Here is a 144,179-nt window from a genome sequence, read left to right on the forward strand (position 1 = left end):
TGCATTTGAAGGGTTTTAAGCCACGCGCAAAGCTGCTGCTTCATATCAAAATGGATTTGTCTGCTTTCCTGGGATTTAAAGATTTTTTTTTTCAGTGATGGCAATTTTGTTTAACTCCCGACCACGTCTATACATTTTAAATTCCCCCTCAGTATATACGAGGGGTATCCAAAAGTTTTGACATCACTCAGAAGTGAAAGAGCTATACCGATGAAATTTTGTCAGTGTAGTCACTGGTCCTTATGTACATTATGGTCCAAAAATGGTCTCATAAGTATGTTTACTTTTTTTTTTTTTTGTCGCTAGATGGGCAGTAGGCGCATAACCTGCAAGATGGTGAAAATTGAGGCACGCAGCATGATTAAGTTCCTGCATTTGAAGGGTTAGGCCTACAATGCTCAGAAAATCTATGATGAAATGAAGCAATCTATGGTGATGATTGCCCATCATATGGCATTATTGCTTTTTGAAAAAGGAATTTCCAAACTGACCACATGTCCCTCACAGATGAGCCAAGAAGTGGACGTCCATCACTTATGGATGATGCGGCCACAGTGAAAAAACTCAAGAAAGTGGAGGATCTTATCATGAAAAGGTTATGAGCCTACTTCCCATCTAGGGCCACCTGTGAAGAAAGTAAACATACTTATGAGACCATTGTTGGACCATAATGTATATAAGGACCAGTGATTACACTGACAAATTTTCATCGGTATAGCTCTTTCACTTCTGGGCGATGTCAAAAACTTTTGGATGCCCCCTCGTATATACACCAGACATTTGCATTTTACTTAGGGCTGTAATGCTAGTGAACATTGGCCTAAACCAACCCAGGACAAAAAGCATGATGTATCAGTCACAGAAAGTGATTAAGGAATTGACAGGGATTTTCATAAGACACTAGCTCAATGGTACGGAATGAAGTGTTATGCTCCTCTCTGTCTCATACGGGTATACCATTTTCATAAATTAATTCCGTCTAATAACCAAGACATTTCACAAGTGTGTTAAATGCAAGTGCTATGACACCATAGATCATGAACAATGGAAGCGTATCAAGTTGTATAATACATCACAAATACAGCCTTTCATCTGGAAATGTTCCCAAGTTGATGTTTCTTCCTGATTCCATAACTACCACATAGATCTATTAAAGGCTAATTCCCTCGGGACTCTTTACTATCTTTGATAATCCTTATGCTCTTCTTGGCCAGCTATTTCCCTTCTTCTTACGTAAAGCCTTAGACAGATAAGTGCCGTTCCTATGCAACCCAACGCAGATACCATGACTCTAATTCACCTGGCTGGTTTGCTGGCTGACTTAGCCCGACATAGAGAGAAATTGTAAGGGCATTAATAATAATGAGAAGAGTGCAAATTAAAGGGGGGCAGATAGATAGAAAAAATGTGTGCAAGTGAAGAGTTGTATAAGTCATATTTGTTCTGATGGAGGTAAGTTGACCTTTATTGTTTGCAGCAAACTAATCTTCCCATATGGCTTCAAATGAAATAATTTTATACATCAAATCATTATTACAACACATCTCAGAGCAAACATAATTTGGTTTCTATTTGATCGACTACGGTCGTAAGTCTACAATCTAGCACGATGCATACGATAGGCTTCATAACCATCCTGATGTTTGGTTTCAAATGTTTTTCAAAAATATGAACATGAAAACAAAGAACAAAGCTTACAAATTGAAGTCCCCTGATGGCAACTGCATTGCTTTAAATAGAAATAAACCTCTCCCACTGAGATTAAACATGCACTTCTAGCAAATGACATTATGTTGGCCTTGGTTCTACTATATTTCACAGTATTTGCGTAAAAATATCCAGGAAAAAGTACAAGCCTATCAAGGCTAAAAATAAAAAAACAAGTTTGGTTCATATAATTAGGTATACTTGCTCCCAAAAAACTAAATGTGTACATCCCACGGGAAACAAACTGGTTATCCAAATATGAGCGCAACAAACTGTTGACTTCAAAATCAATTGCAATACATATAACAAGCGACTTATTTTACAGCATTTTCACTGATACAAAAACAAAACACCTTGGCATTAATTTTTGCTTATCCCATCTAATCTGGGATTGACTGCATTAAATTCAAATTTCTGGAAATTTCTAATAGAAACTGGAACAATTAAGTACATCTGATAATCTTGTATAGCTTGATTTCCAAATTTGTGATCAATTTGAAAAATTACTGCAGCTATTCCAATTAAAATACAGACACCCCCTATAGAAGACATGAACTTAATCTCCCACACAGGGGGTGTAGATTTCAAATGGAGTTACCCATTCAGGTAACCCCATTTGAAATACACACTCCCTGTGTGGAAGATTAAAGTCATGTCTTCCATAGGGGGTGTATGGATTTTAATTGTAAAAACCCATAAAATTTCTGAAGTAATATAATAAATTGACAATTAACCTATTTCTGTCTACTTGTGACAAATATTACAACAGAAAGTATGTTTTGAAGTGAAATTTTAAATCCTCCTTGTTCTATGAAGATTTCAATCTTGAGAATTCAAATCCTCTTGTCAGACATCTTAAAAAGAACTGATGCTTCAAGAATAGAAACCCATCGGCTTTTTAGCATTTCAATAGTATTATCAAGGGACGTGTTTGTTTTTTTGTAACCATCAAAGTACAGATTAAGAAGATAATAATACAATCTATCATTCTCATGACATTCAAAGGACATTGCAGAATCTTAATACATTCTGATGAAACAATATAAATTTGTCTTTGTATGCTTAAGGGCTGGGGTATGAACGTTTGGACAGTATTTATTTTGGGACATCAGAGCACATCAGACATATCGAATTGCATTAATACGAAGAATGTCATTCTGATATCAAATAATTTTGATTGTTTGAAATTCGCAATTTAATACACATTTTATGGCAAATCATTAAAAATTGATATTTTTGATATTTAACAGTACTTGAAGTAAACTTTATAAATCTGATGATTTATACTTAAAGTGTATGTTGGTGGGATGAAAAGATGATCAATTGAAAATTTTGACCTTTAAGATTGAAGATATGGATTTTTTCCCCAAAACACCAAAAAAAATAAGGTCTTTTTGGGAAAAAAAAATCCATATCTTCAATATGAAAGGTCAGAATTTTCAATTGACCGTCGGCTTTTCCTCCCTGCTACATACACTTTAAGAATATATCATTAGATTTATATAATTTACTTCGAGGACTGTTATATATCAAAAATTTGAAAAATATAAATTTTTATAATTTGTCATAAAATTTGTATTATATTGTGATTTTCAAAAATGAAAATTATTTGATATCAGAAAGACATGCTTCAGATTCAGAATGCAATTCGATAGGTCTGAGGTGCTCTCATGTCCCACAAAAATACTGTCGAAAACGCAATAAACGCTCATTTTAGATCCCTTAATAATACACTGTCAATTTTTTTACATTTTGATTTGAATGATCAAGAAAGATTTACACTAGGATTATCACAGACTGGTATTCCATGAATTCAAATTGAAATACCTGTTCAGGCGGAATCCAATAAATGCATTTCTTTGAGATAATAGATTGGAATTGAAATAAATGGGATATTGAACTCATTTAAAAATGAACACACAAAATATGATGTTCATGAAGTATATGAATCTAAATACTTTCTTATTTTCAATGATGATAATAATACAACCTTTGATAAAGTGTGTCAAATACTGTAATTTAACACAATTTCCTCTTGAATTACAGGTTTTAATGTTCCCTGGTTTCTTTGAATATTTTGTAATTGAAGTTTCCAATGTTTCCTTTTTTATATATTAAGGCTTTTGATGTATAGTTTTGTATCAACTACTTTGTATGTATTTTTATTATGTAGTTATTGTAAAGCGCATTGGTCTTTGCGGAAATGCGCTCAATAAAATAATAATAATACAATTTCACTGAAAATATAAGAATTGTGTTTTATGTATGTCGAGCAAAGACGCAAGCATGCCACCCCCACATAGCAACAATACTTGGCAGTAAGTTAGTACCGTTTACAGTCTTTCAATTGGGCTATTCCAGTTGATATCCACACACCCCCTATAGAAGTCATGACCTTAATCTTCCACACAGGGAGTGTGAATTTCAAATGGGGTTACTTGAATGATTCCATTTGAAACCTACAACCTCTGTGTGGGGATTAAGGTCATGTCTTCCACACAGGGGGGTATGGATTTCAACTGGAATAGCGCATTGTGTGACGTCATTCTAATAATACATCCATTATTGATTTATCAAATGTGAGAAGCACACATCTTGGGCCAATTAACAAAAAGAAATCCACAGAAAAGAGCATACAGTATCAATCATTGTAACATTTGTTCAGCATAAATGAAATGGCAGGTGTTATGCTGGGGTACTTGCTTGCAAAAAATATTTGTAACTAGCAAGAGGAAGCTTATCAATACAATACACAGGTAAACAGTCTGTCTGTAATTGCTGCCATGGATACATGGTGTTCAAGGTTCTACAAATCTTCTGCAGGTTTACTTTAGAAAGGGACAGAAAAAAAATGCTTCCAAATTCTTCTCATAATATGAGTTACCGTATTCATTCCAATAAGCGCCCAAGGCGCTTAACAAAGTCATTATGGGTGGGCGCTTATTTTTTACATGGTTTACCCAATTTTTTCCTAACAGGCGTTTATTAGAGACAAATTTACATGTGTTATAAAAGGGTCCTGAGACGTTCCAGTAGCTTTTCTGATGCAGAAAATATATTGCATGTTTACACAGGACTTCTAATCCCCCAGCTATTTCACTGTATCGACTTCTATCCGTCACTTCAACATTAATGGTACCCTATAGCAAATTTGTTTATTTAATTTAAATGTTTGTATTTTTGTCCTGCCTTGCCTGCAACCGGAATGGGTTGCAGTAGATCTGGGCTTTATATGTGTTTTTCTTTATGTTGAATAAAGATGATTTATATATATATAATACGGTACTAAAGCTTTGATGGGTTCCATACGTGTACATCTAATCATCATGGTTTGGCAATGGTTAAAATTATTGTGGATGTGGAAATGGATTGAATGGATTGCATGTTCTTAGTGTATGCTGTTCACAAAGAGTATTGTTACACTTAAAATCAAGAGGCAACCATGCACTTACAGAAATTAACACTCACTGTGATTATCAGAGGTCTACACATAGAGGAACTTTATGTGCATTTTGACAGAAATTAACACTCAGTGTAATAATCAGAGTTCTACACATAGAGGAATTTTCTACACAATTTGACTACTTGCTTAATTTAATATGTCTTGGTTGAGGAAGACATGACCATTACAAAATAAATGATTAGCTTTCAAAAATGACATGATTTAGCCATTTGCTCCTCCAAAGCACTTTCGCACCTATATTAAAAATTTTGACACCATATGCCATTCAAACAGATAGAACTTAAATTAAGCTGCGATATCTAAAATGATCAGAACACATTTATCCATCTACAGAATTTGTTCATGTTTAATTCCAAGAAACTGCCTGCTTTTCTGCATCTGCCTTTTTGCACACAAACATAGCACATTAAATTCAGACAGACATCACATGACACATAATAAAACTAACTGAAGCAGTAAAATAACGACATCTTTAATACATGGATGCCATGCACACAACATTATGATGACAAAGATGCGCCCATTGAAGCATCAAAGGACCACTATGTGATAGTACATACGCCTCTTCATGAAAAATGATGCTGGTAACATCATGATCAAAGATAGACACTCTTGCCATATTGACCACAATGTAACCACACATGAACAGTCATGATCAATTCCTTATGGCGCACAAAGTACAGGCAACCCCCATCAGGAGGCAAGCCAATCCTATTGCAATGTTAAGACAATCATTCAATCAGGGGTTCACCAGTTAAAAATAAAGATTTCAGGCCAAAGGAGCTTTTTCAGTTTCAAAGACATGTCATATCTAACTTCTGCTATATGGTTCTTGGTTATTTTAATATTTCAAATTACCATATTCATTCCAATAAGCGCCCAGGACGCTTTACAAAGTAATTTTGGGTGGGCGCTTTTTTTTTACCTGGCTTACCTAATTTTTTTTGTAAGGGCCGTTTGTTAGAGATAAATTTATCTAAGTTATAATAGGGTCCCGAGACGTTCTAGTAGCTTTACTAATAAGAGATGATGATCCTAGTTATAATTCCTCCAGTATTAAATTATACATGGATTCATCCGATATCTTTTCTTACACACATTAATAAAATTGTAGCAGGCAGCCTTTGATGTGCATAACATTTCCATATTACTAGACTTGTTATTATGCACGGAAGCAGCTGCTGCTATATGAACCAAATCAAATCTGCACGGTTTCCTATAGTCAATCTCCAACCTCACCACAACACCATGTCCTAAATTCTTGAGCAAGTCTCATAACTCTAACACTGCCAAGTGTTTTCAGGTGGAGGTGCCATATGCGATGCCCACTCATGGCCTCTTCCAGGGGAGGTACCCAGAGTGTAGTATTTGCTGTGGTTAAGGTTTCATACAGAAACAATATTTTGAATTCAAGTTGGATGATATTAAAAATGACATACTAATGGATTTGAATCCATACAGTCCCGATTGAAACCCTATAAAATATATGTCTATTTAATAATTGGCAGAGTCACTATGGACCACAATGGCCTCATCCCAATGGCATAGTTCAATAACCTCAATTAAACACTCATAGTGCAAAATTTGACCTCAAGTTGCAGAGTACGAGATTTTGTACCCAAATTTTCAAAGGTCATTCACTGAATGTGCAACTGTATTGGGGTTAAAGAACTGTGCCCTGATAGACGAGGATACAGGAATCTCTCAGCCTAAAGAAACCTGTCATTTTTGGCAATGTTATAAAAGCAGCTTTGTTGGTAGATGTACAAGTTGTCGCTATCACGTAACAACCAGTAAACATGCAGCCATATTATTGACTAACAGAAGCATACACCACTAGCTTTTAACTTTATTGTGATCAGCATGAATATTACATAAATTATTGCCAAGTTACGAAACATTGATGGCAACAAAATTCTTTGATGATTTTCAATTCCATATTAGGGTCAGAACAATGACATGTTTGAGCAAATACTATTGTTATTCAAGCATGCGATGCGCTTTATTTGAGGATGACCTCCTGTATCAACGCATCTTCTACTATTCCATGCTGGGGTCTGAACAATGACATGTTTGAGCAAATACTATTGTTATACAAGCATGCGATGCGCTTTATTTGAGGTTGACCTCCTGTATCAACGCATCTTCTACTCCTAAATCTTTGAACTAACAATAATAACAACACCCTGATTGCAATGTGGGAGACAATTCTCAGTGTTATTTAATATAAGATGCTATTTAGAGAGCTTTTTATCTTCCTGGGGGATGTCATACATAGCAACTAGTGTCACTAATCATAATTAATGCATTCTGGTTAGTTATAGAAGCAAGAAAAAAATATTGGGTTATGTAGCATTTGCTGTGGGTGATGCCTAAATCATATTAATGAAATTTGGGTCATGGGGAAAAAGTTTGGGAAGCCTTGTATAGCATTAGAACATTAAGGGGGTACTACACCCCTGGTCAATTTTGTGCCTATTTTTGCATTTTTTTCTCAAAAATTATAGCGCATTAGTGACAATTAAGATATGCATGCTGTAGGGGCAAAGACTACAACTATTGCTCTGAAAATTCAGCAACTAACTCAAGGCAAGTAGTTATTGATTTATTGATCAAATACTGGTTTTCCCTCATTTTTGACTGCAACTCCACAACTGCTGTCTGTGCCAAAATAAAATTTCCAGTGCAGTAGTTGTAGTCCTTGCCCCTATAATATACATATCTTACTTATCACCAATGCGCTATAATTTTTGAGAAAAATGTAAAAATAAGCACACAATTGTACAAGGGTGGACTTCTTGGACTTCTGTTCTCTTAGAATTCCCTTTGTTGCTTTTGATACAAAAATAGGAATAAACAGGACATAACAGTATGTATATTACCTCACTGATACAGTAGCAATAGTATGTTGTACAAAACTTGCTTGGACTTTGCTGTTCTCTAAGCATTTCCTTTGTTGAATTGAGTAAGAAAATAGTGATGTTAACAGGGGGCCACAGGGGTGTGCAGCGCAAAACCCCAAACTGTGGGTACTGAGAGAGCAAGCTTGTTAAGATCGTTTTCCTTACTAGAATCAACAACACAAGATCCCCTTTTTAGCCAACAATTCAATTCTTATAACTCTTAACAATACTGAAACTTTGAAAAATAGTTTTTCTCATGACCAAATGGATACTATAAACTAGCATACATTGTACTGCATTGTGAAAATGCATTATTGGTACCATGTACTGGATAAGCATTTATGCTGATTGGCTACAAACTACTTAAAAGGTCCAAGAGAATACATTTTTCTCAGAGGTTTAGTTTTTAAATCCATTACATGGTGTTAACCTTACTTTACATGACTTGCAATTTTCTTGCATCCACCAGTTTTTAACCCTAACACTGTGTACTACAAAATACTACGGCCAAAAGCCACTTGGCATGCATGCATCCGACATGATGTGATGACGCAATCACCGTAAGTCATATATACCCATGGATTCAATGCCCTGGCCAACAAAACGCCAATAGCTATTGGTGGGAGTAGAGGAGTAAATTTTCAATCAAAGAAATGTCTGGATTTCCAAACTTGCTTTCTGAAAACGACTGGATTTCCAGTTGCCAATGTTACTGGAAAAAGCTTGGAAATCCAATCAAATGAAGGAAAAATCACGGAAATGTTGAAAATGAGCTCTCAAATTGAGGATTTCTGATTTTAAACTATTTTTTTGCCGGATTTTTTTGCCTTTGGGCACTTCAAAAGTCTGGATTTCCAACAGTCACGACTGGACAAAAAGTCTGGATATCCGAACTCCTTTATAGGGGGTGTGCATCTATTTTCTGGAATAGCCCAATACCCCCAAGTAGCAGGTCACTTCAATGGGAAAGTATATTTTTCGTATAATTTATGTGTGGGTGTAAAACATAACCTTAATTACAACAATTTCAGATTATTACAAGCTTTTAAAACAAGGTACATTAAAAAACAATAGGATTAACTAACAACTGAATATAATTAACACTACATGTTATTTAAATATTCTTTGTTGTAATGCCCCTCAATCCACAGTACAGGTTGGTCATTTGAGAAATAGTTTCTTATTTTGTGCATGGGAATAAAACCTAAGTTTGTTACAAGTTTGCTTCTTCATGATTCCTTACAAAAAATGTACATGGAAACATTTGTGACGGCATAAAATCTCAACTTTTGGTGAACAGAAAGCTTGAGTATATGTGACATGATCACGGGAATGAGTCACATGTCGACCCTGGTCGAAAATGAGTTTTACATTTGTTTCTTAAGAGGACATTTAGAGCTTTCAGAAACTGAAACCCCCATGTTAATACGACTTTTCTTTGCTAAGTTATGTAAATTTATCAATCACTAAAAACAATATAAAGCAAAAGAAATATAACATTTTCTCTGCCAATATCTCAAAATCAATATTAGCGACATCCGACTCATTTCCCTTGATCGTGTCACATATGATATATCATCCTTTTCATCGTACAACTGTGAACATCCACCACAAATAAGCTATAATTGTTGGCAGGGATTGTTTTAAGATATGGTCCGTTAAACTTCTAAAAAAACAATAGTAAACAAAGGATTTCTGAACTGATTTTTCACTACTTTGCATACAAACAACAGAGACATACATGTATCATTGTAAAGCTTATTTTTAGGAGAACTTGCCTCTCTAATATCTCAAAAAGTGAAAATACTGACATTACAGCCCCTTTGTGGTGGACGGTTACAAATTATGGTTCAACAGTTTGTCCACTTTGAAGTACGAAGTAAAGTATGAAGTAAGTTACACAGTTTCAGTGTGCCGTAATGTCAGAAGGAATTAACAAGCTGCTAGCGCACACAAATGCATGAGCGTTTTACGTGGCGCATGATACGCTTAAGTAAAATGTTCATACTTTACTTCAAAGTGGACAAACTGTAGTCTTCCAATATACACACTCCCACTGGTAAGACCTGTCAACTGTGGACCAAAACATAAAACTTCAGGATGTGAGGACAGTAATTTACTATCAAATTGTGGACATATACCCCCTATAATAGAGGACTCACTTTAAATGCATTTTTAGGCTTTTTGTGATCTTTTCAGGTAGGTGAGAGATGGCAGATGTCCACGGTCCACAGATAACTGGAGTTAAACATGAAACAGTCCACATTTGACAAGTCTTACCAACTTACACACGTACATACACACTAAAAAACAACAACCATGTTTGCAATTGATACCTCAATTGAAACTCTAATTTGATCACACTGAGGGTGGGGTGTTAAGGTTAGACTTGTTCACAGGACACAATTATACAAACTAGCAACAACAAACTGACACTCTATTTTATAATCATTTGCTTTGCACCGATGATAAAAAATATAATCAAGAAGACAAACCTGAAATAGACTTATTAATATTATTATAATACAATAAAATTTATCTTAGATGCTAACTACAGTTGATTTCCTCTCTCCTTTCATTAGAGCAACATACAGAGCTTGGATGGCTTATTCTTAAAGCGTCTATCACGTGACTTCTTCTTGGACGGAGTACCTTTCTTGTCGCGCATACTGCTCATACGCTGCACCATAGGTGGCGGCTCTATATACTTCCTCTGAACTCTGTGCAACAGAATTCTATATGTTCCGGTTATGCTATTTCTGGAATCTTTATCTTTAGTGGAAGCCAGATGATCATCATTTAGTCCGAGGGTTTTGAGCTGATCCAGCACCTCACGCTCCTCCTTGGTAGCCACCTCCTGGTCAAAGCATGGTGTTAGGTGATAGCTATGGTGTGACTCAGGAAACTCTTGTCCTTTAAGCCACATACAGTTTTTAATCTGGTCCACATTGTATCGTTCCGAGGCACTACTCTTTAAGATATTATACAAGTGTCGCACAGTTTGATCTAACACAAATGACGGATGGTGAAGTTCCCATCCAAGATACACTTCTTCAGTTTAGCTACTGTATCAGCTCTGAAAGGCATCACACCAGTCACCATAAAGTATAGCATAATACCCATGGCCCATACATCCACAGGCGGGCCATCATAATGCTCATCTTTGAAAAGTTCTGGGGCGGCATATGGCGGGGAGCCACAAAATGTGTTCAGCATCTCCCCTTTACTGAAGGTGGTACTAAAGCCAAAGTCCCCAACTTTAACTAGTCCATTTGCTGCATAGAAGATATTTTCTGCCTTGAGGTCCCTGTGGATGATGTTCTTCCCATGCTGTTATAAGAAAAAGAAAAGAAAAAAGATGTGTTAGTTTGTTACAGCAAGAATATAATAAATTATGATTGATATATTAATTCTTCATATGGCTAATAACTGACGATTTCATCAAATGTTCACATTTGTTTCCATGCAATATCAGTTTAAATGGTATATAAATACTATCAGTATTACATGGCTCTATTTATTTCGTATTTTATCTCTATTAATTTGTAACGGTTCCATATATTACAATGATGGCTTCATCAGCTATCTACTGCTGATAGCTGATTTCTATGCTCTCTATGTGACAATGATGGCTGTTAACACTTCATCAGCTATCTACTGCTGATAGCTGACTTCTATACTCTCTATATTACAATGATGGTTGCCTACTTCATCAGCTATCTACTGCTGATAGCTGATTTCTATGCTCTCTATGTTACAATGATGGCTGTTAATAAACTCAACCCATAAAGTATCGAAACGATTATAGATGGTCAGATATATTGGAAACTGAAATATATAGCAAAAACTTATTTGATGTATATAAAGCGCAATTTTCTCATGCGCATTTTGATACCTCTTTTGTTGCTCTACGATATCATTTGGTTGAGTTATGGGCGCTTGAGTGGCTTCAAGTCGGATTTTGAAAGTTGCACTTAGCTCCTATACCAAGTCAAATGCGCTGTATTGTGACCAATAAATGCCCATTACTTTTGTCCGCCAAATTCAAATGAGTATGTGTGATGGTGTGCACACCAAGTATTGAGATGTCAGCAGAAAGAGTTCATGAGATAAGTCAGAGATAAGTAAAGGGTAGCAAGTATTGAAGTTGGAAGTCGAAGGAGTAAAATTAAGTTAAGTTCATGGTTAAGTGATTTTGTGTGTGTCTGTGTACACCACAAACGCATTTGGCTTGAATAGGAGCTAAGTGCAACTTTCAAAATCCGACTTGAAGCCACTCAAGCGCCCATAACTCGACCAACTGATATCGTAGAGCAACAAAAGAGGTATCAAAATGTGTAGGAGAAAGCTGCGCTTTATATACATTAAATACGTTTTTGCTATATCTTTCAGTTCCCGATATATCTGACCATCTATAATCGTTTCGATACTTTATGGGTTGAGTTTACTTCATCAGCTATCTACTGCTGATAGCTGACTTCTATACTCTCTATATTACAATGATGGTTGCCTATTTCATCAGCTATCTACTGCTGATAGCTGACTTCTATACGCTCCATATTACAATGATGGTTGCCTACTTCATCAGCTATCTACTGCTGATAGCTGACTTCTATACTCTCCATATTACAATGATGGGTGCCTACTTCATCAGCTATCTACTGCTGACAGTAGATAGCTGACTATTACACTTTGTATTATAATGATGGCCGCCTACTTTATCAGCTATCTACTGCTGATAGCTGACTTCTTCACTCTACATGTTGCAATAACGGATGCATACATCATTAGCTATCTACTGCTGATAACTGGCTTCTTTACTACCATATTATGATGATTGGCACAAACAGTTTCATCACAGGAAAATTGTGCGACACTTGGCTCCACTGATGTCTCCTATAAACTCTTCAGAGTAAAGCCTTTTATATACTTGATGTTGCTGTGTTGTCACAGGATGGTGTACAATTCATTATTATCTTAATGTATTTCCATAGCCTTCCTTAATGCAAATGTGTAGGCGTACAGCCTGTTAAGTTACACACTGCTGTGGGCTGCTTCTACTTATCTTGAACAACCATACACACAAAAAAAAACCCTTTTGACCAGGCAAAAGAATCACTAGACAACTTTAATTTTTATGAATTTTCATAAATATTTTAAATACATTATATAAATCTGTGTTAAATAAGTACATAACACGAGTCGTTTGCCAACTAGAATCGATATTAGCAGTGAGATGGAAAATGCTTGCTGTAATGAGAATATCCACTTAACACAGGTGCCGATTCACATTGTTTTGATAAAGAAATAAATCACATGATTATGCCCGAGACAACTTAATCTATTGCATATAATATGAATTTATGCATGCTTCTCCTAAATCAGCTCTTATCTCCTACGCAATCTGGTTTAAACAACTTGTAAATGTGTATTATATAAAGGAACCATTTAGTGTATTATTCAAGAGGCATACTTGGAGTATAGAATTAGGGCTGTAAGGTAATGGAGAGGAATTAAAAGAGAAACAAGACATGGAATAAAGGAGGAAAGGTTAAAATACTTGGAAAGAGGAGGAAAATGGAAATTTGTATTATTTTGTTAGGGTCTGGTATGGGAATGTTTTTTGTAATACTAAGTTGGGTTCATCCTCACAAAGCTTTACCAGGTTTGTGTCAGACATCACTTAACTATCAGATGAGAAAACATTACATTCTGTAGATTCTCAAGCAGTGAATTTATAGACAAAATTTATACAATTGAAAATAAGAGACATCTGCTATTGAACTGCATTGGGAATTAAGTTTTGGGTGAATAAATAAATAAATAAAACAAAACATTTCTGCTGCCTTATATCGGACATGCTACAATGGAGATAGATGACTTTGCATCACTTTTGGCTTTAAAGAAAATCATTGTCCTCCATTCATTTATCTTAATTGAATAGACACTGAAGTGTTTCCCACACCAGCTTGTTCCCCTTGAACAATACAAAATATATGCTCCATGGTATAATGAAGTATATCTGTAATTGTCCAATTGCATAACAAGCTGACAAGAGTTCAAGTTCAAGTAGAATTCACATTAAAAAAACAAAATATAGGCGACACAAACTGTTCATTGTATTGTTAATCAACCAGAAACGGATAGCCAAATAACCTTTAATTTACGCCCCTGCTGCTTTGGTATCTCATTGAGCCCCATTTCTAGGGAAATTTTGGTATATATGGATGGGGCATTTTTTCACAATTTTCTCTTTTTTTTGGTAAATAGCCCAATTTTGCCTCACTGTAGTGAAAATATTTTAAATGATCAAAAATTTTGGGAAAAGTAAAAACTCTGACAGTTTGTGTTAAATTTGGCTAAAATATTTGACCTTTGTTATATTGATGGATTTAAATTTTTTTTAAATTGGAAGCGTGATAGATCCACTTTTAGATTTGCAGTACCACCTCCATACCCAAACCAAACTTGAACATCCCCCCTCATGACACTAACCAAAAGATAGCAGATGGATATGATTGAAAATGTTGTAGGAAATCGATACATTTGGCATTGTTCTTACATTTCCTGATTATATCATGGAAGAAGAATAGAGCACGAAGTGCGATGGAATTGCAACTCCATTCATCGATGTGAAGTCAGCGATCGTCACGCTTGCAACATGTGGACGTAGATGGCAGCAGCATTTTTCTTTAATTAGCATATTCGTGACGTCATGTTAAAGTAAGTCTCCACAGCACTACGCATATTTTTTTACGTAGCTTTTAGTACTATCGTGGTGGCAGCAGCATTTTTCTTTACTTTTCCAAAATGGCCCCGCCCGGGAGACGCCATTGGACGCCATGTTAGTACAGGGTAATACACAGGGAAAGCCGACGCATATGAGTTGCAACGGCCTGATTATATTGTAGGTCCAAGTTTGTACCAGTGAACAAATGAGCCATTCTGACTGATGTCTTGGTTTCCTTCAAATAGTTGTCTCCAACTGAGAGACAAACTTAATTGCCATCAAGAGCAAATTCAATCAAAAAGTCATATTACTTCTAAAAATATTTCTGACACAATGGAGCAAAGAATTTAATGTAATATATTTGAATAAGTGCATACGAAAGAGAACCTTTTAAATAAAACTATATGATTGTATAGAAATAATAGAATTAGATAACTCAAGCAAAAATGACATTAAAATGCAGCATTATCATGGATCCGGACGTAGTACTAATTGTGCTTGGATGATTGGTAAAAATGATGTGATAAAGGAAGAATCTTTCCCAAGTGTTTAACTAATGGTAGGTCTATCCATTATCCAGACTTCTGATTTCGCACCATCAAATAGTATTATTTGGCTGCGCCCTGTCATTTCAATTCTCAGAAAAATCATTTACACCTAAAGTAAGCATTAAAATGAGCAGAAATTTGCATAATGTTAGCTAAATTTGGATTGGTAAATGATTAGTAATGTTAAATCCTGCAAGTGTACCACGCAGTGGGAGAGATCGAGTAATTTTGATAATTTTAAGCGGCCTTTTCTGCTGGAAACACTGGCAAGATTTTGTATTCAAATTCAGTAATTCCAGGATATCATCGACTTCAAGGGCCAGTCGTAAAAAATAATGACGGTCAACATATTTTTTTGCTCAGCCAGAGGATCAGCTGATTTCAACCCTTTCAGAAGGGCTGATTTCAACCATCATAGCTGTCGCTAAGAACTGAGTCGCTCCTGTGAAGAAAAAATGATGCTTTCTTAAGGCAAATTTAGCACATATATCTATGGGACTATGATTTGGTGGGGTGAAATCTTCTGTTTGGGTGTAAATCAGCGGCACAGATAAGATTGATGCCTATATTAATACTTTCCTCAAATTCAGTTCTAATCAAAACAAATTATAAAACTCCCCATGGAAAACATTTATTAGACATATGACTGCAAACTGAATCCTCTTGAGAACTTATCAAATGCTAAGCAAGTCATTGACTTGTTTTACTAGTATACTCAAGGTAGCATTTAAATGCAGCAGAACTTATGAAATATATTACACAACATCTTTGGACAAATTCATTCGGAATTTTATGTCAGTTAAAACGGATAATTTTGTATTCTTTGTGTGGAACTCTGTGATCTTTGCTCAAGTTTTAGTTTAGTGAAAATGTGAGTGAAGATGTACAATTTACTTTGTCATGGAATTGTATGCAATGAATACAAAATTCTGAACAATACACAACATGCAAGCGGCAAAAAAGGGGAAAACCCCCTCCTCCACAAGCTACAAATCAACAATATGAAGATTTAAATATTGTTTCATGACGTCATTTTAGTATTCTTACTCATGTTTCTTCATCAAATGCTGACATCAATAATTGTCATTCATAACCTCATTAATATACGCAGCAAGTGCGATCTAATCACAGATAATAACTTTTAAATACGCGGGGCGCAAATGCAGGTCATTGAAAAGTATAATGACCGTGTCTCGTGACGTAGCTAAAAGTACGCTCTACAATGACCGCTTTACGTGACGTGTTACGCGTTCGAACAATTTACGCGGACGCTGACCGCCGTATTTGGGCATCGCATGATTGCGTGCTAGTGTGATTGGTCACTAGCGGTATTTCCTTAATGGGCTATTTGATTTTTTACAGGGAAAACTACAGATAAAGTTAAAATTGTGTTCTGTTTTCAAATTAAAAGAAGAAAATGTGACGTAAATTGAATTTAAAAAAAAGTGAAAAGTGACGGTTATGAATGAGGTTAATGACTTTGCATCATTTATTTTTCGGGTATTGTGAAATATCTAAACATTGTGCTTTGGACCTCGGAATATCCCTCGGTTCCAAAGCACAATGTTTAGATATTTCACAATACCCTCAAAACAACTGATGCGCAGTCATTAACCTCTAATTCAGATATGATTTTCATATGATATCAACCATTCTTCAAATAATGCTGTTATAAAAGATCAAATTTGTATCTGCCAGCCAAATGAATGTTGAGAGTAGTTTTTACACACATATTATTAGTCAGACTAATGTTGTTTGTGATTATTGTCAAGTGCAATTTTGACTTTAAAAGTTTCACATTTGGCAAAGTGAAACACACTGTAGATTCTGCAAGTTTTATTAGTCAATGACAGGAAATCCCTCAAGTGATTTATTCTGATGCAGTACAGTTCCAGCATAATAACACAATGTCAGGAAATGTGAGATTATGTGTGTAAACAGGTTGAAATATTTTCCATGAAAAATGATAAACCAATAAGGTGGGTGGGTATCGACCATATTTAATTTTTTTTTGTACAATGTGTTAAAGAGAGCTACATTTAACTGATATTCCCATTAAAATTAAATATGTATGAGGCATGGACAAAAGTATATATTGTACAAAATTCTATTAATGGTGTAATTTTCAAGCTTATAAATATTATTGATCCTCGCAGCTATGTCAAATATTAAATAGCAAAATTGTTCAACCTTTCCAATATTGTTTTAGAGATATGTATATATGAAACTAATTTTCATACATGCATATGTACGACATATTGTTTGTTGTCCAGATTTAATTTCTCAGGACTAGGTATTATATTATATTATATTACTTTTCATAAGGTTGAAAGAAGGGCAAGTGCTACTACCGTACTCATCTAGTTGTGTCACATATATCTTGGGTGATACTTCATCAATTTGCTCTCATGGTTAATGCAACTCACGCTCACCGAACACCTAGATGATATTGGCCTCAGATATAACATATAGTACACTGCAACCAACCCAGCTTATCCTGCCACAAGGAGGCTTAGCAATGACCATCAGGTGAAAAACATGCATAATTGCATTACCGTATATTTGTGATTCTGCATTGATTGGAAAAGGTACTTGACTTGTCCTGAGACAACAAGGGAATACTGGATAAAACAGAGAAAAAAACACTAGAGAAGGTATTAATTAATTCAAGCGTAAAAGAGTATTGCAATCTACAACGATAGTCTTCGAATTTATCATGCATCAGCTAAATATATGCGTGGCGATGTGACCATGTAGGGCAGGTGTCATGATATGCAAATTTGCGGCAGAAACTGAAATTTGCATGATGTCTGTAATAAAATAAAAATTATACTTGGATTGATAATGTCTCTTTTTTCATATCCTGCACAATATATGATATATGATGCTTTTCAGAAATTAAAAAAAAAAAAAATTCTTTTTCGGCTTTAGAGTATCCCTGGACCTAGACCTAAATGCTAGGATCATGCATGGTTGATTAAAAAATAAATTTGTACTCATGTCATACTCTATTAAGGGATCTAAAATGAGCGTTTATTGCGTTTCGACAGTATTTTTTGTAGGAAATGAGAGCACCTCAGACATATCGAATTGCATTCTGAATACGAAGAATGTCTTTCTGATATCAAATAATTTCCATTTTTTGAAAATTACAATATAATACAAATTTTATGACAAATTATAAAAATTTGATATTTTTCAAATTTTTGATACATAACAGTCCTCGAAGTAAATTATATAAATCTAATGATATATTCTTAAAGTGTATGTAGCAGGAAGGAAAAGCCGACGGTCAATTGAAAATTTTGACCTTTCATATTGAAGATATGGATTTTTCCCAAAAAGACCTAATTTTTTTGTGTGTTTTGGGAAAAAAATCCATATCTTCAATACGAAAGGTCAAATTTTCAATTGATCGTCGGCTTTTCACCCCACCTACATACACTTTAAGTATAAATCATCAGGTTTATAAAGTTTACTTCAAGTACTGTTAAATATCAAAAATATCAATTTTTAATGATTTGCCATAAAATGTGTATTAAATTACGAATTTCAAAAATTCAAAATTATTTGATATCAGAATGACATTCTTCGTATTCAGAATGCAATTCGATATGTCTGATGTGCTCTTATGTCCCAAAATAAATACTGTCCAAACGTTCATACCCCAGCCCTTAATGATTTCAAAATGCATTGAATTTGTATTTTTTTTTTTTTTTTGAAATTCGAGTATAGTCCCACCCACAATTTTGAAAAATGTTCACCCAAAAACGGGGTGGGACTATACTCGCGTCAGTACGGTATATCTTTAGAGTTGTGAGATACAGAGAGTTTAAACATTTTTATCAGTCAAACTGTAGAATAAACGTAAATACACCAATTTACTTGATAAAAAAGGAGAAATGCGCTACTGGGTGTGATACGTGAAGCGAATTCAGATTGCGTTCAAAACTCACTTATGGTTTTTAATTGATTGAAAAAATTGCAATAATGAATTCAATTGAAGGCATGAATTTCAAATAAGGGCGAGTGATGGAAAACTCAGAATCAAGAGGGCCTGATGGGTTGTGATACCAATGTGCTATTCCATTTAAGGTCCACACTACCCCTGTGGAATATTTACCTAAAATCTTCCACAGAGGGAGTATGAGTTTTGAATAGAATTGACAGTTGGGTAATTTCTATTTGAAATACTCCAGTTGTGAAAGATTTACAATGTAGGTAAAGCCATAATACAGGAGGAGTATGGGTTTCAAAATGATTAACGCTGACCAACTACATTCGAAAAAACATACTCCCCCTTTGGAGGATATTTCCAAAATCTTCCACAGGGGTAGTGTGTATTTTAAATGGAATTAAGCTCAATACATTATGTACAGAAGTACAGCTGCTTCAAATCCTTGTCTTGACTCACATGCATGTTTTACTATAAAGATTTATTCAGTAGGATAAACTGTGAAATCTGGCTTCCATGTGGGTGTATGCAGATGAGCAATATTGGACTGTCTTTTCATGTTTATTCATGTGAAGACAAATCCATGACATCCTGTACATTGTTTTGACATCATACTATGCCATTTCCCCCTTGTGCAGTGCCAGAAGTCAAACTCAAGAAGTCGTCTAACGATCTGATTTAATTAAGATATTGTAATCAAATGAACACTGAAGCGAACCAAGTTGAATGATGCCATCATATTGGTGCTCACAAAATACCTTCAAATGTCATGCATCTAATGTCTGTGTATGGGGGCAAATTGACAGATATTTTATATAATTTTGACGAACTTCAGGAGCCACAACCACATACTGAATTTAATTAAATCAACCATTCAAAAATGTTTTATGTTATGGAAATATCACAATGCCATGAACTATGTTTAACTTAACAAGTGTTTTGAACATTTCAGAAGACCTGCTTATTTTAGCAATTTTGTCAATGATAGAATGAAGCAGTTACTTACAGGCACCTCCACAAAAGTATCTAACCGTATTTATATTAAACCATTGTGTGTTTTTATAACAAACCGGTATTGTTTTTACTCACTATCTACAACTCTACAATTTTAATGCAGTACTACCCAGAACTTGACTACTATGTCTATCCTATATATATTTTAGTATATATTTTAGGAAAATTGGCACTGACTATTTACCATGAAAAATAGATTTCCAAGAGGAAGGAAACAATAGTAATAACTAGCTCAAAATTTTTATATGCCATTGTGATGTTTAATATGAAATGTTATCACTTTTATATTTTTATATACATGAACTTTAAATTTGCTGCAGACATGTGATAAATTGTGTTTTTATGTGTGCCAATGTCAAGTACAATATTATAATCTTGATTGTTGTTATATCGTAAAGATTTTGATGTGTTTTTAGATCGTAATTTTTCATGTAATTCAGCCTGCTTTAGGGCTGCGATTTGAAATAAATATACACTACCTGAACCGCCATTCAATTATGTGTAGCTACAAGTGTCCATACTTCTCTGACATTGACTATAGAGACCTTTTTTGCCCTTTTTAGATTGTTATCACTTGCAGGGATTGTTAGCACACTATAGCCTTTACACAAATGCAACAGATTTGATTTTTGAGTTTTAGTTTTCTAATTAGGTGAATCACTGATGATGCCTTTGATGGTAGCTAAATGACTAAATGGAAATAATGGGCTATTCCAGTCGAAATCCATACACACCCCGGAAGACATTACCGTAATCTCTGACACAAGGAATGTGAATTTCAAATGTGGTTACCTTTGATAAGACTTAATTTGAAATATATACTCCCAGAGTGGAAGATTAAGGTCATGTCTTCCATAAGGGGTGTATGGATTTCACTTGGAATAGCCCCCAATGAAATGCTACAAAACCTTGACTTGTAACTAGGACTAATAAAGCAACACAGCTAACAATAAGATTAGCATCCTTGGTAAGTAATAGACCATATTGGAATAGAGTCTGGTGATTAATTGAGCTCAAACCAATTTATAGATAACATATTGCCTGACATTAAGCTTTGTAAGGTTTCACTAACTCAATTTAATAGCGGTAATCCATCACAATACCAAGTTGTTTCCATCCAAAAGAGTATTTGCCCTTTGCACAGATTCGCCATCTTGCTACCAAAACGAGGATCTCCCTGCAAACGCCTAAGCAAAATGTGCATTTTTGTTTCTTGCGCTTTTCTAGCAACGTGCCAGGAGGTTTTTGCAATGCGTATGAAGTAATTACAGCATGCGTTTCACAGGCGTAGGCACACACAGTATGCACGTTGGGTGTAGAACCTCCTTTTGAGACAACCAAACAATAGACAAATATTCATTAACATTTTCTCTATAGATGAGTTGACCTCAATGTTTATCAACAAAGGCAAGGGACTGGTATATCGATATGCTTGAGTGAACCCCATGCAACTACTACACTGTTCAATAGCCTTATTGTGGTGTAGCGGGAGTTTTAAAAACACAAGCCCTGAACAAAATGTGATGCACGCGCATGTACTGCCAGGCAAAAAACAATGGAACTTGAATTGTGATGATGCATGCGCATACTGTCAGGCATTGATGTCAGAAGTCAAGTCATCACGCTCTCCCTTTATGGCATATGAGCTGTGTGAATTTGATTTAGCATGGAGGTAAAATGAGTGAGGTGCTATACTGATGTCTAGTGAATGAACGGAAGAAGTATGTACATATGAAATGAGACGTGAGATAAGAAGGAATTAAGTCATTTACATACTTAAACACCGTAGTAAGATATAATATGTTTAACCTGAACCATTTCAATTCATTTGAAGCATGTTAAAATGTCAGCACTTAACTGATTCTAGCAAGTTATGTTAGACCTACAATGATGTAAGTGATTGAATTAGAGCAATTCCTGGATTTCTCTAAACACTAATAGCCAACATGGGGTAAAACTAATGCATTGGTAAGCAAAGAAAGATAAAACTGTGGAAGTAAAGATGTCCTAATTTAGAGATACATTGAATATTGAATCATACTTGACTTTAGGCCAAGGAAAGTCGATTTTGAGTTTCCTGTCACCCGCCCTCACTTCATTTTCTGACCCTCACTTCAATTCATTATTGTGATTTTCCAAAAAATACCGATAAAAACTGGTTATATTTGCAAAAAAAATTATGAATATCCCTTTATTTTTTGTGGAAAAATCAAAATCAAAACATGCATTTTGCTGTCAACTTTGCAGACTCTTTTTAATATACATGTACTTTTGAATCTCATTTGGGCTGAACATCCATCTTCAAGTGAGTGAGCGGCAAATAACAACACATTTTACATGCGTGTTGGTCATATAATGAAAGGCAGAAAAATAATGAATAATGAATAATGAAAGTTACCTCACTTGTTTTCAGAAATTATGTGACGGGAAACTCAAAATTGACTGTTAGTGGCCTTAAGTATTGCTAGCAATGAGAGCAGGCATCTTGGGCCACTTTCTCAAAGATCAACTAGACATATTTACGGCTTTTCAGGCCATTGGGTTTAGGACTTTTTTTGCTTGACATAACAGTTAACAATTTTAATGATCAGTGTGGAGTGAATCCACAAACAAATTTCCTCATAATTTTCCAGGGCTATCCTGGTGGCCTAATTAAATCCTTGCCCCTAGCAGAGCTTCAACTTGTGGACAATGATGTTAATGAGACAGGAGGCACATTAATAATGATGGGAAAATTTTGTGACACAAATGTGATGAACGTGACTACAAACAATACCCATTAATTGATTGCATTATTTGTAACACATTTTGAATAGTGGTCACTAATTAGCTAATTTTCAGCTAGATGCCATAGTCGATTTTTGGTAAACAAAAATATGTTATAAAATCATAATAACCGTATTCAGTTGAACTCGAAATTACACTGATATTTATTACACCAAAATACTAGTAAATGGTTATAAAAACAGTGGCGTGTCCAGGGGGTGCTTTGGGTGCTGAAGCCCCCACACTTTGTTAAAAATCATGTAAAATCAGCCGTTTTTTGGTGATTTTAGCTATTTTAATAAAATCCCCCCACAAGTTAAAAGCCCCCCGCATAACTCTGAAAGCCCCTCTGAACCCCCACAGGAACAGATCCTGGACACACCGGTGAAAAAAGTTGATATAATTATAAGAGTGACAGTAAAAATAAAGTATACGTAGGCTTATATTATTGAATGCAACATATTACAATGGCATAATTGTAATGGCTCACATCAATACTGAACAATTCTGATCTACCAATTTATTAATCGTTAAGGGGGTACTACACCCCTGGCCAAAAATGTGCCTATTTTTGCATTTTCCTCAAAAATTATAGCGCATAGGAAACAAGTAAGATATGTATATTATAGGGGCAAGGACTTCTACTGTACACTGAAAATTCAGCAACTCAAGGCAAGTAGTTATTGATTTATTGATCAAATATTGGTTTTCCTCATTTTTTACTGTAATTCCACAACTGTTGTCTGTGCTAAAATAAAATTTCCAGTGCAGTAGTTGTAGTCCTTGCCCCAAAAATATACATATCTTTTATTCACCAATGCGCTATAATTTTGGAGAAAAATGCAAAAATAGGCACAAAATTGGGCAGGGGTGTAGTACCCCCTTAAAGACCTAGTAGAAAATCGACTATGTACTTTGGATTTTAACAGGACTTTGATCGGGGACTTTGTCCCTAGCACACACACTGTCAATCATACTTGTTTATCAATCCAATTTAACCGCAAGTGAGAGTTAAACTTTCGTGCCACCACAAAATGCAGCAAATTCCACAGATTGTTGTGTACGATGTAGTTTTATGGTAATGGCACATGTCAGGATGATTTAAACCATAACAAGATCATGGTGACCAATCACAAGCCAGATCCATTTAAAGATGCATTACATCATGGCCAATTTTAGTAGGCCAGAAACCCGACAATCTCATCCATAGACAGCTGTGTTAAAGCATGTTGGCCACAATCCAAAGTTAGCACTACTTTCGGGCTAACACGCTCGATTGAACGTCTCGCGCTCGGTTCCTCGCGCTATGCGCTCACTAAGTCCGTGAGGGCCACAGACTGCGGCTATCCAAAGTAAGTAGTCCACTTGGGAAGCTAAAAAACAGAGGGAGTACGTTGACTGAAAAGATCAGATGTGAAAATCTATCAATTGTGCACAAATGTATAATACAAATTTAAGTTTAAATGCAATAGCCAGAGTCTGTACAATGGGCAAGTCGACTGCGGAGAAGTCTAATTTTCAGCGAATGTTGTCCCATCTTAGTTAAATTGCCTACTTGAAACCCAGGGGAGCGAGCTTTGAATTTTAGGTACATTTTGTACATTGTACACTTATTTTGCCAACCAAGGAATGTACCAATTTTGATCATCTGTAATGTTGCAAATCACATTTCCTCCACTACATAAATGATTTTGTTGTGTACACTGGCTCCTGGTAACACATTATAAGTGCAATAAATCCCCCATGTGAGCCTCTTTGCGGTAGGCAACAGCCAGAGAAGACATCTACACTTCCCATGATGCATTTCTTCCATTTCAAGAATCTGTACTGATTTGCTATCCAGTACAACATTGATAGTGACAAAAGGTACAGGGGTGTGAGAGGCCTCAGACCAAAAAGGCTGAGAATTACTAAAAAAAGCTGAAAAACAGCGTAAAAGCAGGGTAAAAACATCAAATATGGGCTGAAAAGAAAAGAAAACGTGTAAATGTTAGCAATAAAAAAAGCTGAAATTTCACACCCCTGAACAGAGCACATCCAGAGCTTGCAAATTATGTTTATTTCATGACTATCGACCCATGTTCAGCCAGTCTATTATCAAAACTAAAATTAATGAACATAACGAGAGTATCATTTTATGAAAGGGGGCGATATATCTGACATGTTGACAAGGATTCTGGGAAGGGTAAAATATCTTTTCTAGGCAATGGCAGCCTCTGCATCAATACTTGGAATTAACTATGGGAATTCAACACTTGATATGCGACTACAAGAGCTAAAGGATTAAAATCAGGCCCGTACGCAGGATTTTTTGGGACCTTTTTTGACCAAAAAAACGTAAAAAACCTCATTTTTTTGCTCGCTACGCTCACAAATTCTTACATTTTGGGACTTTTTGTATACTTTTGCAAATTAAGGGGAGGTGCGGTCGCACCCCCCTGCGTACGGGCTTGATTACAATTATTGAAATTTTGCCTAAGAACCACCTTCCGTGTACCAACTAATAATGTCTGTACATTTGTTTTGTCAAATATGAATAATTCACGCATGAAGTTGTGAAGTTTGAAGAAATTTGGGTCGAATCATGTGACTCCACATTTATGCTAGGAGACAATGTTAACCCTTTGTTGAATATGCTACAAGATGATGCCTGAATGCCATCAGCACCTGCAGTACATGAACATGGCGACTTGGCGATATAAACCAAAAGGTGCCAGCTAACGTATGTAATATATTCATGCCACTATAAAATCAATAGTACTCAAGCATATGTTAGTCTTTACACTACTTTATCATATATTTGTAGGATGAGTGTAGCCAAATCCCAGGCATTGTCAATACCCTGGTGGTGGTACTAATGAAATCTAAGTTGCATAAAAACAACTACTAGTTTTAATAGGAATCAAAATGGGTGCCTGGATTATGTGCAACTTGAATTGTAGCATGCATAATTTTGGTTGCATGTAACATATCTGTTTGATAAACATGGAACTGTGCCAGGCCAGATTTGACTTAGCACATGTACTGTATACGCTGAAATTTTCACGGTGGTTTTATTTTCGCGCATTAAAATGTGCCGCGAAAATAATAACCCACAAATATATTAAAATGAAGAAATTTCTTATGTATTTTATTATATAAGTTGCCAATGACCGCAAATTTAACACCTCGCGAAATTGTCAGTGATACTTGAAACTGTGAAAATATCAGTACGCGAAAATATTGGCATATAATGTACTCTCTTGTGATGATACCTGGGTGCTGCTTCATATTCATTCTTTTTTAAGAACGTGTGAGAAATTGCTCTTTATGCCACAGATTCGTAAATTTAAAATAGTGCATCCTATGCGTCTTTAAATCGCGACCTTTTTAAAATTGTAAAATTATGTTAACATAATCTGAATTCTGATAAGCAGCCTGAAAATATGTTTTAAACTTAAAAGTTACACTATAATTACATCTCTGGCATCCAATTATTTGACATATTGTTTTCTTACTTCCCATTGTTTTTGATATAAATCCAAATAAAAATATTTTTAAGTTCAAGTTGCTTGAATTTACATATTAGTGTTCCACTTACATCAACATTTACATAATGCAAGGAGTATTTTCAAATCCATTTGGATTGTATGATACCCGGTACCATTAAATATTTTACATTAATTTACATATGAGAGAGGTTTAACATATAATCGTATTCTTGATTCATTTGGAGAAAAAAAATCAATGTACATGTAGTATGCAACTTAACATATATATTGCCAATTTGACTGTAATGCATTCAAATTTGATTCTACAATCTCTTGATACATGTACATTAGTATTCATAGCACACAATGCTTATGAATTGTTCAAAATACCTGCTTATCCAAACGAAAATACCTTTCTTACAATCTACCTAATTAGCATCCCTCCCTATAAGTGCCCCTGCATAATTGCTCGAGAGACAACTGTCTAACAGAGCCCCCTTGTCAATGTACCTGTACAGCTCAATTCCATCTAATGCCTGATGAGTAACACTACTTTCTAAACCTTCTAAAAACATCATAAAAAGTAATACTCATTTATTACAAGACAATAACTCAAAATCAACGTATCAAATTTTAAAACTGAATAGCAAAACTGAAATAGTTCTGCAAATTTTGATAGCTGATTTGTCTGGATAGCCACGACTAGAAAAGTGATTTTTTTTTTCTTGGAAGATAAGCCAAATTTTATTCTAAAATAGCAAAATTTCCCATAATTTTTTTTCCATTTTGGACACAATCTAATCTACTAAAGCAAGTGTTGGCATTTTACATTTTATATTGACTCATCATTGCACTGTCATTGTCCATTAAAGTATGCTTTAATTTGCTATGTTGAAAACCCAAATCCCTCTAGTTTGCTATGTTGAAAACCCAAATCCCTCTAGTTTGCTATGTTGAAAACCTACTCGCTCTCTCAAGAGTGTACATGGTTGTGATGCTCCAGAATGTACATGGCTGTAAAGCTATGATATTTTACAATGCCTCCTTTTTTCTGATGTTTTCTTTTTGCTCCTTATTTTTGTCTTTTTTATAATTCAAAATTTTGGTTGCCAGAGTGGATAAGATTGTGTTAGTCTTAAAAGTAATACAATAACTATCCTATTATGAAAATGTCTTGGTTAATATCAATATTAACAAGTTTGTCTATTGGTATGAGCTTATAAATGTCACCTAGCTATTCTTGGCAAGTATCAGACCTTTTAGTCATCCATGAAATGCCTGAGGTTATCTTCATGTAGGTATGAAGCTATGTGTTGTAACTCACTCATATGATATACCAATTAGTATAAGACTACTTCCGGATAACTCAAATTCTGTTGGTCTTTTTGTTACGGCTGTTTGCAGTTAATACTGTATGACTTACTAACTACATGTATGGAAGTCAATGTTGATAGACAATTGGAGCCAGTAGCACATTGAGAACTATGACACCTATATAAGAAACTGACAGGTAGCACTCAAATATAACCAGGGAATTTATCTTAAATTTCATACAGACTTAAACAATGCAACTTCTTCCTACAAAATCCAGTGACATTAACATTAAAGGGAGTCTCCTGAAATCATAACATTGTGCCTTATATGTTCGAAAAATACTTATCAAATGAATCCCATGGTTTTATTTAAAATAAACTCATATTGACCATAAAAATGAATAAAAACAATCAGCTCTCCACACGCGATATTCAAAATTCCCGCGCCGAAATTGTCTAACTGCAATGACGTAATGGTTAAAAGGGCATTTCGTGATCCACAGCCTCATCCCCCACTTTTCTCAAAAAAAGTTGAGATTTTTATATCACTGGAAACCTCTGGCTACATAATGTTTATGTACAAAATATTTCTTGCAGATTAATTCGTTTAGCAAAGATATCGTGAAATTTGAATTTTGTTCTGGTATACCAGAACAACATTACAACGCATTGTCTATGGAGCAGTGTAATACACATAATCATGCATAACTCGCGAACGCAAAATCGGAATCAACTGAAATTTTAGGAATAGGTTTTTTTCGTGGATATCTAATGAAAAATGACATAAATAGAGGATGCTAGGATCACGAAATACTCCTTTAATTGTGCTCAATTGTCGTCAGCCTTCATTGTATTACTTCCTTGTATTGACTTCCTTTAACACCCCTCATTTTGAGTTAAGAAACCTTCAGAGTAAGGGGAGCAAACAGTCAGAAATTCATAACATGTCTCTGTTTAACATTTCTAGTCATTGCGTAACATAGTCAGAAATGTTCAGCAATGTGAAAAACAACCCAATATCTACTAACCTTGGAATAATATTTTCTCTCACAGACATAACAATCCTGCTCAAATGTGCACAATTCTGATTGATTCCAAAGCTAACATGGACAGGCTTGACAACTTAAAAGCATATTGGTTGGTTGGTGTACATTTGCAATCTTATCAATGGCTCTTGCTTAGTTTTCGTATTACAGGAATGATTTTACTGTCAAAGTCAGCTTGTAAAATATTCTACCTCAGCCAAATTTGTTTGATATTTAGCCCATCAATGCTGCTTCAATGCTTGACATTAAATAAATTATCAACTAATTAATCATAATTGATGGTGAAATTGTACTTGACAATAAAACAATTAACAATAGCTAATTAATTGATAATTCATAAATAATAAGGATTGATCAGCATCGATGGTCAATCGAAAGATCAAACTAATTTAGTTCCATTTGCCTTCGTATTCCAAACATTCTAACTTTTATATTAGCCATTATATTCCCATTTTTAAGGGAATGGTTCAAAAAACCATGAGCATTTTGACACTTGCTCTTCATATGCTGGATACAAATATGTTGCGATGTTGCCATTCATTCAGGTTCTTCAAATCCACACATCTCAAGTTCCTTTTATTATTGATGTTAACAGTATTAGGTTTTATCCGTATAGCAGACAACGATAATGCACTCAGGAAATAATGCTACAATACAGTTATTAATAATAAAACTGACTTCAAATGGCTCCTATTGTAGCATCTTGATTTGTGCTGTAGGAATGTAGCAAATCCATAATGCAAATGTGATCATGACAAAAACTAAGCTGAATGTCAAATGAAATTGATTTTGCAATATGGCAATAGCCATAAGAAATGTGTAACTTCTTTCAAATTGTCTTCAATATTGGGTGCATTTCAGGAATCATATGTCCATTTTCAATGGGATTTTCAGCGAAAACAGAATATTTGATATGAAATGAAATGCAATTTTGTCAGAAACACTTCAATCTTATAACACATAGCTATGCCAGAGCCTAGGTTCTTTTACAATGTTGTCAATCATTTCAAGTTGTTCCACATTTCCAATCAGTTCACGTATCTCAAGTTCCTTTTGTTATTGATGTTAACAGTATTAGGTTTTATCCGTATAGTAGACAACGATAATGCACTCAGGAAATAATGCTACAATACAGTTATTAATAATAAAACTGACTTCAAATGGCTCCTATTGTAGCATCTTGATATGTGCTGTAGGAATGTAGCAAATCCATAATGCAAATGTGATCATGACAAAAACTAAGCTGAATGTCAAATGAAATTGATTTTACAATATGGCAAATTTCTTTTATATTTCATTGTGTTCAGCTGCATCTCAGGAACTACAAGTCCAATTATAGTGTTATAATTTTTAGTGTGCAAAATGTGACCTGATACAGGTGACTATAAAAATGAAAGTTGACTTTTGACAATAATACATTAGTATCCTTCAATCTCAGTTACGTGTTGGTAGTATTCAGGAAGTTGTATACTAAAGGCAATGATGTCTGGGGAAATGCAGACATAAATTTGACCCTTGATTACACACATTTTTTAGATTACAAAATCTTGCCCATTTTGGGTTGATGTTGGATGGTATTTTTGGGTCCACAGGGGGACAGGTTTTCAAGCATGGCAAACACTCATGTTGTGTTGTTATGAATGCAACAATGGGTGGTAAGTTGGTAACATTTTTTTTTATAAAAGAACAAAATCTTCAGAAGACATCGGAAGAATTAGTATCAAAAGTAACTACTACGGTACTAAAAATCACAAAATGCCCCTGACCCAAACTGTGGAGACATATCTATCTATTGCCCACACTGTAATCTCAACTCTGCATCAAATCTTCATCTTCTGTTACAAAGAAGATGGTTCAAGTTGGTCAGCTGGCACCAGACTGACGTCATTATGTCATCTGCATCTTAGATATCACTTCATAAGACAGCTGGAGGGCAAAGGGGTCATCAATTTTACCACCACTCTGAAGTTGAAGTCTATCTATGCAATTATAAGGTCCATCATTGATGAGTATTCCAGATGGCATCTCAAGAATCACAGACCTAATAAACTAAATCATGTCTTTTATCAGGATTACAAACATGACCATGATGACATGGGATGATGAGTTATCAGGCTAATATGATATTAATTTAAAAAATTTTGGGTCAGCAATTAAACAACTGGGAAATACCCACAAAGTACCTCAACAAGCTTGAGTTGTATTTTTTGTGATGCATGTTTGTTCAAAATCCTATGTTTCATTAGATTTTGCTGATTCAGCCCCTGTAAACCTTGGTAACAGTATGTTATTAAAGGCACCAAGTACAAATACTGTCATGTATGCCACTCCCTTTAAAAAATAAATTTGTCATGAAGACATGAACTGCATAAACAAAATAGCCAGATCTGCACAGAACTACACAGATTGTCCCATGAGCAAAGCATTTCAGAGTTTCAATTTGTTCTCATCTGTAAATGTATTTTGAATACAAATCTGAACATATAATTTCATCAAGCTGCTTTGAATTTCAAAGCCACCTGGAAAAAGGAAATATTACTAAATACAAGCATAGCAGAGAGAGCTAAAATATAGAAAAATATTCCTAAATATAAAACCAGCATTACCATACAGGTGCTATATTTCATGATTGATTTCCACATGTCATTCACATTTGTTTTCAAAAGTTCATTCTACTCAAGTAGCCTTCCATATTAAACACCTTACAATCCCAAATTTTCATGCATTTTCCCATTTAAGCAAGCATTAATTTGAAGCATATGTAAAATTAAATGAAGCATACACATGGTAAATGATGTTGCATAAGACACATATGATATGTGACCTTCTTATTAAGCCTTCACGTCAACACAAGGGTATAGTCTAGTGAAAACATACATTCTGTATTACTTTCACATTTTACACCTCATGCCAAAGTCGGAAATATACTCAATTTTTCCCACACTGTTTTTCGATATTTTACCAATTCAACAGACAAACAAAAATATTATGTCATGCTAAAGGCTCAAATATCTGACCAAATTACTTTGTGAAAAAAATCAACCCTGTAAAAATTTGTGGTTTTGGAGACTTAGCATTGCAACTGAATGCCAGATTGGTGAGATCTTCCTTAAGGCCAAGTGTGTAGAGAAAGCATACTATGTGTAGATGAATATTGGAAGATGGAAAGATGACATTTATCTAACCGTCTTCACCGAAAGTTGGTACACAGATTCCAATATTCTACACACATACTTTTGCAAAATGTCAGCAGTCTTTGATTTGCTATCAAGCATAACACAAATGTATGTACCGTACAAATGTACATTGAAAACACATTTTGTTCATATCTACTGAAGATAAAAATTTACCGCTATCTTCGCTGAAGATAACATATTATTGCTATCTACTGAAGAAAACATTTTATTGCCATCTACTGATGATAATATATTTACTGAAGATAATATTTTATGGTCATCTGAAGATAACATTTTATTGCAATCTACTGATGATAACATTTTATTGCTATCTATCAAAGACAACATGTCATTGCTATCTACTGAAGATAACATTTTATTGGATTTATTGATATCTACTAAAGATAACGTTATATTGCTATCTACTGAAGATAACATTTTATTGGATTGTATTGATATCTACTGAAGATAACATTATATATTGCTATCTACTTAAGATAACATGCTATTGCTATCTACTGATCATAACATAAATATTGTTACCTATCGAAAAATAAAATTTTATTGCTATCTACTGAAGATAGCATTTTATTGCTATCTCGAGGTAAAATTTTATTGCTATCTACTGAAGATAACATTTTTATTGCTATCTCCTGAAGATAACATTTATTGCTATCTACTGAAGATAACATTTATATTGCTATCTCCTAAAGATAACATTTATTGCTATCTACTGATGATAACATTTTTTTGCTATCTACTATATGTAACATTTTAATGCTACTGATGATAATATTTTATTGCATTTTTTATCATACCATTAAGCATTTTAACACAAAACATCAAAGGTACTAGCTTCCTTGTATTGTTAATACTATGTCATTTGTGCATATTAAATATATTAAGCCCTTTTCAATCATTCTATTGCTGTTTTATGCTGCAATTTGTGATCATGTCTAAAATATTATTTTTGAAATATTAATAATTTTATGGTATGAAAAATTCATTATTTGGTTCAGCGTCAACATGTCATGTCATACTGGGTTCAGCATATGATGTCTAATAGTCTAATGTCTAACTAATAGTACTGCTATCTTCTGAAGATAACATTTTATTGCGATCTACTGAAGATAACATTTTATAGCTACACTGATGATAAAATTGTATTGCTATCTACTGATGATGAAATTGTATTGCTATCTATCCAAGATTTAATTTCATTGTTATCTCCTGAAGATAACCGATGATAGAATTTTACTGCTATCTACTGATGATAACATTATATTGCTATCTACATAAGGTAACATTTGATTGCTAACTACTGAAGATAACAGTCTTCGCCATCTTCCAATGATGAAATTTTATTGCTATTTATCCAAGATAACATTTTACTGCTACCTACTGAAGATAACACTTTAATATTGCTATACATTCAAGATAACATTTTATTGCTACCTATCCAAAATAACATTTTACTGTTATCTCCTGAACATAACACTTTATTGCTATCTACTGAAGATACATTTTATTGCTATCTATCAAAGGTAATATTTTATTGCTATCTACTACAGTAAACTTTTTATTGCTATCTACTACAGTAAAAATTTTATTGCTATATACTAAAGATAACATTTTATTGCTATCTATTAAAGACAACATTTTATTGCTATATACTGATAACATTTCACTGTTATCTACCGAAGATAGAATTTTATTCATATCTACTGACGATAACATGTTTGTTGTATCTGCTGATGATAATAATTTATTATTACATACTAAAGACAATATTTTATTGCTATCAACTGCAGATAACATATTATTGCTATCTACCACAGAATAAAAGTTTATTGCAATGTCTGCAGAGGTCTTTCACTTTAAATCTTACCTGCTTCAAAGATTGTTTCATAGTCCTTATTAATATTTCCTTTTGAGCATTTTTAAATTAATTTCTGTGTTCAAAGTCCCACAGGAATTCTGTTTCATTACTACAAACTGCAACCATTGTTGATGATGAAATATCGTCTGCATCATCAATGCATAAATGACCTTTTACAATATGACAAGCGAATGGACATTAAGTTATAAATTGAAACAAATACTGACACCTGCATTCTCCAAGGAGAAAATGATCAGACTTGATGGGAACATTACTTAATGGCTCCTACAATTGCATTACATGTACATCAAGTCAAGAACAAAAATAACTGTGATTTGTAATGCACTTACAAAATCCATTTGGCCCAGCGCACTTTGCCATTGATCATGGTTACCTTAAGGTTATTTGGGCTGTTTAGAGGTTTAACAGATTGGTTCCAGATATTCTGGATAGATGGTTACATGGATACATAAAATTCAAGCAAGTTACAGAAGTCTTGAACAATGAAATGTCAAAGCTACAAGTACATCTGATTTGAAGAAAGTCTTTCACCACACTAAAACAGAAAGACCATGCCATCTTTCAGTCCTGAAATTGTGAAATTGCATAATAATAGCAATATATCACCACTTGTTGTCATGAATGGTTTGTTTACCCTATTCCTTTATTCCCAGCAGAAAAAAAACCAAGAGCCGTTTTTTCTTTCTTCAAATATCTATTGATGCAATTGATCAAACACATGTCGAGCTGTCCTCTCATTTTGCCCTATTTTACACATTTTATTTTATTATATTGCACAGCCTGTCTTTGTCAATGCCACAAACCGAGATCAATACATCCACAGGTAGCAATTTCCGGAAAGAGAACCATCGTATGTACCAATGAATAACCCGATCTTATAAGTGCAAATAGATATATAGAAGACTAACGTGAAGCAGACCATCAATAATTTAGTGATGGGATCAATACTGCCATGTGGAAGATTACTTAACAAAACTCATGCTATACACTGCTACTTTTCAGAAAGGTAAGTAATTCTATATGGAGAAGATGAGATTTAAATTGACCACTTACAGTACTGTTGCTTCTAACCTATCATTTTAATGATTTCCGCATGACTAGGATTTTGCTGTTAAATCACAGCACACTAAACATCGCAATAATTTATCAGGAAACGTTTAACCAATATACAGGCAAGTTAAATCTTTTTCATCCAAAGTTGGCTTAAAATGTGGATATAAGTAGGCTTCTTTGGCTTCCTGTAGGCGATTTCAACACCAAAATGTGACATGTTAGAATTCAGGATTTAAATAAGCTTTAAAATATTTATTGTCAAATCAGTTACAAGTACACTTTTAATGTGAAGGAAGAACTTTTAGGAAAGTTTAGATTCATTTTAATTCCCATGTGTTATCGATTTCTACATGTAATTGTTTTTGTTTTGTTTGAACATTTTTAAGCCTATCAGATTTAGTTAAAATTTGTAGAAAGACTTGTTGACTGAACATGAATTGGACAACCCATGCGAAAGGGTGCATTTAACGTAAATTCATTATGGTTTCAAGGTTTTTTTGCATACCAGTACTGAATAAGTTAAAACTTAAATTTACATGTCAAAGTTGATTGATATTTTAAAACATTTTCATTGATTTTTCATCATAATTGTTGACATCATAATCACCATTAGTGACAATGGTTTTGAGATCATCTTTTAGTAAATATTTCAATATTTATTCACTGTGTAAGTTGGCAATTTGGCGTTGAATGGTATGTGACATGACTTTATACACCTTTGCAATTACAACTGTCAACAAGAATATGAGATTCAAATTAAATCAAATATAAGCATTTTCCAACTGACTTTGCTTGTATATTGCTATCTACTGAAGATACCATTTTATTGCTGTCTACTGATGATAACATTATATATTGCTATCTGGTGAAGATAGATACCATTGTATCCTGAAAATAACATCTCTACTGATAATATTTTATTGCTATCTACTGAAGATAACATTTGACTTCTATCTCCCAAAGATAACATTTCACTGCTATCTACTGGAGATAACAATTTATTGCTATCTACTGATAACACTTCATTGCTATCTACTGATGATAACATTTCATTGCTATCTACTTACGCTAACATTTCACTGCTATCCAAGTACTGATGATAATATTTTATTGCTATCTACTGAAGAAAACATTTCACTGCTATCTACTGAAGATAACATTTTACAGCTCCTGAAAATATCATCTATACTGATGATAACATTTTATTGCTATCTATTGAAGATAACATTTTGACTTCTATCTCCCAAAGATAACATTTCACTGCTATCTACTGAAGATAACATTTCATTGCTATCTACTGATAACACTTCATTGCTATCTACTGAAGATAACACTTAATTGCTGAAGAGAAAGTTGGCAATTTACAGTTATTGTTATTTGGTGTGACTAACTTCACACACCTTGTCCTTGCCATTACTGTCATCAACAAGAATATGCGATTACAATCAGAAGTACTTATTTTAAGCATTTTCCAACTGACCTTGCTTGTATTTTTTTCTACAATTGAAAGCAAATATGAAAATACATATTCAAAAGCACTTACCCAATACATGTGATATTATTCTTGTCTATTTTATGGATTCCAAGCTGCAGGTGGTATGTATGTATATTGCCATTTTGAGATACAATGCTGTTGCTAAAATTCATGAAGGGGCCATCTTTACATGTGCAAAAGGATGAGGCATACATATAGTCCGTCTACATTGTTGGTTGAAAGTCCTCCTAGATACGTTTATATATAAACACATATTGAACATGTTGAAGTGTTTAAAATGTGTTATCCATTCAAGATCTAATCTCTTTTGGTGAAGATTGGTATAAACTTGGTTCAGTCAATTTTACATTTTGTCACCCATATTTATGGCAGTCTGTACAGCTAGCAGAGTCAATTGCCCCTTTAACATTTAAACTTGACACCCTCCCTTAAAAATGTAAAAATATCTACTTTTTGGACTAACATTACATTTTCACACAAATGTCATGTTTATTGACCCAAAAAATACATAATTAAATTTAGAAAAATACAAAAATTATATTTGATTACATTAATAAATAAAATAAGAAATAAACTAAATATATATTTTAAACCACCCAAAATGACACCATTGTTTTCAATAGATGTGGGCAGCGAACTGCTACATGTATTTTTAACTTCTAATTGCATTTCAAGTATGGTATAATTTAATTAAATCTGTGATAACATGATATACATATAGGTAATTAGTCATTTTAGTATGCATATTGGAAACAGGTTAAAGGCCAATTCAGTGATTTGCTCATCCGGAGGATCGTAAAAATCATTGAAATTAAGATTTTGGCACCTTTGTTGGTGTTATATATAGATGTGCTTACATAGCTTGCTAGTGGTTAAGCTGATAAACAAAAAATATTTTATATAAATCTGTAAATGTAGGGTAATTCACTCCTCAAAATAGATAAATTAGTTACATGTATTTGAATGGGGCTTCAACTTAGTGAATAATACTGCTATTTTGCTAGTTTTTGCCAATGGGTTTTTTAATTTCAAAAATACCATATTTTAATGACAATTTTAATGACTTATCCTTCGCTTTTTGGCAATTTATATACATTTAAAAATTTTTACACTTTTGCTAACATCATTAAATGGGCCTTTAACAGAATGTGAACCACGGTACGCAATTAGTGCAATTTGTACCATAAAAGGCAAGTGTTTTTTTTTTGTTTATACGGCTGGGTGTTTATCTGACATTTTAAACTGAAAGCATCTTTTACCTTCAGGGTATTTTTATCAGTTGCTATCACATCTGTTATGCAAGAATAATCATTGACAAAATAAGTAGAGAAATGTGAAACACTGTGTGCCAAGGGAATTTCGTAGCAGAAAAAAGGCGAACTTTGTAATGAGATGACTTTTATCTTCTAGTACTGCTCTACAAAAACAAAGCCTATGTTTTAACTTTTTAGAGGAGAGGAATTAATCCTTTTGAAATGTGATTATATTGATGTAGTAAGCCAGTAAAGCCACTCATGTGAAAAAAAGCAACCCTTTGTTTCCTAAAATAATGAATTATCTTTAAAAATTTGATCAAATATGCTAAATTTGGTTTTCCGTTCGGATAATTCCAACTTATTTTGTTGTATCTATTTGGAACTTGGATTGAAGGTATGTAAAGTTCAACATTGTGTCTACAATGACAAATCCTACTATTTGTCAATGTACTGTAAGAGTAGACATTTTGGTGCTTTTCACGTTCCAAGATGCTACCGCGAAAATACCAATGCACAAATATTTACGTACCTATAGTTCAATGTAAGAAAACTGAGAATTGCAAATTTTAAACCGAGGAAACCGTTCAAAATTGGCAAATCGCGAAAAACTAATCACACGAAAAATTGCACTTATACAGTAATGCAGCTTTCATATGGATTATCCTGTGAAATTGAATTTCTCTGCCTGACAAAATCCTATGTCATTTGAAACAACACGAAAGGACAAAGTTGAGTTGAATGAATGAATATAAATAACATGGATTTTAAAATAAAGCTATGTAAGTACACACCAGCATCCACTACTTTTATAAGTGATGGGAAGATCAGATGTTTTGGTGCAAGCATTTTTCTGATATTTAAGCAAAACATCCAGTTTTTAGCATTTAAAAGCCAACTCTGCGAGTTGTGTCCGGGCAGCAAACACAAAAATGTTTTAATATCATAAATAAATGTTTGGTTTATATATTAAGGTTTTTTTTATATAATCCAACATTTAAAATGCTTCCAGGACAATGTTTTGTGTTTTATGAAGGTGTGTGGGGACAGGATGGGGGGTGTGTGTGTGCATTTGTGAATGCCGGCAAACGAGGACCCGTACCAGAACACACCCTACACAAACGAGGACGCACACTTAGAACTGAGGACGTACCTTACCAGAAGATCTCAAATAGCATAAAAACATGTTTAAAACAGGTCCACGGTCAAGTCCACGGACGGTTGTAAGTATCCAATCCCCCGCAACGTGTATAAATGAAGTCCACGGTATATCGATTACAGGGGTCAAAATTTTTTTTTTTCTAAGGGGCTATTTCCAATTTTAAAAAATAATAATCGCCCTGTATGTTTTTCCAATGGGGCTCTTTTAAGCTTCAAGAGGGCTATTTTGAAATCCCCACTTCTCTCATTGGTAATTATCTCCTCACATTGAAAACAATATCGACGGTGATTCGTATACATGTACAACTGAAACTTGCTCTCAGACTGTTCTCTCGGACTCAGTCCACACTTCACTCTCGATCTCATGCAACAATGAACAGGTTACAACTTAGAAGAAAGGGAGTGAACTTACAGTATGAATTTTTATGAAATTGAGTGTCTTTGTCAAATTGTCATTTGTGTCTATCGGCTGAATATTTCTTTACTAACTGCTAGGGCTGCAGTGCTGCCAATACTTATCATAAAACGATCCATTCATGCAAAGTTTCACTTGCATAGTTATGCCCACGACGACTGATGAAATCATGAATGAATGTTGGTTTGATTGACATCTGTGTACATGTGTAAGTGACAAGTGTACACTGGTATGTATTATATAGGTCAGTGAGTGCGACATGTGCGCAATTATACACGATGGTCGCGTACATCTTATAATGCATATATGCAACATACACATTTTTAATTTTATATTATGAATAATTCATTACATGGGCTGAAATAACTTTGGCATTTAAAAGTGAATGGAAAAATCGTCTGGAAATTTCAGATTTTGCACCTTCGAAATGAAAACAGATTCGGGCACTAAACTTCTTAATTTAGTTCTGATATTTAGTTTTTGGATGGGGCCGATTGTTGTGCTTTTGTATATTTTTTTTCGCCCTGGTTCACCTTTGTTTGGGGGCTATTTTGAACAAATGAGGGGAGAATCGCCCTTCGCCCCCGTGTTTTTTGATGCCTGGTCGATTAATAGCTGATGTTTGCGTCCTCGGTTAGAAAAGAGAGGAAAGTTAAAAGTCAAGGTCCTCTTTGGACCGCATTTACAAACAGGGGGTGTGTGTGGTTTTTTTTTTTTTTTTGGGGGGTGACAGGTTGCTTATCTCAAAATTGTATAAACCAGATACAAAAGTATCAAAGTCAAGTTGCAAAAATTCAAAGTACCGGTACCATAAAAAGATGGACAGTGTTCAATATAAATCTCTTGCATATATTTTATTTGTTTATTTCCCAATAACTGTTATTCAGTGCTGACTGCCACTATCCCTGCTTATATATTTTGGGCAGATCCAATTTACGCTACCTAATCTGATTTTATTTTTGGCTGGTCGGCCCTGTAGGATTTCGTCTTCTCATACCGCAACCTGTTCTAGGGCCTATTTTTAATTCTGACACCATCTTGGCATGTACCGTATTTAGATTTATTCAATCTATTAGCACAGATAAGGCAATAACCTTTACAAATTGACCCCAATCCAACTGATTATGCCTTGCATTAGATGCTGGAACTGCATGCGCTGCAGCAAAACCCACGCTTCATAAAACATTGTGCGATATGAAGCACGTTACAACAACAATAAGTGTTTACTTGACCAATATTCAACATTGCAGTGACGTAATAAAATCCATTGTAATAAAAAGTTGGAATTTCATCTTGTTTTTTCAATCAAACAAGCAATGCTAACATTTCACACTTTATAGCATAAAATCTGCACCGTGTTTGTCGCGGTTTTATATCAGCGATGGTTAACACTGATAACAGGCAAAAAGGCCACGCTATCTACTCTTACTATGAATCTAAGTAATCCATTCTCGTAATACAATTATTTAATCAGCTAGCCATGCAGGTTTAGGTTTTATTGCCAGCCACGCTGGCCACTGACATGTAGCAATTACTCTGTCTACAACATCTTCTTAATGATTAAACATGAGCAAGTGGAGATGATACAGATACTGACATAAATGTTGCTAAATTGAATTAATGTTTTAGCCAAGTCCACTATTTATGGCCTCAAGTTACAAAAAGTATTTCGTTTCATATGCTTTGGTTACGACTAACAGAACATCTTGTTTCGTCGAGATGTTTCCCGAAGTTTCACAGGTGTATTGTGAAAAGTAAATTACATAGCCTAAGGAACTTTATAACATTAACACTTCAATCAAAACTGGTTCAAACCATGTTATAACTGATAGTCAGTCATTCCATGGCAGAGAAATTGCAAACAAATGACATTCCATGCAAAGAAAAAAACTGAATTGATGCGTGTCATCAATAAAATACAAAATCTTAAGAAATTGATTTCAGCATTAAATTTTACCAAATTGCAGCTTTCAAAAAGTAAATTTCCAAAATTTTGTTCTATGAAGGGGTTTTCTGATAACTTATAGGCTAATGTTCACACTGAAAACAGTACAATTTAATAGCAACAGAAAGATGCTAAAAGAAAGGGGGTGCTTCCCTGAATATTTGATATCATCAGTTGTCAAAAAATGCACGATTAGATATATGCAAACAAAGGTAATGATTGCCTGATGTAGTCCAGATTCCAGAATTGATGAAATTATACACCGTCTCTATTTGATATATAACTGCGTCTAAGATGGGTAGTTTTTTTTTCCTTTTGTGTCTCTGCTAGGTTTCAATGGTATTGATTTCTACCATGCATCGGAATGAACTAACGCTGCAATTAAAATTTCAACAAGGGAAATTAGAGCATGAGGAAAAGATGAAGAAACGAGTATAGTCAAAGGCTACGACTCAATACATTTGACGTATGCATGCATGTGATTGGATGAAATGAACTTCCATTGCCATTAGGGGTTGGCTAGGTAGTGGAGGTATTTATAACTTGTTAAATTTTGATGAGTAATTCATCTGGTTCTGGTCAGTTACATATGACATTATATGATGAGAACTAATAGGACAATTTGAGATGACAACGGATGTGTAAGTGACTCTGGCCTTAAATGTCATAGTGTCATGTCAATCTGGATTTATTGAGCTTACATACTTTAGATATTATCTTTTTATGCTGTATATATATATTTCTTATGGAGAAATTTTGAAAATCAGCTGCATGCTTGTCTATCTTTTCACCTGTCCTAATTCATGAGTAATGCTTCTGAATTTGGCAACCAGGCCAGCTGCAGAATTCTAAGCACAAATATATCAGATTATCAGATTAATTTACGATGACTGCAAATTGAAGGAAAATATCTAAATGAGAGAATTTGACAAATAAAAATTTTGCATTGTTTTCTCTCTTAAATTAGCAAAGAAATCTTTAAATGAACAATCTTCATGTCTTGGCGGTGTATGTTTGCATCTTGGCTATGTATGTTGATATGTCTTGGTGATTTGGAAGCACATATTTCCACGCAGATCAGAAACTCATGTCACAATAAACCACAAATGCCATTCCACCGCAATACTTGCTCAGTGCTTACACACATAGTAACACACGCACATGCACTCAAGTACATGTACATGAACATAAATCCATGTTGGATCCAATAACCGTCCCACTTAAAATAGTTCAGCCATTGACGTTACGAAACATTACCCCAAATGTCACTAGCCGTCAATCAAAACAAGACGCATGAAAGAGAGTCTGCTGCAGTCATTTGCTCATTGCTCTCAGCAACATCAACATACAAACACTGTCACAGGCCTCCTACATGTTTGTAGTGATCATTTAATATTCAATCTGACATTGCCCCTATCTTTATATCACATAACTGGTTACTAATTGATTTTTTTCATGTCTGTGTTGACCGTCAACAAGATGACAAGAAAAATGTCAATTACAACCTTGCCAATGAACAAATTGTGCAGAAAATGCATTGAACACGACCCAAGGTCATTACATCTTGCAATCAGTAGCAACACTGTTAATGAACAAAGCGCAGCATTGATTTATTTTCAATATATGCACCAATTCTGTCGTTTTCTTCACATTTTTTCAGTTTAAAAAAATCTTAATGTTATATTCTGCTACAATTACAATCAGTAAAGTTAATAACCACTACTTGCACAATTTATGCTCCGTTCTTGTTACGATGCTGCATTGTCACATGTGTCATTAACTTGTTTCAAATTGCCTGAATTTATCTTATTGTTACTTATTTTATTTTACTGCTCACAAACATAAAGCTCATCTAATGAACTGTGATATTTTGAAAAAACTAGGCAACCCACAATCAGAAAAACCAGACATGAGACCATAATTAGCTTAAATTATCCAGTGTCTGATAGCATCTTCTTTTTTTTTAACAAAGTGATTACATATATTAATCTAACTACATCACCAAGGCCATTAATTTCAAAGTCATCTGAATCATATTCATTTTCACTGCGCATAAAAACAAGATTGTAATTTAAGAATTTATGAGTGTTATTAATGTGCATGTAGACTTAATTGCATAAAAACAGAAGGTCACAGAGTAGACCTATTTAACACTTCTCATATAATATGTACCTTATTCGTGTATTGATGAAGCAGTGTAATACTAACATGTAGCCTATACATCCATGCAGTATAATTGCTAGCATGCTATGTGTATTGGTGTTTTTTACATATTCCAAAGGCTTCATGTGCTGTATAATGGGTATTCATAAAGTGCATACATGTAAGTTTCATATCTACTGTACTTCATAAAGTGGTTAATTGCTTACATCAACCATATGTATTGTATATATTGTATTGATGATGTAGATGTAGTAATTACAAACTTCTAATGTAGATTAGTGATTGATAATGTACAACATAGGTATAGGTATCAACTATAGATTTGGATATTGATGGAGTAGTACATGTATACTGTTTGAAATGAGCATTGATGAAATTACTAAATAATATTAATTACAATAAATTTGGGGATTTCTAGTGGGCGATGCCAACCCACATGCATGTACGTTTACAGATATTTGCTGACCACTATGGCCCAAGAAACACCATAAACCATTATACAACATTCAGGGACACGGCTCAATATATATGCACAGCCTCCTAATCTACCCCCACATAACCATCAAAACTAGGATCAACTCTTCAAGTAACAGAGACAATTAAGCAGTTCCTTGTCCATCGTAATTTCAAGATAGCGCAATTATTTTCATGAGAACATTCTTGAAGTAGGGACTTCTCTCACACTGAAGAATGATGCCCTACCAACTGCCTGACCTACTAATTTAACTGCGATACATAATACTGTACATTGATAAAGTCCTGTCGGTTGATATATGATGTATAATTCAAGCCTTCTGCAATGAAGAAGTACAATGCTTACATCTACTAAGACCCTTGTATTGATGAAGTTATACACAGCCATTCTGATTTCGATCAAAAATGCTGCATGCATCTACTATAGATATGCATATTGGTGAGTAGTACTAGTATATCACTCAAATTGGGTTTACCTGTGTATTGATTTTATATACTGATTTCATCTACTGTAGATATGTATCTACTGTAGATATGTTTCTTGTAGAAGTAGTACATAGCTAACATTCACTTAGATCTGTGTACTAATGTAGTTACTTGCTTACATCTACTGTAGACCTTTGTATTTGATGAAGTAGTGCATTGCTCACATCTACTGAAGATCTACGCACTGATGAAGTAGTTGCGTTGGCATGCAATTTCTGTCAATATCTGTAGGTCCCAAGCTGAAGCTGGTAACCTGTGAGCCTGTCTGTATTATTATTAAATAGCTTATTATTTAAGTGTAAGTTAAGGTGAATCAATAGGCATTTCCTTGAAAGTAGGAATATATTCTGAGCATGTTTAAACAAATTAAGATTTCAAGAATAACACCTATTGATCCACCTTGAAAAACGAAAGCAGAAGGGCAAAATCATGTGACTTACCATGTGCTGCACAGCAGACATCACCTGGGAATAGATAACTTTAGCCTCTGCTTCGTTAAGTTTTCCTTCGTTAGATATCTTTGTGAATAGCTCACCACCTGAGGCATATTCCATTACCAAATGCAACTTAGCTAGGGTCTCCACTACCTCGTACAGTCGGATGATATTTGGATGGTGCAGTTTCTCCATACAGCTGATTTCACGTGATAATAATCGTTATGTTTTCTGATCAAGTTTGGTCTTGTCCAGAATTTTGATTGCTACTTTTTCTGCAAGTTAAATGAAAAAAAAGAACAAAAATGCTTATAATGTTAAAATCAGTGCATGTAGCTTATAAGCATTTGGGGAGGGGTGGTTTGCTGGGGTGAGTGTGTGGGGTGTGTATGTTTGTTACTCTGCCTATACGCAACATTTTTGTGTCATTCCCAGTTGTCAGCATAATCCCCTTCTAGCCTTTCAGTTTTAAATAAAGTGACTTTACTGTACCTGTTTTGCAACAAAAAATGTAAAGTAATTCTCTCTAAGTAACACCGATGGGAGGGTTAATTTTTGAAAAGGGGGCATTTATTAGAAGTGAATTTTTAATATATTGTATTTTTATGCAAGAATGTGATTTATTTATGAACATTCTACTATAATGTGGCAATAAACTGGGTGGAAATGTAAGTTAGACTAAGAACAGGATATGTCCATGCAACTTGCGATCAGGGCCGGATTTACCATAGGGCCAGATGGGCCCTGGCCCAGGGCCCCAAAAATTGCCATGTGCAGTGTGCATCTTCCATTTTTGCCGAAAACACCATGTTTTGAACCAAAATAATCAACAAAAATTGCAAAACTGGCCTGTTATGTAGCAACATTGAGCTTCAAAATCAGGCTAAAACAGTCTAAAATTTTAATTACGGTGCGTTTGGGGCCTCCAAATTTTGGCCTGGCCCAGGGCCCCCAAAAAAGGTAAACCCGGCCCTGCTTATGATGTTTACACGCTATGGCATGAAAAAAGTCTGCATTTCCATCGCTTTTTTTTTGGATAAAAAGATGGGGAGTTTATTAGTGAAAGGCTTCAATTAGATTGAATATATGTAACACAAAAATGTGTATAGTAATACTAGGGAACATCTGTAGTATTTAACTTCTCTTTGACTGACTCTGATAACCTAGCTATCTGGCAGCTGATACTCCTCTTCTCTGTCCAACTTGTCATCATAAAAATTATCATTCACATGGCACACAAATGCATCAATACTGAACAGCAGCTTTACCTAATTGATAAGTGATACATCCATCATGCTATGTCAATAAACTACAGATTCTCTCTTCAGCTATAACATGTATTAGGCGAAGTAAAAAATAAAACATGTTTCACGTCCGGGTTTTCGAAAAAAAGGAGGAAGAGGGGGCTTTTTATTTTCTATTTTTTATCACAAAATTGGTGTAAATACCCATACTTAGAGCTGTTTTAGCGTACAATCCGTACATACAATAATGCCTGGAAAAAGGAGGAGGCCCTTTTTTATTTGTTGTTCTGAGAGTTACACACCCTCTAATGATCACAAAACCTTCCTAAAATGTGTTTCTTGTATCTTAACAAGGCTATAGAAAGCATCCCAACTTCCTAGACATATTTTTTGAAAAGTTATAACTGAATTACAAAAAATAAAAATTTATTTGAGAAAACCTCAAAAAAGGAAGCGGGAGGGGACGTGAAACATGTTTATTTTTTTTATTTGGCCTTAGATTCTCTGAATAAATGAGACACACACATGCAGGGGTGCACATACCCCCCCCTCCCTGTAAGTACTATGTGTCAACCGGAGGAGATTTATTGGCAAACAGTGGACAAATGTACATAGTCCAAGATTTTTCTGTGAAACTTTGACAACTGGGGATGACCCAGTTGCAGAGGGGGAGCCGGGCAGGGGGCGAAACTGCCCCCACAGGGAGAAATTTTCAGGGAGAAAATGGGGCCAGCAAAGAATAAAGTGTCCTTACAAATGGGGCAAAAATTTACAAATGGGACGAAAATTTGGCTTTGATCGCTCGCTCTGAAATCCTGGCTACGCTTACTACCCGGTTGTCATGAAGTTCCTGTTTTGTGTGGCCTTATAGGCCCGGAAAAACATTTTATGTACACATACCCCCACAAACCTACCCAAAATGATAGATGTGTGTGCACATTTCATATACATGTCATACCTACACATACAACAGATATATAGAAAAGAGCACCCCACCGTACCCACACACATTAACATTTAGGGGGGGGGCATTTTCATTGCTATATAGACACACAACTAACATTGCTTAGCAACATTTTCCCCAAAAAAGGTTAAGATATGTTGTGTCAAGTAATAAAGGAATAAATATAGTGAATTAAAAAATAATCTGGTAAAGAATTATATAGCAGTGATATTGTGACTGATACTCCAGTGGCCCTTATATCCAAGCTGCCTCAATTCAATTTCTGAAGTGGTTTAGCATTTCCAATCCGACTACTGTAACATTATCAAAATAGAAACTGTCCCTGATCGATAGTCAACAGTAAAGAAAACACCCTCGCCCAAACAAAAAATGGCTTACATGTGTTCTAATATTACACATAGTAGCCTACTCAGTGCATGCAAGCTTGACATAACATAAGCAGTGGTATTGACAAGATCATGGCATACTAAGTCCCTGTTGTGCCTCCCTAGTACATGCAATAACCATTGGTTAACAAATGAAACATGCCACTTTGCCCATCACATAACTTTCTGTCGCTGCTCTTGTACAACCAGACAGTATTCTTGACAATTTGACATGTCTTTATTATGGTGTTAAATAATATGGACATGAAGAATTTCCTGCAAGAGCATTTCAATATAACTTATTCCTTACACGGTTGACTTTGCTATTGCATGAAATAAGATTTGTATCACAGGTAACAGTTTTAGACATTTAAAAACTTGGAACTAATTTTCCCCGCTTTTATTATTTAAAGAAGTCATCAATTCCTATTTCCATAGATCAGATGAACGATAACATTTTCTAAGACATTATGTACAGTGGTTATTCCAGTTGAAATTCATACATCCCCTATGGAAAACATGTTTTAGGAATGTTCTCTGTAATCCTAATCCATGTCCATGTGACTTGGGGATTATTTGAAATGATGTCCACTTGGGGATGACTCTGGAATTTATCCCTAGCTATTATGTAAACAGAGAATGTTGTACAAAGCAACATTATAACAGCCAGCTATTGCATCCTTTTGATATGGCTACATTATATGCATCTTCATTCCAAATATAATCTTTAAAAAAATGTTTTAAAACACAAACATATATGCATGCAGCTTAAGGCAATACAGTATGACACTCTATAGGTTGATTTGAACATCATCAGTTATCAGATTGCCCACTAAATGGACATGTAATTGGTATGATACAAGCAATGCAATAAACACCGAGTGTCACGTCCTGGTACCAAATCAAGGAAGATGACATGTCATATCTTCACCCTAGGAATCAAACTGTTTGCACTTAACAGCAATTTGCTCTGTAATTTGATCATCACTCATTTAGATGTGGATTTTCTTATTCTTTTTTGCTTTGCAATTCGGCAAATAGACTGCGGCCATTTTGTTCACAACCCACTTGAATACAGGTTTACATGAAGTTAATAATCAGAAGTACTGATTCTTCTTTTAAAGAAGGTCTTTCTTGAAATGTATACCGTATTTCGTCAAATAAACGCCCCCGGGGGCGTTACATTTTCCCAAGGAGGGCGTTTATTCAAGGTCAATTTTAGAACGATAATTCCCGTTAAAATCATTAGGTAAACTTAAAACTCACGCTAAAATGACGAACTATGAACTAGAAACACTGACTTCTGGTTCACTTCCGGGTTTCCAATCCAGATTTTTGCCAAAAAGTGATGCTATTATCGACCATGTGGGCAACTTGGTAGGGCAATTCCCACTTGGTCCAATCCCATTTGGTCCAATCCCACTTAGGCCAATCCCATTTGGTCTAAATCCCACTTGGTCCAGTCCCAGTTAGGCCATGTCCCACTTAGTGCATGTCCCACTTAGGTCATTCCCACTAGGGCCATGTCCCACTATAGACCATGTCCCACTAGGGCCATGTCCCACTTAGGCCATGTCACACTTAGGCCATGTCCCACTTAGGCCATGTCACACTAGGGCCATGTCCCACTAGGTCCATGTCCCACTAGGTCCATGTCCCACTAGGGCCATGTCCCACTAGGTCCATGTCCCACTTGGGCCATGTCCCACTAGGTCCATGTCCCACTAGGGCCATGTCCCACTAGGTCCATGTCCCACTAGGGCCATGTCCCACTTAGGCCATTGCCGACTATAAGGCCGTGTCCTCACTTAAGTCGTGTATTCTCTCACTCTATACTTCTTTATGCAAAGTATGTAAATTGAATTTCAAGTAATTTTGTATGTCTTTATTGCATATTATTATAAATATTTCTTCTTAAATGTGATAATTGATTCTGTTTGGTCATTTTACAAAAGAAAATAATGTTTTGTTTGGCTAAATATCACAGCAGTTTATTATCTACATCGTAGTGTGCATGAAAGTCATTTGAATTATCCAAGAAAAGACCCCATTAAAAATTTGATGTAAAATGTGGACCCCTCCACACTCATTAGCATGCAACAAAAATGTATACTTCACCTCTCTAAAAATATGCTTTTGTGGGTTCTTTTGAACAGTTTAACATGAAAAAGTGGCCCCTTTGTAATTATTCTGGGGAGGGGGATATTTAAAAGTGACGGGTATGTGCCTACCAGAGTCGGGAAGTAGGGGCCTTATGTTGTTTCAAAAAAATGAGATTGTTATAAAAAAATATGAAGGTGGTCATTTGCTACAACATTTTGAAAAAAGGGTCATTGGGTACACAATTTTTGAAAAATACATTGTCACGTCATCGGATAGAAAATTTTCCAATTTTGCCGAGGCACATACCCGTCACCTCTAAAGTTGAGTGTCCCTTTAGAAATTTGTTTTTTGATTTACACCTTCTTGGATAATTGTACTGAAAGTGTAACTTTTTATCTGAGGTAGATTCCCGATTTTAATCCCAGTTTTAACAGCGGTGTTTGAAGGCAAAATGGCAAACACTAAAAAGTGATTTACAGTTCAGTGTTTTCATCTCAAAACAAATTATTAAGTTACAAAAATAACTTTCTGAGTGTAACAAGACCAGATTTGATAATTATAAGTAACATAATTATTATTAGGAAATTAAAGGCATGCGTTTTCATTGCTCAACTGCATTTAATCGAAATGTGGCATTAAATTCAAAACTTAGGACTTGATGAGACAAAAATATGTTGAATGATTCATTAAAAGTTTTGTGTTACTGTTTATGAGCTTTCTATGTTACTTTTTATATTTGAATGACGATAGTGAGTTTTTGCCAGTTTTGCCGGTTTAAACCGATCAAAAATGGAGTTTTTGCCACTTTACCGGTAAAACATGTTTTTGCCGGCAAAAACCGAACCCTGCAACACACAAAGAAAGAAAGAAACAAACATTTGGATGATAACATAAGCAACATACATAATGTGGGCCAAAATCTTTGCCCCCTCTTGCACAAATTTCTAGATGGTCTAGATAATAATAATTTCCGCTCATGCCTTCTTTTTCACATGCATATACACATACGTAATTATGGACAAGATCATCATGAAGTTATGGATCATTTCTATTCTCCATCATTATGTTGGCAAACAGCACCTTCTTCAATCTCTATCTCCTTGCTTTGTCCTACTGCTTCTTTCTCTTTTCCTTCCTCTGTCTATTCTTCTCCCCCTTCATCAGCCTTATCCTCCTCTGCTTTCTTCCTTACCTCCTTTTTCCTTTCTGTTCTTCTAAATCTTGTCATCTTTTCATGTACACATAGGCCTATGTATTGGTCCGAATGGGACATGGCCTAAGTGGGACATGGCCCTAGTGGGACATGGACCTAGTGAGACATGGACCTAGTGGGACATGGCCCTAGTGGGACATGGACCGAGTGGGACATGGCCCTAGTGGGACATGGACCTATAGTGGGACATGGCCCTAGTGGGACATGGACCTGGTGGGAACCCTAGTGGGACATGGCCCTAGTGGGACATGGCCATAGTGGGACATGGACCAAGTGGGACATGGCCCTAGTGGGATTGGACCAAATGGGATTGGACCAAGTGGGAACTGGACCAAGTGGGAATGGACCAAGTGGGAATGGACCAAATGGGATTGGACTAAGTGGGATTGGACCAAATGGGATTGGACCAAGTGGGAATAATCCACTTGGTAAGCTTACTACACAAGATAGCATGGAAATATTTAAGCATTTTTGAAACATCTTGGTTGAAAAAAGTGGTGGGGGCGTTTATTTGAGGGGGGGGGCGACTATTTGACGAAATACGGTAAATAATTATTTAGATGGAAGGTACAGTAGTTGAAAGGTACAGTTCTAAATGCTAGATCTCTAAGATCATTCTTTAAATAAAAACATATATGATGTGATTAAGCAAAATAATCAAAGTGATGATCATATGCTATCTTCAGTAGACAGCTAATATATATACGTACACAATTGATTCTAAATCGAAGTACTTTTTTAGAAATCTGTTTTTTAGCTTTGCGTTAAGACCAAAATTTGTTCATAAATAAAAATAAGTTTTGATACTTGATGCATGTAAAATCAAAAGATGTATTAAAGGATCACTTTTTGGCATTCTGAATCTCCCTTCTTTAGTAAAATGCAAGCATTTACTAATTTATTTTGCATAAATCTTAAAGAAATATTGCTTGTGAATATAAAATAAGTACCGGTATATCCCCTTGACCTCTAATAAATACCCCCACAATACAAGGCCACAAGGGTGTTCAGCAGATGAACTTCAGCAGGTAAATCAGATCAATATAAAGGGAAGAATAAAAACGTTGTTTGAAGTCACAAACCTTTGGACCTCAATTTCCTAGAGTACCTCTTCACTTTTCAAGCACCCAAGTTATTGCCTCAGAAATAAATGGTGTTTGTGTAGGAGTGGAGTGTGATGGCATCATGGTTAGACTCCGTTCAAATCCTGAGGCTAAGATTACCCCTTATAATGTAAAAGAGCAAGTCTGACAACAGACTATGTCTGGAGACAGCAATCATGTCTACAGCAATGATAGCATCATGCAAGGTTATCTTCATATATACGTCTAGCCCTCTTCTTTTGTTCCATTATCTATTGTATTTCTTTTGTTCAAAGTCTGGTCAACTGTCGATTATATCAAGTAATGTGGACAGGTCAAGATAATCTGGACAGGTCAAGATAATCTTGGTCAGGTCAAGATAATCTTGGTCAGGTCAAGATAATCTTGGTCAGGCCAAGATAATCTTGGTCAGGTCAAGATAATCTTGGTCAGGTCAAGATAATCTTGGTCAGGTCAATAAATTTTGAACAAGAGAAGTACATGTTCATATTTAGAAACACTGGCCACATTATTTGACTTTTTGGACATTTCAACAAACTTAAAATGGATCAAAGTTTAATATATTTTACACGATCAGCATAAATTATTATGCAAGTTTATGCATATTAGATTTAAATGAAGATGGTAAACAATACTTGTGTGTATTGAATGACACCAAGAACACCTTTATTGAATAATGCAAATTAGTTTGTATTATGTCTTAAAGCCTGTATAATTAGGACGAGGATGTCAATCTACCTTTGTCCCCCCTCTCCCAACTAACGCAAATTCCGACAAAGTAGGTAACAAAACAAGAGCCACGAGGTCTTACAAATTAAGTTCAACCAAGGATATTTTGCACCTAAAATGCAGTACATTACAGGCCACATGACTAGATGTAGAAAAACTACAACAATCTGCGGCTAACCCCAACCAAAAAAAAGGTCGAGGAAGGTACCCAGGAATATGCGTTGATTTGGTTCAAGACATTTGTTCTATAAGTATATTAAAGATAAATATAAATTCTATGGTGTTAAATGAGTTACCGCCATGTCTAGGTAAAACACACCCACTTTGACCTTTGAACTATTTACATATTCATTATTAATATTACGAATATATGTATAATCGAGTGGGACATGACCACAAGTGAATTGAATAGAATCTCCGGTTAAAATCAATGCTGTATTGATTTGATTAAATCACTTTCAATTGACACTAGATAAGACTCGAGACTCAAACGCAGGACACACGGGAAGAATATTACACTGTCTCGGTGTGTTTTTATTTTTGGAAAACCCTAAACTTACACAAGATAATCATATCAGCTTTTCCAGTTTGTCTTTTGGAAAATGAATAAACCATAACAACAAAATTCGTTTATTTTGGCTCACCGTATATGACACGGTTTCAGATTTGAAGCAGGTTTGACTGCCAAAAATGGCAAAATATAAAGTTTCAAAAAATATTGTTTTAAATATGTTTTCTAGACTGAAATTTTGTGCAGAATTCATTTCTGAAGTCAGAAATGCACAATCTGTCATTGTTTTCCTGATATGAGCATTACAGTAAAGGCATATGCTTTTGACGGAAATAAAAATATGAGATCCATAAGTGACAACATCATCACAACATATTTGAAATCTATTGGCACACTTATAAAGGCTCTGCAAGGCTCACATCATGTTGTAGTGCAAGTCTGACATCTGATTGGTGCACACACATTGAATATAGGTCACATGATTGCACAATATTACAGGTACTAATTGTTCCCGATTTTGCTCAAAAATGGGGTGGCGAGTCAATTTGATAAAAAAATTAGAACTCAAAAAATATGCATTTTAGCACAAGTTTGATACTATATCCCTGTAGTACTGTATCATGGGAATAACTGATTAATTTTTCTGAAGTCAGAAATGCAAAATCTGTCATTGTTTTCCTGATATAAGCATTACAGTAGAGGCACATGCTTTTGACGGAAATAAAAATATGAAACCCATAAGTGACAACATCATCACAACATATTTGAACTCTATTGGCACACTTATAAAGGCTCTGCAAGGCTCACATCATGTTGTAGTGCAAGTCTGACATCTGATTGGTGCACACACATTAAATATAGGTCACATGATTGCGCAATATTACAGGTACTAATTGTTCCCGATTTTGCTCAAAAATGGGGTGGCGAGTCAATTTGATAAAAAAATTAGAACTCAAAAAATATGCATTTTAGCACAAGTTTGATACTATATCCCTGTAGTACTGTATCATGGGAATAACTGATTAGTTTTTCTGAAGTCAGAAATGCAAAATCTGTCATTGTTTTCCTGATATAAGCATTACAGTAGAGGCACATGCTTTTGACGGAAATAAAAATATGAAACCCATAAGTGACAACATCATCACAACATATTTGAACTCTATTGGCACACTTATAAAGGCTCTGCAAGGCTCACATCATGTTGTAGTGCAAGTCTGACATCTGATTGGTGCACACACATTAAATATAGGTCACATGATTGCGCAATATTACAGGTACTAATTGTTCCCGATTTTGCTCAAAAATGGGGTGGCGAGTCAATTTGATAAAAAAAATTAGAACTCAAAAAATATGCATTTTAGCACAAGTTTGATACTATATCCCTGTAGTACTGTATCATGGGAATAACTGATTAGTTTTTCTGAAGTCAGAAATGCAAAATCTGTCATTGTTTTCCTGATATAAGCATTACAGTAGAGGCACATGCTTTTGACGGAAATAAAAATATGAAACCCATAAGTGACAACATCATCACAACATATTTGAACTCTATTGGCACACTTATAAAAGGCTCTGCAAGGCTCACATCATGTTGTAGTGCAAGACAGACATCTGATTGGTGCAAACACATTAAATATAGGTCACATGATTGCGCAATATTACAGGTACTAATTGTTCCCGATTTTGCTCAAAAATGGGGTGGCGAAGTCAATTTGATAAAAAATTAGAACTCAAAAAATATGCATTTTAGCACAAGTTTGGAACTATATACCTGTAGTACTGTATCATGGGAGTAACTGATTAGTTTTTTTTAAACATGTCGCCTCATATTTTTTTTTGCGATTTTTTGAAATGCCAAATTTTACGTAATTTACAGATGTCACAAATTGATAAAAAAATTAGAAAAGAAAATTGAGAAGGAATGGAAAGATATTAATGTTATACCCAAGTAGGAACTTATACTGTGCATAACTGATTAGTTTTTCAAGCCTATAGCTCTTGTAGTTTTCTTGTAATCCCGATTTTTATAAATGGCAGGAATTTTTACACACATCAAAATTTTAAGGGGTAGGGGAAACATTTTTACATTTTGCAAGTCTTTCCCTTAGTTAAAATGAACAAAGTCAGGTATCAAATGAAAGCCCATTCAATACTGCATAGACTGGTAGGTCAACCATCACTGTAGCACCTTCCTATCAAGAGTTATGATTTTTCAAATCAATTTTTTTGCCGAAAACGGCTTATTTTGGCATGTCAATTGTCACAAGGCATGTCATATTTGAATGATTCTGGTGCGCAAATGATTAAGTCAATCACAAAACAAATACCTGAATCCATCAAATAGTACCCTCAGCTGATATGTTAACATTTTAAAGGGCCATGTCTATGTATATTGTAGACTATATGAGTATACAAAGTTGGCATGTGAAAATTTTTGTCACCCAAAAAGTGCGTTTTTCGGGCAAAATCGGCCACAAATCAACATTTTGTAGCAAAACGATGTACGATGCACGCGTTTAAACAAAAAAAATCATGTTCTACAATCAATTTTACCCTAGAAAAGACATCTTAGAAGTTAAACATAGCTATTTTCACTCTGGGGTGAATTTTTACACACTTTGGCAGTGAAACCTGCTTCAAATCTGAGACCATGTCATATGTAAGATAAACGGTTCAAAACAGACCATTACCATAGATAATCGATTGTCTTGTTGAGGTATGGTTAGCATGTTAGTCGCTCGGAAGGCTCGACCCCTTGGGTCTCGCCTTCGGCGACTCAACATGCTCACCATACCTCAACAAGACACCGATATCTATGAGAGTTCATGAATAGTCGCTCGGAAGGCTCGACCCCTTGGGTCTCGCCTTCGGCGACTAACATGCTCACCATACCTCAACAAGACACCGATTATCTATGGTAATGGTCTGTTTCTCACCCTTTATCTACTACATAACCACTATGTACAATGTAGTTCATCAAACATATTTGTTTTTTATAATTATATCTTTTCCAATTTGTTTTACATGTATGTATTAAATATGATTTCCCGTGGGAAACATTAGTAATTAAAGAATATACGATACTGAATTTTTGTTTTTACTATCCTCTACCGTATGATAGACGACAGACAGGTCCACTACGATAAAATATTGGACCTGCCTGTCATCCAGTGTTGGATTTACCTGGTGTAGCGGAGAAAAATGATGATTTTGGAGAACCTGCTACACGAATTTTAGCTTGAATAGCAATTTTTCCAATGTAAACATATGGTAAAGAACATCGCCTAATGGTTCCGCTAAAAATTGCTAAGCAAAGTTTTCAAAGTAAATGCAATGCTGCATTATCACATGGTAGAAGATAGTAAAAACAAAAATTAATATTGTTTATTCTCATTCTTAGCCAGTTATATAAACTAAACACTATTTTATTTAGCAAAAACTACGGGCAAGAAGATAATTCAAGCCATTTTTGGTGAAATCTGCTTTTCTTGATTACATCAACATAGGCAACTAATAAAAAAATACCCACTTTAAAATATATTACAGATCTGGTAAGCAATTCATAAATTTTATAATTAGATGTTATACAATTCTGAGCAAGTTTTGGGCTGCCTTGCAAAACCAAAGACAAGATTTTGTACATGAAAGCTGATTTTCCGACAGATGCCAGAAAGTCATGCATGTAAATGTTAGTATGACGTCATTTTCTTGAAACAAGTGGGAAAATGGCATACATGTATGTACTTGTATACGAACTCAACATTTTGCTGTTATTGTTTGGCATTACATTAATCACAGTACAGTTTTCTTGCAAATATTGGTTATTCCTTCATGTAATTTTACACGAAATTAGGGTTAGGGTTAGAGTTAGGGTTAGTTTAGGGTTAGGATTAGGGTTAGGATTAGGGTTAGGATTAGGGGTAGGCTTAGGGTTAGGGTTAGGATTAGGGTTAGAGTTAGGATTAGATTACACGAAATAATTACATGAAGGATCGACCCAAATATTCATAGTTTCAATCATTCACTAATCTAGTATTTGCACAAAAACCCATTAATGTTCTTAATGGTTCATAAAACATTTGTACACTAATGTGATCCGGGGGTTCACTCACTACTTGACTTGTTACGCACCCGTGTCCAAGAAAAACATCTAAAAGGGTATGTTTTTCACCACACAGGTCGTCAACGTCTTTTTGAAAAAGGGGTACTTTTTCAGAAGGCATCACCATTTAGGGGTCCTTTTTCAGCCAAATCCTTAGACGTTTAGGGTTAGTAATATTATTGTTTGAGTGAGTTTGCACTAATTCGATAAAAATCACCACTTTCTAATTGATTCTTGTTACTTTTGTGCATGTTTTCTTCAGTATCTATATGTCTGCAACATCAAAAAGACACTGTGGTTATCAAATTAGCTCATTTCCCTGTTTACGGCACTTAGGGTATCAATATAGATATTTCTCAGTTGACGCCATGATAGACTTTCTTTTTACAGTCTATGACGCTATTTAGGGTATGGTTTTTATTTGCATGTGCTACGCCATTTAGGGTAGCATTTTGCATGTGTTTCGCCATTAAGGGGTGCAATTTGGTTACGTGAAAATTCGACATTAAGGGTGCATTTCAGAGGTGTTCGGACGTGGGTGGGAGGCCCTTTTGTGTGAGAGTGACCCCCGGTGTGATCCTCATTACCTGCACAAAACAAGTGGAGATACATCATATATTGGTGTATTTCTCCCAAACTAATTTAATTTTAAAGGAAATAATGTGATTGAAATGAAAATTGAACTTTGCTTTTGTCACACTGATTTGTCAGTTTGGAAAAAAATAGTGTTGAGAAAGTTTGAGGAAATGCAAAAAGACTTCTCCTCCAAACTGGCCAAAATAGTTCATATGACTTGGTGACTTGTTAACAGCAAGTTCAAGGCAAAAAGGTTCATAATGATTGTTTTATTAGTAAGAGTCATTAATTTTTTTTTTTTACAGAATACAACTGGACCCTTAAAATTCTTTAAAGTAATTAAATTACCACCTAGCATACAAAGAGTAAAATGCTGTAAACTTGTCCTTGAGGCCCTGGGGTAGCAATGCATGTGTGAAGTGTATATTTATATAAAAAGAGTAGTAAATTAAATCATTTATGCTGCTTTTTTGTGAATTTATGGATGTGGTTAATGTTTTGTAAACTGCATTCTTTAGTTGTAGGAGACCAGTTTATTTATAAAATATAATATAACAACAATTCCTAGGCCTGTGAAAAACCCTCAAAAAGACCTTTTAAAAGATTATTTCATCAGTTATTTGGTAAATTATTCGGGCAAGGTCTGCCAGAATGTCCTCTCTTTCGTGGGGTCTTCATATTATCATAAATATCACAGAAAATGGCAAAATAATTGACAAAGTTTCCGGTAAGTATAGAGAATACGTATTGTGGACCACTGTGTATCGTAGAAGGAACACAGCAGTTAAATGGCGGATGTTGTACTGCCATCATGCGGCCAGTCAAGCCGTTGGATTGGTCTATAAACTCAAGTGCTGGTGCATATAGGTGATTAACAATGCACATAACTTATGTTACATTGCTGTCTACTCAAGACAGTATAGTAAGATACAGGGTTCCCGTTAAGGTTTTAAAAATGTGCGTCCTTAATGACGCAAGTTTGCTGACGAGGTTGCAAAAACTTGCGTCCAGACAGATTTGTGTGCGTCCATCTGAAATTCACAATTATGACGATACACACGTACCCCGGGTCTACACCTCATCAAATGTTGATTGTTAAAAAAAAATAAAAGTGCATTTTCGCTGTGATATTCCATCTCCATTCGCTATGATAATTTTTTTTTTTTGTGTCAGTTTTGGTCCGAAACGTGGTCAAAAACAGGTGCAAAAACATGAGCAAAGTCTGTCAATCTTGAGCAATTTTCGTTTGTACTTTCACTTCCGCATTTCTATTTTTAAATTAACGTGTTGTTGATGCTACAAAAACTAAAACACGCGCTGCCACAAATAATACGAAAAAGGGTTATCATTTGGATTTTGTCTTTAAAATTGCTTTTATTCATCGTAACAATAATACTAATAAAGGAAACCTAGATTATTTATGAGAAAATAAACTTATTTTTTGTGATAAATAATTAAATAAACGCTAGCGGCACGTGCTTGCTTGTAAACAAATCAATCGGGAATTCCCCAGGCCATGTGATCAAACAGCTGTACAGCGATCGTTCGGAATTAAAGCATGCAAAAAGTGCACGATTTCCTGACGTTGCATTTACAAATATTGCAGAATGAATTTCAATTCTCAGCAGGTGGGTCAAACTTTTGGGGCTTTTATTATCTTAATAATATAAAAGAATAAAAATTTCTTATTTTTATCATCAATTAATGATAAAATTTCGAAGTTTTGTCTGCGTCCAAATGCATGTGACATGGACGCAAAATACTTGATTAGCCATGTGAATTTGCGTCCAAATTTGTAAAATACGCGTCTGGACGCAATGACGCACACTAACGGGAAGCCTGGTAAGATATAAACTGAGTTTAGATACCACCAAGCCTGGAAACAAGCAGGCGCCAAGCGATTTTTACCCTACGGTTACCAAGTTTTGACGCCTGGATCCAACCAGAATTACACGCCCAGGCGCCAGAGAAAATCTGAATTTTAAGCCCGGTATATATGACCATTATTGCTCCATTTTGACAAGTTCAGTGCTCAGGAAATGGCCCAGTAGAACTTCATCAGGCAAGCTCATTTCCACTCAAAATATTGGCCATTTCCAATGTATTTTCAACAAAATGCAGTGCCAAATCTTATCTTTTACCTAATATTTAGCCAATTTTCCTTGATATTTGCCTTCAGGGCTCATAATTTTGGCAGTATTTTGCCTTGTTTTCTGGTTAGGTGATCACGATGATCGCGATCATGAAGGCGGCCATCTTGAATTTTGCCGATGTGTTTCATGAAAAAAAGACAGCCAAATAAAATAAAATAAAATAAAATTAAATAAAATTAAATAAAATTAAATTAAATTTAAAAAAAATTAAATTAAATTAAAAAATTGAATAAAATAAAATTAAATAAAATTAAAAAAAAAAATTAAATTAAATTAAAAAATTGAAATTAAATTAAAACTAAATTCAATTAAACAAAATTAAAATTAAATAAAATAAAATAAAATAAATTGAAAGTCTGTTCAGATAACATCTCAGGTGAGCATCGAAAGCTGTAGAAATAACAAAAATAAGCATTTTGATACTTTCAGAAAAACGACTCCTGGCTCTTTAAAAATGGCTCCTGGTTCACTAGAAAATTACAGGACCAGGAGCCGCTTTTCCAAATGTTTGGCTCCTGGTTCAGATCGACTTATTTCCAGGCCTGGATACCACTGCTAATGCAGTAAAACCTGTGTACACAACAGAGCTACAATCCTATTAAAATTAATACTCTATAGTCTATACTCTGCTGAAAATACATTTGCATTGGCCAAGTATGACACTAAAAACATTGGATAATGTTCCATTAAGTACTCCACGTGGGTGTCAAATGCAGACAACACGTTTCAATTTTATTTTGAAATTCAAAAAACATTTCAGAATTGTAAATTTTCATGACCACATTTTGGAACTAGCATGAAAAATACATTCAAGGAAGGTGACCTGATATATTTGGAAAATCAAATTTTTAAAGCTTACATATAATATAAAATGTCATCCCTTTCAAGCACTCATGCAAAAAGAACATGTTAATGTTTTTTGTATACGTGACTATTCCTAATGGAATTACCGACATTTATACAGCGTGATATTGGTAGTCTACAGTGTTTTTATTAATGATAATCATCATGATCATGTAATATATTGATTTCAAGGGAAAGGCCCTATTTTTCTCATAAACATTAAAATTAGAAGTTCCAACTCAGTGTATTTCCGAAGATATCATCAAAAAACTGCCTTTAGAATTAGTTTCAAATGTGGTATACTATATTTGAGACTAAGTCGACAGTTTTTTGATGATTTCTTCGCAAATATACCGATTTGGAATGCCAAATTTCAATATATGTTTATGAGAAAAATATGAGCTTTCATCTGATACCAAAACCAGCATTTTGATGAGGTAAAATGGGGGGGGGGAGGGAATGAGATTGTCAATCAGGTTGCCCACCTTTAAAATGAGTACAAACATACCTAGTATTGGTTCAGTGTTTCTTGCGATAGCTCTTGATATTTTGAGACTCAAAACTCGGGACTTTTTATGCTGAAGCCTATGGCTGGCACGCAGAGTGTTAAGAGCCATATGTTACTATGAATTATTTGCTTTCTACTGAAGACAGCATGTCCTGTTTTCTTTGTCTTTCTCTTCTTGTTTTCATTTGATAAATTTGGTTATTACGATCGATGATGCCATGTAGTTATAGTCACAGCATGCGAAAAGGTCATAACACATCAAAAGGACCAAACTCTGTAATGATCCACAGACAGTCAGAATTAATAGGTAAATTTTCACGGGAAAATGTTCTGGACACGTGACACCCATGGGCGCAGACATATTAGCATTATGGAATGTGACCCCGAGCACAGCGGGTGTTCTTCCAATGTATTTGAATAGGAAGAATTCTTCCTTTGAGGCAAAATAAGTTACTTGTTGCAAGTTAATGTTATGATAAGAGTTTCCGTAGCTAAATATTGTTTTCCGTAGATAGATATTTTTGAAATTACGTTTTGATGATATTGTGAAAAAATTAAGATAACATAATATTCAATAAATTTGCATTGTACAAATTTCTATCAAAATTGCGGTCACCGCCGGGGGTCAGAGATCAGGCTCGAGGTTACACTCACATTGATACCCATTGGTCACGTGTCCAGAAAATTTTCCCGTGAAAATGTACCTATTAATGTTGACTGACAGAGTGACAAGCATTGGCGACATAATGCGCTAGTATTAAAAGTGATTTTCTTTGTTTAGCCCAATCTGTTCAGGTCAAAATTAAAAAGGGACATATCTGGCAGTGAAAACTACTAACATTTTGTGGAAAAGAAATATAAATCTATTTTGATTACAACACAGCTTTAATTGCGAGAAAGTAGCTATAATGTACTGGTAATATAAATGTCTTATACACTGCAGCTGTAGATATCCTAACATGTTAAATATTCAGATTGTTAAAATTAAATGTCTTACATATGTAGTTATAGCGTGTGTAAAGGTCTAGAATATAGGCCTATACCTGTGTTCTAAACCTCTAGAAGAATATTGATTCAAAATGGTTCACACAATTTATCTGTCTCTAGCCAATTTATTAACAGCCTAATATGATGTTTAAGCCAATATTTGCTCATGTTATTTATACAAGGCGGTTCTCGAACCACGAGTCTCGCCTGCTTTTGCGACCACCTGCTTTTTCAATTACTTTTGGTAGAGGTAAATGAATTTGGCGGTTATCGGCTGGGCACGATTATCTGGCTGATGGTGACTACCCACCAAGTGTCATGCCCATGCAACAGTTTTACTAATTTGACCTCAGATGACCCCTGGTGACCTGGAAATGACCTTCCAAAAATTAGGCTTAAAATGTTCACTGTACCCACCAAGTTTCATGCCCATACGACTGTTTTTACTAATTTGACCTCAAATGACCCCTGGTGACCTCAAAATGACCTTCCAAAAATTTGGCTTAAAATGTTGACTGTACCCACCAAGTTTCATGCCCATACGATTGTTTTTACTACTTTGACCCCAAATGACCCCTGGTGACCTCGAAATGACCTTCCAAAAATTTGGCTTTAAAAGTTGACTGTACCCACCAAGTTTCATGCCCATCCAACAGTTTTACTAATTTGACCTCAGATGACCCCTGGTGACCTTGAAATGACCTTCCAAAATGTGGCTTCAAATGTTGACTGTACCCACCAATTTTCATGCCCATCCAACACTTATTACTAATTTGACCTCAGATGACCCCTGGTGACCTCGAAATGACCTTCCAAAATTTGGCTTTAAATGTTGACTGTACCCACCAAGTTTCATGCCCATACGACAGTTTTTACTAATTTGACCTCAGATGACCTCTGGTGACCTCGAAATGACCTTCCAAAAATTTGGCTTTAAATGTTGAATGGACCCACCAAGTGTCATGGACATATAACAGTTTTACTAATTTGACCTCAGATGACCCTAGATGACCTCAGTGACCTTGAACCACTAACCAATACAAACCGGTTCTGTCTCGGGTCAAGATGCACCCACCCACCAAGTTTGAGGAACGTGTGACTCATAGTCTCCGAGAAAATAGGCGGACAGCAAACTTTAACCAAAACTGTAACCAATTTGTCACATACACACCCCCACACACCCCCACATACACACATCTGCACGGAAAAGTGATTATATAGTCTCCTGCCTTATCAGGCGAGACAAAAACAGATGCGACTAAGAAGTTACTAAAATCTTGTAAGACAGAATTTATGGCAATCTGCATGAAACAATCCTACCACAAAGACAGTCAGTCAGCATATAAGCATGCATAAAGTGATGTGACTCAGCATAATGAGATGGGTAGGTTTCTTGTTTTCTATTGTTTAGGGATTCGGCCTGTAATAACTATTGTTCATATATTTTTGAAATTTTGTATTTCAAATCTTGAAATCTAAAAGCCCTATGTGTAAACTTCATTTACTTTTAAAAGGGTGACTTATCATGTCATAATTCTGTAACGATCTCTGCCATGTCTTTTCTACATGCAAATCTTAATGTCTAGCGTCCATTCCAGTATAACCCATCAGCTGATTCATGTCCGGTGAGTTTAGTTTTGAGTAGGGATGTGCCTCCGAGCATCCTCAAAGGGATGCTATATTTATACCAATTTTCCAAGAAATTTGACCTATTTTTTTTTATACCCAAGGGCCAGATTTTGGGTCAAATTTAACACAATTTCGAGAAATATTTGAAAATGGGACTCCTGATGAAATTGAGGTGTAGTTTTTTTTTTTTCCAAAAGTTTTGAATAGTTGAATAATTGACACACTTTATATACCAAAATTAACCTAGCAGTATTTGTTATACCATATTTGCGGCATATTCCCATTTGGTCACTTGCACTTTGTCTTAGTCTTAGTCTTTTGTGTGATCTTCCCCTGGGTCTTGTACTATTAATTGACTGCCAATACAGAACTCTAGTTTAGAGAGTAGAGACTGCTTCCATTTTCTTCTTTACTGTGCAGTGTCCATGAATAAATCTTCCAATTGTCAGCTTTTCTCATAATGATGTTAGATTGCAATACAGTTCCTGCTACACATGCTTTCCATACTAAGGCCTCCTGATGAGATGGAAGTCTTTTTCACCACTAGCTAGCATCCAAGCAAATACCCATATAGATTTTAAACTATTTCCATCACTTCCATGTAGTATCAAAATTGAACATCATCTCCGTCAAACTAATTTGGCTTCATTACATTACATACCGTAATATCATAATACAAAGTATGAGTATGATACCTAAGACAGAAAGCACTCGGATCATTTCCAAATTAGGTTATTAATAATGCAATCCGTAATTTTTCTTCACCACACACACACCTTTCACCATTCAATATAGCCCAAAACACACATTGCAATAGTACATGTACTATCATCAAAGTAACATGCCAGACTGTATTACGAGAGGTGTTAAGCTAGAAAAAGCATGAATATGTTTACACTATTATAAAAGTGCAAGTTATCACATTTGCATCCTATATATTACATGTGTTATGTAATAGTACAATCACACAGCAAGCCATGTTGTGTGACCACTTTATACCAGAAGTCCAGCATTCATTTGATCTTCTTTGTGCTTCAAATGTTCTTATATTTAACATGAAAGATTTCTTCTTCACAAATATCAACTTTGCATTCTTTCTCCTTTTACAACTTGCATCATGTAAAATTATCTGTAAAGGAAATTGGTAATGAACTTTTGAACAATTTATTCAAATCCAACATATAAGCTCATATATGCAGCAGCTTAGCTTTGTTATTTACAATACACAGCATTTACAACATTTGCAGTACTTTCATTACAAAGACCGTCCTTGACTGCAATCGCCCACTGCTGAAAAGGACACTTAGAAATGCTTTGCATTTGCAAGATGTGCAGGAACTACATTGTATCAAACAAACCAAAATGCTTTTTAGATTGTCTCCAAAATGGCATGGTCTAATGCCTTTTTTCTGCTTATACACTATTGCACAATGTTTTTCCCCATCACCATCGTCAATTTCATTTAAAATGGGGCCTATAGTTTTGTAACATTGACTTATCAGAGTAAAGATACAATGAGTAACCCTACATGGTGATAAATATATATAGATGTACGCTAACTTATAGCATATGATAATGATGGGTTAAAATCTTGACGTTCATCTAAGGAAGTTAAACGAACCCAGTAGCATAATAAAGACAGGACTTTTTCGATGGGAAAGGGGCAAAGGGGGGAAAGCAACTTTTTAAGGGGAGGTGTGATGAAAATTGTCAAAAAGGAAAAGGAAACAGTATTATTGACAAAGATGAAGCCCATTGAAACACATGCAGCTAATTTATATACTGTCAGTACATACATTACAGATTCATGTAAAATGTCTTTTTTTGTCTTTCATACACGGCTTTCAGCTGTGCTACTAGCAGGTTATGTACCATGACAAAGGTACCAAAATCTGAATTTTGATGATTTTATGATCGTCCGGATGAGCAAATCACTGAATCGACCCTTAATGAACTATCAACTAATTAATAAGAATCTATGGTAAATTTGCATTGATCAATATCATTATGCAAAGATTCATGTTTTCACAATAAACCAATTTAGTCAATTAATTGATTTAATAAATAATAAGGATCGACCAAACACCGATGGTGGATCAAAAGATCAAACTAATTTGATTCTATTGCCTAGCAGTTTCTTCTCCTAATGTCTACTGATTTGTACATACATGTAAGGCCCATGAAAGTCAATTACGAGTTTATCGTCACTTTTTTTTCCAGGTTGGTGAGGTGACTTTTTCATTTTTCATTATTTCATCAGATTTCATTATTGACCTAAAATGCGTGTTGATTTAAAGCAAAATGGAAATAAATGCCCGGTGTTGTCACTTAACATTCAAAGGCGTAACACATGATCGTTCCCCAAGTCAAAAATACCCCCCTATTTTGCGCGGTTTCAAGAACATTTTCGTCATTTTTTACCCCTATTTTACATGAAAACGCGTACAAATTAGCCTTAAGAAATACCCCTATTTTTTGCATTTCAAGTACACTTTTACAAAAGTATCCCTTTTTTAACATTTCAAGAACACACACAAAAACACTTGTTCTGATTCATTGTTTTACTCCGTTGTCCTTTTAATATATAAATGAGGAAAATAACAGAAAAATACATACATCCAATAGGCATCATGTGTTTTTTATGATACAGTTATCAACAATGTAATCTTTCCTCCTGTTTTTTTTTTTTTTTGCAAAATAAAGCTGAATGTGACCAATACATAAACTGACTGACAAAAATTACGAACTCTGGCATTTGCCACGAATTCCCTCACTCAAACCACTATATCAGCACCATCTTTAGATATTTTCAAGAAAAACCTCTAGCTTGCAGCGGTCACCAAATAGTGAGCGATTTGCGGTTTTCGCCCTGCTGACTACAACTTCAAAAGGTTCAGAAGGAACAATTCCTTTATGATCAGGTGCCATTTGAAGAGTTTGTGGCTCGGTTTGTGGGTACCCAGTTTGTCAAGGCTCCGGAGGCCGGGTGCGTCATTAATAAAGCCAATGAAAAAAGTCTCATGGAATCAGCGGCCAAACTGGGTAAGTCCCCAGTGACATAATCGGTGTAAACAAACCATGAAACAAATAAAACCGAGTCGGCGTGTTGATGAATATTTAGGCGGGATATTAGGAAGGCAAAAAAGTTTCACAAAAGTGAAATCGGGGAGTAAATTGAGCGAGAAATGGTAAGATTTCTTGGGATTTCAACATTATGATGATGATGATTCACAGAAATATGTACTCTATTTTTTAATTTCGAGTACACCGTCGTCAAAAAACAACCCTATTTTTTAAATATCGCGAACATAAAATGTTCGCGAACATAGTTTAAAAATAACCCCTTTTTTCGCGAAATTGGGAACGATCATGCGTACACATAGTCAATGTTAAGTGACAACACCGGGAATAAATGTCACAAAGAAATTTTCACGAAAGGTATAGGGACTAGAAAAGTTAAAAAAGAGCCTGGTTTTGCTTCCAAGTTATGAATTTATATGTTTTACAAACAAAAATATTTGTTTCCAATTGCTAAAACTGGTGAAAACACTGATACTTTGAAAATATTGAATTCTTTTGGCATTTTTGAAAATTTGATGCAAGTATTTTTGGTTTCCAAAAAGTGACGCGGGCGGGGGACAGTAAACTCGGAATCAACTTTCACGCGCCTAAGCTTCACAAGATCAAATTTTACACGCTATCTTGCTAAAATGCAAAAATTAAACATGTTTAGAACAAAATATTTTTGTTTTGAGATGAATTTTCTCATTTAAAAGTGCTTACTCAGGGAAAAGGTTACACAGCAATGTGTGCAAGACATTGGATAGTATGCTAAATATAAAAAGGTCAAGTGTAGTACTTGCACTCTTTAGCATACATAACTGCAAGGTATATCTTATAATAAGTATGGAACTTTCAATCCCAAGAATTAAATTCTGTTTGTCCAATAAATAGCTTTCAGACATCATGCAATGAATGAAACTGATGAACTCAGATCTGCCAAAATAAATCTTAATACATCATACCACCCAAACAAGGTTTTAAACTTGTCTGCCAAATACCATAGCCTGACTAAATTACCAATGCAAATACACACATTACCATCTACGTCATCCCTGCTAGAAGGCTAGATGACCTTTATTTTATCAGTATTGATTAAGGAAAACCTAATAAGGGTAAACTGTTTCCTAATACTGTCTGTATAGCGGATAGATGGCCTGCAAAATTGATTGATTTTTTTAAAGGAACATGTTCCACTAGTTAAATGCACCACACATCAAGACGTTGCTGCCAATCTGGCCATTCATTTCATCATCAGTTGTTACTTGTTCTACCATTAATGATGTGATACATGTGATAACTAAATATTCCAAGCTATATCTTTGTCTTATGCAAGCTAGGAATTCACAAGCCTCAGAGCTGCCAACCTTTTAGCACTTTTGTTGCTATTCCAAAGGGTCAGTATTTTGTAGGGTTCACAGCTGCCAATTAATCATAGGTGGCAGTGGTGATACAAACCCACCCTTTTTTAAATTTCAAACCCACCCTTTTTATTTTATACCCTTTATACCAAAACTCCCAAACCCACCCTTTCTAAGCGTGGTTACTACTTACTAATCATAGATAAGTGGTTATGGTGGTCCAGGAGGTGCAGATTTGCATTAAAAGAGAATTACATATATAGATAACCAAACACTACAGAATGTGATTTCAGTGTTTTTTTGTGTTTCAGTTAGTGTCATTCAATTGGATATTATAGTAAGCTTTGAGATTGCAATTGTTGACTTCTAAACCCACCCTTTTTTATCAGTGACCACCCTTTTTATTTGGACACGCATTTTAACCAGAAATTTTTCAAATCCACCCTTTTAAGCATTTTGTGGACCTCTCAAACCCACCCTTTCTAAAGCGTGGGTTACCAACAGTGTTAATACTGTTTACCCTTTTACTCTGTACCAATTTTACTCATACTGGAAAGCACTGTCAAATACTGTATAATTTTTTATATAAAGTTTATACTACTGCATGATTTTGACATGAGCGTATGAAAAGAATGTTTAAAATCTTGAGAATACTGAAAAGTATTATGGTTTATTATTCTGGAGGGTCATTATTCCTAAGGTGCATTTCTCAAAAGGTTCATTATTCTGAAGATGGTTTATTATTCCAAAGGGTCATTACTCCAAAACTTAAAATTATTCTGAAGGTTCATTCCTCTGATCATTAGTAATTCTGAAAGGTCAGTACTCTGAATGCTCATTATTCCGAAGGGTCATTACTTCAAATCATAGTACAAATTTCGTAGTAATGATCCTTCGGAATAACAAGCCTTACTTAAATTCACTTTACCCCCCCCATGAAAAAAAATTCCTGGTGCCGCCACTGGGTATAATAATTAATATCCCTAACTACAAGCAAGAATTCCATCCCTCATCAACTTAGTCACAAAACCAGTAAGTATACATTATGTTCTTATCCACATTTCCAAAGCCATCAGTGTACGGCGCATCCATTAAAAGCCTGTCCTATGTCGATACCTATCAAGATGACCGCTACTCACTTATCCTGCCCCTTAAGCAAACACATGCTCCAGCATATATAAATGCTCATTTAAGGAAAGACATTTAAATCGATGCAGTTTCAAAGCAATATTTATCATGGTGATGTTCTGACTTATAAGAATAATGTATCGACAAAAACTTGGATATCATCTTCAGCCATGTATCTGCAAATTACATGGACACCTTATTGATATTTATTCATGTCCTGACTCCAGGGTCCAGACTTACTGTCTTAACCCTAACCCGCCAGGGGCTTTGTGGCGACGGGAAGGGAAGAAGGAAGGAATAAAGAGAGAAAACAAAGACAGAAGTTGTTTGCTCTGGGTGAGATTCGAACCCGAGACCCCTCGCATGCCAAGTACACGGTCTGCCACAGATCTTGGGCTTCGCTGGCCAGCGAAACCGTGCTTACAGATCACTTAGGGCGATTGCGTCATCACACCAAGTGGGATGCACGCACGAACAGCGCATATATAGTATTTTGTAGTATACAGGAGGGTTAGGGTTAATTGAGGTACTTTTTGTGGTATTCTATGGATATGGCTAGAAGTGCACACTTTCAATGTGCTTGAAATATCATATTTTCTGACTTCAGCCTTTTAATTAAAGACACTTGATAAGAAAGTAAAAATTATCCGTCCTGGTTTTTTTGTTTGTTTTGATCAAAAAGTGCAATTTAAAGCAGAAAATATGTCAAAAAGTAAAACAAATCAATTTATGTCTGATACAATTATTACAAAATCTCACTTCTGATTCATAACCGAAACAAAAGCTACTATACTCATATGTCTATATAAGTATAAAATATGCTTGCAAGGATTTGGTAACATTAGAATTAAATCCTGCTAGAGTTCCAACATGGGAATATTTTCTTCAACTGAATTAAATTAAACTAATTGGATATCATAACAGCACTTGTCTAGAGTAAATAAATTGCTTGTTGGTAAAATACCAGTAACTGAATAAATGTCAAATGTTATATGTATTTCATCGATTCGTCATTAACGGACATGCTGGTAGTATTTAGGGAACCATATATACAATCTACCATAACAGGATAATTATAATATATAATTATGTCTATTCCGTGGTGACATTTGTGGAAATATTACAACAAGAGGTTAATATATAAATTTTAATATAGTTGTTGGTATAATTGATAGTTTATTTTGTGTTACAAAATTTAAAAACCCAATTGTTCATAGTCAATTTGTAACCTTGGTGATTGCACATGATTAAAGGTGTGAGTGAGTCCCGGGCAGGAAATTAAAAAAAAAAAAAATTATTTTTCGGTTTTGTAGTGTCCCTGGACCTAGACCTAAATGCTTGGATCATTCAAATTCAATGCATTTTGATATCATTAATAGAGTATGACATGAATACAATTTTCTTATTTAAAACACAAAACATCGTGCAAAATTCAAATTATTTTTTTAGGTCAACCATGAATGATCCTAGCATTTAGGTCTAGGTCCGGGAACACTACAAAACCGGGAAAAAATAATCACACCCCTACCCTACTTTACCCGAGAAAGCAGTGATTTGTGTGGTATGAAATAAAAATAGTAAAACCTTGAAAAGGTGTTCCATTTTTCAAATTGATTTCACCTCCAGCTTCAAGATATATTTTATAATTTCTGTGTGTACCCCATAGTTGTTTATCAAACACACAAAAAAATGAAGTACACAAAATACAAGAGATAAAAACAAAATCAACAAAATCCAGGCCAATATATGGCTAGTACCTGGGAAAAATATTGTTCTAAAATTCAAGAGCTTAGCAAATGCAGCATAAATCTTTGAACAATTCAAGTGCCTGGAACTAAACTGGGAAATATAACACCAAGATGCTCCCTGAGGGGAAACTTAACTTGTATTTTTCTTTTCTGAGGGATCTAATTTTGTCTTCATTACACATAATTTGGCATACATTTGCATGGAGACATTAAAGGTGTGTAGTCTGTTTTTGCTTTGTGCTACATGATGTTTTCTACAGTCTCGCATTGAGGCACATCACCCAAACATTCTTATTCAAAGTGGTTTTAACCCCATGAGAACTACCTGCCGATTGGCCAAAAAGAAGTTTTCATTTTCAACTGGACCAATCAGCAACATTGTTAGAATAATTTCACTCATAAAAAAAATTGGGGTGAATTATTTGCAAAGCTCCATTCTGATTGGTGATTAAAGTAAAGATATCGTGTAATTAACCAATCAGAGGCAACGTTAGATCGGCAGGTAGTGCTTTCCAGCAGATTGCATTCTAGAAGCTAAAATGTGTATCACAGTGGCCCATAAAACAAATTAACAAAGACAATTCCACCTACTGAGGCTAATTACAGCACCGGTACATATTCATACATGTAGGCCATGAATATGTACAATGTGTTTTGTATGGTATCTTAATGTCATGCCCTTTATAAAGAGGAAACAAATGACAGAGATACATTTATTTCACCTTTGACACCATCGTACTACTGTTTAGATGAAATACAAAACCAGAATTATGAAAGATGATAACCCAATTTCTAGGATGGGCAGATTCTGTTGGAAAAGAAAATCTTAATCTTATCTGTTGAAAGGACAGAAATCGCACAATTTTAAAACTATTACTTGTGTCAAGGGCCTGGTTTATTGTGTTGTATCTTTATTAGTCATCTGTAGCCCAATTCTAGCTAAAAATATCAAGATTGAATGTTTTCTAATATCAAACAGTGATGGATGGAAGGATGGAAGGCACAATTTTAACTGTTTTTTATTGAATATAAAGATTTATTTAAATTCTCACTAAAGTGAGATGTTCTGTACTCCCTTGGCAAAACTCTCAGAGGCATATTCCTATGATATAGGCTATAAAAATAGAAATATTTCTAACTCACACACGCTCTCAAATATTTGCAAGTAAATAAGTGCAAATTCATCCCCACATGTAGGCAGTGCATAAACAGGCTTCCGTTGCATCTGAGGTTTGGTTTGGGTGGGTGGGTCAAGGGAGTGAAATCTTTGTGGGAATCTATGATTATGTCTAAAGAAACCAACCTGTAGTGCAAAGATGTGGGTTTATTCTTTCTTGGACACATTCTGCTCATAACCAGAACAATGCACAGAATACAACTGGAAGGTGAAGTATTGGTATCTAGTGCCGTCGTCGACATCTAAAAAATTCTAAAAAAAATTTCAAAAAATATTTTTGGCCAGAAAAGTTTCAGGGACACATTGAATTAGCATGCATTGCTAGCTGTTCAATAGAAGCAAAAGTAATTAAAATGTAAAACTCTACCCAACTTTGTAAACAAAATTGGCATTTTTTTTTGAGTAGCAGTATTTCTCTGGTTTCTAACCTTGAATAACAAGTTGTTTTTTTTAGTAATTTTTTTTATGTCGACACACTGTCGATGTTGGTATACAAATTATATCGACATGTCAACATTAAAAAACGGCACCGACGACAGCACTATTGGGCTCACTTTTTCTGGAAATGAATGCAAAATTTGACTGTGCTCCACAGCACAAATACATACCTTTGGTTAGTGCATGAATGCCCATCTTCACTTGCGAGAAATTCCCGCTTCCTAATTCCCCTCGTATCCTATAGAAAGCGATTCGCTTTCCTAACGTGATTTCCTTTAGTACTCTTGCATCGTTATTTAGTTCAGTTGTTAGTTTTTCATAAGCTGTCAGCCTTCTGACAGGTTCCGGGTTCTCAGCCCGTGCAAAGCTGTCATTAGGCAATGACTTCTGACTACTGGTAGCAGTGGTTGAATTAGCAGTGGGTGTGGCACACTGACGAAGTGGTGTTGTGGTTGTGTGTGATAGGTTACTCTGCTGGCTTTGGTGACTCGCCTGACTGTGTCGTTTTCCGCTGGAGACTCTACCTCCAGGAGTGGATGACATGATTTCGTCTTGACGTCCCATTCGTCGATTGTCAGATTTAGAATGATTTATGAAGTCCGACTGGGCCGGGTTATCATGGTATTGGATGGATTAAGGATTGGTCTTTACTTCTAGAAACAGAGAGATAAAAATAACAATTAGTCATAATGATTAATGAAGGTCCTTGATTTATCTGCAAACTTCATACATCATCATGTCAAGTAAGGTTTGTTAATACCTTTTTTGTCGATGTAAGCACTTTCAAATGAAAACTTGTTAAATTCTGCTCACAATAAATAAAAAAAAACCATATTACAGAACAACTTCATGCAACAATATTTCAGACATATAGACATTTCATAGACATCGGTGTGTAATAATAATTAATATACCGGTATATTTGCAAAATCTCCCTATTTATGCCTTTTTTAAGGACACAATATGGCTGACTATGAGCAGATCACAGTCAAAAGTCATGGCTACCCTACAATGTTTATATTTAAATTTCTGTATGTATGTGGGACACCAACTGCAAAAAAAGAAAACATAATTTTGTTCATTCTCAATTTCACACTTTCAAGAGTCTTAAAATTACACATCTACAATGCCTGGCTAAGTTGTTATGATCTACTCAAGTCTACTGGCAGCAATATCAAGTACTCGACTCATATAATAGTTTAAAAGCAAATATGGACTTGACCTTACAACAACTCGGTTCTTGAAATCGATATCATCAAGTCTACTTTGCATCACATCTTGCAAAATGTACTGCTATAGTATGAGCAGTTTGTGACCAGGCAATTTAACAGGCCATGGAAATAAATGTCCCCTTTTTGGCATCTTATTTTAAAAAGAGGCATGGAAAAACAGTGGCATGATTGACGGGAATTAAATACAACAAACCTTATTTTTCACTATGTTCGCCATCGCAAATCATAAAGGAGACAAGACAAGTAAAAAAGTGATCCCGCCTGGGAATCGAACCCAGGATCTCAGGTTTACAACACCTGTGCCTTAGGCAAGTAGAAAACTGATCCCATCTTGGGATTGAACCCAGGACCTCAGGTTTATGGGACCTGTGCCAGGTCTTGTACATGTAAACCAGAGGTCCTGCTGGATTAAATTCCCAGCGGGATCACTTCTTCTACTTGTCTCCTTTATTAAGGCGAACTGGGTGAAAAATTATGTTTGTTGTTTAAAAAGAGAGGCTCAGTTATCAAAAATGTTCTGAGACTGTGAGCTCAAAGCATGGATTTTTTTGTTACAGTTGTACATTGTTTTGTGTACGGTACTTGGAAAAATGTGACCGTTTATGCTTTGCATTTAATTGATCACACAATTTGCTGCTGCTCTGAACATTTGTCCAGAAACATTTACATATTAAATATACTTTCTTAGCATAGGCACCTAATTTCCCAAATGGTTCTTTTCAAGCCAGACCTATATAGATTTCTCTCAATTAAGGTTGATATATGCACTGGTTTTCCTGCTGCACTGTTGGACTACATTTTGTTTTTATAGGGATGCACTCAAATTATGTCACAGGCCTCTCTAACAGCATTTAATTTAAAACTGAATTGTTTGTAGATATTAACACGTTCTAGGTATTACATGTACATAACACAGTATTAGTTTTCTTTCGCGTCTTTTTTTTCAGTGTGGATAAATCTTTACAGCTGCTACTGCAAACACTGGCTGAAATTAAATTATCACACTGATTTGTCTCTCAGTGATTTCTTGTGTCCTTTCAGAAAAGACCTTTGCAGCCTTTTAGAAAAAATCCCTGCATAGCTTTTAGAAAAGGTCCTTGCATGCCTATTTCATGTGGCACAGATTAATTTGTCTAAGTGTTTCAAATCTACCTTCACATATACACACACACCCAGGTGTAATCGCCTCTAAACGTGGGCGCCATTTAGGACTATGCAAGCGTGATCGTCTGAATCCGTACTCAATCATCACACCAAGGACGTTTTCTGCCATTTGTTTACATGTGTATTTTTGTGTGTATGGAATTTAACCTAGCAACTGTGTACGCAATATCTCGGATCTACGATCTAGGACATATATTTTGCAAATACATTAGACGTGCAATTGCAGTCATTTGCAAGACATCCTTGACCCGAGGATGGTCCCCCATTGCGGAGTGGTCCATGGTTGAAATGTGAAGTGTGAGGGTGTGTCCTCGTTTGAATGCAAAAAAAAACCTACCCCCCCCCCCCCCCACATACACAGTAAGAAACATTTATGATAAACAAGAACAATATAAAAAGTCTGATATATTGGTGAAAAAATTGGGAGGTAAAAAGCATATTACTTTTGTCCATCCCTCCCTGTTAAATACAGTTACAGGCAGGAAATCATCAACTAAATGAGAAGATAATTGCATTCCATCCAGACCGTATAATTATCTTATATTAACTTTTAAATGAAATGGGATATAGGGCGGCACCATCATTAGCCACCTCTTATATTGTATCTAGCTGTTAAAGATCTGCTTAAAAATTAAATGTGTAATGCAAAAAAAAAAAAAAAAAATGTTTTTAGTTCAGTTTATTTATTTTTACTTTTTAGGTCATCATTGGATTTATTCTCAAATTGGGCTATTACAGTTGAAACTGATACACCCCCTATGGAAAACATGTTCCTACATGTGTTTACTCTTTGATTTCATTGTAATATTCTAAGCACCAGAAGAAAACGTGATTGTGGTAATTGCGGCCGCAATTGTGTTTTTTGAGTGCAATTGCGTTTTTTCATATTTAAAAAAAAAATTATTTTTCAACCTTCTTGTTAAATAATTCAAGGTTGGAACCAAAGAAAAACTGCTATTTAAAAAAAAAAACTAAAAGTTCTGAGGTTTTTATTCAAAGCTGGATCAAGTTGTACATTTGAATTACATTTGCTTCTATTGAACAGCTAGCAATGCATGTTAACTCAATATATCCCTGGCTGTTCAAAAGAAGTAACAGTATTTAAAATGTACAACTTACCCAGCTTTGAATAAAAACCTCAGAACTTTCAGTTTTTTTGTTTTTTGTTTTAATAGCAGTTTTCCTCTGGTTGCAACCTTGAATAAGAAGAAATTTAGGGTCTATCACTAATTTGTGATATCTTAAGCACATTATGTAAAGAACAGCAAAAAAAACCCTGAATTGCAGCAAAGGAAGCAACTATACATGTACACTGTCATCAAAATGCAAACTTTGCATGTTTTCACCATACCCCCTACCAGTGGCGGATCCAGGAATTTTGAAAAGGGGGGGCACAAACTTAGAACCATCGGCGCGGCAGCGCCGTACGTCGCGCTTACGCGATGCAGGGGGTGTCTGAGGGGGATGTGCCCCCTCAGAAGTGAGAAACTTTTGCAAAATGAAGATCTAATTGAAGCTATTTGGTGGGCCATTTTGGCACTATTATTGTGTAAAATTTAATTTGAAAAAGCCGAAAATTTGCGAAATGACGGTCCAATTGAAGTCATTTGTCGACAAGCTTTCATTGTGTAAATTATTGTTTTAAACATAAAGGGTCAGGTGTCCAAAACAGAAGCGAAATGTTAACTTCTTTATGCATACATGAGGGGTGCCTGAGGGGGTGTGCCCCCCTCATAAGTGAAGACTTTTACAAAATGAAGACATAATTGAAGCCATTTGGTGGACCATTTTGGCACTATTATTGCCTAAAATTTTAATTTGAAAAAGCCGAAAATTTGCAAAATGACGGTCCAATTGAAGTCATTTGTCCACAAGTTATTGCATTAAACATAAAGGGTCGGTGTCCAAAACAGAAGCGAAAAAGGTTAATAACTTCTTTATGCATACGAGGGGTATACCTGAGGGGATGTGCCCCCTCATAAGTGAGAGACTTTTACAAAATGAAGACATAATTGAAGCCATTTGGTGGACCATTTTGGCACTATTATTGCCTAAAATTTTAATTTGAAAAAGCGAAAATTTGCAAAATGACGGTCCAATTGAAGTCATTTGTCCACAAGTTTTAAATTATTGCATTAAACATAAAGGGTCGAGGAGCGGGTGTCCAAAACAGAAGCGAAAAAGGTTAATAACTTATTTATGCATACACAGGGGGTGTCTGAGGGATGTGCCCACCTCAAAAGCGAGAAACGTTTGCAAAATGAAGACCTAATTGAAGCCATTTGGTGGACCATTTTGGCACTATTATTGTGTAAAGTTTTAATTTGAAAAAGCCGAAAATTTGTGAAATGACGGCCCAATTGAAGTCATTAAATCGACAATTTTCCACTATTAATGTGTAAATTATTGCTTTAAACATAAAGGGTCTGGTGTCCAAAGCAGAAGTGAAAATGACAACTTCATTATGCATACGTGAAGCGGCTCCTGAGAAGTCGGAAAATTTTGCTAAATGAAGACCCAGTTGAAACCATTTGATGGAAAATTTTAAGTCATTCGTCAACAAATTTACACTATCGTGTCAATTATTGCTAAAGTGAACTTCAACTTCTTTATGCATCACGCAGTCCGGGGTGTCTGAGGAGGACCCCCGAAGTTAGAAAATATGTGAAAATGAAGGCACAATTGAAGCCACTCGTAGATTACTGTAGGCCTAATTATATTGCTTAAACAACATGTTTAAGTTTAAAACATAAAGTGTACGGATGTTCAAAACAGAAGTGAAAACGGTCACCTGTTTATCTCTCCTCAGACCTCAGAAGTTGGAAAATTTTGCAAAATGAAGGTCCCATTTAAGTCATTTGGTGCATCATTTTTTCCCTTCTTCTCACCTGGTCTTCTCCATTTACTCCTCTTTTCTTTCTCTCATTTTCGAGCTTTCTCTTCTCTCATTTTTTAGCCGTCCAAAAAAGAAGCCTGGTCCAAAAAAGAAGCCTATATATTTACCGCTTTATCCATACACGGAGAGAGAGTGTCTGAGGGAGGATGCTCCCCCTTAGTATTTGGAAAAAATTAAAAATAAAGGCCAAATTGAAGCCAATTCGTGGACCATGAAAGGGGGTACGGTCCGGGTGTGCCCCTGCGTGGATCCGCCACTGGCATGGGAGGCCGCTGATGTAAAAATGAAAAGTAAAAGTGAGGGGTTTTATTTGTGTGTTTTTCCAACAAAATTGTAAAAAAAAATATAAAAAATTAGGACCCTCGAAAGGGGGGGGCACGGGCCCGTGTGCCCATGCCTGGATCCGCGCCTGCCCCCTACAAATGTACCTAAAATATTGTTGGATATGGAAATTAAATTCTTGGGAAGAACATTTTAATGCAAGATGTGCGACCACTTGATTCGCTAACTTGCAGGCACCACTCACTGAATAAAGAGTATCAATATAACATTAAAAGTCATCTCACAAAGACAAAATCAATTAATCCATATTAGCCATGTCAAATTGAAAGGCATCCATCTCATTCCATCATATCAGAATAGACCACATTGATTTTTGTGCTAAGCAGACAGACACATGATTTAAACAAAGTTTTTTTTATTTCATGACTACCAGGTCCACCACTTTGGCGATCATAATGCCCAACAAATGCCAGTTTTAAGGGTATACGAGGTATTGTTGGTCGAAGCAGCCAAAAAAAATTGATTTTCATTATCTGAATCAATATATTATTGAAAAATAACACATTGGTGTTTTGCAAAAGATCATTCTACAAATCATATATATGGTACTTTGAAAACTTGCTTAATTTATTGTTGTTTTGAATGAGTTATAACATTTTACAAAAGTGTTGTTGTTTCAGCCCTCTTTATAACATAACTCAAGAACCACAGGACCTATACAAAAGTATATCTGTGATTGAATTCTTCTACACGCTCTCTATGAATTGAGCAATGCAATTTTGCTAAAGCTCAACCATTACATGCAAGATGCTGTGAACTACTGTTTTTTCTGCTGCTTCGACCAACAATACATCGTATAACCTTAAGCTACCCTATGAACATAAACACTATCATTGCTATGTCATGGTAATTTAATAGAGGGAATGCGGTGGGTTTTCAAAAAATGTAATCACATCACGGGACATTTTGGCCTTTAAAAGAAACCTGAAAACATGCTGTTTGTTGTGTGGTGTCTTGTAAAATGTATTGTACTGGAATAAAAAAAATAAGGCTCCCTTTACTCCTTGCAAGTTGCATGCATTCTAAATAACATCCTGATTTGATGAGATCAGCTAAAGATTTTATCTGGGTTAACAGTACAGGAGACATAAACACAGACTGTACAATCACAGATATTGGAACACAGTACAATTCAACTAACCCAGATCCCGGGGGGGGTCACTCCCATTGTGGCCTGTACACCATCCGCGATAATGAAAACGCGTAAAAAGGGTTGTTTTTCGTGGATAGGCACGATACGCGCGTATCGCGTTTAGGGTATCAAAAACATGAAAAATCGGGAAAAAGGGTATCAAAATTGCAACGTGCTAATCCGCGAAAAGGGTACGTAAATTGGACAAATGGGAGATAAATATGAAAGGGGAAATGATCTTCAAAAATCATGTAGTCGGCATGTGGTTTTACGAAAATATCACAGTTTCACAATTTTCCATTCGGCTCATCCGGTGTGCACCCGGCCAATTGATTGAAGTTCATGAAGTTATAGCGGGAATTTAGCCATGGGGCCTCCGAGCCAACCCCGGGATGTAAACAAACATATTTTGTGTAACATGGAATTTTCAGTCATGGTAGCAGTCGAATCCTTATTCAAGTTGTTACTTGGCCTCGTACATCGTAAACTGAAAGTTTTCTCACGGAGACAAACGTTGTACTTTGACAACTGGAGACTATAGTAATTTACTTCGCTATATGCTGAGCCCAGATAACCTCCTGAAAAAGCGTGATTTGCTATTAAATTGGCCCGTGAGCATGGCGCACCGGGAACCAATAAGTTGGGAGGAAAATCCTACTTCACCAGTGTTTCTGCTGTTCTGTTGGTATCGGAGAGTGAGCGATTAAAAGTTAAAATAGTCAATTTTTAATTTACGGTTTATAGCTGCTATTTATGGTTTTACGGCGGTTTTTCACATTACGTACATAATTACGGCTATACCTTCTAAAAATGGAGCCCGGATTCTTGCTGGAAATAGAGGGGTGTGTAAAGGGCTATCACATCTATGAAGAGATGCCAGCCATTGGAGAAAGATTGTCCTGTGAAAGGGAGAGAAGGAACAGACATCACATGTGGGCCGTAGGCGTGGTGAAGCCGAGAAGTGGAGACATGGTTGGCCATGTTCCTCGTGGGTTTGGCATACCGTTTTGTAATATCTTAGATCAAGACATTGACATAACGTGGTAAGCAGTGCTGCCTATTGTTCATAGGCCCTACTTAGTACTTATTCTGATTTTGTCCCAGCCCCTATATTAAAATATGTGGAATATGTTGTATTAAAATGCCTATATAGGCCCTAATATAGGCCTATATAAATTATGTAGGCCTATGCCTATAATACGCCCATGATATATCGAATATCTTACGTGTTTGTTATGTTATTGTTTATTTTCTATCTGGTAAATATTGTAGGGAACTTATTTGAATCTTTAATCTGTTTAACATTTCACATTCCTCTTTTCAGCATCATAACTGGAAAGCCCCAAGTCAGCAAAAAACCATGGCCCTGTCGTTTAGTGAAAGGTGGTGGCATCATCATACCCTGTGTATATGTTATCAAGTTTTGGCGCTTTAAGGAAGGGGAACAAGCACTGCAGGAAATGAAACGTCCATCATGAAAATGGGAATGACTGATCATCTGGGAATTGTAACGTAAGTTCCACAAATTTCCATAACAGGAAAATATAGTATAGGCCTACATCCTGGGAATATACCCAATTAAGGAATGTGATCTGAAAGTAGGCCTACATTTATACAATTTCATGTTTTGATGCCTCCAAAACATAATAATGATAAAATTGCCCCCCCCCCAAAAAAAAGATTATTTACGCACAATAGGCCTATCCCGGCACAATATTTATTGGTGTCACTATATGAGTTTTTAAGATATTGGATTCGACTACGTCTTGTGCAATATTTTAAAACTCATAGAGAGAAAAATAAATATGGATTCAATCGATCCCATTTCATATCAAAATCTTCCCGCAAAGGTAAACCTGACTGGACTGAGCTCTTTATTAAATCGTGTGATATTAACCCTTAACCACTGCATGGTGTGTTTGCACGCGCTGAACTGAGCCAGGATCCTGTCTTATCCAGGGTATAGGCCTATACTAGAGAATATGTCAGGGCCCAGGGGCCGTGGTCATGGTGGCCAGGGGTATCCTCCTAGATCCTGTCCACCATGCTTTTTGCAAGATTTGTATGTGATGTACCATATAATATAGACTGTCATTATTGATCCAATTAAAACGTAACTGTAACTTTAACCATTCTTCTTACTTACAGGATGCTTGGGGTGGTGATGAATATGATGATGTTCTTCACAGTACAAAGGCAAAACTACCTGAAAAGAAGTCGATATACTTCCCTCAAAACTAGACCCCGGGAACTAGACTTATACACTGCACTTGGATCCGGGACACCTGTATATCTAAAATATACGTGATGTGCCTAAATGCGGTTGAGACTGTGGAAAATACTATATTGATGAAGCATTACGAACTTAAACAAAATGAGAACTTGAACAAAATCAAGGATAACTCAAATGATACCTTATTTACATTTAATAGTATTCCACAATTTATTAACAACTATAAGAATTTAACTCCATTAAACTGGGAATTGCTGGGTTCAGTATAAGAAAGAAAGAAAGCAAGAAAGAAAGCAAGCAAGCAAGCAAGCAAGAAAGAAAGCAAGAACGAGCGAAAGAAAGAAAAAGAAAGAAAGAAAGAAAGAAAGAAAGAAAGAAAGAAAGAAAGAAAGATTACATTATTTGGATTTAGGATTTGGAATTAGGATTGGGAATTGAACCAATTTTCAGCATGAAATCCAAATTGATGTTGAAGTTAAACTTTTTTCAAGCTCTTTTGCCGGTTTCAACTTCTTATGTACCGTACTGTTTTGTGAAATTTATGAAATGTTTCAGAAATCAACTAATCGGGTTTTTACAAGAGAATCACATGAAGAGAAATTGAGAATCTCGGTTGAGAATAGGTATAACTATTAAAAAAAGTGTATCACCATGACGTAAGCAATAAAGAAAAGTCGTAAAATATATGAAGGTTTTTATATTAATTATAATTGTGACTCATTAATTTTCATGAACTTGATATTTTGGACTCGTGCTCCCTGGCTCGTGCTATATGGTAGACTATTTGGGATATCCCGCACCTGTATATAATTTATTTATACGTCATGTATACGCCACATTAGTATCATACTGAAATCCTTCCTTTTGGTATCAGAATCCCACTTGCACTGACCACCGGGACTGACCATGCTGATCACTTCTGCAAGCTTCACACCGTCTGCTATCTGTCGAGTCTGTCGTTTGCCGTGATTTAAGTCAGGAAATATCGCTATAGTTTTTATGCTTTGTATCGATTGTCATCTAAGTCGTCGGAATATTGCCAATAATTGAATATGAAAGACTTTCAAGGAAAAAGAAGGGGACAGTGCCTGAACAAAAGCTGTCCTGCGGGAAGTTGTGAGGAATTTTATGTTGAGAAGGGGAGCATTAAGTGTGCATATTGTACGTGTTCGCCTGGAATCCATGAACATGGTATGTAAACCTGCTCGATGAGCTTTTATCTTCTATTTCTTTAAATATTTTGTGCAATTGTATTCCTGTAGGGAACACCCAGATGTTGCAATTTTTTCATGATTTTGGCAAAATAAATCCTTGCATTTTCATTATTTGCCGGGTAGGAGTCCCAAGTAAAATCGCTGCCGGGATAAACTCTTGCAGTGCTAGTGAGGCGGAAGCCAATTGAAATTTAGGCCAGGAGTGGAGTAGGACGAGCATATTTTGCCCGGGATATTTTGTTCAGGTTTTCCTATTTTATCCCAAAATGTAGGTGAATTTGACAATTTCATGGGCTAGTATATAGTGCATCTGAAAGCGCCAGTAAAGATTTGCATTTTAAATCATATGTTACGCCCCATTATTGTTTAATTATTGCTATTTTTTCTTCTATTGCATTTTTTGGGCGGGGGGCATGTTCCCTCTGCCCCGCCGTCTATATGATAATAGTTAATACGCGATAAATAGATTCATCTCATACTAGGCCTGATCTGTCCAGATTTCGTCTTTAGCTTATCTAAATCAGGGATCCTGATCTAAATCAGGGAATCGTCATATCGTTTTGTTTGAAAATTGTTTTCCTGTACCTGTGTTTATTTTGTTCCAAGTCTTCCCTTTCTTACGTTTTGTATTGGGGTTTGAATGATTTTATAAATTACTTTATCCAGGCGGGACGTTATCCCTGTTCTAATTTTTCCACTTTTTCATATTCTCTGAAAGCTCGGCTTGACTTACTAGTATTTAGCCTACAGATTCTAGAATCTGTGTTTAGCCATGATGTAAATTGTATAGGATTCATGTGATTTTTCAAGTTGGTTATTCAAGTTGTTTGTTTAACAACGTCCATATTCATACAATATCCGCCAATATGATGGGTCATCGCCATGAGTGTCTGCATTTGTCCATGTAGTCCAATGTACTGGAATAAATTTTACTTTGCGCTACAAATTTGAGGTACAACGCCGAAATAAAAACCTTTAATTATACATGTTTAGTTGGACTAGATACTAGTAGCATACTTAAGCGAGACAAGTCCGGAGACAAGTTACATAGGTATGGCCATGGCCTGGCTCGTAAAATCGTAGCTACTGGTCAATTGTGGTTGAAACACGGGGATCTTTTCTTGGCATCTGCCCACCCAGCTTGGGCATCCAAAACCATCATTAAAAATGGTTCAAGTTTAAGCAGGCCTGAGTTTAAGGTTCAACTTTTTTGTCCTCTCAAGAGAGGAGAGACCCTTCCCTCTTGAACCTCTTAGGATAAAGTGTTGATGAATAGAAACTAAAATAATTATAAGCCTTCCTATTTATTTTATTATTTATTTTATATCGCACCTTCTGTGGATGTAAGGGCTTTTCCAACAAAAAAATTTTACCCCTTTTCTAAAAACACTTTTGCAATCAAATTTGAATCCATTTGTTTGCACTATACTTTATGTATTGATTGATGCTTTCAAAATCAAAAAGAAAAATTTAAATATCTCATTTACTTTTTGTTGAAATCCGGCAAAATGCCATTTTTGAGCATTTTCGAAGCTACAACGTTTGATAATTATAATGATTTTTTTCTAGCCCTACCGTACCAGTACTAGGCCTACTATGATAATAATAACCGGTCTCATTTGTAGCCGAACTATAACAATGGGTCGATTGCTTTCTTTTTTTAAATTTTTTTCCTTTTTCATGCCAGACTTTTATTAAACTATTTTTTGTTCGCAAATGAAGTTGTTTACCCGGGTTGTTTAGGTCGATCTTTTCGGGGATTCCCCTAGCGTTCTCGTTGTGTTAAGGTTCCGACGTTGTATTTAGCACGTAATTGAAATACACGGCAACTAGCAAAAATCGTGAGACTTTGATATTGTAGTCTCAATACAGTCTCTTAATACATGGACCGTGGGCTTTTGTGCGGAGGATTCGCAGCATTGTGCCGATCAAGCATGTGTGTAAGACTACCCCGAAGACTACCGTGCCATTGAATTTGACCGTCGTGCGTGATTTGCGGGGTGATTTCAAAATGTAACCCGAATGGTGATCTTTTACTTTAAGCACGGAGACTATGGATTTTAAGGTAAAAAGAATACAAAACGTCTATCGTACATGTAGTCCCCTAAAAGTTGTCCTTTATCCTTGAGTGTTTTTTTTTCATTCATTCATTTATTTTTTCACTAAAAAAATAGAAAAAAAAACATAGGATACATAATTATACAAAATCATAATACAAGTGAGAGTGAAGGAATCACAGGAAAGGCCAAGAAGAGGCCTGAAAGTCTGTGATCCCTTGATTGGTTAATTCATCATTTGACATAGCAGCAGATTGTCATTTCAATGAAGAAGCAACAGTAAGCTGTCATATCTTGATATGAATTAACCTAAATACATGAAAAATAACAGTAAACAATAGTAATAAGAAAATGCACAACAATAAGGAATATAAAATATAAATATTTCATCATAGCATTCTGTTCACCAAGCAGATATAGGCCTAGGTCTATATACCTTAACAAGGCAAGATGCTATAAGTTCACATTTTTTCCGTCAAATGTGTCTAGCCTAAAAAAGACAATGCAATGAGGAAATTAAGATTAGGCCTAATAATTGTATTGCCCGTCAGACCGAACCCACGATCTGAAAAAATTAGGGTCGCGTTTTGTGTGTTTTTCAGTTTTGAATTATCATTATTTGCTCTTAAATTCGCAAAATGTTTTGCCCGTTTTAACTCCAATACATTTAATAAAAACCGAGCCTTTTAAACCTTGCAAATCATTGCTTACCATTGTATTTTGAGGTGATCTCCCGGGGTGATCTTGAGTTACATGTATGTGGCCCGGGTATGTGGCAAAAATATTTAAAAAAGAAACGAAAAAAAAAAACCGTCCGACCTGACTTTAAATCTTTTAAGGGCAATACAAACTTTTTAGGCCTCAATGCTTATACCAATGCATACACTTAATTACGACTGAAATTGTAATCGTGAAAATTCTATTAACATTAATTTTATATTCACAGAATCGTCCTCAGCAACTACAAAAACAACGGTTGATGCGAGTTCACCAGATGTTACCGTCACCGTCATCATGGAAACTCACAAGTCCTCCAGCCCAGTGCTAGACAATAAAAGAAAGGTAATTTTGATCACTGTATTTTGAAGATCTATGTTTTGATCGACAATAACAACAATTAAGTAATTACCCTCTTAATGAATGACCATTATTCCAAAACAGTTGATTGTATGCCAAATTGGGAATAATTATGCATTTGAAGCAGAATTTCTTTATGCGCATTATGACACCTCATATTTGTTGTAATGGTCCCGGTATTGATGTCGCAGCGTACATTTAAGAACGTAACCCGCGATTTGAAAGTGGCAGTAAAATCTTATCGCCTCAAAGATATTCAGTATCCATCCTTTGAAGGCCAGGATTGAAGGAAATCTGTTCAGCTCACATTGTGTTATCCTTTTTCTTTTTTGCTTCTTTTCTTCATGCTCTATGGAGGGATCAAAACATGTGATACTCAAATTCCACATGTATATTTGTATATTATTGTCATTTCAGGTATCATCTTATACAGCTGCTGACAGCTCTGAAGAAGCACCAGCACCAGTTGCTGGTCCATCTACGACTAACGGAGGGATAAACACTTCTCCATGCACTGGTACCCCAGATATTGTTGTCATGGATAGCGATGACGACATTCATGAAGATGCACCTCAAAGACCTGCTAGTGGATATGCAAAACATGCTGTAAGTCATCACTTTAATTATTATCTTAATATACTCACCGACTACAAAAGCCGAACAGGCGCGATACCCACTGTTGCATGACATGCATTTCTATTGAGGGTTCGGATTTGGCACCAGTTAAAGACTAATGGCTTTAGCCAGTATACAATAAATATCGAAAGACCCTCTTCATTCAAATTTGATAAATTTCAGACAATTCATACAGACGAAATTGTCCAAAATGTGGCCTAAAATATGACACTCTGCTGCATATAAAACATGTATAATTATCAGTGTCTGGATTTTTTAGGCAATGAGTATAGTATTCTTTTCTATAATATAATAAAGTTGAAACCTGCATGATACATGGTACATTAAAATATAGTAATCAAATAGCAATTTCATTGTGAACCTGACATTACCAACCTCTAATTTGTGTTTTTGGGGCAAGTAGCAGCGGTTTTAACACTTCTAGAAAAACAAAACTTCATTGGTTATTTATAAAGGCCTTAGTATCTATGTACTTATGTCTGCTCCAAGCTATCTTTTCATGGTCCAATCATATCTCGGTGACTGCCCCACTCTCCAAAGAAACAGTGTATTTTCTCATTATCTAGTAGCCATGGTGATCTTTATCCGGGATCTTTATATCACTCAACCACATAGAGGTGGTCAAGTTACATTCCCGGGGTTACATTGCAATTTGCATTGCTGCAGTTCCAAGACTGAAAATGTAATTATCTGAGCAAAAACCTTATTTAATTTAATCTCTCAAGTAAGTTAACTTTTTTGATATTTCATATTGCTGTTTACAGACTGAAAAGGAGAGCCCGGCTCATGATCCAGGTGTGGATGACTACTTCGTGACCACACTTTGGAGTATCGTCAATAAGGAGAAACTAGAAGAGTTGCAATATGTGTTAAAGTTTAAAAACGAACAAACGTATGTGGCGTGCAAATGTTGCAATGCTGAAATTGTTGCCGGTCCAAAGCACAAAAGTTTGCAAAATTTTAAAACACATCTTAAAAGAAACTCACACAAAATCAACGTCATTAAGTACAAGGATATACAGTTGAAGAGACGTTTGGTAGAGGAACAAGAGGAAGAGGCTAGAAAGAGGCAGAAATTTGACAAAATGAGAGAGAAACAAACCAAGCTGATGAAGGAAAGACATGAGGCAATAGAGAAGATGCATAAAGGAGTGTTTGAAATTCATACGTCCAAAGAACATGTTGTGTGCCAGTACTGTCTTGTGCGGATTTCCTTGATGCCACTAAGAGGCAATGTCATGGATAATGTCAACAATCATGTTTCGTCTACGGAACACAAGAAGAAGGCTGCGGGAAAGCGTCAAACACTGCTATCATCATTTTGTTAAAGAGATGAGATAAAACGGAGAGCAGAGAAACTGAACATCATTTGTGCTATGGCTATTATAAACATAATGTTAATTATGCTAACGAGTTACATGATATCACCTTCCTTTACAGTCAGCAACCAGCAATAGACCAAGAAACAAATAAACCAGCATGGTGTGTTGAGGCACAGAGAATTATACCTGCACATGTTATGGGAAGCTGTTCGGAAGGCACAATTAGGAGTAACCAATGCACTGGAGCCACTCACTATGATGATTTCATGTGTTCGAAGTGCCGAGAGGTGCCACTAATTCAAAGTCTGCGGCTACGCATAAAGAGAAGAACAGCAATGCCATCAATTACAGCATCTAAATTACCAACGATCAGTCACACAAATAATCGTTACCTAAGTATGGGAGAGAAAATGGACAAACTTGACAAGTATCGGCAAAGGGTTCTTCACAACAAGTATCAAAACCTGAACTTTGCTAAGCAACTTGCTAGGGCAAAAGAAGCCAAGCTCAAAATAACAGAGAAGATTGAGGAGGAGGGACAGAGAGGCGATGTATCTGCGATTGTGAAATCTTTACATGCAGCATATGAGAAAGGGCTCTTGTGTGGAAAGGACAACATTCTTCTTTTCCTCAAATCCATAACCGCAAACATGAATCGAAAACCACAAGGCAAGCGTTATAATACTTTCACCAAAACAATCTTTGAAGTAGCCAAGATCTGGGGCGGATGGCGTATGGCCAGATTTATGTCTTTAAACTTAGATGGCCCCTCTGATAGCTCGGTGAAGCGCATAACGAGGAAGTTCAACTCGCCTGCCGAGCAAGGATTTCAGGTCAAGACTATTAAAGAAACAGTGGACGCTTACAGGCAATTAATGATAGAAAACAACCTACAATCGGTGCTCGTTGAGCAAGCAGAAGATGAAACTGTGGTAGTGAAGCTTTTCCAATATTTGCAAAAATCGGACAAAATAGTTGGTTCATGTGGACAAATCGGACCTAATCACCGTTGTGTGGCAGATAATGTGCATATTGTTGGCTCTGATGATGATGCTTATGAGAGGCTGCAGACTTTCTTTTCCAACAGTGTGATTGCAAGTATGGCACGAGCAGTACTCCTGAACCCCCTTCATCCGAACCTCCCAGCGACCGTCATTTACTTAGGCCCAACCTGCAATAAGTTTACGCATCGAGACGTCACCAGCCAGTGGAATACTGTACAGGAGATATACAACACCAACTTCATTGATGTGTTCAATGCCCCACTGACAGGACGAGCATCTGATGGTGATTCCCGAAGAAGACATGCTCAACTGAGTTCTGCATACAGCAAGGAAGGGGAGAGGTTTGGCATCGATCATCCCAACTTTACTATCACAGGGAAAGTTTCACAACACAATGGTCGAGTATGTAGTTTGGATATCATGAATCAGGATTATCTTCATTGCGGGAAAAAGTTGGTGAATCCACTGGATCATCCTACAAAGAAATTAATGATGGGTGGTTTTCTTATCCACATCAACCATTTAGACCTTGTGATGGACACCTTCCCTCAACAGAACCATGGCCTTCGAGTGGAAGATGTTAAGAGACAGGATAGACAGAACTGGGGATCAGCACAAAGAATACTTTTCCCCAAGGTGCAAGAATGCCTAGAAAAGCTTGAATCCGGAACAAATGGGAGGCCACCCGAGGATGTCAAAGGAACCAGGATTTACCTCAGAATCTGTTACCTCTTTGTAGAAATATTTTGCTCTGTGAGTGCATCACTGGAGGAGCGAATCCCCTATGCATCCCAGGTCACCAATTTCTTTCGCATCTGGAGGTGGTGGATTTTCAGGCATCCAACTCTGAAGTTGAAGAACAACTTCATCACCAAGCAGTGTTTTGAAGATACTGTTCTTGCGTGTCATGCAGCCGTCTTACTAATCAAAGCTGGAAGAGACTACACCAGTGATGTAGAAATCGCATTGGCAAAGTGTGGTACTGACTGCTGTGAGGACTTTTTCTCCCAGAATGGGTCTTGGGTGATGAATAAGCATAACTATACCTATGGAGACATGCTTATGGCACTGCCCTCCATGAACAGAATAACTCACATCCGAGCAGACCCAGAGGCACCCACCATTCCGAAGGGCCATAAGAAACAAATCAACATCTGGGACAAGGGAACAGAAGCACCTGAATCACCACCAGATCTGAAGGCCTATCCTGATGACCAAGCCATATATGAAGCCTGGGAGAGAGGTCTCCAACTAGCCCAGCAAATATGCAGTGACTTAGGTATGTAATATAATGTTGATAACTTCTCTTTTCTCAACTGTTGTAGTGATGCATGAACAACATTAACTCTTTTTCCACATATTTTTTGTGTTCTGCGTTTATTCACATGCATATTATGTTGAGGACAGCAAAAGTGTATAGTGTTGATCAACCCCCCGATTCAACCAAAAGCGATGCTACGGTACTACCAAAGTTGAGATCAGAGAAGAGAAGAAACAGAGTTTGTATTTCGTAATGTTTGTTTTTTTATGAGAAATGCAATTAAGAATTCTGAATAGGTACATGTACATCATTGTTCTCTGTATGGTAAGGGAAGGTATGCTGCACAAGATAATCTGTACCAAAATCATATCATATTTGCCAGACATAATTTTGAAGAAATATTTTACTCTAGGATCATTTGGTCCATGTTATGTGAATGCTATCTCCCAATCAAAATTCTTGGTTTGAATTAGATCTTTATAACTAGACCTATTTTGTAAGATGATGATTTTGACTCTGAATTTCCCAACGCTCTCTTTAACGACCTTCATTGTGAATTTTACCATATTTTCATACAGGTATGGTGCCTTCTAGAGAAGACGAAGAACGTGGGCTGCATGACTATTTCACTGAACCACACGCTTTGTCAGACCAGCAGAACCGTGTTTTTTTGAGTTCAATGGCTGAAGAAGACCGGCATGAAGACAACACTGATGAAAGTTCACAGACAGTTACAGTTCTTGATCATCCAGACTTAGCTTCTTCTCTGAGGTCGGACTTGGATGAAGTATGTGAAACTGACGAGGACGGTGAATCGGCAACCCATGATCTCAGGAGAACTACTTCATCAACAATACTTGTCCCTGAAATAGGTTTGTATAATATTATGCTAGAACCATGATTCAAACTATCTTAAGGAACTATGGTAAACACAAGGTTAATTAACTAAATACAGGAAAATATACAAAAGGATAATCGCCTAATATAGTTTTAGTTGAACTCTGCTAACAGGCGAGTCGCCGCTTGTCTCCCAGGACTTATCTATGATGTGATACAGACCAAGTAAGCAGGTATCAGTTTTTCAATACTTATTTTGATTTCACATTTGTTGTATTTTGCAGGTCAAGTTCATAAATCCACATTGGTGTCGCTCCTGAACTCTGCACCCAAAGAGAAGCTGTCAACAGACCGATTGCGAAGGGTTCAGAATAGACAGGAGACTGTTCAGGGAGGAGTCCATTTAATGGAAACTGAGGCAGGTAGTGTGGATTACAGGACAGAAATTGGTTTATATTCTGATGTTGCACTCTTGATCAAAAATCGTGGAAAAGACTCTACATATCAGTTGGGGAGAGTGCAGCGAATGGTAAAGCCTGGTGCCCAATCCGGAAAAATTGAATACAAGAGGCCAATAAGTCTGTTAGAAGACAAAGACAATGATATAGAAATTACTGTGACAATGTATAATGAAATAAGCCAGTCACCAGATGAATACAGTTACAGCCCTGGTGAAACAGCAGATTTCACTGTATGGAGTGTCATAATAGGGGTAAAGCTTAATATTCAGGAGAATGGAAATTTTGTAATACATCCAGATGATGAGGAAGAGCTGTCACGGTATATTAATGAGCAGCAACGTCCAGCTAGGTCTAGAGGCAGAGGTCCATTACAGCAAAACCCTCCACAAGATGACCAGCATGAAGCAAATCAAAATGCAGCAGATGATGGAAGGCGTGTTGAAGTAGTACTGCCATCCACTACCAACCCTACAGGAAACCGCAGGTCATCAAGAATGCGACGGCAGATTATATTTGATACATAATGGACCAATTTAAGAGTATGCTAACCTCTTTCATCTGTCACTAAATTTGTTATTATAGCAAATACTTTCAACTTCTAAGCATTTTTTCATGTTTGGGTTTATACGCTGCGTGCTTGTGTACACCAGCGTGTTCAAGTTACTTCATGACGTTTCAATGTGGATGCAGCAAATTTCAAGCGCCAACATTACTGCCTCGAGGAAAGCATGCGGAATATGATGTTATTGTGATGGTCGATCCACATTGGTGTTGCTCTTGAATTTCACGAAGACATTACTGCCTCCAGTAAGGCATACAGACTATATATGAAGTGTTGTTGTGATGGTCATGGTTATGGTTACAATGATTACAGGCAGAGTTTAGCTCAAACAATGGTTATTATATAGATATGTTGTGCAATTGATTAAAGAAACACGGTGCTTTTCATTTCAGACTTAAATATGCAAGTTTTGTAAATAAGAGCTATTACATAGAGGGTATGCAGCTGAGTAACAAATGTTCAAAAATGCCAAAGAATTAATCATTTCAAGTTATAAGAAGTTGTTGCCTTGCTTTATGGAATTCTAATAAAAAACCATTGTAAGTGAAGTGTTTCTATTTCAATTTAAAAACATTGTTGACAAGCTTAAGAACGGAACTGCGCCAACAACGTTGCTTTGAAAATTCCGTGCCGTTTACTGTACTATATTGTTTTACATCAACAGCAAGCTAACAAGGTGTGCTAAAAAAACCCAAAATATAGTCTCTCAGAATGAAGATGACCCGGGAAGATGTGTGTGTATTATGTTTATTATTTTAAAAGGCATTAACTCATAAACAGAAGTGTTTTTTCTTTTAAATCAAACCTCCACCATTTTGTAAATATGTTCAAACACTTTCATAATATGTTTAAAATCATAATGATTTTAAGGCAAACCTCCATCATTTTGTAAATAGATGCAAACATTTTCATAATATTGCTAAGTACTGTTAAGTACCATGTAAAAACGTGCCTGGAAATTTGCTTTGAAAATTAAGTGCCTTTTACTTGATCAATAATTGAGTATTCATGATGATTGTATATTAAAGCTCGTAAGTATACAATTTGATATTTTAACTCAAATGTTGATAAAATAAAATGCAACTTATTTACTTAGCAAAAATAACATGGTGTTAATAACCAAAAAGATAAGAACGTAGTCTTTTAGAATGAAGATGTGTGTGTATTATTCTAAGCGGCATAAACTCATAAAAGTGAGTGTTGACCTTTTTTTTTTTATTAAAACCTCCACATTTTGTAAGGTAACACACACTTTCATAATATTTAAGTTTCAAGTACTGTGTAGAAACTTACCTGTAAAGTTGCTTTAAAAATCAAGTGCCTTTTACTTGATCAATAATTGAGTATTCATGATGAGTGTATATTAAAGCTCGTAAGTATACAATTTGATATTTCAACTCAAATACTGATTAAATAAAATGCAAAATATTTTTATAGCAAAATTATATTTTACTCAGTTCATTTAATGTGTTGTGGTTTCCACTATGAACTACAGAATGCTAGTATGTTAGCTTGGCTTTGGATTAACCTCAACAGTGGTGCAAACAATGGCTACATGAATGATTTAAGCTCAGGTACCTGATAATTCTCCCGGGATAATTCTGCTTCTCATAAATGGGTACCGTCAGGGTATATTTCCCATGGAAATTGTTTGAACAAACCATTTTTGTACAGCTATTATTAAAGCTTTGTGCCTTCGATCTCCCGGCCCTAATCGTGTTCCGTATTTCTACCCTTGCATCCTTGTTTTAGGTGATCTATGTTTAAAGGGGGGTAACCCTATCGGTTTAGGATATGGATTCTCTTCAAACTTACACACAATGTCAAATATTGTCCCCTTTATCAATCTATGTGAGAAAACGGGAACAATTTCAGCATAAATGTGAATAATTAGCATATTAGCAAGCCAATACACTGGTACGCTGCATTGCATTCTGGTCAGGCATCTCGAAACAACGGCGAGCGCATGTCCCGTGGAAACAGGAAGTGTTCGCTTTGGTACTGAAAACCGGCTCGCCTCTGTACACTTTTATACCCTCTATTCATACTGATTAATCTTAAAAACATTACATATCACTGCGCTCATTATCATTCTTGACAAGATAGCCCATGCTGTATTTACTTCGCTTAATTATTTCTTTATTTTAGCTATATGATGCACATTTTCACATATTTATGATTTTTCTTTGTTTTATTTTTTTAACTAATTTTTTAATGGGGGGAGGTGCTCTCATAATTTTTTTCATATTCCTCGTATCATGCTTGACAATATAGGTCATGTTTCCTTATTTATTTCGCCTCTTATGTATTTCTTTATTTTTTGTTTTTGTTTTATATCATTATAGCGCCATCTATAGTTTGACATTAGGGGCCTATTTGATGTATTTTTATGACTAATTGGTACTGGGGTGAAGTCTTCCGAATCTATTCCGATTTCATTCTATGACTACCCAAAACTCCCGTGTCGTGTAAAATGCGAACAACTGGTATACCTGTAAAAACCGCTGTGTTTCATGATTTCTCCGGAAATACATCGACTTGGAGCGTCAAAAGTCAGGATAGTAATGAGAAAAATAGTATCTATTATGTGAGACCAAAACATCATCAACAATGAAAAAAAAATCGGGGATGATGCTGTCGATCGGGTTACGGACCTTTAAGTGGCACAGCAATCCTTCTTTAGGGTAGGACATTTGATCATGCAGGGGCGGATTTAGGGGGGGGGGGCGCAGCCGGCGCGCGCCCCCTCTATTTTTTGACTAGCAAATGGCGCCGCTAACTTAAAATACAAAAATTGTAAGAAATTTAAAAAAGGAACAAATTCGCCATGAACAGCAAACAATGGGCCAAAACCGTTGAGTTTTCGAGGGGGTAACCCCCTTTAACACATTTTTTTCGTCAAAAAAATTCCTGGATCCGACCCTGTGATGCAATGATAAAATCCCTGTTTAGGGTGTGAAAACAGGCGCGTTATACGTGTTTAGGGTATCGTTTTAGCCAAGGGTTAAATCCTTGTTTAGGGTGCTTTTCAAAAGCTGATTATCGCGGATGGTGTACAGGCCACAATGGGAGTGACCCCCCCGGGACCCAGATACCATTGATTATCAACCTTGAAACATACTGACAGCCATGTTAGATGTTCAAATTACATGTAAAATCAGACAAACCTACTGAATTAAGACAAATAAATTTACTGACATTTCAGCACAATATGTACTCACTTATCCAGATCCAAATTGATAAATTAGAGGAACCTGCAGGTACAGTGTACATGTCATGTATGACAGCTTCAGACATGTAATGTACCATGGTTTGATGGGGCATGTTATAGGGGATGATCTATCCAATCAGACTGTGAGTTTGAAAAATTGAGGAGTGTGATAAATAGCACTCCTCAAACTTTGTGAGAAGTGTTATTTTGTGAATGAGGAGTGTGATAATGCTAAAATGTGATGTTAGCTTAAAGATTAAGAGTGTGATAAATTGCACTCCCTATGATCATTTGAGGAGTGCGGAGGAGTGTGATCACACTCGCACTCCTCAAAATTAACCTAAAGCCTGACCAATAAACCTGGCTACATTCGCTCTAATTTTCATGTCCCTATTTTTGGATGATCTCCTGAACATCTCTTTTACTTTGTACCTAGACATGAATGTGGAAGTGTATAGTAACCTCCGCACAACCTACATCTGACAATCGCTCATCCAAGATGCATGCTACATGGCATGAGAATGGTACGGTATTAAATTATTCACAATGCAAGTTTTGGGTGAATTTCAAAACTGCTTGAGGAATGTTCATTTGAAATGTACGTTTTTCCCGTCCCCCGCATATCCAAGATGGCCGCCATCATCCGACGCACAACTCATTTGGTTTTTGATACTTTGTTAAATTAAAAATGCTTATCAAATGGGACATTTGGGCCCATTTACAGAAACATTTTGAAAACTTGTGCCTGTTCCAAAATGATCTTCTGGTACCATGTTGTATTATTTTTTGTGGTTCATGTTCAGTGATATTGCTCATGTTGAAGTGTTTGTGCACCTTGGTTTGGAACTGAATGTGTATAATTTGGAAAAAGTTTATAATATTCATCACCTGGAAATTTCAACTCCACGTTCATCGCTGTATGACATCAACATGAAAATATTCCCCAGCCATTCACTCCATGCTAGTACACACTACACCAACACCAGACGGATAGAAATGCTTATAGCGAATGCAACTACCATGCTTGAAATGATAATGAAATCAGCCAACAAGATTGGCTTTATATATTATTTATTCACAAAATAGGATCAGGAATAGTGTACAGGGGAACTTTATCTGATGAGCCCCTAGACATTAATTTCAATAATTACCTTTCTACATGCCTGAGTGTTTTTCAATTATATAATATCTGGTATTTTTTGTTTCATTCAATTTAATTGAATGTCATTATTTATTTATAAATTCATTATACATGTATTTATAAATCTATTATTATTTGTAATTTGATACTTGCATTTCCCTGTACATGTATTTCCAATTTATCATTATTACTAACTCGTACTAAGCAAATAATGGGACTAAAAGTTCAAGAGAGAAAGAACATTATAACAACATACATTATCAAAAGAAAGAAAGGAAAAGAAAAAAAAGCAATAAATTGGAGCTGACCAGGAATGAAATGAGAACTAGAATTACGCAGTTTGTAATTAATTAATTTTACACGGTTTGTAATTAAGGTGGCCCCACACAAAGGTGTGTAAATAACAAAGGTTTGTAAATACAAATAATATGTACATATGTAATATGCAAAAATGCACATAAGAGAAATTAATGAAAATTCTAAACTAATAATATAGATAAAGACTTGTGTATTATGTTTTAATCAGTCCATTACCAACCTTTCCTGGTTACCAGGCCACGACGTTCCTAAAACACACAAAACTATCTCATGCATCATTTAAAGACTAACTCTTAAATAATTCATAATATAAACCTGTAAATATTATGATGCATAATTTTTACTTAGCAAAATAGCACCCCTTTCAAACAAATTAAATTATTCAAGTAGTATAAATCAGATTTAAAGTAGACAACCTATATTAGCAGATGTACAACAAGTAAAAAAAAAATGTTGGAAAAATATATAAAAGGTTAAAAGTTAAAATGTGCAAAAATTTAATGTTAGCATACCTTATATTGTGCCTATGATATCCCATGAATGATGGCTTGATGTCCATGCCAGGTGCACATGATGATGCTTGCCTGCGGTAGAATCCTACGCATTATGGCAGCACCGATAACTCTCTAACCAAGTAACACACAGATTACTAAATACATACGGCTAGATGCTGGTACTGTACAGTTAACAGAATAATACAGTTTCCCAAGCTCTCTCATCCCACTGGTAACAATTTAATTTACCGAGTCATCCAAGCACAGTGTCTTAAAGGAAAACAGCAATATCCAGCGGTGAGAATGTTACCGATGCTGGCTAGGTGTTACTCCAATTTCAAATCAAAATTTCCAATTTAGCATGTAGTGTTGCTGAGGTACCACTCGAAGGTAGTGAACAATCGATGTAAGCGCCGTACAATATACCTGAAAGAAATTGAGTGAAATGGAGAAATTATTGGAGCAGTAGGTAGTTCCCTCTATAAAGATGATCCAATCAATTCAAACTAAATAAAAATCCTCCTGCTCACATGTGCGTATGGAAGCGTGTAAGTGAATAAACTGAGGAAATGAACCCACATACAAATGCTAGCTTTAACGTGAGAGCGTGTGTGGGGATATTATTTTGTGTTCATACATGTATAGACTGGCTGGTTAGAAAATTGCAAACCGCAGGCTGCATGGGGGCCCTGTTTGGTTTCATCACGACAGAAGCAGCAGTGATATCTTGTGCTCGCAGCTGTGAGGGGCAACTCTATAGAGTATGTTGCTTACCAGATAATGTACTATGTGTATTTTCATTTTAGTTTACTGTCTCTGTATATGGGATCAAGGAAGACAAGTGCTTTGTCGGCAAGTTGTTACTAACATCGACCTTTTATAATATGTGTGAATAAAGTGTGCAATTTCTTTTGGTATTTTTATCTTTGCCTGTACCATAATAAAAAACATAAGGACGCAAATTGCATCACTTTCATTATGATTTCGTACATGTATCAAAATTCAATTTTCTTGCAAAACAGACATTTTGATTTGAACTGGAGGGCTACATATTAGAGTCACGCGGTAGCCGTGACCAGCAAGTTTTTAAAAAAAAAAGACTGATAAAGAAGACTAATAACAGATGCTCCCGCGAGACTATATTTACAGCTAACATTAAAACACTTGACTTCTATTGTTCGATGTTATTTTTCGCTGGGTACAAAATGTGGCTAAAACCATGCTAAATGTTATTTACAGTCCCAGGTGTAATATCTTGACAACTCATTAATTCAAAAAGGGCCACCAATCCTACAGTCAATTATTGTTCGTAATAAACAAATGGTTTTTGCTTCCATTTCACGCGGTATTTCATAGCGAAAATTAGTTGCAAATCATACTGATCCAGAATTTTGGACACTGCTACAAGTCTACCCTGGTTATCACCTTCACACCACTTTTTCAGATTCACTTCCAATTATACCCTAGCAATTTCTGAAATACCTTACATACAAAAAATCAAGTTTTTCACAATTCTTTTGTTCTTTTCGGACGACACATCAATTCATATAATAAATATTGTACATCGACACGCTATTTCACAGCCGACTCCCGTGGTCTAATGGTAAATGACTTGGACTCCTACTCTGGGGACTGGAGTTCGAAATCCGATGACCAAATTTTTTTTTTTTTACAACCATTTATTAAACAATTAATTTTCGTTCATCAAGAATAACATAATTTTAAACATCTGGTGCTATTGTGATTTTTTTTTTTTTATCAAAGCAAGATGTTTTATTCTCAGGGAAATTGTTTATTAACCCCCCCCCCCGAGACTGCAGGGCTTGAAGAATGAGGGAAATTAAAAACCACAAATCGCGAAAGACCGCCAACAACCGCCGCTCAATAGGGATGTCAAACTAGATTGCCCAAGAGGGCAACAAAGAACCACAAACCGCGAAATATGGATATCCAACCAGTTTAAAAGACAAATTAGCCACCGATAGAGGCCAGGGCCTGAACAAGTAGAGAAATTAAAACCACAAACCGCGAAAGAATGCCAAAAACCGCCGCTCACTAGGGATATCCAACTATATTGGCCCGCAGGGCTACAAAGAACCACAAACCGCGCAATTTGGATATCATACAAATTAAAACCACAAACTGCGAAAGACAACCAACAACCGCCGCTCAATAGAGACATCCAGCTAGATTGGCCCGCAGGGCTTCAAAAACCACATACCGCGAAGTATAGTTATGCAACAAGCTTAAACTATAAATTAACCCCCGATAAATGGTAGGGCATAAAGAATGAGGGAAATCAAAACCACAAACCGCGAAAGACCGCCAACAACCGCCGCTTAATAGGAAATCCAACTAGATCTATAAATCTAAATAACTATCAACCGCGAAATTTGGATATCCAACTAGATTTCCCGCAGAACTACAAAGAACCGCACACCGCCAAGTATAGTCATCCCGATAGAGGGTAGGGCATGAAGAATGAGGAAATTAAAACTACAAACCGCGAAAGACCGCCAACAACCGCCGCTTAATAGGAAATCCAACTAGGGCTACGAAGAACTATCAACCGCGAAATTTGGATATCCAACTAGATTACCCCGCAGGGCTACAAAGGACCACACACCGCGAAGTATAGTTATCCAACGAGCTTAAACTATAAATTAACCCCGATAGAAGGTAGGGCATGAAGAATGAGGGAAATTAAAACTACAAACCGCGAAAGACCGCCAACAACCGCCGCTTAATAAGGAAATCAACTAGATTGCCCATAGGGCTACAAAGAACTATCAACCGCTTGAAATTTGGATATCCAACTAGATTGCCCCGCAGAGTTACAAAAATCACAATCATTAAAACATAATTATCTTGCTAAGTCGTGGCACTTAGACGCTTCCGTAGTACAAGCCTTGCTACATAGTTTCAATTTGAAATCGGACTGACTCTGTGTCTCGCTGGCATCGTCAACATTGGGTATGTGTTGTTCATATTTACATTTCTTAGTTGCCTTGAATAATTAAAGTATATTAAAATGTATATGTATATTAACATTACAGTCACGCGGTAGCTGTGACCAGCAAGTTTTAAAAATAAACGGCTGATAAAGTTTTATTAAATTATTTACTGTCATAAATCAAGGATAACATAATTTCAATTCTATTTTTCGTTTTATTAGCTTTTTATGGAGTACTTCAGTAACCCGATGACTTTCCAAGCTTAGAGCTGCTTGGCTACATTCATAAAAAGAAAGAAAGTCCACCAAAAAAACGTTGACAACGTAAAGAAAGCAGCAAGTTTAAAAAGCCCCCACCTCGGCTCACTTTTTGAAACTTGGTCCCATTTTGAATATCAACAGCAAATCGGTGGTTTTAACGTTTAAACAATAGCATCATTGCCATTAACATGCCTTCTTGTTATTCGTTTAATTCAATCATTGGTCATGAACTTAATAATTATTATAAAACAAAACATATATAGGATATTGGCCAAGAACAACACAATAACCTTTCTGATCGTTCCAGAATTATGCTAACAACTTAATATCGCATCGGCACATTAAAGATACATAACACTTCTGGAAATAATTTAAGTTGATAATTATGACAAAAATTAAATCAGTATCTTTTACAAATGGGACCAAGTTTCAAAAAGTGAGCCGAGGTGGGGGCTTTTTAAACTTGCTGCTTTCTTTACGTTGTCAACGTTTTTTTGGTGGATATACATATGTACATGATGCATTTACATGTATGGGGATTGCAGTTTCAGTGGGTAGTATTTCTTTGAGAAACCTTTGGTTTTTTCCCACCAAAATAACCCTAATGTTGGTCTTTATTTTTTATTTATTTATTTCACAAATTGTGAAAATAGGTCTATGATTACAGCAAAATCATCAGAAATTGGTGTTTCAGTGAAAATTACCCTTAGCAATTAAGAAGGGTAGTTGTGCAAAGCTGATCATGAACATACACATAGTATCTTAAATTGCAATGAATTTCACCCAACAGTCATTGACAAGGTCAATGAACAGAATTATATGGAATCAAACTAATTCTCAAGAAGAGCTCTGATGGTGGCCCGTCATCCACTGGTCACTGTAACTCCATGATGCTTTAATGGAGTTCAAACAAATAGGCAAGAGATCCAGGGGGGGGGGGCACTTCCATAACAGATATGCATCATGTGCCTCGGGATATACAATTTGTCGTGGCACTTAGACGCTTCCGTAGTACAAGCCTTGCTACATAGTTTCAATTTGAAATCGGACTGACTCTGTGTCTCGCTGGCATCGTCAACATTGGGTATGTGTTGTTCATATTTACATTTCTTAGTTGCCTTGAATAATTAAAGTATATTAAAATGTATATGTATATTAACATTACAGTCACGCTGTAGCTGTGACCAGCAAGTTTAAAAATAAACGGCTGATAAAGTTTTATTAAATTATTTACTGTCATAAATCAAGGATAACATAATTTCAATTCTATTTTTCGTTTTATTCGTTTTATGGAGTACTTAGCAACCCGATGACTTTCCAAGCTTAGAGCTGCTTGGCTACATTCATAAAAGAAAGAAAATCCACCAAAAAAGCGTTGACAACGTAAAGAAAGCAGCAAGTTTAAAAAGCCCCCACCTCGGCTCACTTTTTAAAACTTGGTCCCATTTTGAATATCAACAGCAAATCGGTGGTTTTAACGCTTAAACAATAGCATCATTGCCATTAACATGCCTTCTTGTTATTCGCTTTAATTCAATCATTGGTCATGAACTTAATAATTATTATAAAACAAAACATATATAGGATATTGGCCAAGAACAACACAATAACCTTTCTGATCGTTCCAGAATTATGCTAACAACTTAATATCGCATCGGCACATTAAAGATACATAACACTTCTGGAAATAATTTAAGTTGATAATTATGACAAAAATTAAATCAGTATCTTTTACAAATGGGACCAAGTTTCAAAAAGTGAGCCGAGGTGGGGGCTTTTAAACTTGCTGCTTTCTTTTACGTTGTCAACGCTTTTTTGGTGGATATACATATGTACATGATGCATTTACATGTATGGGGATTGCAGTTTCAGTGGGTAGTATTTCTTTGAGAAACCTTTGGTTTTTTCCCACCAAAATAACCCTAATGTTGGTCTTTATTTTTAAGAAAAATACTTCATAAATTGTGAAAATAGGTCTATGATTACAGCAAAATCATCAGAAATTGGTGTTTCAGTGAAAATTACCCTTAGCAATTAAGAAGGGTAGTTGTGCAAAGCTGATCATGAACATACACATAGTATCTTAAATTGCAATGAATTTCACCCAACAGTCATTGACAAGGTCAATGAACAGAATTATATGGAATCAAACTAATTCTCAAGAAGAGCTCTGATGGTGGCCCGTCATCCACTGGTCACTGTAACTCCATGATGCTTTAATGGAGTTCAAACAAATAGGCAAGAGATCCAGGGGGGGGGCACTTCCATAACAGATATGCATCATGTGCCTCGGGATATACAATTTGTTACCCCCCTGGGACCATCCTTTTTTCAAAGTTTCATACCGAATGATCCCATTTTTTTAAGGTTGTGTACTGAATGACCCCATATTTTTGTCAGAGGCTGAAAAAATGTTTTTTTCCCTGCAAGCAATCCAGAATTTCCCTCCAGTTTTACCAAATTTCCCTCCAGTATGACATATTTCCCTTATGTATTTCTTTATTTTTTTGGTCAAAAACCAAACATTTCCCGGCAATGAGCTTCCCGTATTGCCCATTTTTTCCTGCCATGATTTTTGTAATTGTACATTTGATCTGAATGCCCCCTACTTTTAACATGGCCGAGGCACATCCCTGCCATTTCAGATAGGGAGTGCCTCCCCCGGGCAAGAGATAGGCAAAAAAATAAATTCATTTATAATAATGTACAAAGTGCATACCATTCTGTGCACAAGAGAACAACATCAAGATATAAATAAAATCCGGAGGTCATGGTATGCATTATACATTATGAGCAGTTATATGTAATATGTATGCACATGTATACATTTCATTTAAAAATTTTAACACCATGTGGTGATGTTGAGAATAATCCAAACAACTTCACAAAACTATTTCAAAAATGAAGGGATGGCACTGTTTGAAAAAATATTATATATTATAGTGTCATATAATTACACAACTAATTTTATCCCCTTCCTGTCAACTTTTCTTCCATGATTACCATGAATCTTAAAATAATACTGTTACATGAATCAACTATATACATGTACGTATACATGTACTCACTTTTATAGTTTCTAATAATTTGTAAGGCTTCAAACATGGTAACTAACCTTGAGTTACCTTGGTTACCAGTTAAGGCAGCCATACAAATGATTTCATTATGAGGAGTGTAATAATAAGGAAAACTAATAAATATTAACAATTTAATAATGATAACATTTGATAAAAAAAGTAACAAAAGTAATGATTACAAAGCATTTAACAGTTCACCCAATCCTTGGGTGCCTGGGTACATTTAATATTTAATTTTTACAATATATATATAACACCTAATAGAACCAAATTACCGGTATGTGCACATCTGCAACAAAATAAAGGAAAACACAACATGCAATGCATTTTTACTTTATCAAATTAACACAAAGTCTGGAAAAAAATACCCCAAAAAAGTTTGATCGAGCATTGCTATCTTCTGAAGATAGCAAGGATATTATTGATAAACAGATTCATTGTTTTGACACCTTCTGGTCTTGAATTTTGTATATTTTACAAATTTCTATTATTATTAAAATTATTTACAGCTGTCATAAAAAAACAGGCAATAGCTTTGGGACTTACCATATCTTCTAATAAATGCCCAGAGGCATGAAAAAAAGGGGGGGGGGGACAAATATTAGGTCATTTTTACAATGATAATTCCTGGAAAAATTGTTAGCTTAAAAATCATGCTGAAATTATGAACTTGGGATCAACGACTTCCTGTTCACTTCCAGGTTTACGATGTAATTTTTGCCAACATCTCACACCATTACTGATTGTGTGTGGACAGTACAGTAGTCGTAAGCTTACTTGGACAAAACACCATGGCAATTGTTTGGTTTTTGGGGAAGCCCGCATTTATTTAATTAATTTTTTTCGAAAAGACTGCAGGGGTATTTATTAGGATATACGGTACGATGGGTTCAGGAAGCGTCTTAAAATTCTTTGTGAAATAGATGAATAAGATGATAAGATCTCAATGGTTTACAGGAAGGCAAAAAAAGGGGGGGGGTTGATTTCCTCTTCTGCCCGACCATAATCTGGGGGAAAACAAGCTTTTTTGTTTTACTGTACAAGAGAGTTAGTAGTAACGACCCAAATTTTGGAAATTCCAGTAAAGTTTTTTTCTCTTTCATAACTTTTTTGACATCCTGAAAACATTTTTAACAGTTTCTTTGCACTTCTAAACTGTTTTAAAAACATGAATTAAAAAACTTTGGTATACTCATACTGTAGAGAAATATCAAAATTCACACCTATCTGGGCTATTTGGCATACATGTTTGGCTATGACCTTTAAAAATAAATCGGGATGGGATAGGACTGTCATACCATCGTAAATATATAGAAGAAAATGGTAATGTGCCATGAACTGGGGTATAGGAAAAGGTGTAGGCATTATTTTTTTTAGTTTTGATCTTATTTTGTTGCTAATGTAGCTAAAATTGTGGAAAGTAGCAAAAACTTCACACTCTATTTACTTTTTGAGATGTTGCAATTCAAACAAAGCAAAGTCAGAGGCCGGGGTACTCAGTACAAATGACCATACGGGACGTGCATAAACATGGGTAGCATTTTCAGCCTTCTGGTATGGAAATGACCCCTTTTGCAAAGCCTATTTTGGTAGATGAAGGGGTCCGTTTTTCAAAATTTTCCCAAAATTTTGTGAAAATTTGTAAAAACTAAGACAATTTTGAGTAAATTCGGCCGAAAATTTTGACTTTTGGTATATCAATGGGTCCAAATTTCTTGAAAAATTGGTATATTTATGGGTCTACTTCCAAAATCTCAGCGGCACGTCCCTACCAAAACCAAACTTGAGTACCCCCCCCCCCCGGGTCAGAGGGCAGGTACTGCACCTATAGTTGAGGCATGTGAAAAGTATAGGGAATATTGATTTTTCTCAAGATATTTTTTATTGTAACATTGCACAACCCAGCAAGGTATTGAGATGGACTATTTATTGTTTTGGTACCGGGCATTATTATCTAGTTTAAGGTGGTACTACACCCCTTGATAAATTTGTGACAATTTTTGCATTTTCCTCAAAAAATAATAACACACTGGTAACAAAAGTTATGTATATCATAGTACACTGGAATTTCAGTGACTCAACTCACTCAAGACAGGCAGTACGTTAAGAAAAGGGAGCAAAATGAGTCTGATGTCGATCAAAATCCAAATTCAGTTTTTAGTAACATTATGAGCTATTCTCACAGCTTTATTTTGCTGAAACCCCATCATAATTAGACTTACGGTTCCAGAGATATGGCCATTTTAGTTATGCTCAGAACAATATATGAAACAAAGGAAGTTGATACTATATTATTAGCAATTTCTCAAAATTAAAATTCCTGACATCCGACTCATTTTGCTTGATCGCATCACATTTAATGAACCACTTGTCTTGAATCACTGAAATTTCAGTGAAGTAACTGGATTAACTATAATATGTATGTACAACTTTTGTTACCAGTATGTTACTTAGTTTCTTTATGAGAAAAATGCAAAAGTAGTCACAAAATTTATCAGGGGGTGTAGTACCACCTTAAATTGTGACCAATTTTACTCCCAAGATATGTAGGTTAACTTGTTGCAAGTGTGCTACAATCATAGGCAGGGACAGATTTAAGCGGTGGCCCTGCGCCAGTGGATTTTGCGTCGGGCCAGTAAACTTCCAACAATGCTGACCCGACGAGCCACTAGATATTTGAGCCTGATATAACTCACATGAGACAAGATGGACATATTTTGACACAGTATCTGCTCCATACTTATACATGTAGTTTATAATTTTTCGTCTTTTATTCTTGAATTGCATGCAAGTTGGAAATAATTATATGGCCGCTTTTTACAGCAATGGTAGACCTACGTACTGTTACCAAGCTCTTTTCGTGCTCTATATGATGATGATAACAATACCGCATAGTCGCATACCTGAACCTTTGTGAACCTTTTGAACTAGATTTTGCACTTTTTGCAGTAGAACATATTGACAAAGTTGGGCCAGTAAATTTATTGCAGGGCCAGTAGGCTTGCCATTTCACTGGCCCTGAGGGCCAGTAGAAAACTGAAACCTAAGTCTGTCCCTGATCATAGGTTCAAGGCTTTTCCTATATAACATTACTGCACTATATGTATGCATTTATGCTCCAAAAAAACGGAGTTAAATACCCTACTTTGCGACTATCGGCAAAACTGGCGAAACCATAGCACATCCATGTTTCTGCATGAAAAATTTGTTGCTCTAGATAAGTCTAGCTGATTATAGTATGATAAAGCCATTGTTTTTTGTTCCCAGTCGTTTTATTGCGATACGTAAAGCTACCAGAGGTACCCAGACACATGTTTGAAACGAAAAAAAAAGGAAAGCGGAAATTGAAATCGGTCAGAAAAATGAAAAACAAACAGATTTCTGCTAAAAAGCAGTCTGCAGAGGGCTCACAGGCCTGTTAAAAATACATATTACTGATCGTCAGAAGCCAAGAATAAATAAAAGTTAATGTCATCAGACAACATTTTATCAGCAAAATGGTTGAATATTGTTCCTAACTTACTAATTGAGTCAATGTCCTTGACGTTGGCGTTTTATTTGATCCTCTAGCATTGCATCAACATGGGGAATACTGAATACCGAATACCCCGTCTAATCATGACTTCATTCTCTTAGTCGGGCTGATGTCACAAAGGGAAATAGCCTTGTAAAACCAGTGTACGCATGTGCAGTTCCCCTTTCTCGAGCTGGATGCTATGCGCGTGCTTGTGCAAAGGGGACAATATTCCCGGATGTCCGTCCGAGTGAATACATACGCGCTATATGCGTGATTGGTCGATTTCCGTTCGTAAACAAGCTACGCTAGAACCGATGGACGCTCGTGAGTAGGATATACACACGTATGCTCGCGAGCTATTTACGCAAAGCACGAGTGATGTACGCGATGTTCATGCACGTTAAACTGTAAACACCATGGACTGATCAAGTAAACGTTTTCTCACAAAAACTTTAAAAAAGATAATTGTGGAGGATAACAGCACGCAGACCATGTTGACATTTTACTACTAAAAACTACCAATTCCTTATCCTTTTTATTATTTTAAAAGTTTTCCCCTTGCTAATTGTAAGAAAACTCAGATCATTCACGCTATGCGTAAACAGCTCGCAAGCATAGAGTGCGTATATCCTACTCACGAGCATGGGTTGGTTATAGCGCGGCTTGTTTACGACCGGATATCCGCTTATCAACTAAGGCTGGCATTTTCGGGCGGGCTCACAGGTACCCGCTCGAGATTACATTACCCAGGCAGGAAATACCCCGGGTGCCCGAAATTAATTTTTTTTTTTAAAGTTTTTTTTTTTTTGGTTTTGTAGTGTCCCTGGACCTAGACCTAAATGCTAGGATCAATCATGGTTGACCTAAAAAAAAATACTTTGTTTTCATGTCATACTCTACTAATGATATCAAAATGCATTCAAATTCAATGCATTTTGATATCATTAATTTTTTTGCAATTTCGGTACCCGGTTACCCGCCCGAAAAATTGGGCGAGATTGGTCGAGAGCCGGGCATAAACAGCGTTAATGCCCGGTGTCCCGGATGTGAGATCGCCGGGTAGGGAAAATGAAGGAAAATCATGTTTTAGGTATGAGAGGCAAACCTTTTTAGTTAACACATTTGCTAGTCAGCCAAATTGGCCTAGACCGTAGCCTTGTTCAAGGCCTTCTAAGATTTCCTCCCTGCTTGATTTATTTTTGGGCTCGCGAAGTTAGTGAGGGCCACAGATTAGGGCTATTAATGACCGTGCGTATGCTGAAAAATCTAACTTGGGCTTAGTCTATGAACCGCCAAAACGAAGGCCTTGTGTAAATTGCCAAAATCTGTTGCAACGGATTCTTCACGGGGGGTATATGTGACACGATCTGGTCAATGGGGACCAAAGGCGGCAAATTTGAAATTGAGATAAAGGTAAAAACATATGGAGTAAAAAACAATAAAATACATAAGAAAACAGACATCAAAAAACTTCATAACTTTTGAACCAAGTATGCTAGACCTTTGGCATTTTCAGTAAATGATAGCCTATTGTATGTATAGTGTAAATAACATTAACTCAATTTTCAAAAATGCCTCCTTTGGCCCCCATGGACCAGATTGTGTCACATATATCATATGGCAAAATGGATTCTTTGCGGGGGATATATTTTCTATATTTGGCAACTTATGAATATTTTTGGTCAACTATTTTATGGATGACTTCGTCAATTCGCCTCTGATCAGCTGTTTCAGCCACTTTCAGGATGCGATGTCATGTCGATGCTTTATGAGCTCGATTAATGTAAATATTGAGATTTTATTATTATTATTGAAGCAAGGCCCTAGATATTTGCTATCGGCTGCCGATAAGTTGGACATCGCAGATTTTCGTCCCCAACAACGTACTGTGTATAAATGCAATGGAGGCTGCTAGCTGCTTGGACAACTAAATATAATTTGAGAACTTGCCCACCGTACCGAAAATCTCATTCCTATTGTCCAAGCAGCCCCTTTCTGTTGGGAATTTCTTAGACAGAGTAGGGGGAGAATTGCTGTTGTCATTTGTCCTCTAACAGCACTCGTGAACGACCAGCTAGCAGCTTGCTTCCCTGGAGAGACGAGGAATCCAAACAGCGTGTCTGCCGGGCCTGTCTGACTAAAGATACCCGTTCTGCTCTCAGTATAGTGGAGAGCTGGTCTCCACTATACTGAGAGCAGGTCTCTTATTTTATCCCTTGAGAAAGAAAAGTTTTGTCTTTTTGAAACGTCGGTTTTTAACTTTGTTTATATATTTTGTCTTACTCCCCCATTGGATGTTGTGTCATATTTTCCCTGTTTTTAATTTTATCCATTGCTAGTGTGACACTGTTGTATCCTTTTGGATCCATCCTTTGGTTCCCTGCTGGTCAGTTGGAACAGATTTTCCCTGTTTTTAATATTTAGATACCCGGCCTTGAACAAGGCTACCTAGACCGGGGCGCCGGGGCCCAAACACAATACAAATTTACATATAAATTTAAAAGAAAAGATTGGTCAAGGAAACCTGCATAAATTTATAATTATATGTTGTCTATACTTCACTTGACCCAAATATATGATTTTTTTGGTGATGAGACAATCGCACATGGAATTTTAGAGGGATTTTGATAGCAGTTCCACATAGAAAAGCTGCCATCATCATGAGACAACATTGTATCACTGTTTTAGATCTAGAAACACCACCGAAAGGCTGTTTTGCTGAATCTTTTTGATGAAAGTCAATCTTTGCTACGGAAAGTGCTAGGACAAAATGTTTTTCAGTTTTGGCTTTCTTTACTCAAGGGCTTTAATTTGATATTAAAATGATGCAGTTTGATGGCAAATTTGAATTCACCTTTCATCTACATGTTTTTAATAATGTTACTTACTTACTTGTAAGTTTTTGTTATTATTTTGATGAAATAAGAATCGCAAAATGTTCTGGTATATGTATGAACAGCAACATGAATATATTTTTATGCCCTTGGACTGCAAGCTGCCCCTCGGGCATAAACAACCGTTTAGTCATGAAAATATACAGTATGAATGAACCCCTAATTTATGCCCGATAAGTGTCTTGACCATGTCTACATGTCTTGACCATCTTGCACAGTGTCGACACCCTGTATTATATTAAAGATTTTTTCCCTGCAACTTAATACTCCGTTGGTGAGCGACGGCGATTGGTATTGGTATTTCACCGAACGCAAGAAAAGGAGTCCTATCTGATTGGCTAGGAATCGATCGCTAGATCGCTCAGTGCTGAAGTACAAACTCAAAATGTAGAGATGTATTCAATTCTATAAAAATCAATATTCTATTATTGACGCAGATAAAGAAAGTTGCATAGTGTTTCGATAGCTCCCGATATAGTGCATTTTATTATAGACTTTTGATTTAATATTCTATAGAGCACGTGGATCCGACCTTAATATGATTTTAATTCTCAAACAGTTGAATATATATCACAATTTTAATGTACGATTTAAATCGTAATGTATAAAATGCAGTAAACTAGTCGTATAACGACAACAGCAATCGCCTATTAGTGTATTGAATTTCCAGTTAGTGTACGGTATTGAAAACAAAACCTGGGTTTTACCTGACAACAAATCGAATTTTCTTGTAATGGCAACATCATATGGGGTACTAGCAGGCGCAAATCTGGATCTGGATATGGTTGAGTCGGCAGCTTCAACTAGTAAAAGTCGTACTATCGCCAACTTTGGCGATTTTATTACTGGCGAAAAATCGTAAAAACATGTAGAATAGAAACTCTGTGGTATCTCATATCGTGTAAATGGTATGCTTAGCCTGAGTCGCTCGGCCTATCTCGAACAAAATCGTCATGCATGCCATAGTAGGCATAGCTTTTGAAAAACGAGACGTCGAGAGGATTCGCCGTACTATCACGGCAATTTTTGACACGAAGATATAATAGGGATGATGACGCTGTGTCTTGTCAACAAGAACAACATGACCACTCACTGTTGACCAGCTAGTACTCCTGTCAGCCCTCGAATTAACCCACGGCACCCATGGCATTTTGCCGTGGGTGCCCATCCCCACTGCCGTAATGCCCTCAAAATATGTCCTTTACCCAAGGCAGTCACTTGCCGTGCCCTCTAAAGAAGTTGCCGTCGGTGCCCTAGCCCTGCCCCTTCATTTATAAAATCATCTATCTATGTTTGTGTGTGTTTTCTTCACTTTTGAGAAATTGCCTTGGTGCCCTTCTCAAATTTTCAACAGTTGCCATGATGCCCTCTTGAAATATTACAAACTGCCGTGCTGCCTTGCCTTTTCAGTGAAAATCCAAGGCAATTTCCAACTTGCCCTAAAAAAGTTGCTGTGCCCCTTCAGATCCTTAATTCGAGGGCTGACTCCTGTCCAATCAGTGTTAGCCTGGTAGTGGTAGGGCATCATAGCATCATGATGCCCTAAACAACATGAGTCATGACTAACTGGTCCCTGCCAAAACATGCTAATGCTAACACTAACACTGACTGACTGATTGTGATGATAAATGTAGTTCCAGTATAAACTGTAACTCAGTAATCTTTATTTAACATTATGACATTATCTGATTATTAAGGGCCCAGTAAATGTCAGTATGTTGAAGGAAAAGACCGAAGACATGCACATGATGCAGGCAGGTCTAATGATAAAAATGTCGATGAACATGTATCTGTAGCATTTGATTTTAAACTAGTTTGATCTTTTATCTTACCTTCAATTGTGACAAGTCTAAATCAAATGACAACCCAAAATATTGAAGTCCATCGGAGAATCAGAATGGAGAATCGAAATATTTTTAGGATTGATAATACACTGTCCCCACTTCGCAGTGACAGATGAGCAAAGCCAACTTATCCAGCTAGCCAAGTGAATTAAAAAAACACAACAAAATAAAGCAGCTATTTGTGTAAACTCGTTCTAGCACAACATACGATTTATTATGAATTGTAGAGAACGCTATTCGTCAGTAGTTGTTGTCCCGTAGTATAGCGGACTGTTCGTGTGTGCATGGACAGAGACATAAGAACAGTGTAAACGAGACTTCAATCAATTAACGATTTCTTCTTTCCCAGTCGCATAATTTCGCTTCATTTTCCTGCCTCTAGTAGTAGAGCAGGAAGCGCACATTATTGTTCACATTGTGCTAAAAGCTGCTAAACTTACTTGGTACTTGGTACTTGGTGGTTATCCGCTCGAATACTCCGCAGGGAAGTCTGACGAAGAGACCCTGGATGAGTGGCACTAAATTTTGCTTTAAATTGGTTGTGGTTGGGGTCACTTCCCCACTATTCTGGGCAAAAATGACTGAATAGGCCTAAATGTTGGTTTTTGCTGTTATTTCATTGAACTGTATAATGTTGTTACACCGGCATGATCTGATGCTCATGGGTTGGATGACGTCCGGTTTAATGTGAACGATGTTGTTGATGATTTTATAGAAATAAGTGAGTTGGTTTGATTCCCTCCTGTCTTTAAGGGACGTCCATCCCAGGTCACATATCAGTATAACATTTTGGAGACACCCTTCCTCTTGAAGTCTCCACAAACAAACCGGGCAGCTCGTCGCTGGACTCTTTCCAGAGACGAAGTGTTCAGAAGTATTATGGGTTCCAGGCAACACTCTCATATTCAAGATGAGGTCTCACCAGTGGTGAGTATAATTATTTTCTCTCACTGTTTTTGATGCCGGGTAGAAGTAGTGCATAATGAAACTGAAGATGCGCCGGGGGATGCGAGTATAGTTTTGAAGGCTGCATCATAGTCTGGCGGTTCCAAGTCAAATTATTCTGGATGATGATGCCAAGATAAAAATGTGATTTCAGATTTCTCCTCCGAGTTGACACCTTGCATGGTGTAATTCCTCTTCCCTGGATTTCTCTTTCTGGAGATTCTCATGATGTTACATTTACTGGGATTAAATTTCATCCCCCAGGTATCCGCCCAGTATACAAGGGTGATGTCAATGTCTTTTTGAAGAAGAGATTCGTCAGTTGACGTCTGTATCTTCCGATATACTAAGCAATCATCCGCAAAAAGCCGAGTTGTTCCACCGACTGACAGCATTTATGTCATTAATGAAAAGCAGGAACAAGTGCGGACCAAGAACTGTCCCCTGCGGGACGCCGCTCTCCACATGCCACTCGGATGTTTCACCAGTGACAACAACTCTTTGCAGTCTGTCCGACAGGAATGATTTAAAGGCCCATTCAGTGATTCGCTCATCCGGATGATCGTAAAAATCATCAAAATTCAGATTTTGGTATAGGCTATACCTTTGTCATTGTCATAGTATGTGCTAACATAGCCTGCGAGTGGTTCAGCCGAAAGCCGTGTATTTAAAACAAAACAAGACATTTTACATGAATCTCTAATTTAGATACTGACAGAATCTAAATTAGCTACATGTATTTTAACGGGGCTTCAACTTCGTCAGTACTGCTGTTTTCTTCGTTTTTTTTTTTTTTTGTCATTTCAAAAATACCAAATAACAATTTGAATGACTGATCCTTCACTTTGAAGCAATTTATAAACAATTTTAATTTTTTTTACACTTGCGCTGGGATCACTGAATGGGTCTTTAACCCACTTCTGTATACGCTTCCACTAATGCCATAATGACCATAAACATGATAAACTAGATAAATGATAAGATGTAGGCCTATATCCAAGGGGAAAATTCTATGCGGTTTAATCACGATCAACAGAAACTTACAACTACAACAACAGCACTGATAACAACAACATTTTCATCATCAACGTCATTCACCATCATCATCAATATTCACCATCAATATTATCACGATATTATCGTCATCATCAATTTATTTTCATCATCAAAAAATTCAAATAAGGATACAAGCTAGGATGTTTTGTTACATGTTGTGGGTGGGTATATGCCCTCAGTAAAATAGGCCCCTACCATTGAGACAATTTTTTGTGTTTACTAGTCGATCTGTAAACGTTTTTATCCACTACATAATTATTTGACATAAAATGTGACTCACTTTATCATATGTTTTTTGGCTGATAATGTGACTTTTTTGAAATTTGACCATTTTTAGCGACCATCTTGGCGGCCATCTTGAATATCTCGAGAGCATCGGGTTTTTTTACTGTTAACATCCGATATGTTTTTAAGGACCCTAAAAGGCATCTAAAAAGGTTGGTGTGGTTAGGGGGATGCACGGTTAACGGTTGTAAATCGTACATGCCCATCTACAATCATGACAATGGCATTTGTATTTATTTATCATTCTTCTGAACTTCACAAATCAGATAGTAAAAACTATTCTTTTCCTGAATCCTTGAATTTGAGGAACATTTTATGAACATCGGAGCCATTATAGACGAAGATCCCGATGGGGGATAAAATCCCCCCCCCCAATATTTTGTCAGGAGGGATGGTCCATACAATCATCCCCTCATTGACACCTTTGACAAAATTATCCTCATAATTATTTGACCACTAGCGGAAAAGTGCAAATTTCCGCGCGATTCCGCTTTTGCACCATATTTCATCAGTTAGCTTCAACATGACAAATTTTTTCTCGCGCTTCGCGCGCATTTGTACCATAAACTTATTCCGTGGTCAAAAGATGCTGCATTCACTATAAGGGCTTACTTCAAGATATTTTATCCAACTCCATCAGCTCCCATCCCCCCAATGTCAAAAAGAAGCCTACGCCACTGATTTATCGGAGCAAGTTAATTTTCACCCCTGTAAACATGCTAATTGACCTTGAACTTGTTGGTTTCCATAACTTGGTAACTACGTGACCTACGCGCACATTACATTTTTGTGATCCTTAGGCCCAGATGAATATTTTGACGTTTTTTTTAGTAAATTTCGTCGCCCGCAAGACATAGTGGCGTATCACGAAAATGGCCATTTTGAGATAATTGCATCTGAAGTTTTTGCAACTTTTAACCGTTTGTCATACATTGCCTCGATTAAAATGTCCCCTTTTCTTGAATGGATGTGAAAATACATTTAATGTATAAAATACATTGGGATACATTGTTGTCATTCACCAATTAATTGTAATTAGTCATTAAACTTATACGCCAGTATGTCACATTTTTTGAAAAATTATTCTCCATTCAAAATTGACACGTGATACGCCAATATGTCAAATAATAGTTGAATTCATATCCATATTGGCCACACAGCCGCGATATACCAAAATAGTGGTGTATGTCACATATTTGCGACATAGTGGCGTATGTCACTGATACGCCACTATGTCGCCCAAAACAAGGGGAATGTTGTACACAATAATTCCATTGAGTGAGATACGCCAAACCTAATTAGTGATAATACTTTATTAATTAATGACATGCATGTCTTGAAAGTTTGTCAGAATGTAGAGCTTTATATACATAGATTATGAAACTGATCTTAACTCATTTTCCTCTAGATCACTGCTAGGGGGCAGTGGACTCAAATTGTAGGGCGTTTTTCGCTAGAGGTCACGAAAGGTCACCACACAGGGGTAAGATATCATAATGCTTCGATCATGTTGAAAGACATATACTTAGTATCTAATTATTCGTCTGATGACAAAGATTTAAAAATGCATAGTTTGTACTATCTACGACCTATCGTTATTGAGTTATTCTACAAAAACCTCATTTTTAGGCTAAATGTCACGTTTTTTATTGTATGTATACATGGATCGAAATTTAACTTAATCAGATTTGGGAAAAAATTGTAGTAAATATTATTGTTTGTGTAGCTGAGTAGAATCAGAAAAAGAATAGTTGAGATAGAGTGCAAACAAGGTCAAAGGACGGTGGCCATAGGTCACTGTTGATCTCTGACTTCCATTGCACATAACAAGTAAAGTAAACAGTTAACAGTTTCTTGATTCTTATATCAAGATGAGCAATTTGCCACCATTTTTGCCCAAATCGGAGTAAGTTGAAATGTTGACTCCTGTAGGCCTATAACCAAAAACATGTTATTTTGCCTAAAAACATAGGTTTTTGTAGAATAACTCAATAACGATAGGTCGTAGATAGTACAAACTAGGCCTATACATTTTTAAATCCTTGTCACCAGACGTGTAATTTGATACATCTTTCAACAAGATTGAAGCATTTAAAGTTTTTTTACCCATGTAGCAATGATATTCAAACCTAAAAAAAATCAACTAACCCGGTACAGATCATTCTGATATATAATTTTATCTAACTTTTTTCTATCTTTATCAAATACCGCAAGCTGTTTGGCAGTATAGTCGCTGGCAGTTTATTACTAGGCCTATATTTATTCCAGCTCACCCTATACCCTGGACCTTTGAATGTATTTTAATTTACTTTGAAAAATCAATGTAACAGGATTGACATCATTGTAGTGTTAGTTTTCATGCCCCTCCAGTAAACAGAGGCCTAATCATACCCAGGGCAATACTGAATGTCGGCTACTAAGTACCAAATATTTACCATAATTTGCACGAAGTTACCTAAATCTGCTGGACTAATATTTGTGACGATAATGCGTGAATTTCTCATATTACTACAAAATCCCGTACAAAGTGTATTACTGTATCTATTGATTAATGAAGCTCATCATCACAAGTTCTTAAAATTCAATAAATATTCAAAAAGCTATCTAGAACAACAATACAGAAAGCTTGATTATTTCCGGATTGGGCCTACTACAGTAGTATTTTCCTGCCTCTAAAACTACCTTGAAAGTTCAAAAGACTGAAAGCGAAGACTATACTAATTGGTGTGGAAATAGCTGCTCTCTGTTGTTTTTCAGTAAAGGTTTTACTTCCGGTATTGACTTGTTGTCATCGTAGCATTGGCAACATGGATACTGGAGTGATGCCATTGAAACCGTGCACTCCAAAGCAGACATAGGAACGGCGTCCATGAGACTCAGCGAGTCTAGACACAATCATCTCTCAACAGGCTGGAGACTGCAATTTAGGATGAGCTAGGATGCAGCCACCGCGGATTGCATGATAGAAAGCTGGGCTCAGGGGCCAGGTCCACATGAAGCCATCCCCGGGAAGCTATGTGGATTTTGAAACTAGGTGGACCTTTTTTTTCTTCAAAATTTGGACCTTTTTGGACTATAGGCCTATGATAAGGGGGAGGGCGGATTTTGAAAAAGTGGACTTTTTTTCTCTAAAATTTGGACCTTTTTTGATCAAAAAGGCATAAACTCCCATTTTCCCTCGCTACGCTCGCAAATGGGACTTTTTGGGTCAAAGGGGACTCACTTTTCATGGGCATTTTGGGATGGAGTGGGGGCAGGGCGTCCGCCCCAGCCCCCCTGGTACGGGCCTTTGTGGGGGTGGTATAATGCCTGGCCTGCGCCTAAGGATTATAGGAGGTTGGCTTCTCCAGGGGTATACTTTTAGGGACGCACCATGCTTCAAGGGAGGCAGTTGGGGGGGGGATTTTTTTTTCGCCGCCGAAGACGGCGAAGTTGTTGGGTTTTATTTTTGCGCCGCCAATATTTTTTTAATTGCATGGGTTAGGCCTATACACTCAGTTTGAGTTAGGTGGGGCATTGTTTTTAGTGTTGGTGGGTGAAGGGTTTTTTTTTTTTTTAAAAACCTACCCCCACCCTTGGAAGTCTAACGGTGCGTCCCTTAAACATAGCTTACTTAGAGGTCATTTTGTGACAATCTTACGTCGTATTAAAAGGGCATTTGTTGGTGAATCACAGCCTCATCTCCCCACTTTTTCAAAAAAAGTTGAGATAACACTGGAAACCTTCGTTTAGCAATGATATAGGCCTAGTCAAATTTGAATTTCGTTCTTACAATTACAACGCTGGCATGACTGGCCTATGAGCGTATGCATAAGGGACCGTTCACAAACACTTGTTAGGGGGGCCTGATGCAAAAAAAAAAATCGCGAATTTTTTTCGCCCCCCCCCCTTTACAGACCTCAAAAAATTCAGGGCCCCCCTTTTTGACATGAAAATTATGGGTCAACTCCAGAGAAAAGCGTATAATTTATAAACTCAATTTTCCCAGGAAAATTTGTGGTCATTTTTTTCAGCACCGGCCCCCCCCTAGGAGGGTCAAAAATTTCAGGGTCCCCTTTTTGCATCAATCCCCCCTAACAAGTGTTTGTGAACGGTCCCTAATCATGCATAACTCGCAAAATAGGAATCAATTGAAATTTTGGGAATAAGCTGGATCGAATACTGACGAATAGGGTCAAAATTAGCTTTTGAGGACCTTAATTTTTTCCTTATTACGACATAGGCGGGTCTATCGTTGGAGAGTTATTCTACAAAAATCTTATTTTTGGGTCAAAACAGTGCATTTTTAGTTGAGTAAAAAGATTAACACTACTAGGCCTAGTACGTTACCATGGTTACCTCGATCATCCTTTAGAGTCGGGGGGGGGGGGAGGACCACAAAGCCAGAAATATCAATACAAAATCACGGAATAAGCCTGGAAGGTCTTGTTTGGTTTATTATTACTGTTGATGGTAAAGAACCTTTGAGCAAATTCTGACCCATTTAACAAATTATTATAGAAATGAATCAATTAAAAAATTAAATTTCAAATGGACCACTTTCCGCGTATAGGAATCCAGTGTAAATTTGGGTTTTTTCACATCAAATATTACGTATTCACAAAGTATGGAGATAAATAACTTGATGTGCCTATAATAACGCTACTTTTGTAGTGCAGAAATTAAAAAAAAAGTTCAATAAAGGTAGACTAGATAGATTTGGACCACTTAGGCCTATACCCCCCGGGCTATACCCCACAAAAAAACGAGGTAGGACTAAGTTGTCCAGGTGACTTAGTCATTTGACTAATTAAGCCGAAAGATATTTTTTCACATTATTTTTTCGGGTACACCCCGTCAGTCCGAAACCCCGTCAGTCGGCGAACCACCGCTAGGCCTACTCCGAATTTTAATCTTACCTAACGCTAACGCTAACCCTAAACCTGACCCTAAACCTAACCCTAACCCAACCTTAAGCCTAAAAATTCGGACTAGCGGTGGTATCGGTGCAGTGTTTCGGACTGTCGGGGAGAACCCATTTTTTCTAACTAGCTCACTTTCTCATGAACGCAGTTGATATGATTCAATTTTCCTGAGTTCAATTCCAACATGTTAACTCAATTTCCACTTGGGGTCCTTTGTGTTCAAATTGGGGTCCTTAGCTACACGCTTAAAAATATGGGGTCGAATTCGATCCTTTTTTAATTGACAGTCGTTGCATGGTTTCTTTTTGACTCTGTGCAGGGTCAAATTTGAATTACAAAAGTGTTTGTTTGCAATGAAACGGGGTCAAATTATTTTTAGTCGGTGCATACTTGACCCCGTATTTTTAAGAGTGTATAATAATGGTGTTCAATTTGGGCCCTCGAGCTCATGATATCAGCACAAATAGGCACACTCTGTTACTCTATACAATATTAGGTCCAAGGCGCTACAAGAAATTATTACAGGCAAAGGTGTGAGGCAATATTCAAGAGCAGATAGGCCTATATAGGCTGAGGCAATAATATGAAAAAAAATGGACCACTTACCCTACGGACCAACAGTAAGCCTAAGCGTAGTTTTGGTCGACCGAATATTTTTGGTTAAAAATCGCGTGGTATAAGTTTTTCACAAACTTTTTTTTTTTTTTTTTGGGGGGATACCGAGGTAGTTGACTTTATCGAACCACAAGCCCCATGGAAATAAAAATGCGATTATTGGCTTCCTTGACTCAATTTCTATGAGATCAAAATTAAACATCAGTAAACAATGTTCGTTGTAGGCCCCCTATCCGATCCAGAAATGCACTTAGGCCTACATGTAGGCCTACTTGTGTACGTTTCCAGCAAACACCTTTGCCTTTGTCAACATTTGATGAGGAGTGACTGCATCTACTGACAACCGACCTGGAGGGATTTCCAGCGTGATTTTTTGGGTTGCCAGTTGGTTTTCCTTCTGGAGATTTTCATGATCCCTGTTGCAGAAACTCATCGAAAATGTGAGAAAGCTGATACTGCCCTTCGTCTCTGTTCATCATTTTCGTAGTTATACTCCCCTCTTTCTTATTTGTAGGCCTACAGCTAGCTTCCTTAATCAAAATTGAAGAAAATTTTGCCGCCCCTTCCTCAACAGTCCGGAGAGGTTGACCCAATTTTTTTACGGTGGTTTGAAAAAGTGAAGAGCAAAAAAAAAAAAAAAAAAAAGGAATATTTAAGCGCTAGCGCCCTAAAAGCAACATATGTTGATGTATGGTACAATTTTTCAAATTTGTTTTATACTTTTCAAATTTTTCCGCCCTTTTTTTTTTTTAATAATTCTTTTTGCTGCCCATTCTTCTTCCGCCGCCCCTTCCTTTGCCGCCCTTCTCCTTCCACCGCCCTTCGTTTTGGCCGCCCCTGCTTTTACCCCAGGGGCTGGCGCCTCAAAGCCCCCCCAAAAAAATACTGGCATGGCTATGCTATGACCGACTTGTGCGTGGTGAGTCTTTTCTCCTTGCTCTAATGACCAATTATAACAATTTTGTAAAGTAACGACCGGCCATCAACCAAAAATGTCTGAACGCCCGAATCTGCCGCATCCCTGATAGGGCTACCCTCATTTTCCACTATTTAAAAGTACCCTCGGCCGATTGCGTCATCGCATCACACGTAGGCCTATATACATGCATGCATAGATAGTGTACGTGGCTTCGTTTTGTAAGATTTATAGGCGTTAGGCCGTGTAAAATTAATATTTTGGTTCTCATCCTCTCCTTCCTCAATTTCTGTTTGTCAGATTTTTTTTTTTTGTAGATTTTTCAATTTTTTTAGATCTTGGAATGATTTATGAAATCTTCATACATATAAATAAGTTTATTAGAGAACAAGCATCACTTCCAAGTCTTTTGTGGTACTCTAGGGGTTTATCCCTCAGAATCACACATTTGAAAAAAAAAAAGGCCTCATCGTTTCCTCGAGCACTGTTGGAGAAGACCGAAAACTACTGACAATGCTAATTTTACATTGAAAAAAAAAAAAAAAAAAAAAAAAACACCTCCCCCCCACAACAATTCATGAAAATCCTCTAGACGAGAACCAAAACATTAATTTTATACGGCCTTAGGGTTAAGAAGTACAATGCAGTTTTTAGATAAATTCGCTCAAACTTAAGGGGGTACACCCCTAGCCCTGGCCAATTTGGTGCCTATTTTTGCATTTTTCTCAAAAATCAAAGCGCATTTGATACAAGTAAGATATGTATATTATAGGGGCAAGGATCACAACTACTGCACTGAAAATTCAGCAACTCAAGGCAAGTAGTTATTGATTTATTGATCAAATACTGGTTTTCCTCATTTTTGACTGTAACTCTACAAATGTTGTCTGTGCTGAAATAAAATTAACAGTGCAGTAGTTGTAGTCCTTGCCCCTATAATATACATATCTTACTTGACACCAATGCGCTTTTAATTTTTGAGAAAAATGCAAAAATACGCACAAAATTGGGCAGGGGTGTAGTACCCCCTTAATGATCGTGCCCCTCGCCAAACGCTAAAATTACTTTCGATCGTGTGATGGCGCTACTCTGCTTTTCTCGGCGTAGCAAGTATAGGCAGTTCATTAAATCGTTCGTTCTGCAATGTTGAGACAAGTCACGGTTCGTTATTCGCTGTCGTAGTGCACGGTTACTGCGCCAAGCCTGGGCTCATACACCTGTCCCGAATTTTGATGTCATGATAGCCTTTGCGTTGTGATCATTTCGACCAGTGGTTCGTAACAAAGAAAGCGTGATCCAGTTGACCTAGCAACGGTCATATTCTAACGTGCACTATGACAGGCTTGACAGCGAATAACAACAAGAAAGGGCAACTGTTGATTATGCCGGATTACTAGCATAGGGACTGTAAGTAGGCCTATGTCTAGTCTATATAAATGAGCTCGCATTCAGTTCATGATTCCCCAGGTACCATGTATGTACTAGCACATACCTCTGAAACTTAGGGGCCCACACTACTCTTTATTGCACGAGATGTTAATTACCTGGGTCAGAGCATGGAGGTAGTAGAGAAGGAGAAAGCTCGCACACATTCTATTGTACAATCATAATTGAGGTTTCCAGATCAACGTTTTGATTATGTAACACGATTATCAGTTAAATTATCACTTATAATCTTTTGTGTTGTATACATGCATGGTCGCACACTTGTGTGCGCTATAAATATGATGAAACAGCATACGTCATTCTAACTTGATGAAAATGTTGCACATTATGCTTTACATCTCTTTTATTGGCTAGTTTAAAAGAGGGCTCAGGACGCGGTTTATTTTGAAACCTCGGGGGAGGAACAATTGTTAAAGTTTTGGGTAAACAAATAAAATCGGACCAACCCGGGCAGTACCGGGCAACACTGAGATACATCTCGTTTGATGGGAGTATAATTCAACTCATCAATGCGCAATTTATTTTAATAAGATCTTCGTATTTTTAAAACAGTGGTTAAAACAGTTTTACCCGTCCTTAAAATGTGTGTGAACTGCACTATTCCATAATAAACTGTTTAGAAACATTCTGGAACAACATGTTTCAACATATTAATCGTAAAAAACATCATATATTAAATGAAATATGAATATTCAAGTTCAACAGCTAAGTAAATGTATGCGCATCCATAATACATGTTTTGCGCATACGTGATTTACTTCATGATGCAGTCATGTCTACAGTAGAATTCATCTCGACCTTTGCAGGACTTAACCCCATTAAAAGCTATTAAACCAAGATAACACTCATTGAAACAGCTCAACTGATTAAATCGGATCTTCTCTGGTTGTGCACAAGTGACTGTTTTCATGTGCGATATCGCAATAAAGATGGTATTCATAGCTTCAGTTGGGTAACCGATTATAAAGGAAACGAAAGGAAACAATGTTATGTGTGGCTTTGTTCACGAAATCAGACAATGTCGTGCTTTTTGTAAACCAGCATTCTTGAAAATGAGCAACATAATGATTTTTGACTTAACACGGTTTAGAAATAATTTCTTCATATTTTTGGTGTTATCTGTCGTTTACATGTCCTTCCTAAAACACAAAAGTACGACCTCTCCAAACACCTAAATTAGCTAAAATTTAGGACATGTTACAAAACTTTATTTTCTAGAACCTATTTAGAATAATTTAAATGTAGCTTTTACCGGTTTTTTGTGGCATCCTTCAGAAGTGAGCGGTCCGATACCAATATTTTCGGTCAAATCTCCATTCAAATAACACGGGGAGTTGGCTAGCTATGCCTTGCCCTCACTCATATTTTACAAAAGTACGACCATTTCTGAACATCTAACCTAGCTGTAATTTTAGGTCATGTTAGAGAAATATATTTGCTAGAAGTTTTGGAGAATAAATAAAATATTGGCTGGTTATTTTTCACACAGTGATGTTAACTAGGCAAGTGTCCATTCTCCCAACATACATCATTTGTAGGGGTCACGCGTCAATGGTGAGAGCACTGTGTATTGTGTATAGGAAAACGGACAGTAACTGCAGTATGTGTTACTAAATATGAACCCCTCATGAGACGGAGTCATTCCAGAAATTATCGGCGATGATCATTAGATCAAAGGTATATCTGTCTCTATTGTGTATACAATAGGATTCACGTAATGAGCTTAACGCGAGCTCACTCCTTCTCTACTACCTTCATGGTCAGAGTGGTCAAAATGGTAGCCTATTCCCGTTTCTTAAAGCTCCCAAAGGCGGTCAATAAGGCAACTTTTCCACAGAACAATCTTAAGTTTTTATTAACAGAACCACCCTTTTACTGTTTATGTTTATCAGGTTCATCTCGTGCAAATGAAGTCATGGTCACAAGTAATCAAAGCAAACTAAAAACATGGAAGGCAGAAAGCAGTCGAAGGTTGATGGAAGATGTTCAAAAGAACTTGACAACTGAATCGCTTCTTCTTGTGCCATACCCTCTTCAACAAAAAATAATAGCTTTTAGGCGGCGCATCCGTTTAGGGCCGATAAAGCTATCCGCGGTCCGATGGGACCATATAACATTTTGATTGAGGACCCAGTAAGCCAAAGTGACTTAAAATAAGCTCAAAACCGTGCATAAGGTATACTAAACATCTTGTCCATGTTTTAACACGTATTTTGGGCTCTTTTGGTTCGCTGGGTCCCAAATTAAAATGTTACCACAACGGTGTGCCGATAGCTTCATCGGCGCGCCCCAAAAGGACGCTCGCTCTACCTCCACGGTTTTACCAGCTGGTGGCTTAACTAAAGATCAGTTTCTGGCAGTGCTAAGGTGAATGCAGGTACGGGGTTGTTAATATTGGAAAGTGACGATAGGTTTTCCAAAATCTGTTCATCACTTTTGAATATTATCAATGTATAATTAACAAGAACTTCTTGGATGTTGAATAATCACAAAGACGACTCCATTTTACAGGATATGCTTTTTCAAGCATGATTTTCTTATTTTATTATCGGCAAATGTTATTCAAACGATAAACAGTAATATATCGCGGGTGCATTTAAATTTTCTCAAAACACTATTATACAAGTTGCAACACCGCTCATCAAGTATACACGTTTCCGTATATATTTGTTATAGTGATTTTATTACGTACACATACAACATAATTGGTCAAAATTTATATTTGACCTATGACCTGTGACAAAAGAAAACAAAAACTAAATTGGTTCACACAATAAAAACTAAATCCATGTTTCATTAACAATAGTATTTTCACAAAACTGTACATATCTTACGTGATTTTATTTATCATACTTATGTAGTACAAATTATCAAATATAAGAGTGAACTAATTCTCTGTGACAGAGTGATTACGACTCTGGGTGTTAAAAGTTTCATGATTATTTCTAGAGTCTAGTCTTCTGTGCACAAATGCAGCATAAAGAGCTTGTATAAGCATTCGTTAGAGACTAGTCTCATTGAAATGTACGTATAAAGGAAACTATGGCATAAGTGCGATTATATTACTGCAGATGTTGAAGGGTTTTACCCCATCGTCTGCTGTAAATAACCACCTATTTTTTTCTAGGTAATAGTCTTCTAGTTACACCATAATTTGGTCAACTTTTCATTTAGGATATTATATACATTACCAGGTATTTCAAATCACTCGTTTTTCAGAGTGTATTTTATGTAGAGCTTTACATCACACCGGGTGCTTAAAGACCACAGTGATCCTCACTCTACTATATACGTGAAAAAGATACATGTACAAAAACTATGTTCATGTTGAGAAGAACGGAAGATATTTCCTATCTCAATTTAATATATATATATGTATATAATATAATATTTTTCTTATCAAAATACATATCTTGGAAGTTCATTTCTGCACACTGTATTTGCTCAATAACTGATGCATATATAAGCGAAAGAAACCAGCTTCGTAGCATCAATACCTCTTACGACATATATTACAAGTAATTATACGATCATTTGATATACAAAATCACTATTATTTTCTAAGACTAAATAAAAGGAATGCTTTAACACAATTTTAGGCTTATCACAACTTACTAATAACCAAGAATCGCAATAAATTTGACCAAACAATATTGAAGGTTTTGCTTTATAACTTGCTGCTTTTTTGTGTTTCAAAGACAATAACTATATTAAAATGTTGTGTTTTTTTACCTAGGCATTCATTGACCTGGTGTTATAATTATGACAATACGTTTAATGGAATTTAATTAAACAGGTTGAAAATGACATTATGCATACAACTGCGAAATCTTACGATAAATACCGTATGGAATAACTTTGAATGAATTAGAATATTAGAAGTATTAATAGTTCTGAATTGTTGATGTCCGACATCACTTTCACATGCGTAAAGCATGTGATAAGCCCGATTCCCGGCACATACTCCATGGTTACCATCAAGATTTATTTGTCATTATATCAGATATTAGAGATAATTCGTAAGTTGTAAGTGCATTCTTAAAGTGCTAACATATTATTCAATGTATATACTTCCTATTATGTTATAATATACAAAATTCAGATACTGAACCACCCGCATATAACATAGAGCATGATACTCTCCTTGGGAGGTAGTTCTTTCTGATAGAAAGTGTATACTTATAACATGGACATAATCATGTTGGGCATATTTCCCCAAATAGGTCGGTTTATGGTCGGATAAAACTTTCCACATGCAATAATTATGCAAATAGTATCATCAGTACAGAATAAACGTGATTTATTCTGTCCTATCTTGAACCAACCTATTGAAGAATGTTGCCATAAAGTATCTATATGTTGTCACCGTGCTTCAAAGTTATTACAGCTCATGTTTTTCTATAATCCTTCAAAAGAGACAATGAGTGAGTGATGAGAGAGAAAGATTGATATGAGAGAACTTGACTAAAGCCTACGAACCTGAGAAAAAGAATATTTCTACTGTTTTATAGTAACTATTCAACTCGACTCACGTATATACGTAAAAATATCTTTCCCTGTTCTGTTAAATATGTATAAGGCAGATGAATGTTAACAATATATTTTTTAAATCTTTTAATACATATACCTAAGAGATACTTGCGCGTTCACACCATCAAACGGTGCCTCCACAGACCCTACCGTAATAGCAGGCGGGATTTGCGCTTTCAGTAATACTGACATATAATAAAGCAAATAATTAGTATATCTACATCAAAAATTCCATAATAAGATTGGTAGCACAGTGGCAAAATTTTAAGTAGCAAAAGGCGGACACAAAATGTAAACTAAAAAGGATCAAGCAAAAGACGTTTTATTTAAAAATTGACACTGCCATGATGTTATTGACAGACGGTACAATCTGTACCTGATGTTGGCTAGCCACCATCCCGCGCTTTTTGCACGTCACATGGTGTTGCTAGTCTAAAAATGGTTTACGGGATGAATGGAATTTCCCTAACCTGTTTACCAGATTCCTCAGTCACTACTTCGAATTTGTCCCGACAAAACAATCCACCGATTGTACCTTAATTTACTATTGTATCATTGTTATCATGATGTTAAAATCTCTGTAATCACCGTCGCCGCTAAAAAGCAGATCTTGACTACTCTTTTCCCACAACCAAACTATAGTAGGCTTATTGACTCTTCTTTTATACAATGTGCATTAAACACTTTCTCGAAGTTAACTTATGATTATAAACGACCAATATACAAATAATTGCATCATTTAAACCTGATCAATTCTTACAGACAATTCCTAATTTACACGGTGATCTGGAATATGAACGATGTATGTATGTAAACAACCTCAACCCGGCCGCTATCTTTAACAAAGTTCGGCCATCTTACTTAACTACTACGCTGGCGTTACAGTGCCTAACTGCAATGCACAAGACGACATCACAGTCTATACTTCTCTTCAATCATTGGTCCCAGCGAATGTGCCAGTACAGTGTATTGCATGTTTATCATGATTTACAAGTGCTCGTCACGCTCATAACAAGTTTATGGACGCCAATTATGACATCACAAAACTTGCTTGGCATCTTTTTAGTAACTGTCTCTTCATACTGCAAGAAAGTCCTGTTTCAGAGACGGATAACAATTTTCCGACATTGCGCGCTCTGTGGTATTCCCTCCGCACGAATCAAGTGTGTTCCGGGGTCCGGCGGTCTGTTCTGGAATGCTCATGGCTGCTGCCTTGGCACTTGCGGTATGGTGTACAGGCATGTATGGTCCCTGCATCTCTCGCCTGGCCTGTCTTCTTGCTTGTCTCTCTCGCATCATGGTCTGAAGATGAGCCATTTTGCTTCGTGTGTGGTCATTTTCCACGAACAAGTCTTGACGTCGAATATCTGCAATTACACAAACAAAATTTGAAATTTAAAGTTTCAATTTTACCAAAAAGATTTCTCCATATATTTGATGTATATCTAGACTACACTCTAAATGATACAATGATATAGGCAACCTGTATGTACCCCGTCTGGTTTTATTCAGTTTTTAGGAGAAAATCAACCCACTGTTTCATGCTCTTGCACATAATGAATCTAGTTTCGTCACAACTGATACCGGTACATTTTAACAAATTCTTCTCTGTTCTCTGGGTCAATTCTCTACTTTCAGGTCTTTCAGTTGAACGAGACACGAAAATCTAATTGCCGACAGTGACGTGCACCCGATTAGATGACTTGCAGAACCGGTCATGCATGAAATTCACCTGACGTACATGTACGTATCTACATATCTACGAAAGTACAGGCTTTGTCGATAGTCTTTGTTTTGTATCTTTCCCCTTCATACTACAGTACATGTAATGGGCATTTTATGGGATTTTTCAGAATGTTGCCCTGACTGTGAAAACTGGAATTCCAAGTTAACTTTCTGAATGGAAACAATTGGAATTTTGATCACCATTTTTAAAATACTTGCACTTGCAATTTGTAATTTAATTTAAAAAATCACATCTTTTTATTTGAAAAATGTATGCAAAAATACGAAATAACCATATTGTGCTTGAATTGAATTGAATGGCTTTCAACATGTATATAGATGTGGGTGTATTGTAATGATTGGAGATATTCAGAAATTCCGCCGATTCCCCGTGTGTATGTTACTGTGTACTTATTTTCTAGGGTACCCCAATTAGAACAAAAAAAAATATTTTGGCAAGCGAGGTCGATATTTATGGTTCATATATATTATTGTTATAATAAGAACAAGACCTTTAATTGTTGATATAAAGCTGCTTGCTCAGTTCTGCATTTCGTTGACGCTTGGAATATCAGAAGCATTTTAATAGATTTGACATTTACAGAATAATATTTCTGACATTCAGTTTATTGTGATTGCCATACGAAAACATGTATGACGATTAGCACTGAAACCAATAAAATTGCTCATCTTTAGAAACAAGGTACAATGACATTTTCGAGAGGAAATGATTGCAAATATGTGGTGACAGGAAAACAAATAAAACGCTCTCAATTCACGCCGAAATGTCATAGTTGAATGATAATGAATTGTCTACATGAACGCCGTCATATTACAGGTAAATTGTCATAAAAAGGATAACACATACATATACAGGCATAATTATTCAATTTCCAAATCTTAAATCTATAATTGGATCTGATCTGAATACACTGAATACTAATAGTTCGCAGGATAGACGGAATTGAGCTAGTTTTGAATGTGAATTCCTTATACTTATTGATTGAAATGGTGAATTCCCAATTATATATATTATTGTGATCACACATGGTGCTCATTGATCATGATATGAGCAATGTTTCATACAATTTCTGAACTATATACAGCAGATGCATCTTGGGTGTTGACGATACATCTGCGCCTTTTAAAACCCCTGTATTTTAGAAATGGGGTTGGCATTTATGTGTTTCTTGCATGTACTTAAGGAGCTTGCTCTGACATTGAGCCTCCTCAATATGTTCTGATAACCCACAAAAAATGCCAAGACCCACCAAACGTCCATAACATTTGGGGTTATTGCTCACACGACGTCTACAATCATGGCAATGAAAATGTCATGTCGTGCGTCCAATAGATTGCCAAGATATTTCAGGCAAATGCATATCTGTAAGATCAACATTCTGTACATAGCAAGCACGTGATTAACCCCGGAATTAACCACCTGGCAATCGATGCATCTGCATACCTTTAAACAGGTGTCCTTACAGATTGTTTCAGACACTATGGACCACAATGGCCTCATCCCAATGGCACAGTTCAATAACCTCAATTAAACAATTAGAGTGCAAAATTTGACCTCAAGTTGCAGAGTATGAGTTTTTGTTCCCAAATTTTCAAAGGTCATTCAGTGAATGTACAAATGTATTGGGGTTAAAGAACTATGCCCTGGTATATGAACATGTTGTGGATCCTAGTGAGATGAGAAAAGTGAAATTATCAACTTATAGTCTCTGATAAGAAAAATTAAATCATTATGCCTTCTTTACTAAAATCCTTGTTCAATTTATCCTCTTTCTCAGTAGATAAATTGAGGTAAGTTTTAATATAGTCCATGAAAATTCAATTCTAACGGGTTTTATTACTTGTTTGATGGGAAACGGTTATCTCACTTCCAATTGGCTCAACACCCACTGCATATTTTGGCATTTACATGTAGACTGTATCTTTGGGCATTGAAGTCATTTTTAAATATCACTTGTTTGTTTTGTTGCATACCTTTAGATGCATGTTGATGATGACTTTGTGCCGATGTTGGTCTCCCGGGATGTACTCTGTATTGACCGGTTTTGCTGTTGGCATGATCCCGATGATGACGACTACCTCGATGTTGGCAACACATTGTGCTTAAATGTTGTTTGTAGAAGGGCGCCGCTTGCAACAAGTCGTTCAATATGTGAGCAATTGTGCTGATGTCTCGACGAGGTCGTCCTTGTTGGTCCTGTACGGCAGTTCCGAGAATGCCTGAAATGAGATGCAAGTACAATACCAAGGTAAGATATAATGCCAAATACAAGTTGTTTTTACTATTGCATAATAGCATATGCAATTCTGCATGCTAATTAAAAAGGAAGATATATCATATAACGATCACGTAAAGGTCATCAAGTACGGTTTACTTTCGAATTGGGTCATATTAGTAATGCTTCAGAAATCTACAAAGAAATTAATGATTTAGAAATTAAGTTCCGTGGTAACGTTCCCAGATCCAGGATCACACTGAACATATGAATTACATAATACTTTAATTACGTTTAAATCTCAAAGTGATGATGTCCAGTGTTCGAATTAAGCAATTTTTTGAGGTTGTCCGCCGGACAACCTCAAAAAAATTTTGGTTGTCCGAAAATATTTTTGGTTGTCCGAAATTTTAATGAACTTTTTAAGCTTAAAGTTGCAAGTTTAAAAACATGCACTGCCGCCAAATTCACACTTTCCCCAACTCACCTTGTTGCTAATAAAATATCAAATATATCCAAGAAAATACAGGTTGTATGTTCATCAATTATTTATCATTATAAATCCATGTTTGTGCTGTATTTTATGCTTAAAAGCCATCAGAATTCATGATTGTTTTCAAGAAGTCAAGATTTTAATATGTACGCAAAAATCTCCATTGAAATATACCTCATTAATTATTCATGAGCTCATAGGGAAATCCCCCAAGAGACAATGGGTGTTTTGAAACTGATCTGATCTGAATATTTTTTATGCACATTATAATTGCCTCGTGTGTCTTGAAACTTATAATAATATCATCATCAGTAATCACTTAGCAACGGTCAGAGGTCAGATTTTTTGCCTGGGTTTTTGCTGATAGCCAGTTTTTCCTTAGACATGATTTTACTCTTGCAAGAGCTTGACAGATTCGGGAACCATGCTAGCCCTCGACCGACCGTGTGTCAAAATGTCCAAACCAGCTGTTTACATTTACCGATGCACATGGCCAGGGTTGGGTATTTATAAAATACAGGCTACAAATTATGGGTGTTTTTTACTACATTTGTCATGATTTCTTCTGAAAATTTCAAGATAATAATGCAATGCATTTTATATTAAGCTTATTCAGTAAGTGGTGCACATTTTATGGTTGTAACTTGTAAATCCAGACTTGTAATCGAACGCAAAGGACTGAACTTCCCCCGATGCATAAACTTTTTTTCCGGTATCGAGGGGCTCGATAAAGTAAACAGATAATGGCTGCGGTTGAGTATCGCAGCTCATGGGTTGTGGAACCACGTTTAAATTCACGTTTATTTTATTCAAAAATAGTTTCACATTTTAAATATTACCATCGGCTAAAAGATACTTGTACAAAGGTGAGTTTTGGCTACAGATTTATGGTTGTCCGGCGGACAACCGAATCAGTATTTTTGGTTGTCCGGAGACTTTTTTAGTTGTCCCGGGCGAACGGACAACCAAAATTTCGAACGCTGATGATGTCACTTTGATATGACAAGCCACTGAGGCTTACATATGTTGTATATATATATCAGTATAGAGATATATAACCACCTGGCTCGTAAGGAAGCTGGAACTTGATATTATGAAATTACATCCTACATGAAAATATGCAGCAGCAGGAATTGTCAACTTCCAACTTGAAAAGGTTAGAGCTATGCCAGGATTGCTTTTGTAATACTCTGTCTCTCCTAATTACCTCGACATTGTTATGATACTGGGGCCATTTTACATCCTTTCCTCACGACTGCGTGAGACTTGAATATAAGCAATCCCTGTTATTATTTCCTAGGTATGATACACAGCCAAAGGCTTGCTGAACTAAAACAAGAAGAATCTATCCTTATAAGGAGGATTACATTTAGGGTTTTTTTCTAGACAATTTCATTTGTATTTTGAGAGATTTTAAAGGTAGTCGATTGGCGTCTGCAACAGTCCACATAGAGTTATTATGGATATGACATCTGTTTGCCAGGAGGGTTGGCAGTTATATAGTAGGTTGCCATTTCCTTTATTTTTCCCACTAATACATTCGAGTTGATGTTGTAATTAGCTATTTGTTAGCAAAAGCTTATGATTTTCTTTTTCACTACATATTATTATTATTACATATTATTACATATCATTACCATAACCTCCTACCCACGGCGACCTGCAAAACTCGAGAGCACATTTTTACAAACTTTTTATAATAACATGTGCGAAGGTTTTCAAATAAAAGGCGTATTTAAATAATTGAGTTTTGTTTTCTGAAGTACATTTTTATGGGGGAATAAAATTATTGAAATATTATCGGCTACTCGGAGAGTTTTTGTTTATATTGCTAGATAAGATTATAACAAACCCTCGATAATCTCTTCATAAATACTTGAAATAAACTTGTTTTGCTCCTTAAACACACTCATCAGTGTTAAATATGTCGTGTAAACCTATAAATAGCAATTTCACTCCCACATTACGTAAGATTTTGGTTAGACTGCAAGAGTTGCTTCAAGAATGATTGAGAAGTTCGACTAGAATTCGAATTTAGCAATATTTACATTGCATATCTATAATCTATATCAGAACATTGAATGGCAAAGATTATAGGTCCATCATAATGCAAACAGCAACTTGGAACATGGGACAAGGACGGCTTGATCGGGAATCTGCAGCATCCTGCCATATGACGTCATCCACAACTGCGCCATGTGACAAAAAAAAGAGGTCATTAAGTTCAACAAGGGTCATCATAAATTTGCAAGATCCTCATCACGTATTAAAATGAACACATTTAGTGTGTAAACCGTCATGATGTGATGTACTTTCAACTACTTTGAAAGCTAATGAGAACCAGATGTATATACTTCAACTGCAGTTTGAAATTTGCAGAGGCCTAGTGGGTTTAGCAAAGCATTAGGCCAAATAAAAAAATAAACATGTTTCACGCCCCTCCCGCTTCCTTTTTTGAGGTTTCTTCAAATATATTTTTATTTTTTATCAGTTATAACTTTTCAAAAAATATGTCTAGGAAGTTGGGATGCATTCTATAGCCTTGTTAAGATACAAGAAACACTTTAGGATGGTTTTGTGATCATTAGAGGGGGTGTAACTCTCAGAACAACAAATAAAAAAGGGCCTCCTCCTTTTTCCAGGCATTATTGTATGTACGCTAAAACAGCTCTAAGTATGGGTATTTACACCAATTTTGCGATAAAAATAGAAAACAAAAGCCCCTCTTCCTCCTTTTTTTTCGAAAACCCGGACGTGAAACATGTTTTATTTTTACTTGGCCTTAGATAATACAGGGTGTTCGGGGGGGGTACCGGAGATATTTTGGGTTCCTTTGCTTACTTTCAAGGTATAATATCCAGAGTATGGGGTTTAGTAAATCATCGAAGATGTATGTGCACGGCGGATGATTAACTGGTATACAGTACACACGCGCACACCACCACATCGTCAGAAACACCCCGTCGATCGTCAGAAAGGCCCAGAAGATGGTCAGAAACACCATGTAGATCATCAAGCTTCTTGGTGTCAATATATCTTCCCTTTATATTACCTACTAATTTGTATCAGTTGGTTACAATTTTGTGGTGTTAAAATACATACTATTATTATTTATTATTATTATTATGATCATCATTATTATTATCATTTATCATCATTATTAGTGTTAGTATTATTATTATTATTATCATCATTCTTATTAGTATTATCATTATTTAATCACATTTATTATTATTATTATTATATTATAATAATTATTATTATTATAAGTATTATAATTATTATTATTATCACATTTATTATTATTATTATTAGGCCCTGTATTATAATTTTTATCATTATAATTATTATAACACTTATAATTTTTTTTTTTTTATTATTATTATTATTATTATTATTATTATTATTATTATTATTATTATTATTATTAGTGTTGTTGCTGTTGTTATTTATTATCATTACCTACTTCACTACAATTCTACAAAGATATGATTTCATCATCGTGATACAAGCGGTTTTATTTCCATATTTGTTTTGAAGTAGGGTTATCAATAATACAGATTTGCATAATAAATGTCATGTCTCGTTCATGGCCATTTTATTGTTTTGTTGAACATTGCTGCGGATTACCATGAAACAGGTCACGGGAAATGAGACCAAAGATTGACATTAGATTTGAAAGGAAGTATCAGTTCAGTCGCAAATCGGCGACATAACAATGGCTAACTTTAGTTTGGATTACTAGTAATTTGGAAATCGCTTTAATGCTTTACTTATTTAACTTTGCCATGCATAAATGTGGGCATGAGATAGAGAACAACTGGTGGTTTTTTACTGCTTTGTATCAAGGAATCATTTAGGCCTAAATGCATCTCAATATGGAACAGTTTTGACTATTGGATCTTACTTGAGGCGTGCTAGAATTAAACCATGATTTAGTTTCAAAGTTCAATGTTCAATCTACTTCAGACATTAGACCTCTAAATTTCCCAACCTGTTGGCATTCAGGTTTATTCGAGTGTACTAAAACGTTTGCAATCATAGATTGACGCATGGACGAACAGCAATTTTTTCGATGACGTCATTATTAGCAAAATCGGTGTGCAGTATGGTGGAGTCATTTGTGACTTCAAAATGTACTTTCACATCTATTTGGTGGATCTTATACAAATTTGCATGGCTGTGATGAATATTTGAGCAAATGACAAAGTTCACAGACGCATTGACATAATTATGCACACCTGAAAAAGAGAAAAAATAAGAGAACACATGGTAAAGTTCATGAAGCATGTGTCATAGGGAAATTAAATAACAACTTACCTGAAAAGGTTCCGGAGAATATGCCGGGTGAATGTTGTTGAACGCTTTCAATGAAAGCCCCAGAACGGGGTGGCCATTGATGATGGTGACCATGAGGCGAGGAAGGGGACGTTGGAGACGGGGGAAGGGGAGATGTTGGCGATGGGGGAGGGGTCATGGGCAGTGGGTGAGGAGGATGCCGTCGATGAAAGTGGTGGGCTTGGTCGGCAGCAGACAGGCACACCGGCTTGCCATGAACAGGACACTGCGATCTTGGACAGCGCTGTAAAAATATCAAAAGAAAAAGAAAGATCGTTAAAAGTGGAATAATTATATTGAAATGAGAAACTATTATTGGTTTTACTTTTATTAGTAATGTGACATGAAAAAGCATCACCTTTAAAAGGTATCGTGATCATTTTCTAAAGATCGATATACACTGCGATTGTCGACAGCATGAACGAACCTATCATATTGATTATTATGCTTTTATCGAGCAACAGTTGCATAATTTGGCACTTCCACTTCCAGGATCGACCGGGTATCATTATCTGCATGCTGCATTACAAACATTACACTCCCACATGCTATTTTAACGGTGATGAAATGATAAATTGCAGCCTAAAAATATTGCTTGTTCAGTAAAAATATTTCAAAGGTAAAATTACCAAAAAAAATGTTTAAAAAAATGCACGAAACTGTACATGTAAGCGCTTAATGCCGTACGATGAAGTTGACGAGGAGAATCACGGAGCCTGTCCTATTTTCCTTCAACCATGTCTATTTGCTCATTACACAGCCAATTATCGGTAACCTTTAGAAAACCAGCTTTTGCGCGGGAATGTCAATTTGCATATTTGACAAAAATGACTATTTCTATTGTCAATTATTTTAGAATTCAGAAATCGGTGTTGCATGATTGAATACAAGCTCCCTGATACAAGTAAGCATGACCATGTATATTTTTTTCATTATAGTGATGCTGGTATATTGTAGGGGGCCAATTCAGGCTATTGTGTTTTTAATTTAGGTATAAACTTTGGTTTTAATAATGAAATAATAATCATTCCTTTGTTGATTGTGCCGAGTAAAATGGGCCAATCGCTCAGTTGTTGAATCGACATTATCCATTTAATTCATGGAACTGTGTTGTACGTTCTTGATACTAGAAATGAAAATAATTTTCACCACGATTTTTGATCAATTTAATATGCTCGTCTTCGAGTCTCTAAAGAATAAACAACTCAAGTTGATTCCTTTGACGGGCCTTCTTAACTGTATTTGCAAATATCAGACAGGTCTGTGCCTTATCTCTTTAAATTTGAAGCAGTCCTTACGCTGGATAGTCCATCCTGCAAAAATGCTTATTAAAGGACAAGGTTCAAGTGCATCTCATATTAAAGCTCTTCATGCTTTCATTATGGTAATTATTCCCAGAACATATTTGTAAGTTCGAAAGCCACTTTCCACCCCTCGTCATTATATAACCTAACAGAAATTACGTCAAAATTGGTGGCCATCTGATATCTGATACTACTGTTTCCCTTGTGATTTACAACTCGGCGATGAGGAAACAATAAAGCAGTCCCCAATTCCACTAGCTGATCTAATTATTCAATTTGGCAACAGACAGTAAAAGGTCAATACGAAGAACCTGCCCGTGCGCTGACATTTAACTGAAGATGAACTTAAATACCACGTTTCACTCTCAAAGTGGTGTCATTTGTGACGTCAACTCGTAGTCTGTTTCACAAGGAACCGGGAGAAAAATAAATATCAGGCAGCTTGCTCGCCCATCTCGGTAAAGAGCATGGTAAGAGGAATGCCTGTTTAGTTAGTAACCACAGTTCGATATTGTCATATACCCAATCCAGGGTTGGCTAAGCTACGGATACTATTGACATAATTGCCCTACTTCAGTGACTTGGTAAATGCCACGCAAAATCTATGTAGTATTTGATATTCGTACAGACTGCTTTAGTTGTTCCTTCCATGTTAATACAGTTGTTAAATAGATCAAACGTTTGTAACAGTTTGACTTTATAAAAGGGTGCCCTTTTACATTTAAACATTGAAGGAACGAGAAATGTGAAAGGAAATGTAGACCACTGTCGCCCCTTTCATCATGCCTTTCCTGGGATGGTTCTAAGTTATTACTGGTTCATCTACAATTCGAAAAAAAATCACTTCCTACAAAAAAAATTAATTTTTCTATTTCAATATCCACGAAATCTGCATGAAGCAACAAATACGAGCAATCTGCGGTCAGTCAGGTTGTTTCATTGGTCATTCGACCTATACGACATATCTCCCCGCATAGTACTCAATGTATATTCATTAAGGATGCTAAGGCTTTTTGACGCAGGTGGGGCCATTTGCCTTCTTGTGAGGTACATGGCCTACCTGTCCGATTCCACTGGCGTTCCTTGAGTTCGGATTTGAATGAGTTAATTGATCAAATGTCTGTAATGTATAAATGATTCTTTTCTCATATATTTATATTTTTGCTTGTGTGTGTGGGGGTGTGTGCGTGTTCTCGGCCACCGCTCTTGTCATGTCTTGTTTGTATGTCTGTTTGGTTTTTGAGTGTTTAATTTAATTGTCAGGTGGTGCTCAGGCTTTTGCTTTTTAGTTGCACCTCCTCCATCTTGTTTTTATATAAAGTTGTTGCCTTGTTGGTGTTATTATGTATGTGATTTTTGATGGAAATAAATTGAATATGAATTGAATATGAAATATAGTTGTGAAGCAAAAATACTTTATAAATGCATATTGGCCTATATAGAAAACTTGAGAGGTTGCAAGTGTACTTTTTTTCAGCGTGGTATAGATATCATTGCCCGTATACTATATTACTGCCTGATTCATGACTGCAAAGACGTCATATTACGATACAATCTGCTTGGTAGGTCCATCCAGGGCATACTATGAACTATGTCAGATGATATGCACTACAATGACGTCATATTACGAGCTGCTAGGGTACCATACCGGCTTCCACTTCTGATAGTGGCAAATTTAAAGCTAGCCCCGTTTTACCAACACCTTTTACCTTTACCAATTTTAAAAATAATTCATCATAGGGTCTTATTAATAGCCTACATAATATTCTTGGTAGCCGAGCAGTAGGACTTTAATTACAGTTTTAGTTTTGAAGTTTAGTTTTGAAGTTTCAAGACATAAAAATGCTCATTAGTACTAAAAGTAGTTTGTAAGTTTTCAGCCTTCATGTTGAAAATACAACGCCTTAATTGTCCTGATGACGTGTGAATAGTTTTGAGGTTAACATAACAATGCTTTAGTACTAAAAGTAGTTTGTAAGTTTTCAGCCTTCATGTCGAAAATACAACGCCGTAATTGTCCTGATGACGTGTGAATAGTTTTGAAGTTTCAAGACATAACAATGCTTTAGTATTAAAAGTAGTTTGTAAGTGTTCAGCCTTCATGTTAAAACTACAACGCCTTAATTGTCCTGATGACGTGTGAATAGTTTTGAAGATTCAAGACATAAAAATGCTCAATAGTACAAAAAGTAGTTTGTAAGTTTTCAGCCTTCATGTTAAAACAACGCCGTGATTGCCATAATGACGTGTGAATTCGTATAGTATGAATCCTAATTGTCGTAAACATCGATAATTAAAAGGTTTCTTGTCATGGTCAGGTCACTACACGTTTTCTTATAATTATTTCGTTTTCATTTTTACTCCACCTCCATGCTCATCAATAGCGATTGTACTAATCAATAACATTTTGTAAACTGGTTTCTTTTCCCTTGAAAACATATGGCTTCTTGAATTATTTCTTCTCTATGCGCAATATGTCTCTATTGTTTGTAGTTGAAAACTTGCAATCTGTATAAATGTCATCGTAAATACGATAATACAATGGAGACGTAACGATCTTAATTGGTAACGTTCTTAATTAATAATTTGCATCTCATTAGCTGATTACATTTGAGGAATGCGTCAACAGGTGCACCCCACGCAAACATTATGGTGATTTGAAATTGACTGCAAAAGGTGGGTTAATATTAGACTCGACCCACCAGTCCTTCAACTGCTACGCACGGTAATCAGGTTGTGGTGGGTTAATTGTGCCTAAGCATTAAGCTAAGTAACTCATAATCAAAGCCATTTCATTCCGCTATTTTGAATTGTTTCGAGATCGGGGCCAAGGGACTCAGGCTATAACCATAACCTGTTTGTTCGTGTCTCCATTCCAACCATTTTCACAGATGTGTTCATGACGAGTATGTTTTTTTTTGTGTTGTTCATGTGGTGGGTTAATTGTGTCTAAGTATTTAGGGCTAAGTAACTCATAATCCATTTCAATAGGGCCCGGCATAAAATTTGAAAAATCGTGTAGGTTTTTTTGGGCCTCCAAAATTCAGGTTTTCTGTTTGCCTGGCTCTAACCTTTAATAATAATAAATGTGGTGAAGTTGGTGAATGTGTTTTTTATGTTATTGCACACTATAATCTACATAATCATCACCACCTTATACAACACGACATCTCTGGCAATTTATTGACATAGAATTTTAAATACTAGACACAAAAATCCAGATCCCGGATCTGGGAATTAAATTGGTATTCGACCTAATAAAATGTAAAATGTTATTAATCAAGTCAATAAGCATGTCCAGGGTATTAATACTATAACCATGGAGTTAGTTACCAAAGTATAATCGTGTCTAAAGCGCAAAAAAGCACAGATAAAAGAGGTAGGACCTACGCCCAACAGAATGACAATTGGCCTATATGCATGTAGTAGGTTCTATAAACATAATAAAGGAAAGACATTTATCAGTAGAGGCGGAAGAAATAACATTATGCTTCCCATTTTCTAAAGCACTTTATCATGATTAAGCTGAAAGTGTCTACAGTTTGGGAGATATCAATGTCAGAACATTTTTATATCGATATCAGTACAATTTACTGTGACTTTTTCTTCACTTTCACCGCTGGAAAGCTGTTAACTACGCGTAGCATAATACAGATATTATACAATCCCAGGAACTTCAGGAAACCACATAACCAGTTAATGAGTTTTTGTGTGTAAAATTTGGCTCTCCTTGAGAATTTGGTGGGTTTTTTGGTTAGATCCCATGACAATTATAGGCCAAAGAGTTTTTGTTTTGTTTTTATCTTTTCTACAGTTTATTTTGATCAGTTCTGTTTATTGAGTACTGATCGCCCGTAAGTCAGGAATACAATATCATAATATGAATCTCATTATCATTTAAAAATGTATTACTTTTGACAAGTTTGAAAAGAAGTATAGATATCAGAAAAGGTATATCTTCCGTAATTAACATGATGAACACGACGAGGATTGCACCGCATTTATCACGTTTGTTTCAATTACATTTGATGATGACACATTATGCAACAACGCTTTTTGTGCCAGCCACACCACAAATAATGTCATGTTTATACTTTTCTACAAATCGTTTTATATACAAAAACAAAAACTCTTTGGCCTATAATTGTCATGGGATCTAACCAATAAACCACCAAATTCTCAAGGAGAGGCAGATTTTACACACAAAAACTCAGTAACTGGTTATGTGGTTTCCTGAAGTTCCTGGGATTGTTTAATATCTGTATTATGCTACGCGTAGTTAACAGCTTTCCAGCGGTGAAAGCGAAGAAAACTTTTCTACAAATCGTTGTTTCTTTAAATTTCAAATAAATTAATCAAAGATGCAATCTAGTCTGCCACGCGTTTAAATAAAATGTGAACTAAATTCGATGTTTGGGATTAGTTTAGGCCCACACACTCATCTAGCTGGGCGACTGTAGTGATTTAATTTCTATATATATGGGCCTGTGCGGCACTTTTGTTTTAAAGTTTAAACAGAATCGTTTTGAATGCTTGATCAAGATGTGGCAGTGTGTGCACAAAGATTGCCTCGGAGACCATCAGACCAATTATTCTTGTAAAACAAGGTTTGATCGAATTATACAAGTAGGTTTGATTTCAGAAGCCCCTGATATTTAAAGGGGTAGAATTGTCATGACTTGTTTTGATAAGATAAAACAATCTGATAGAAAACCGTTGTTTTTCAAATCCGATAAATGCCTTGGTTTATCATTAAATATATAAATATAGGTCGGTCAAAACACTGGCATTAATACTTGTAAATGTAATAAATTAACCTATATGAATTGGAATAGAATAATACATGTCTTGTTTCCATACCTGTATGTGAGTGACTATTTGCGCTATTTGAAAATTGAACCATCCTTTGGATAGTGCAACTCCTGATGCAAGTGATCACCAGTGCAGTATCTTCTATCACCATGATCACTAGTATACCTAAGAACCAACTGTAAAGACAAAGACATACATACAATACCACGATATATGTTTCGAATCCATCCCTATACTTACTGGTTGCGATGGCATGCGAACTATACACGGCGGTGTGGCAGGTCTAGCAGGATTGGATGTTGTCGTCATTGTGGCAGCTGAAGTCGCTCCTGTAGATGTCGTTGATCTGTTACCATTGGACCTATGTAATCTCTCCTGGTTCCTTTGACATGTCTGCGTGGCTGTGTTCACCAGGTGGTTACTCTGTGGGTTCTGATGAGCAGCAGCAGCAGGGGAACCAGCTAACTGAAGCTGGACAAATACCATGTGGTTGCCGAGACGAAGCGCCAATGTCAGTGGCTGCTTTCCGCACAAGAAGTTATCAACCTGGAGAAGGAAGAAAATAAAGATCAGGGAATATGGATATTAATGTATTGATGGTTAATGGATCTGACAAGTTTGAAGATTTTTTTATACTTCAATTTGAAAGAACAAATTGATCATGATGATGACGGCAAGTTGGATAATAATTTCAAATGTGCAGTTAACTACATGCACCTATGCCATCTATTTCTTTGTTACGAAGTACTTCACTAGGCGTTGTAGGAATATGCCAAATTGTAAAACCGTTCCATTAAGATTGCTATAAATGTGGTTTTATCGGAGTGTAAAAAGAGGGTATCATACTGGGGTACTGACGCAAGCTGTTTGCATGGATTTTGAAGATATTGTAAACCATTTCGTTATCAGGGTAAAGCAGGAAACTTAACTTTGCAAGCGACAGGCTAGCAACAGGTTTACTGTATGTGCCACAGAGTCACTTGTCGCATAAGTTCAATTAGAGAATAAACGATAGGAATTTTATTTTGCCTATCCTCTACCGTGTGATAGACGACAGGCAGGTCCAATATTTTGAGTAGTGGATGCCGGCGCAGCCGGTATCCACTACGATAAAAATATTGGACCTGCCTGTCGTCTATCATAGGTAGAGGATAGGCAAAAAAATAAAAATTCTATCGTTTATTCTCATTCTTAGTCAGTTAAATATTATTTTAATAACTGTAAACAATTTTTTAAAGCAAAAACTAAGTTACCGTCATAAAACTCCCTCATTATAAAATGAACGAAACTTGTTTACAACTTCACGTATTCTGTTGCGCGTACTGCTAGCGCGTCGCGTATTCCGCACTAGTCTACGCATTAAAGCGCAATACATACGCGCACCTCTACACGCGTGTAAGGCATTATCAAGACGCTTGATGACGTGGGGTCGTCTACGGCCTGATAAACGGCACCCGAAATCTTGCGATTGTCCAATCAAAAATGTGTCTACGAACTAGACCACTCCCACTGACTAAGAATTGTCCATACATGTCGCTGGCATCGAGTCACAAATTGTCAAATGGAGATGCAATGTTACAGGCTTCAGATTTGAGGTCTGAGTCTTCATGCAGGCTACAATATGTTGTCATACGAGTAGAATCAATACACATGATTTTGCAATAAGTATAACTATTACCCTCAACTGAAACAGTTCATCAATAAGATACGCACCGATTAATACATTGTTTCATTTTGCTATACCATCTCAAAATATATAAAATCCTTATAACGTTGGCATGTTCTACACTCATTTCAGGCAGATTCAACGATATGTCAGCAGGTTTCAGTCACGTGCTGCAGCTGACCAATCAACAATAATAATCAAAGATGATGTCTGAGGTAAGTTAAGTATACTATAACAATTCACCATTTGCTCGCATTGAATCCCATGCAACTTTCAGTTCAGTTTGTCCTATGTGTACAATTCAATCATGTTAGCTCACGTTTCTGGCGTGACAGCAAGCATGTCAGGATTCCTTAATCTTGGATTAAAGCCATATTATAACATTTGCTGAGGAAGACGCCCTCACTGAATTTTTAAAATTCCTTTTTTTACACGATTAAATTGTAATTTATAAAACCAATATACCCTGCAAAAATCGAGACTCTAGGTGCTGTAGTTTTGTCAAAATCCGAGATTTTGAATAAAACGCCGGATCCGGCGCTTTATTATTACGATGAAATTATTAGTCGAACGCATACACGATGTTCATAACACACAGTACGTACACGGCGTGCGTGACGGTGATATACACAACAAAGGGTCGTATCACAACATGACCGAAGGAGTGGTACGTATTGACGACATGTGCGCTGGTAGTAAATTCGAATTTTCTTTGCTTTGTCGTAGTTGTTCGGCTCAAAAATAAAAGGGGATATATCTGACAGTAAAAGCTAACATTTTATGGCAAATAAATGCTAGTCTATTTTGTTTGAAATTCAGGTCATTGTATATGCCTGTATACACCGGGTGGAATGCATCTTGTGCATAAAAGTCTGTTTGACTACTGTTGCTTGACAGAATTCAATGGGCAGCATTCGTCACATTCTTAAAATTGGCATTAGCTAAATTGGTAACG

General features: G+C 36.1%; 2 protein-coding genes across 2 annotated transcripts in view; both read right to left on the reverse strand.

Moving 5' to 3' along the window:
• Positions 1-10,127: 10,127 nt before the first annotated feature.
• LOC140165987 (serine/threonine-protein kinase NIM1-like) lies at positions 10,128-112,069 on the reverse strand. Its single transcript, XM_072189351.1, is given in 6 exon segments — positions 10,128-11,097; positions 11,100-11,403; positions 44,877-45,145; positions 72,983-73,465; positions 97,425-97,832; positions 111,941-112,069. Coding segments are annotated over 4 exon segments (1,413 nt in total). The 5' UTR covers positions 73,377-73,465; positions 97,425-97,832; positions 111,941-112,069; the 3' UTR covers positions 10,128-10,651.
• Positions 112,070-124,622: 12,553 nt separating this feature from the next.
• Positions 124,623-144,179, reverse strand: part of LOC140142906 (midnolin-A-like) — a gene marked incomplete in the record, with an annotated part of 82,653 nt that continues 63,096 nt past the window's right edge. Inside the window, 4 exon segments of the mRNA XM_072164965.1 lie at positions 124,623-128,016; positions 130,370-130,615; positions 135,425-135,686; positions 141,799-142,104. Of these exon segments, the coding sequence (XP_072021066.1) occupies positions 127,727-128,016; positions 130,370-130,615; positions 135,425-135,686; positions 141,799-142,104 (1,104 nt within the window).

This window comes from Amphiura filiformis, chromosome 1 (genome assembly GCF_039555335.1).
Source record: "Amphiura filiformis chromosome 1, Afil_fr2py, whole genome shotgun sequence".
Taxonomy (NCBI): domain Eukaryota; kingdom Metazoa; phylum Echinodermata; class Ophiuroidea; order Amphilepidida; family Amphiuridae; genus Amphiura; species Amphiura filiformis.